Source organism: Lissotriton helveticus, chromosome 2_1, assembly GCF_964261635.1.
Source record: "Lissotriton helveticus chromosome 2_1, aLisHel1.1, whole genome shotgun sequence".
Lineage (NCBI taxonomy): Eukaryota > Metazoa > Chordata > Amphibia > Caudata > Salamandridae > Lissotriton > Lissotriton helveticus.
This window is the reverse complement of record NC_136059.1, coordinates 2058113300-2058257478: the sequence shown is the minus strand read 5'-3', so window position 1 is coordinate 2058257478 and position 144179 is coordinate 2058113300. Positions and strand designations below refer to the sequence as shown.

The window sequence follows — 144179 nt, the reverse complement described above, 5'->3', positions numbered from 1 at the left end:
ATAAATAGAAGTTCTTCCTCAGAATAGGTATTCAATCTGTCTAACCCCACGTTTCCTGCCATCAGTTCTTCTATTTCTATTCTCAATTTGTAAATATCTAAGGGTTTAGACTGAGGAGTTTGTCTCTCTAATTCTCGACTCCATCTCTCAATTTCTTCAGGACTCACTACTGTGACACTTTTAGTACCTGAGGTCGATTCCATTTGAATTTCTCCTGTATTAAAAGGATTATGCCTTTGCTGTGGTCTCCTTCCGAGTTCCCTGATGGGTAAATCCATTAAAGAGACCTCAGATTCACATTCACTCGTCTGATCATCTACAATTAAGGGCTCTTTTCTCGGCAGAGCTATAGCTGGGGTAATAATCGGAGCCTTTGGACTTCCCTGTCTATCCCCATACAAAGGAACAACCGGTCCAATAGTTACTGGGATTGTCAAGGCTTCAGGGCTTGTATTTAACTGGGAGATTTTCTGAATTATTTCGGTTCTTTGTTTTGCTAGAGCCTCTCGCTCCTTTTCCTCCAATAACCTTTCTAGGGATTTCTCATGCAATACCTGTGGAGTTAACGTTGGAGCACAACTCGGGGCAGTAGGATGTGTCATACTTGGTCCGTCACCATAATTAGGTCTCGAGAAATGATTTCCTGTGCTTGAGGGTCTCGCCTCACCCTCGTAAAGAGGTCTTGGACAGAAGTTTCTCTCACCTGAATACCTTGACTCTTCACTAAACGGTGGTCTTGGACAGGTATCTCAAGCACCTATGGGTCCTAGGCCCTCGTTATATGAAGGTATCTGACGGCTGTCTCCTAAATTTACAGATCCAGTTCCCTCCTGATAAGGGGGTCTTTGGGAAGCATCCCCTACACTAGAGGGTCTGGGTCCTTCTTTATAAGGAGGCGGATTTTTCATAAACATGTCATCCAATAAATCATCATCAGAATCCCCACTGGACACCCAATGTTTGGTCTTTTCTGTCTTTTTCTCTCCCGCAGGACCACCCATTGCCATCATTGGATACAGTCCTTCTACAATCATATTCTGTCTCCACTGTTTCATCTTCTTATCTTGGGTCTCTTGCTTCAATTTCGGATACCATTTGGTTAACCCTTTATCCATTCGGGCTTATCTCTCTCAAAAGCCTCTATCTCCCATTCCTCTAATGCTTCGTACTGCGTTAATCTAGGTCTGGGATGTAAATCATTCATTCGGGTTCTCAAGTTAAATAAAATCCTGCCATTAAATGTACCTTCTAACGGAAAAGCCAAAATTCCGTCATCCTTTGTGTATTCCGCCCAATTTTCCAACCATACACACGAGTGGTACCCTTTATCAAACATCATGAAAGATGCGGGGGTATTAGGTGGCGGTATGACAACCCCATCTCTAGTTTTAATAGGTTTGTCCTTTTTGAAATAATTCTTCACTTTGTTTACAAGGGACAATTTTCTCTTATTTCCGTACATAATGTTGTATCTATTAGTCTTCCACTTATCTTTTCCAAATCCTAGGTATCTTGGATCAGGTCTAGTCTCCGGAGTATACGTATGCCACATATACTTTTCCGCAAGCGACTTTGTTTACAAAATCACTTCCAATCTAATTGCGTCTTTTATTTTCGTGCAACCAATCACGTGCACTGTTTCAAATAATCTCGACCAATGGGTGCGCGGCCTTTTCGCGAGTCAGGTTCTCACGCTTTCGGCGCTCACCCCTCCTTTACAATACTAGCTCAGTTACACACCCGCTGTTTCTACCAATCCCAGCGCGGCACGGAGTGACGTCAGAGCAGCTCCGCAACTGACTCCCTCCTTCACACGGTAACGGAATTTTTATTTCTTTCTTAAAGTGCAAGTGCTGTATTTAATTAACAATGTAGAAACATTCGCCACTGTACTTGAGTGTCTAGAAAGAAAAAGATTTGTTTCACTGCAAGTAAACTACTTCCATTTACTTTTCAAACACTACGGGTAGATCTTCTTCTGCCTACCCTTCACTCAAGCATTAGAGAACCTGCTACTTCTTCGACTCATCCACTTCTTTCCGGGATATATACTAAGTCTATCACTCAAGCTCCGATGGACCTACTACTCCTTTCTCGTGAGACCCTTACTAGGTTATATCTAGGTTATATCACAACTGAAGTTTCATTAGCGAACTCGTTGCTATCATTTATTCAACTATTCATACAGAAAACCCTAATCAGTGCTTCCAGTTCTGCCTAACCTGCACCAATTTTCCTAGAGCCAGTGACCTCACTACGGCGTGGATTCTCCTCACCACCCGCTATTCAATTCCCCGGGGATTCCAGACAAACACGTAACATTGACTAACGAGTTTTGTTAGAACATAAATCAAGTCAAGTCAAAAGTGCTTTATTCGAGTATTACTCATAAAAGCAGACATACAAACACATAAATTAAAAAACAATTAAATTTACAAAGGTCATATATGACATAAGCACGTTTACACAATAAAAAGGAAACAATTATATTTCATCAAGATTCATAATCACAGGTGTAAAGTTCATATAGTAAGAATCAAGTTAAAAATCCAATATCAATGCTAAAAATCATTAAAATTTTCCATCCGAGAAAGACACGTTACGTGGGGCGATACAGAGAATAGATTTATCTAGCAATCTCTGATCAACTAGGCAGAGAGTAGTTACCCTACTAGCAATCTCTGCCTAATTACCCACGCCCACCCCAGGTACTTTGCAATCGCAATTATAATCCAGGTCAAGGAGGTAGATTTGACAATACGCAAAGCTACCATACTACTTTTAGTACCCAGGTTTCTACACATAGGTGCCAACCAAACACGTCTTGGAGCAGAATATACATGGCAGGAAAACAAAAATTGACCAAGCGTTTCCTTTCCTACCCCACATACCGGGCAGGTAGCTGGTCCTCCATCTCTCCACTTTGATGTTAAATTGCGGAGAGGCAGTGAGCCGGCCCTTAATTGGAAAAACTGTTTCCTGTCCATGGGTTTCGATATATAATCCCAATACAATTCATACATAGGAAACAGTTTAACCTCAAGGAAAGTTGTAGTCATGGACCCATTATTAATGCTGAGCAAACACCTATTTTCAACCCGTTCCCAGAATAAGTTTTTTAGGGTTGATTTAGAGGGAAAAGAAGACCCAGCTGGATCGGACCATAATGCGTTTAGTCCTAATTCACATAATGCTGTTTTTAGTGATTTGAACCATCTAATTTTATTAAATCGGTCCGCTTTGATAACATCAGCAAACCCTTCAGCGTAATGGGAGAGCTCAGGCGTAGTCCAAACCCTGCGCCAATACAATATCGGTCGTAGTTTACCCATTTCCGAGATTTCTTTCCTGCCAAGCTCATATCTCAGAGGCAAAAGCGGACTGCTCTGTGGGGTGCCTGTGAGTTTCCTTAGGAAATTATTCTCCGATGTTTGTAACTCCTGCAAATTTTCTTGCCCCCACAACTCTGCCCCGTACAGTGCTGACCCTATTGCCTTTGCCTCATATATGATCAAGGGTGGTTTGATCGGCTTGGTCAATGATTTCCTGTGTTCCTTGACGATGGTGCCAGCCAATTGCTTATGTCTTAATAATGCAATATTTATGTGTTGGTTCCATCTATTGTCATTAGAGATTTGAATCCCCAGGTAAGTAAAATAATTTACTAATTCAAGGTAGCGCCCGCTCATGGATATTTTGGATTTAAAATTTCTATGAGGATTAAAAGCCATGAGTTTGGTTTTGGAAGCATTCACCTCCAGGCCGTGATCAACACAAAACTTATCAAAAATTGCCAATGCTTTTTGCAGACCACTTGGGGATTTAGATAAAATTAAGGTGTCATCGGCAAATATTAAAATAGGAACTTTTACACCTGCGAGAGAGGGAGCATCCACAGCCTGAGATTGCATACGGGGAACGATGCCATTAATAAAAAGGGTAAACAATGTTGGTGCCATTGAGCATCCTTGTCGGACCCCACGCTCAACAGGAAATTCAGGAGTGTCATTTCCATAGCCACCCCATTGAATTTTGGCGTAAGTGCCTTCATGCAGTCTCATTATCATGGTCAGCAGGATCCCTGGAACCCCCAGAGCCATCAGAACGTCCCACAATTTTGCCCTAGGTACCAGGTCGAATGCAGCCCGCAGGTCAACAAATGCTGCGTACAGACTACCTCCACCCAGTACCACAGTCCTCCACTGGATTAATTGAAAACGGAAGACCTGGTCCACAGTACTAGTTGCTCTGCGGAACCCAGCCTGAAAAGGGGATAAAATGTTGTGGTCCTCCACCCAGTCAAGCAAATTGTTAATAATCACTCGCCCCACAACCTTTTGAACAGTGTCAATTAAGCTGATTGGGCGGTAATTACAAGGTTCGGCACGGTCACCCTTTTTGTATACAGGGATAATTACAGCACCCCGCCATGATACCGGGATTTCAGCACCTTTGGCAATATGATTTACTAGTAAGTAGATGTATTTGCTCCACCTGTCGGTGTCATTTAAAAAAACATCTGCAGGGACCCCATCAATGCCTGGAGCTCGGCCACTGTGTACGGATTTTAGGGCAGACAGTACTTCACTCTGAGCAAAGATGTTCACATCTGCAAACAAGTAAGTAGGGCAAATACTATCTACAAGCTGATCCCTGGTAGAATATTGTTCACTAAAAAATTTGACCCATGCATCCTGGGGGACATTGTTATTAATAGCTTCTGCAGACCTTTCATGACCCCATTTGACAATATGCCAAAATAGTCGTGAATGTTTGCGATCACTTGCACATTTCAACTTCTGCCAGTGGGCTTCGTCCCATTCTCTTTTTGCCTTAGCAATACAATTTTTATAGTGCCTCCTAGCTGATCGAATCTCGTCCAAATTGTTGCTCTTGATAGCGACTCCTAGATTGCATCTTGCCACCTTACAATCGTGATTATACCACTTAGCAGCTCTATATGCACATACCCTCTTGTTATTTACTGGTTTTAAAAAGTAACCTTTGATTTCGTTAAAGAGAGTCACATGTGCTTTGGTTATGTCGTCATGGCCCAAGGGGGTCCCTGCAACGCACTCCAGTGCCACAATAGCCTTGTCTGTCGCTGCTCCTATTTTTTCAAGTACCTGCTGGTCTGTCCTGACACCTGACCACCTTAGCCTGCGCATATTATTGGTTGGTACAATTAATGGAGGCAAAGGTTGATCACGAAGGGTCGGAACAATGTCTTTAGACAGCCACCAATTGTGAAAGACACATAAAGGGTCATGATCGCTTTCTGGCCTTACTGTTACCACCATGTCGCTAACAGAAGACCATAGAGAAATGCTACAGATGACATAATCAATGCGGCTTTTGTTTCGCCCATTATTAAAAGTCATTGCTGGAACTCGATCTGACTTGGTTCGACCGTTCAAGGCTCTCAGCCCATACTCCAGGCACATTGCATTTAAGCCTAATATATCTTCCGTCCAACATGTTACCGGAGAAGTATCTAATGTGGGAATACCCCATAGCTTATCTTCCTCTTCCCCTAGTGAGGCCTCACCAATAATGAGGGGTTCAAATGTGCGATTTAGATCGCCTGCAATTAATATATTTTTCCTTGTCGAATGTATCTCAAGGAAATTAGACAGGCTTGAGAGAACATCGGATTTACCTTTGTTTCCACCTCTAGCATAAATATTATAAATGTCAATGGAGATGGGTAAATCACTAGAAAGTCTAATGAGCTGGATATCTCTGTGGTGAAGCTCTACACATTTTACTACAATCTTTAAAGACTGCCTCACCCATATGGTAAGGCCCCCCATCGGACGCCCTTTGGGGCCCCTAGTGGCAGGAACATGAAAATTTATATACCCCAATGCAAAAACAGGGTCACAGGCCCAAGTCTCTTGGAAGATACAAAGGTCGTACATATTTATAAATCCAAACCAATCTGCACAATCCAACTTGGAACACAGCCCAGCCACATTCCAAGACAAAAGATTCCCCTTATTAGTTTCCATGACAGAACTGGGGCTTAAAACAAACTCATTCATCACTTTGTCATCAATATCATTACAATTAACATTTTCGTTGATTGGATCAGCTAGAGCCTCAGTGGGCGACCCCTTAGTACTATCTTTAGTTAAATGACTGATCTCCCCAATGGTGCTTACATCACAGACAAGTAGCGGCATAGAGTTGTAGTTAGATGGTTGTCAATCGCAAGCATCCAGGTTTGAGAAAGCAGAGAATCTATTTGCCAACCCCAGACCCCACTCTGTAGAATCAATATCCTTTCTCCCTCTCTTGGTTACAATGTTCCATTTAGTTCTTAGAATACTTGAGTTCGGACCACTTCCCTTCCTAGGGTAGAAAAAATCCAAAGTCAGTGGAACAATTGTAGTTGATCTACGCTGAGGTGGTAAGATATTGGGCAAGATATTAGGCAGAACCCCAGGGTCTGAAAAATGGAGGACAACACACTCCCCCTTAAACTTTTTGACCCTGTCCCCAATCCACTGGACCCTTCTCGCATTTACAAGCTCTTCCGAGAGTTGTTGCTTTCCCCAGGGAGAAATTACCATATTGTTGGACAGCCATGATAAAGATTTATTTATTAAGGAGGATGTTGATTCATGTTCTCCTTGAGCCAAGGGAGGGACATTGGCAAGGACAAGAACCAATGGGGAGGCTTCAACTACAAGCTCAAAAGTCCCTTTCCCAGCGTTAGAATCAGAAGTAATGGGAGCTGGTATGGTAGCATCCAAAACACCACCTGGGAGATTAAGCTGGGCTGACATCGGTGGATTTAATGCAGGGATAGAGATAGATCCACTATTTGCTACCGTGGCTTGTTTGCTCAAAGTGGGCTCAATCCTAGATAGAACAGCTTCCGGGAGTTTGCCTACTTCCCCCAGAGTTTTTTCTAGTAAACCTTCTAATCGACTAACCTCAGAGGTTAGCTTGTCTATTTTACTGACCAGAGGTTTAACTATACCTTTAATTTTTGTATCCATCATAATCAGTAATTTATTAAATTGAGCATTTGAAAGAGTGACGTAGGCCTCGCTAGTCAAATCATCCTCCTCTATCTCTATTAAGTTACTCGGTGGGGTTGCAACTTTATTCTTGGCTGACCTTAAACCCTCCCGTTTCGACATAACCTTTTGGTTAGCCCCTGTAACCCTAGGGGCTAGGACGGGTGCTACAAGGGGGATTGGGGACTCTTTGCTAATGGATATATCTATCAAAACTTCATTAACACTAGTATCTTCAATACAAGCGACAATACCACTAGGCTGGATGATGTTAGTATCATGGAGAGAATCATGTGTTTCACCAGTTAAGCTACTATTTTGCTGTTGCGCAAAGGGATCGTCTGGCTCAATATCAACGAAGGGAGATTGGATGGGTGAATCTAGACCCAATGAGGATCTCCTATCACTGTTAATTCTTTCCACAACATGTACAAGATAGTTATCGAGAGTGTTGTTAGGAGTAGTTTGCTTCTTCGCAGGCATCATTCAATGAGCGATTTACTCAAGGCACTCAAAACAAGATAATTACCCACCAAGCACTTCAGTTGCAATGAATATGCTGGATGATGATATCCGAAATGAACAATGTAATGTGGCTAAATATATACAAAATCAAGCAGAGTCCCAGGCCCAACCCAACCTTGTCCAACCTCGGACGGCCTCAGACGGCCCGCCCTTTGTCCGGGCTTCGTCCGGTGCGTCCCGCGCGCGTCCTCGCGGGACGAAGGCTCTGTCGTGCCTTTAAGCGCCTCCTGGCGCGCTCGCCTCAGGCGATGACGTCACAAGCCCCAAAGGCTGCTGGGAGTTGTGGACCGGCCGGCGGAGCCAAGCCCGGCCGGTCGGTTGCTGGATCTGAGATGGCGGAGCCAAGCCCGGCCGCTGACCAGTGAAGAGAGGAAGCGCCGACAACACTGCAGGCAGGTACGATGAGAAGACAGGGGACTCTGCCCCTGCCGCGCCTTTAAGCGCCTCCTGGCTCGCTCGCCTCAGGCGATGACGTCACAAGCCCCAAAGGCTGCTGGGAGTTGTGGACCGGCCGGCGGAGCCAAGCCCGGCCGGTCGGTTGCTGGATCTGAGATGGCGGAGCCAAGCCCGGCCGCTGACCAGTGAAGAGAGGAAGCGCCGACAACACTGCAGGCAGGTACGATGAGAAGACAGGGGACTCTGCCCCTGCCGCGCCTTTAAGCGCCTCCTGGCGCGCTCGCCTCAGGCGATGACGTCACAAGCCCCAAAGGCTGCTGGGAGTTGTGGACCGGCCGGCGGAGCCAAGCCCGGCCGGTCGGTTGCTGGATCTGAGATGGCGGAGCCAAGCCCGGCCGCTGAGCAGTGAAGAGAGGAAGCTCCGACAACACTGCAGGCAGGTACGATGAGAAGACAGGGGACTCTGCCCCTGCCGCGCCTTTAAGCGCCTCCTGGCGCGCTCGCCTCAGACGATGACGTCACAAGCCCCAAAGGCTGCTGGGAGTTGTGGACCGGCCGGCGGAGCCAAGCCCGGGCGGTCGGTTGCTGGATCTGAGATGGCGGAGCCAAGCCCGGCCGCTGACCAGTGAAGAGAGGAAGCGCCGACAACACTGCAGGCAGGTACGATGAGAAGACAGGGGACTCTGCCCCTGCCGCGCCTTTAAGCGCCTCCTGGCGCGCTCGCCTCAGGCGATGACGTCACAAGCCCCAAAGGCTGCTGGGAGTTGTGAACCGGCCGGCGGAGCCAAGCCCGGCCGGTCGGTTGCTGGATCTGAGATGGCGGAGCCAAGCCCGGCCGCTGACCAGTGAAGAGAGGAAGCGCCGACAACACTGCAGGCAGGTACGATGAGAAGACAGGGGACTCTGCCCCTGCCGCGCCTTTAAGCGCCTCCTGGCGCGCTCGCCTCAGGCGATGACGTCACAAGCCCCAAAGGCTGCTGGGAGTTGTGGACCGGCCGGCGGAGCCAAGCCCGGCCGGTCGGTTGCTGGATCTGAGATGGCGGAGCCAAGCCCGGCCGCTGACCAGTGAAGAGAGGAAGCGCCGACAACACTGCAGGCAGGTACGATGAGAAGACAGGGGACTCTGCCCCTGCCGCGCCTTTAAGCGCCTCCTGGCGCGCTCGCCTCAGGCGATGACGTCACAAGCCCCAAAGGCTGCTGGGAGTTGTGGACCGGCCGGCGGAGCCAAGCCTGGCCGGTCGGTTGCTGGATCTGAGATGGCGGAGCCAAGCCCGGCCGCTGACCAGTGAAGAGAGGAAGCGCCGACAACACTGCAGGCAGGTACGATGAGAAGACAGGGGACTCTGCCCCTGCCGCGCCTTTAAGCGCCTCCTGGCGCGCTCGCCTCAGGCGATGACGTCACAAGCCCCAAAGGCTGCTGGGAGTTGTGGACCGGCCGGCGGAGCCAAGCCCGGCCGGTCGGTTGCTGGATCTGAGATGGCGGAGCCAAGCCCGGCCGCTGACCAGTGAAGAGAGGAAGCGCCGACAACACTGCAGGCAGGTACGATGAGAAGACAGGGGACTCTGCCCCTGCCGCGCCTTTAAGCGCCTCCTGGCGCGCTCGCCTCAGGCGATGACGTCACAAGCCCCAAAGGCTGCTGGGAGTTGTGGACCGGCCGGCGGAGCCAAGCCCGGCCGGTCGGTTGCTGGATCTGAGATGGCGGAGCCAAGCCCGGCCGCTGACCAGTGAAGAGAGGAAGCGCCGACAACACTGCAGGCAGGTACGATGAGAAGACAGGGGACTCTGCCCCTGCCGCGCCTTTAAGCGCCTCCTGGCGCGCTCGCCTCAGGCGATGACGTCACAAGCCCCAAAGGCTGCTGGGAGTTGTGGACCGGCCAGCGGAGCCAAGCCCGGCCTGTCGGTTGCTGGATCTGAGATGGCGGAGCCAAGCCCGGCCGCTGACCAGTGAAGAGAGGAAGCGCCGACAACACTGCAGGCAGGTACGATGAGAAGACAGGGGACTCTGCCCCTGCCGCGCCTTTAAGCGCCTCCTGGCGCGCTCGCCTCAGGCGATGACGTCACAAGCCCCAAAGGCTGCTGGGAGTTGTGGACCGGCCGGCGGAGCCAAGCCCGGCCGGTCGGTTGCTGGATCTGAGATGGCGGAGCCAAGCCCGGCCGCTGACCAGTGAAGAGAGGAAGCGCCGACAACACTGCAGGCAGGTACGATGAGAAGACAGGGGACTCTGCCCCTGCCGCGCCTTTAAGCGCCTCCTGGCGCGCTCGCCTCAGGCGATGACGTCACAAGCCCCAAAGGCTGCTGGGAGTTGTGGACCGGCCGGCGGAGCCAAGCCCGGCCGGTCGGTTGCTGGATCTGAGATGGCTGAGCCAACCCCGGCCGCTGACCAGTGAAGAGAGGAAGCGCCGACAACACTGCAGGCAGGTACGATGATCAATATAACAATAGGAAAAACAATTTAAACATTTCATAATTTTCAAAGCAAAAACATTTCACGTGATCGATCAAATTTTGCAACAATAAATGTTCACAGTTTAGCAGCAACATTTTCACGATTAGCAGCAAATAAATTTTAGCAGCATCCGACCTATCTACCTATCTTAACTAGTCCTACCTAACTATAACTAGTCCCTACCAATTTCTTTAACTAGTCCCTAACCATCCTCTGGCTACCAGAAAAATTACTGATAGAGCGCGCAGGTCACCCAACTAGACAATTTTACCATACACGTATCGGGCCCATAAACTTTTATTTATCATATACATTAATCAGGTGACCTTACACTCTACTACCAGTAACCCTGATTCCTTCCTATTATATTCCTCTTGTACCCGACTTACCAATCCACCGTTACGGGTACCTAATGACCACGATGAATCAGGGAGCTAGCTGTGAAGGAAACGGCAAACCAAAATACTTATACTTTATATATTCTATTTATACTATAATAACCACAAACTCAGGAAGTTTTGAAAACCTTTATCTAAGATTCATCAAGCTCAGAAAACATGAAATTTATCACGAGCAAGCAATCGATAACCAGAATTACAAAGAGCACGTATCCATAAAGGAAGTATATAAAACCAACCATTTGTGAATCTAAAGGGAGGTAAGAACAAGGAACAAAAATTAAAAACAAAATCCACAGATTGACCACTAAAGCTCTACAAAATGGAGATATTTGCAGAAAGGAGTACGAATATCTAAACATAGACAATCCTAGAATGGCTAGTCTGTACGGTACTCCCAAAGTTCATAAAAACGAACTAGACCCCCCCTTTAGACCCATTGTCACCACCATTGGCAGCATAACAGAACCGATATCAAAATATCTTGATGCCATCCTGCGTCCACATATTTCCAAAATACCTGGATATATACAAGATACCCGACAGATCATTAATCAACTAGAAGGAACAGCTTTTAACGCCCACAGACAATGGATGGTAACTCTTGATGTTGAGAGTTTATACTCCAACATCCCTTGCACAGGAGCCATTGAGGCTACGCAATGGTTCATTGAAACATACAACATTACTTGCAACACCGAATTCATCCTAGAGTGTTTAAACATTATCTTAAATGATAATGTATTCGAATTCAGAGGCACCCTCTATAAACAGACCAAGGGGGTAAGTATGGGCGCGGCCTGCGCACCGACAATTGCTAATATCTATGTCGCTTTTTTTGAAAATACGAATATTTTTAACGAAATGGCTCCGTTTTTCGAATCCTTGTTTTATTGGTCGCGATATATTGACGACATCATTTTTATTTGGGATGACAACGAAGACACCCTAGCTGAATTTGTTCTTTGGTTAAATGCATGTGACCCAAATTTGAAGTTTACTGCACAAATTAACAACCAAAAAATAGAATTTTTGGATGTCACTATAAAACATGATCAAGGTCAATTATATACTGACCTTTATGTAAAACCGACTGCCCGTAACACAATTCTCCATTATGACAGTTTCCATCCCTCCACCCAAAAAAACAGTATCCCATTTAGCCAATTCCTTAGGCTAAGACGGAACTGTTCCAGACTCAAAGATTTCGATGAACGAGCGGTCATAATGAGAAAAAAGTTTGAGGAACGAGGATATCCCCACCGATTAGTACGTGAATCGTACAAAAGGGCACGATTCTACGATCGGCAACATCTTCTGCAAGGTTCGAAACCCAAACAAACTTCTAATTTAGTATTTGTCTCAAGACACTCTTGTCTCAACAACCAAGTACGCCAAATAATCTATTCTAATTGGCACATTCTAAATACAAATAACAACTCCAACGAAAATTTGCCAAAACCACTTTTTGCATATCGCAAAAATAAAAATCTGAAAGATATAGTGGTTAGGTCGCGCATGCCACGTTTGGCAAAATCTACCCAAAGAAGTCTAACTAACTGGGATCCGGTCATCGGAAACTATAAATGTGGAACATGTAAAGTATGTCCCCAGGCGATTGAAACTAAGGAAATGGAGTTCAATGGAGTAAAAATCCAATTAACAACTATGGTGAATTGTAAAACTAAGAATATTGTGTATCTGCTACTATGCCCCTGTGGGCTGGGCTATGTCGGTGAGTCCTCCAGGTCTCTGTGTACGAGGCTTACAGAACATAAGTCTGCTATTAGGACTCATAAATTAAATGCACCGATGGTCAGCCACTACATTGAACAGAATCACAAACCAGAGGATGTACGTTGGATTATCCTTGAACACATTGAGACACGTGAAGGTCTATGTCCAGACAAAGTCCGAAAAAAACGGGAGGTATACTGGATTTTTTCTTTGAGTACATCCACACGAGGTTTAAACCAGGATATTCCATGGGAACAAGCAATTTTGTAACACCTGAAACACCTAGTGCTGCTAAAGATACACAGACTTGGCTATACTGGCTAAAATTAATATATCTGCATTATGTCATACCTCTCTATACCAACAGAGTAGGCTACGTTATGTTAGGTTGTCTCAACCTATCTCTTTATTAATATTCAAGTATGTGTTCGTTTCTATAGCTGTCTATAATAAAATCAGGAGGCTCATATGCTGATGAAAGTCCGTTTTTTCTTTTAATTCTATTTTTCATTATTTTTTCTCTATATATCAAACATCTGATAGCTATGTCTCTAAATATGTGCCATTGAAAATAAACTAAATATATAGGCAGCTGCCATATGTAAAGAGACTCAAACTCGCTATCAGATAGGGGAACGATAGTCTGTTGTTTATTTCTATTACATCGAGACGCAGTATTACCGCGTCACTCTATATGCGCCAGACACTTACCAGCGTCAGGTGTAATCAATTTCGTCGTCTTTTTGGCGGGCCGTTTATATGTATATATACTGCTGGCATAGATACTTCGGCGTTCTTGAACCACCGGCACGTCGAGGGGAGATCTGGCCTAAAAGACATCACCTGGCAATACGAAGGTTAGTGAGTCACAGCTACCGTCCTCTTTAGCATTATTATTAGGCTTGACAGACTCGCGCTGGCCCATGTAGAGCCAGTGTCTAATTTGCTACTTTACTCTCTTTCTCTTCAGCACGGGGAACTCATCATTATTTCATGACATATGTCCTTTTCCGTTCAACCCATGGCGAAATTATCCTGCTATCATCTTTTATGAGGTAATACCTCAGCGAGATATTCTTTTTTAGCCATACCGTTCTATCATTTGTATTGAGCGATCTTCATGATGCTTGAATGAGATATATAGACATATCGTTTTTCTTATATTTTTATAGCAAGAGAAGAGAGAATAAGTTACACCTGCCGGTCTCCCAATTATGACGATTCAAGATTTTCAGCACATCTATGATTAGGTATCGCTTTTTGGGTTACATGTTTAATACCTAGAGACCTATATCGTCTTATGCTACACAAATATCACATTTCTGCTTTTCTATTCTTTAATGATACAGATATCGTTCCAACTCGGGGACTTTTGAGTTTGGGTCTTTGAGAAATAAAATAGAGAGAGAAAAAAAGGAGAAAAATACATCGGAACAAGTACCTCGAGCACAAATTTTGTCCGATAAATGTGACATTTTTCAATACAACGAAATTCTTTTAAAACGGTAAATATATACCTAGATTCTACTTTACTCACACTTCAGACCGAAACAATAACTAATAGCCATATTTACTCTCTATTTAGACATAATAACCCATGAGGACCGTTATATGAACCATACTACTATCTACATAGCGATATCGTATTATCCAAGATAAGGTTGGTGATCACATTATATAAATTTGTGCCATCGCTTGTAGGACTCGATCTATACTATTAGAATAGAAGTAGATATATTTAAATATGAGAATCTTGGATCTTCCACCATATTGATATCCTATCCAGCCAATTTTTAGGGAAATATATCTGTCACCTCTGTCCTACACAATGGTCGGATATGAAATGTGGCTAGAAACCAAAACAGAGATAGTTTAAGGTACAGGGCATACTGGGATATTTCCATTATTTTAGATAAATATGCTCATGTGCTAATGACAAATTGCCCATATGTGCACTTTATAATTATATTGTCTGAGCTGCATGCAAAACTGAGATAATTATGACATTATGTGACCGTCCTTAAAAATGAAATAGGATATATCTATGCTCACAACATGAGAAACAAAAATAGGAGGGACAGTTGAATTCATAAATGGATAATAATAGTCTGATGTTTTCCATTTACGCTATAAAATCCTGTTATATCTACCATGTGAATATGGTCCCTTAGAAATTGTCGGGATATATACATATACCAGACCCAACTGCAATAAGATGTTTAAATTTATCACAACAATGTCTTGTATTAGAACATATAGAAGAGTAAATTCCAATCATGTCATGAGCTACTGTATGTAAATATTGTATATATGTATGTGTAAATAGTGACCTATAACCTCTCGATTTACAAAATGTAAATATTAGCATGTTACGACTTTTTAAATTATCTAATATAATGTATGTTTTTGTATTTTTTCATAGTTTTTGTTGTCCTGTACAATTTATACGTGAAAGACGGTCACCTGATGAAGGCAGAATGCCGAAACGCGCGTAGTGTCAATATTCACCGCTTTTGCCCACTACAATAAGACTACTGACCGATTTGTCTTTGTTGTTGTTTGTGATATGTGTTTATATATCTTTCAAAAGCTTCTTTTGTAATTGTATATATCTTTATCAAATGAATTATTAATCTTTATAAGTATAATTTTCTATCTAAAGAGCCTACATAGGACACCAAAAAATAATCAGACAACTACTGTGATAAAATAAAAATAAAATATTCATAAAAAATATATATCTCTTTGTGATCTTATAAATATAACACTGTGTCAATGTCGTAGCTATACACACGAGGGTGTGCATGAGAGGTTTGTGGCGTTCTTTTATGAAATGTTTGCTATAATTTCTTTTCAAAACTGCTTTTGCCCTACCTATAGCAAATATATTTTGGTGTAGGGGTCCCCTGTTTTCCAAATTCTTACACTCTACTACCAGTAACCCTGATTCCTTCCTATTATATTCCTCTTGTACCCGACTTACCAATCCACCGTTACGGGTACCTAATGACCACGATGAATCAGGGAGCTAGCTGTGAAGGAAACGGCAAACCAAAATACTTATACTTTATATATTCTATTTATACTATAATAACCACAAACTCAGGAAGTTTTGAAAACCTTTATCTAAGATTCATCAAGCTCAGAAAACATGAAATTTATCACGAGCAAGCAATCGATAACCAGAATTACAAAGAGCACGTATCCATAAAGGAAGTATATAAAACCAACCATTTGTGAATCTAAAGGGAGGTAAGAACAAGGAACATGCTAGGCAGCAGTTTCAGACTTTAAACTTAGTTTGGAGAGACTAAAAGACGGGGAAGAATAAAGAGCATACCAGAATGTCACAGTGAAAAATATTTCCCAATAAAGAGGACTATAGATAAAATGCAAATAGACCATCAATTACTTGAATCGACTAAACAAGGGGAAAAGACAAGATCATAAACTTGAAAAGGAATTTTCTAAGGATGGGTAAGAAAATGGAACATGCTAGAATAACGACAATATCGTATGAACTTTCATTCAGTGGGTTTGCGAAAAAGCATGGAAATCAATATATGCAAAGATATGTCTTTATTGAAGCAAAGACAGAAAATAGAAAGGTGCAGTATAGAGTTTCAGCACTATAATTACCTAGAATGGTGTGAAGACCAACCCTGGCCACAGGTCAGTTAAGAACAGGAGGGACCCCAAAGGAAACCTGTCATCAGCAGGACAGCAGGTGCAGAATGGACACCCCAGGACAGGACAGGAAACCCAGATTAGGATCAGGACAGGACCACCAAGGCACGACCAGCACCCGCAGTTTGGAAGAAACGCCTGCGCTCCACACTCTCTGCAGCTATCAGCCAGAACACCGATTGGGTTAGCGAAATTCCCCAGCAAAGTGCTCCGCCAGCACTTGAGGTTTCTCAGACAAAACCCTGTGAGTCTATGGAAATTACGGACAGAGTGCTCCGCAGCCCTCTGTATCAATCACATATTGAGTGCATAGGGTCAGTGACAGGTCAGCTATTCGGACAAGTCGGACAATTTCTCTAGCTAAACCTAGGCTAGTTATACTGTTTTCGGGTCAGTGTACCACCCCTCAAATGTTGCAAGTGTCAGAATCCCCAATTTCGATTGGTCCCCAAGTAGGATAGGTCAACACACAATCACATTTTTATTCTACAAGCTCCTATTTACATATTCTGGGACCGCCTATTGATTTTGGGGTTCCCATGACCTATTCTACAGAATACAATAGAAATCATTACAAATGTTGCAAATGCAGAACATTTCAGCTTCTCCGGCTGGGTGAAGGTGCATCTTCCCAGGCACGTTTTGGCCGCGACCTCTGGTTGGCAGCCATTCAATGTCACCGGCCGAAGACTGTCATGCGCAGAAAAGCCTTTCAATATGGATTCTCGAGTGTCCCATCAGACCCTCAATATCGCGGTACATGAAAAGTAAGCGAAAACAAATTAAAACACAGAAATAAATGAATACACTGTATACCATGAATAGCTACTCTATACCCCTTACTTTATAATATCTATAGCCTTATGATTTTAGTGCAGACAGACAATTAACACGAGAGCATCAGTGCAAGCTTCACTATGTGAGGACACAAACAGCCATTTTAAAAGCTAATGCGCAAGCGCAAAGATTCCCACCAGAACTGCAAGTACGTCACGTCACGTGAGTGTGACTAACGCATGCGCAGAAAGAAACCCGCCAAGCAGCGGCCATTTTTAATCACAAACGTTATTGAGTTAGTAAACACATATGCAAGCATCACTAGGACACCCCAAATGTCAGAATAAAGGGAAATTAGTAAAACAGACAGATTGAATTACATTGTTACGGGTTATTCGAGGTTCATGAATCCGAGCAAGTCGCGAAATATGCGAATCCTTGCTCCATCACAGGTGCCTAGACTAGTCTGCTGTTTTGTTACCACTGTTGAAAGATTTGTCTGGTATTCTCATCGGATCTGCATGATCAGGGCATGCCACAGTTTTCACGTGTAGAAGTTTTAAATAAACTGGACCTGAACACAAAGAGTTTAATCAGTAAGTCATTAATTAGGTTCGGGTCTTCATGGGCCCGGTTGTGTCCTCTGTAGGTTCATTGTAACATGCGGTCTGCCAGACAGTAGCTGTGTTTTCAAGGGTTTACGTTGAATTATAGTAATCAGTATGAGTGATTCCCAAATAGCTTGTCTTATTGGGCCATTGAGCAGCGTTTTATTGCACATCTCTTAGCTTGTCTTTACCATCTTGGTTGTGAACCAGCCCCTGACCAGCAGTCCTGCCTGAATTGTTTGGCATAAATGGGGAGGGCGTGGCCCAGAATGGGAGTCCATGCTCATGTCCACATGGTAGAAGCATCAGTATTGTCTGCCTTTGTGCCACTACGTCCATGACGGACCACTGACCCATTTCTTCCTACTTGTTCACAGTAATACGAATAGATGTTAGTGCCCATCCCATTGTGTGGTGGAAGACTACATGGCAAGATCTGAGAGTCGCTCTGTCCTATTAGTTTATCAGTAGTGTCAGCAACACAATTTTTTTAGGTCGAGCCCGGGCAGCACATGCGCTGCTCTGCGAGGTATGCTGTATTGAGGTAGGGACTTGAAGCCCTGCCCACTCTACACCAATATTTGTCATTGGCTTGAGGCATTGTCCTTCATAAATGCTGGATTCTGCTTGGTTAATAGGCTTGTTTGTCCCTCCTGAGTACCGTCTTGTCTTCATTTCTAACCTCCCATGAGGACTGGCCCTTTTACCTCTGTTGTTACCCGGTATGTCTTATTTTCTTATTTTCTATTTTCTTTAATTTGTTTCTCCTACTGCAGGCACAGTATGCTTTCTGTTGTACAGTGCTTGGCTTCTTTCTCTGGCCAGCACTCTAGATCCTTACCTAAGTTCTGAGTTCTGGAACGCTCCTTCGCCCTGTTGGCAGTTGGAGCTCTGGTTGGACTGGGGGCTGACCTACCTACATCTGTGCTGCAATAAAGCTCCTGCTTTACTTACCTATTTGTGGAGTCCTCTTCATTTACAACACTTGGCGACGACTGATTTTGTGAATGAGTGTGGTATCAGACATCAGAAGACCAGTCTTTATAATCCACAAGGCAATGGCATATGTGAAAGGGTGAATCGCCTTGTCAAGGGTGTAATTCAGATGTTTGTAGAATCTGGCTGTTTCTCTACAGAGCGTGTCCAGGAATTAGTATGGGCTTACCGCTCCACACCCCATAAGAGTGGTGAAAAGTCTCCCTTTGAACTTATGCGTGGTCGCACGCCCGTGGGCAAATTGAACCCCGCATGGTTGAAAAGTTCTAATAGCGATGTCCCTGCAATTCATGACAGCATTTCCTTGCCCATTTCTGTTGGTGACCTGGTTAAAGTTAAGCCAGGAAGATTTGCGAAAGGCCTCAGCAAGTTTAGGGGTCCCTACAAAGTCAAGAGAGTTTTCCCTCACTTCATTGTTCTGGCTAACGGTGAAAGTTGGAATTACCGGAGGGTGGCCCTCTACCAGAAACGCAAAGACTTTTCTTCTGATGATCTGCTCCCAGCTCATGATGATGGTTGTAATGGATACTTACTGTCTTCTGGTAACTCTGCCCTGCCCATGCCCTTGCCAATTGAACGGGGGGAGGTGGGTGGTGGTGATGCTTCTACCTCTTTGCGTATACATCATAGGGGCCCTGTGGTTAATTCTGCTCCTGCTTCGCTTGTTTCTACTTCTATTCCTGCATCTGTCTCCTCTTCCTTGGCTGACGTTGGTTTAAGGAGCTCTCGCTCTCGTCGCCCTCCCACGTACCTGAATGACTATGTGCACTAGTATGTTTTCCTTTTCATGTGTTTTCTTTCCTTGCAACGAGGGGAGATATGTTGTACAGTGCTTGGCTTCTTTCTCTGGCCAGCACTCTAGATCCTTACCTAAGTTCTGAGTTCTGGAACGCTCCTTCGCCCTGTTGGCAGTTGGAGCTCTGGTTGGACTGGGGGCTGACCTACCTACATCTGTGCTGCAATAAAGCTCCTGCTTTACTTACCTATTTGTGGAGTCCTCTTCATTTACAACACTTTCCTGCAACATTCGGCGCACCATTTGCTTTACAGGATGTCATGTGCACAAGTTTTATATACAAGGGCGCTGCTCCGTGTTTCAGTACTGCGCCCGTTTTATGTTTTTTACGATGTTTACTATGGCGCCCTCTTCACGTACATCATGTGTTTACGCAATGCTTGTTTTATTTGTTTCTTGTGAAACCCATTTGTAAAAGTTACAAGCAAATCAAACCTTTATTATAAGTCTCCCAACAATGACCAGCAGACTGAGAATTCTCTTACTCATACACCCTAAAACGGTTTGGAGCCTTGTCAGAGTATGAGGCGCTTTTCTCGCAATAATGATTAAAATAGTAACTTTTTGTTTGAAATCTCTTTTATTAATTATACCATCAAACAACATTGTAGAACGAGCACAGTAATAACATAAGTCTCAAGCAAAGAAAGGAGATTACAAGCGTGTTAGTCCATATCACATCGAAAATGCTTATCAGTCGGCTCTAGGAACCGCTAATGGCTATCAGGATTCGCCGGTCAACAGGCACATATCTTATCTATTAAAATTGTACATTTTTAACACATGGTGTATTACTCAAGTAAATACTACACCCTGGTCAGTTCTTGTTATTGGAGTGGTGCGATAGCTGGTATCTGCACCAGGTAAGGAAGGAACTACCTTTTTTGTACCATTTAATCAATCTGTATTACTCATTTCTATAGTGAAAATACAAAGAAATGAACATTAATTACAACATAAAATGACATTACATGAAGTGATGTCACACAACTATGTACATCACTGAAAACATAGGAAGTGACATCAGCGAAATGATTAAATAAATCATAATATATTCTAGCATAAATTGCATTACAACAAAACTACATTAGAGTAACTCCTAGCTTGAAAAACGTAGTGGAAGAGCACTCTAATGTGTCCAAAGCAGTCCCTCAAATCAACCTAAAGGATCTGCAGTAGCTCTCCCCAGTGGTACAATTGCTTCCCCCTGTTTCTAAAGCTCACAGAAGCTGCTCTGCCCACATTAGAGTTGAAGCTCTGTCCCTTTTGACCAAGCGTGATATTAAGCCTGCAGTGAATGAAGGCTTAACCTGACCTCCAATGTAGTGAGATTGTGAATCTCACTTACATTGAGTGAGACGTGAAGTATATGCTTTTTGCAGAGTGAATATTAGTCAGGCGTTTTCGAACATACAAAATGGCGAGTTTCCTTTGCTATTTCATGGTTTCACATTGACTAATTTCAAGAGCCTCACACATGTCAAGAATTCTAGAAACAATTTAAAAGAGCGACTAAAAATGACTTTAGTAAACCAACTCACCACAAAAATGGGTTCACTAACATTCTTTTTTTTTCAGGGCAGTGCTAAAATAAAAAGTTAACTATGATAGTGCGCAAAAGCAGAAGTTAACCCTAATGGGAAAACGTGTGGCTGCTTTTAATGTCAAAAACATTTACATGTTTTTTGTACACTTGTCCTACACTAAAGTCCCCTTTGATTTCTTTTAATATTAGTATATTTTATTCAGCGTGTAACACTCCCAGTCCCACATCTATACATATTCACTGTGAACTGTTTAAAACTGCCAAATGGCGCTATGCCTTGTGAGACACTTTTTGGCGACATCACTTTGTGTGCTGGGACATTTAAGCTTATAAACGAGATGGACAACTTTAGAAGTCTCACAATGCAACACTGATAAATTGTTCTTCAACCAATCATGGAGGTTTTGATTAGTTGAAGTGGAAGCAAAGTGGAAGCAGCATTGATCCCTTCTTGAATGGTCCCCAAAAGTATTTTAATTTATATTACAACTGTCTAGATTCCGTACAATGGTTTTTCATATGCTTGAAACCTGTAAGTAGCCATGGAATACAGAAAACGTCACACCTGGTGCCAATCAGCGTGTTTTCAAGGTGATCGCATTAAGGAGGCGGCAAGTCAGATTTACAAAAACTTTGCTTTGGTTTTGATTTACTTTTTTTTAATGCAAATTCGACTCAAATATTGTGGAGAGATGTACAATCAAATGCAAATTGTCATTTGCTTTGGTTTGTACTTCAAAGTAAAAACAAAACTGTGCAATGTGGTGTTACATGGGTGTTCCAATGGGTTTTGACGCAAGTTTCTATCTACAAAGAACTATAGAAAGGGATTTACGCCAACATCCTGTAACTCCTCGAGGCAGGCATAACGAAAACAAATGTTTTAATTTCTCCTCATTTTTCCCTATTTGCATGTGTGCTGCGTTCACAGCACAAATACAAAGTGGGAAATGCCTTAAAGCGTGTTTTTTTTATACTAGAAGGGGCCCCTTACTTTTACAACACCTAGGCTTAGCACCACACAGGCACCCTTGCACCATGGAACAAGGTTGTCTGCATTGGCTCATGGCAGCCAATGTGTGCCAACGAAGCGATACAACAGAACAGTGCCACATCTTAGTAGATATGGCACTTTTCTGCACTCCCCCATTCATTCAAAGCAGCATAGCAACTGTACTTGCTGTGCTGAGTCGCGTGGATTGTATGTAAATCTGGGCCAATGTACATTCCATCCTCTCCCTCTTCGGATAGTCTATCATTATGCCTAGGTTTAAGCATAAGGTTTCCTCTACCAAGGACCATTCCTGGCGAGTCTTGAGCCTATTGCCAACTTTGGGTGTTATTGGCTAGAGGTAGTGTTTTCTTATATAAGTTTGGAAAACAGCAAGCTTCTGGGTGGTAATTTGTCTTTCATTTAGCTTTATAAATGTCAGGAGCAACTCCAATAGACAATCCTCAGGTCCCATTTCTTCATCTGCAACCTAACAGCACTAATAGTCACCGGCTGGCAGTCTGTCAGCCTGCGAGGTAACAGGAGAGGCTATGGCCTTGGCTCCCAAGATGGAGGACAGTTTGAACTATTGTGAGAGGGCAGGGGTTTTACTACCTTCACAGTAACCTCCAGTGCTGCAACTGTCCTGAAGTCATAGGGGTTTGCTAAGCAGATGTCATGTTGTTTTTGGCTCTCTCTGCTCTGCATTCTTGTTTTTGTTTTTCAGAAATAAACTCCTAAATTTGAAAAAACAATGGTCCCAATGAAAGAGTTGTTTTTCAACCAGCCATCTAGAGTGCTTATCTGATTTCCACGACTGGGACTGCCTTGCTTGTTGTCTGACCCTAGACAGGATTGGGTGACCCTGTGGCAAACAGGCCAGCAAGTCCAGAATTTCGTCTGGTGACGCCAGCTGAAGTTCATCTTTGAAATGGAACCACCAATGTAGGTTCCCTGGTGAAATTGCGTAGTTGGCAGCAACCTTAATCCTTGTCAGAATAAGACACAAGCAAACCCCATATTAACTTGGTAGCTTGGCACAGAGCAGTCAGACTTAACTTAGAGGCAATGTGAAAAAATGTGTGCAACACTTCAAGAAACAACACCACACAAAAAGTTCCCACACCAGGTTAGAAAAATAGAGCAAAATTTAAGTAAAAAAAACAACAAAATGACAAATATGCCGGAAAGATGAATTTTTAAACAAAAAATTATAAAATAGCACCTAAAAGCACAAAGCGACAACCGTGGCTATCTGGTCATGCAATCGGGGAAAAGTCAAACATTCAGGCCGACTGCGATGGAGCGCAAGTAGGACACAGTCCCAGATTGGCTAACGTTTTACCTTCTCAAGTTTTGTGCCAAGACCCCGGTTTGAATTGGAGAGGGTTGAGAGGAGCAAGGAGAGCCTTGTGGGAGGCTGTCAGCGTGGAGCAAAGTGTAGGTCGGATGTCGTGGACAGGCAGTCTGGAGGTTTGCGTTGGCGGTCCCCCACGAGTGGTCGATGCATCAGTGGGAAGAGACAGGCTGGCAACACTCCCCACTGATTTTCAGAGATAGCCGTTCATTGTTGTGTGAGACCAAAAGCTTGACTTAAGCTCGCAGAGCCACACCAAGGATCCAGGACCTGAGGGGCACCACTTGGGGGTCAGAAACTCGCTGCAGCTGGGTCCAGGAGCTTGTTCTACAGCCTTTTATATCCCTGAGGCTCAGATTAGGAGTCCAGCAGACTAGCCCTTGGAGTCACTCTGGTGTCCTGGGTTCAAGATTAAGTTGCTGATCCAGTTTTTCACCCCAGGCAAGAGGTCAGCATGCAGTAGGTCAGCACAGCCCGGCAGCAGTCCAGCAGAGTGGCAGTCCTTGTAGCTGCACAGCAGTCATTCTTCCTGGCAGAGTATCCAGAGATCTAGACGTGTACTAAAGAGTTGGTACCTGGGGTCTAGTATTTATACACAGTTGTGCCCTTGAAGTGAGGAAAAGCTTCTAGAGGCATGCCTTTGGAATGCACAGATCCTTGGCCTTCCTGCTGGCTCCAGACTAATTTTTACCGAGTTTTATATAGCACGAATTTGACCCGGTATCGGGTATCAGAGCGCTTCACGCAGCACCAGTTGCATTACATGAGGACATGTTCATTTTTTTCAGGTACGGGGTGATTAAGTGATTTGCCCAGAATAACAGGATGTTCAGCGTCATTGCCTAGACTCAAACTCGGTTCTCCAGATTTGAGGTCGACCGCCCTAGCCGTTAGGCCAACTCCTCTCCCTTCAGGTGGAGACAGGACACAGCCTATTCAAGTGTAAGTGGGGCTGGGCCTGGCCCCTCTCACCCATCCTGCTAGTGATGCTGCATCCAGTCACACTCTCAGCATTGTTTATGGCTGTCTGGGAGGAATACACAAAGCTCAACCATCAGCTTCACTCAGTGATGTTACATGAGACAGGCTGCAGGCACCAAATGGCTAAGGCAAGAAAATGGCAACTTTCTAATAGTGACATTTTCAGAATTACAATTTAAAATCCGACTTCACCATAAAGTTAGTATCTCAAATTGTGATTACAGAAACCCCAAATGTGAACTGGTGACCTATTCCCATCTGGAAATTACACTTATATAAAGTATGAAGGCAATGTGAGCGAGGCGCACAGTTGTGGTTGAGAATGAAGGGTTGTTGGAAGGTGAAACCAAATTAATCAATTTAAGGTGCTCCTTACAGGTGACGCAACTGTTCAGGTGCGTCCAATAGGATTATGGGGTTGCGTGCGCTACTGGGGTGTAAGCGCATCCCTGTGGTGGGCACTCTTGTGTGGACCAGTGTGTAGCAACACGGTGGTTCCAGAGAAAGTAAAGTTCCAAACTTGTGGAAAGTTTTCAGAATTTTAATTCAAATTTGCATAGATATGTTTCATATTGACTTCATATGAAAAGGTTGACAATTGTTGATATCATCATTAAACGTTAAAGAAGCTCCAAAAAGCTCCAGCTCCAATGCATTTCGGACAGATGTCCTTTCTCAAGGAGCTCTGCAAACAAAGGATATACGAAAAACCACAATAAATATTGTATCTCATTACCATGATAAATCAATGAAATAATTGCACTTAAAAAAAAAAAATCTGTGAGAACAACCTCATGCGCCCATATTCGTAAATAGGTGAGAGAAAATGTGAGAGAAAATGTTGGCGGGCGGGTTCAGACGTGAAATAACAAGACTCTAAACGGTCAGTGGCATGCGGGTAGTAAGCGTTTGTAAGACGATCATTAGCAACAGGTCAGCATGCGTGTCAAATAGCGTGGTTACCGACTAAAGACGGGTGCTTTACGAAGTGTGTGAATAAATCTAGTTAAAGTCTAAAAACGGCTCCCAAGAGCATGCGAAGGTGAAGGATGAAGAAATAAAGAATAAAAGCACGGTTGCGCGGTGATCTGTACCCAAGTGCTGCTTACTTCAAAAACGTGGATTAGAGCACATACAGCTCCTGTTCAAACGATGGCTGTCAGCGTGGAGTGTGCGCGAGGTTTAGACGGATAGATGTCAGAGTGATAGACAGAGAAAAGGGGTAAAGTGGAGGAGGTGCAAAACGTGGCCATCTTGGAGTGGTGTTTAGATGAAACCATGGTAAGATAAAGGTGGAAAAGAATAAAACTATAGGCGTGCAGTTTGTCACAAGCATGCAGCAAAAGCAGGATTAGGTGCATCAAAAGATGCCCAGGTCGGCATTCATAAATAACAGCTCAGTTCAGTGCGGTCATTAAGACCAAAAGGTTTTTGGGATTGCAATCTGTACATCCATGATGTTTCTCGTTGTAGAAGTGTTTTGTTGTTGTCTCTCCCTTCTATCTTGGGGACAATTTCCAACACTAGATATTTAAGTTGTGCCACGCTATGGTTGGCTTCGTTGAAATGGATGGCAATGTTGGATTTAATGTTCTTCGTTCGAATATTAGACTTATGTTCATTGAGTCTAGTTTTGATTTTCCGACTGGTTTTACCCACATAGGTTTTGCCGCATGGGCACTTTAACAAGTAGATCAAATTGGCGGAATCACAAGTCGCGTCAACGTTAAGCCTAATCTTGAAGCCTCTCATAGGGTGATTGAGAAAGTTGCCTTTGATCACATTGTTGCAGTTGCTGCAATGGTGGCATGGTCGTGTGCCCGTGTGTTGACTTGTGGTGGGTTCGCTGTCACATTTAGAAAGTAGTTCTTTTAGGTTCATTGGTCTGGTGTAGGCAAAAATCGGGGGATCTTTAAATAGTTCACCGAAATCTGGTTCAGACGACAGTATACGCCAGTGTTTCAAAATGATCCTCTTGTATTTGTTGCTAGAGGTGGAATACCTCGAAACTAATACCATTCTTTCATTCTGGGCTTTCGGTTTGCTTTGTAAAGCTTCCTTACGTGGGATAGTTGCAGTGCGATCAATCGCTTCCTTTAAGATAGTTTCTGGATAATCTCTCTCTCGGAACCTCGATGCCATGGATAGTATCTGGTTAGTTCTGGTGTCAGGGTCTGACACGATCCTAGTGATCCTCAACATCTGGCTGTAGGGAAGATGCCTTTTAAGAGAGTTCTGATGAAAACTGCTAAAAAGCAGAGCATTGTTGCGGTCGGTACTCTTACGAAAGAGGTCTGTCTGTATACCCTGGGGGGTAATTTTAATGAGAACATCCAGGAATGCGATTTCGTTGTGGTTTAGATTCCAGGTAAGGTCAATTCGATCATCTTTGGAATTGAGTTCAGTTAAAGCTGATTTCAAACTCTCTTCGGTATTTTTCCAAATGAAAAGTAAAAATCGTCAATATAACGAACATAAAATTTCAAGTTGTCCGTCCATGTGTTGTTTTGATAAATGTGATTTTGCTCAAAATTCCCCATGTACAGGTTAGCGTAGGTCGGCGCTGCACAATTGCCCATGGCCATCCCGGACAGTTGCAGGTACCATTTCTCTTCAAATTTGAAATAACTATGATATAAAGTATATATCATTAATTCCAGGATGAAAGGTTTCAAAGTGTCATCGATGTCAGATTGGAGTAAAGCTTGCTCTACGGCATCAATCCCTCCTTCATGGGGGATGGAGGTGTATAGACTTCTTACATCCGCTGTACACAAGATGAGACCCTCCGTTCCGTCCTATCGTATCCACTAGAGGTTCCATACATGAACCAACTGGCAAACTCATCGACCGTTACCTTCAACCCATGGTCTCGAACTTACCCAGCTACATCAAGGACACTACGGAACTACTGAATAAGCTGTCTAGTATTCACTTTCTTGAAAACGAAAAACTCATCTTGTGTACAGCGGATGTAAGAAGTCTATACACCTCCATCCCCCATGAAGGAGGGATTGATGCCGTAGAGCAAGCTTTACTCCAATCTGACATCGATGACACTTTGAAACCTTTCATCCTGGAATTAATGATATATACTTTATATCATAGTTATTTCAAATTTGAAGAGAAATGGTACCTGCAACTGTCCGGGATGGCCATGGGCAATTGTGCAGCGCCGACCTACGCTAACCTGTACATGGGGAATTTTGAGCAAAATCACATTTATCAAAACAACACATGGACGGACAACTTGAAATTTTATGTTCGTTATATTGACGATTTACTTTTCATTTGGAAAAATACCGAAGAGAGTTTGAAATCAGCTTTAACTGAACTCAATTCCAAAGATGATCGAATTGACCTTACCTGGAATCTAAACCACAACGAAATCGCATTCCTGGATGTTCTCATTAAAATTACCCCCCAGGGTATACAGACAGACCTCTTTCGTAAGAGTACCGACCGCAACAATGCTCTGCTTTTTAGCAGTTTTCATCAGAACTCTCTTAAAAGGCATCTTCCCTACAGCCAGATGTTGAGGATCACTAGGATCGTGTCAGACCCTGACACCAGAACTAACCAGATACTATCCATGGCATCGAGGTTCCGAGAGAGAGATTATCCAGAAATTATCTTAAAGGAAGCGATTGATCGCACTGCAACTATCCCACGTAAGGAAGCTTTACAAAGCAAACCGAAAGCCCAGAATGAAAGAATGGTATTAGTTTCGAGGTATTCCACCTCTAGCAACAAATACAAGAGGATCATTTTGAAACACTGGCGTATACTGTCGTCTGAACCAGATTTCGGTGAACTATTTAAAGATCCCCCGATTTTTGCCTACACCAGACCAATGAACCTAAAAGAACTACTTTCTAAATGTGACAGCGAACCCACCACAAGTCAACACACGGGCACACGACCATGCCACCATTGCAGCAACTGCAACAATGTGATCAAAGGCAACTTTCTCAATCACCCTATGAGAGGCTTCAAGATTAGGCTTAACGTTGACGCGACTTGTGATTCCGCCAATTTGATCTACTTGTTAAAGTGCCCATGCGGCAAAACCTATGTGGGTAAAACCAGTCGGAAAATCAAAACTAGACTCAATGAACATAAGTCTAATATTCGAACGAAGAACATTAAATCCAACATTGCCATCCATTTCAACGAAGCCAACCATAGCGTGGCACAACTTAAATATCTAGTGTTGGAAATTGTCCCCAAGATAGAAGGGAGAGACAACAACAAAACACTTCTACAACGAGAAACATCATGGATGTACAGATTGCAATCCCAAAAACCTTTTGGTCTTAATGACCGCACTGAACTGAGCTGTTATTTATGAATGCCGACCTGGGCATCTTTTGATGCACCTAATCCTGCTTTTGCTGCATGCTTGTGACAAACTGCACGCCTATAGTTTTATTCTTTTCCACCTTTATCTTACCATGGTTTCATCTAAACACCACTCCAAGATGGCCACGTTTTGCACCTCCTCCACTTTACCCCTTTTCTCTGTCTATCACTCTGACATCTATCCGTCTAAACCTCGCGCACACTCCACGCTGACAGCCATCGTTTGAACAGGAGCTGTATGTGCTCTAATCCACGTTTTTGAAGTAAGCAGCACTTGGGTACAGATCACCGCGCAACCGTGCTTTTATTCTTTATTTCTTCATCCTTCACCTTCGCATGCTCTTGGGAGCCGTTTTTAGACTTTAACTAGATTTATTCACACACTTCGTAAAGCACCCGTCTTTAGTCGGTAACCGCGCTATTTGACACGCATGCTGACCTGTTGCTAATGATCGTCTTACAAACGCTTACTACCCGCATGCCACTGACCGTTTAGAGTCTTGTTATTTCACGTCTGAACCCGCCCGCCAACATTTTCTCTCACATTTTCTCTCACCTATTTACGAATATGGGCGCATGAGGTTGTTCTCACAGATTTTTTTTTTTTAAGTGCAGTTATTTCATTGATTTATCATGGTAATGAGATACAATATTTATTGTGGTTTTTCGTATATCCTTTGTTTGCAGAGCTCCTTGAGAAAGGACATCTGTCCGAAATGCATTGGAGCTGGAGCTTTTTGGAGCTTCTTTAACGTTTAATGATGATATCAACAATTGTCAACCTTTTCATATGAAGTCAATATGAAACATATCTATGCAAATTTGAATTAAAATTCTGAAAACTTTCCATAAGTTTGGAACTTTACTTATATAAAGTAACAAGGTAACTCCAATGTTATCATATGGGAGAGGTAGGCCTTGCAGTAGTGAAAAACAAATGAAAAGTTTTTCACTACCAGGACATTTAAAACTTAAACATTGCACCTTGCCCTCTGGGCTGTCCAAGGCCTACCATTGTGGTGACTTATATGAATATAAAAGTAAGGTTTCGGCCTGCCATAAGGTTAATTGTGTCTGGTTGAAATAGCAGTTTAACACTGCACACACACAGGCTGCAGTGGCAGGTCTGAGACATGTTTTAAGTGCTACCTAAGTGGGTGGCACAATAAGTGCTGCAGGCCCACTAGTAGCATTTAAGTTACAATCCCTGGGCACTGGTTGTGCCACTTTACTAGGGACTTACTAGTTAATTAACAAATGTGTATAAGACAGCTCTACCATGTTTTAAGGCACAAGTACGTTAGCACTGGTTAGCAGTGGTAACGTACACAGGGCCAGATGTAGGTAATTTTTATTTACCGACCTCTTAAATACCGAGTCATACCGACTCGGTATTTAAGAGGTCGGAAAATAAAAATACCGAGATGTAGGTAATTGCAGATGTGCAATTACCGAATCGGAAACAGTCGGTAATTTCTGATGTGGTAAATACCGACCAGTTAATGCCCATGCATTCCTATGGGCTTTGAAGCCCATAGGATTGATTGGGCATATACCGGTCGGTATTTACCACATCGGAAAATACCGACTGTCACAAGGGTGCAGGGGGTGTCACTTTGACACCCTCTGGCACCCCCAAAAGAGGCTCGGGTGCCATGTGGCAGGCATACCTGCCCTAAGGGCAGGTCTGCCTGTCATATGGCATAGGTGTGCATGCACACATGTGCATGCACACCAGAAACGGTATTTTACCATCATGTAGTATTTGATGGTAAAATACCGATGTGGTACTGCTTGTGGGACTCAGAAGAGTCCCACCTACATACCAATTGTCCGGAATCAGTAATGATACCGACTCGGTATTTTACATACTCGGTAAATTTACCTACCGGTAAATTTACCGAGTCTGTAAATTACAGGGACCTACATGTCAAATTGCTTTTACCGGGTGGTAACGGCCGAATTCGGCCGTTACCACCCGGTAAAAGCCTACCTACATCTGGCCCACAGAGTCCTAAGGCCAACAAAAACAAATTCAGAAAAAAGTGAGCGCAGAAATTTTTGGGATGACCCTGAAGAACAGGGCAAGTCCAACACCAGGCCTCTAAATGAGGCTGTGGAAATATGAGCTTGGTGGGGTGGGTGAACCGCCAATTTAAGATTGCTCCACCATACTTTAAATGACGCCTAAATCTACTCCTTATTTCCTACCACAACCTTTTAATTTAAAAATACATTTAAGTGAGGTTTACAAAATTGGCTCATTCTACTCTACATTTTGGGAGTTTGTGGACCTGTGTGAGTAGAGATTGTGGAATTTAGATGGTGGTATGCAAGTCCTATGATGAATATTAAATCACACTAATTTAAAGTGTGCATTAATAGAGACCTTTATGTGTGCAAGATCTTGTTCATTGATCATCTGTGAGGTGTGCCAAACAGTCATCCTTCCATTTGATCTGCATCAGCAGTTCATTTGATGGTTTGACAGCATCAAGTGCCCTGTATATTGGAGAAATTAGCCTCCCACCAAGTGCCAGTGATAGCATATCTTGTCATTTATAGTTTCCCTTCAGCAAGTCCAGGAATTGTCCCAAAGCCTCCTCCACCACCCCAGCTAGTTTGGTATATTACAGGACATATCCCAGTGAGATGCCAAACCTGTCCTGCACTCTCCAGAATGACAGGATCTCAGCCGTTTGCACAAATGTTCAGCTTTGTTCAGCAAACAGTACCTTTCGTAATTATTTAGTTAAGTCTAGTCTCATGTTGGCCCATTAAATTGATCAGTTATGACTGATACTGTGGATCGTCCCCTCTTTCAGAAGTAAGTGCTCACAGGGTATCCCACTTCATGTTCCTTTCAATGAGGATTTTTCTGATACTGCCCCTCCATCAACCAGTCAACAGCATATTGGAGTTGCACCGCAAGGTTATATAATTCGAAGTCTGAGAGTCCTTGTTCCCAATCTTGCATGGCTGATTCATAGCAGGTAGTTTAACTCTGCTGTGCTTCTCTGCCCAGATCATGTTTGCCAGCATTTAGTCTGGTTCCTTAAATATCTTCTGCTGGAAGATGGACACATTACCAGGGAAAGCGTATAAGCATATGGGCAGCATCACCCTTATTTCCACTGCTGCTTAGCCAATACCAGGCAATCACAGTGTGACCCACAAAGCTGTGGATTTCTTGAGTCATTTGACGATTTTGAGAATGTTAGTACAGATTTTATATTTCTCTATAAGGGTTACTTAGACCACTCTATGAATATATCAGTCTACTCTTCGGTTTAAATTCAGGTTGGAAACGTGTTCAAATGTTTTGCATATCAAACATCCATGTGCTAAGATGATTGATTTGTTTGGTTTTAGTCCCACATTAGTCAGAACTCAGCCATTGTCTCTGGAAGCAATCAGACTGCTTCATGGTGGGGTCTTAAATAGATAAGCATGGTTTCTGCCAATTTGAAGACAGTATCTGTCTTTTCCCTGTTGGAGCGGAAATCTCACAGTAATCTCTCTTTGGAAAATTTAGGAAATGTGGCACTATCACCTTTGATTACCATTACCCTTGTTTCTGCTCAAGGAGATAGATCTTGGGCATCGTGTTTTGACCAGGGCACTCCTTCATAGACATGAGCAATTAATCAAATGCAAATAAAAATTTTAGTCAATAATGAGAGTTGTGAGTAGTTTTAAAGGGATTTATTTTCCAATCAATATTTAAGAGTTTCTGACTCTTCAATCATTAGTCAGGTATCAATCAGGTTACAGAGCTGATAATAAAAAAATGAAGTTAGTACAGAGCATATCATAAATTGCATACAGAGCGTTCCATAAATAAGTAATTCCTATTCTAATAAAATGAGGCACAAATGATGTCAGTCAGAAGAGTTCAAGATTAGAAGCAAGAGTGAGCTTGGCATGAAGCTAAATCAATCATTAATTATTTCAATATCTCCCATGAAGAGAAATAATGCATAGAGCAAATATGCCTTGGCAAAGCCAGTTAGTCAAAGCATAAAGCTTGGCGATTTTAATAAAAGTCAGAATAAACAATACCTACATCTAATCTGCCTACTTCTGCCTCTGTTCTGCACTCCATCAAGAGAACTCTCCATCCTGACCTCTCCTTCCCTGCATCTGCAAATCACATCTGCTCTCCTCCCTTCATTTCTGCATCGGAGTCTGAAACTCCTCTGCAGCCTTCCATCTCTAAATCTGTCTGCAAGGTTTCCTGCTAGTGTTCTGAAACTCCAAACCAGGAACATGTTTATCAAAGAATAATGTTACAAAGCATGTAGTGTGACTTCATCTTCATTCAACTGGAATCCAACATTTTCCTAAAGGACTCCTCCACCCCTCGGTAGATTGCATACTTCGGGCCAGATGTAGGTAATTCTAATTTACCGATTCTTAAATACCGAATTTTACAGATTCGGTATTTATGAATCGGTAAATTAGAGGGTGGGAGATGTAGGTAAATTTTATTTTCCATTTACCGAATCGTTAACATTCGGTATTTACCGATTCGGTAAATACAGATTCGGTATTGCCCATTGATTCCTATGGGCCTTGAAGCCCATAGGAATCAATGGGCAATACCGATTCGGTATTTACCGAATTGGTAAATACCGAATCCTGCAAGGGTGCAGGGGGTGTCACTTTGACACCCTCTAGCACCCCGAATACAAGCACGTGTAACATGTGGCACACATGCATGCCCTAAGGGCATGTCTGTGTGCCACATGGCACAGGTGTGCATGCCCAGATGTGCATGCACACCTGAATTCGGTATTTTACCACCCAATTGGATTGGGTGGTAAAATACCGACTCTTAAGGGCCTGTGGCACTCTTTGAAGTGCCACCTACATCTCATTTACAGAATCGGTAAATTTACCGATTCGGTATTTTACCGATTCTGTATATTTACCGAATCGGTAAATGTACCAATTCTGTAAATGAGATGTCCCCTACATGTCAAATCCTAAATACCCGTTGGTAACGGCCGAAATCGGCCGTTACCGACCGGTATTTTGGCTTCTACATCTGGCCCCTCATCTCTAAGACAAGCGAAAGTCCTTCCCACTGAAAATTCTGCAGCTTATTTAATATAACTCAATTTTATAACCTTCCTTTAAAGAAACATTTTATTTCTAACTAAACACATCACATGAGCTGCAATAGAACATTTTTTAATTAGCAAGAAATATTAAACATAACCTGGTAATGCACTTTTAAAATATGTGTGTTTTCCACTCTCTCTAAAGCAAAGAATGAAATGAGGCTTTGTTTAAATATTTCTATCAAGTACATAGATAAAGCTCAGAGGTTACAAGTTGTAAATTATGCTAAGGATTCTTCTTCACACAGAGAGAAAAATTCCTTCTCGATGGCCAACAGAAACTCACAGAGCAAGAGCTAAATCACAAGAGCTGTTTCTGTTTTTCCACATTATAAAATGTTGTGTTAATTCTAATACATGTTTGTAGCACTGTGGTCCACACTTGTAGATGTAGTCTTAGTAGATTTATTCATGTAGATAAACAAGTAACTCAGATCATGTACAGCAGCCTATAAGTCCTCATCAGCAGGTGTATAAGTGCTGGAGGGAGCCCCAGCAGGAGCAGCCTGCTAGCTGCTCAGCCCCATTCACCTACCGTCATCACTCAGCCAGGGGAAACAACCTTTACAACGCAACTTTTACAACGCACTGCCATTACAAACAAACTTTTACAACGCAACATCCATTACATCGCATGCCATTACAACGCAACCATTACAGCGCATGACACTACAACACATACCACTACAATGCATGTAATTACAACACATACCATTACAACAAATAACATTACAACGCATAGTACCCTTACACTTTCCAACACTTACGCTACTGTTGCACCCCCTGGAGTTAGAATAGTAATTTTTACCCCTACACTATCCAACACTTACCCTACTTTTGCACCCCCCTGGAGTTTGAATAGTAATTTTTACCCCTACACTATCCAACACTTACCCTACTGTTGCACCCCCCTGGAGTTAGAATAGTAATTTTTACCCCTACACTATCCAATACTTACCATACATGCAATGTAATGTTATGCGTTGTAATGGTATGCGTTGTAAAGGTAGTATGAGTTGTAATGGAATGCGTTGTAGAGGTAGTTTTTAAAAATTCGTTGTAATGGCATACGTTGTAGTGGAATGCTTTGTAATGGATGTTGCGTTGTCAAAAATGCGTTGTAAAGGTATGCGTTGTCATCTTTTTGCAACCTTTTTCCAACGTATACGTAGCCTATTGACAAATGATAATTCCCTATTTTACCATCAATTCATGCTGGGATTAGATAGTAATCAGTTCTTGTTCCGCGTACATGACCCCAACTATTTCAAGAGAGTCAAGTTTAAGACCGCGAGACATATTAAAAGAATTTGGGATCAAATTATGATTTAAGATAAGATTCCATTTTTCAATGCTGAGTTACAATTATGGGGGAACTCAGGGATACCAGGCTTATTTTCTGACGGCGCTGGTGCCCTGTGGTTAGGACATGGCATAAGTACTTTAGGTGACCTATATGGCTCGGATGGTCTCTTGAGCATTAATACACTAAAATTGCCATATAACATTAGTGATGCTATGTATTTTAAATATATTCAGATGAAAGACTTTTTGGTTAATAAAATGAAAATTGAGAAAGTAGAACATTCAGATACTCTAAAATGCCTCTATTCGAGGCAGACTAAATCACTTATTAGCAAGAGTTATGCCTGCTTAAATAGTCACAGGGAAGGAGATTGCGCAAAAATGGCGGACAAATGGACTAACAGACTAGGAGTTAATATCAGCCCTAGCCAGATTGCAGGCTCGCTCAGACAAATAAATTAAGTGGTCCAATCTTCAAACTTAAGGCTCCAATTATATAGAACGGTGACCCAAATTTACTATACACCTCAAAGAATTGCTAGATGGACTTATGGAAATGTTCTTAGCGAGCGAACTAAATGTCCGAAATGTAATCTGGAAGCCGCCGGTATAGAACATATGCTCTACCAGTGCCCGGAACTTACTGTGTTTTGGAAAGGATTAATAACGGCTTTAAACAGTAGGCAAATCACACTTCCAACACTCTCGGCTCATTTAATATTGTTAGACATACAAGATACTAATAGCAAGCATAAAGACTTGATATCTATTGTTTTCGCTTGTGCTAGGTTGGTCATGGCACGGACTTGGATCTCTAAGGAACCTCCTAGTGTTATGGAGTGGTGGAATCTTATCAATGAAATACATACAATGGAACTCTCATTGGCTAAATTCAGGGGTACTAAAGCACTGAAAGGGAGGGAAAAAATTTGGGGAACGTTCATTTGATACATATGTAAATATTTTCTTTCTTTCTTTCTTTCTTTCTTTTTGTTTTCTTTTTACTGGCAGCATCGAAATGATTCATATTTGGGAATGTATGTATTGCAATCCTCTGCTTGTATTTAATGGTTAAATCTATGTTTGGATATCTCTGCTCTCGATATATGTATGTTAAGAGACGTCTATTTACTTTTTTTCTTTTTTTTCCTGCAATAAACAAAAAACATTTTAAAAAAAAATTAAAGTAAAGGTATGCGTTGTAAAAGTATGCGTTGTAACGTCATACATCCCTCATCCAGTCACCCAAACATTCCACTCATGGCCCATTCATCAACATTCCAATCAAAGCACACACGCAGGCTGAGCAGCTAGGAACAAGATACCATAGGGCATGAATCATAACACAAGAATACTACAAAGTTATATTGTACTAATGTACATTTAACAGTTTTGCAAGTTAAAATCGCATTTCCAGAGTGAGAACAAAATCTAAACTAAACACCTTTAACTCAAGCTATGAATTAATTGTGCAGTGTTTTACATGAATTGCTAAGTGAAAAGCGTCTGACTAAAGCCTGTGAATATCAAAGCCTCATGATTTCACTTCGTAGCACCAAATGCTTGGGTGTCACCTTTTAAATGAAGTTTCATACCTGAAGCTCAAGGCAAGGTTTCCATTAGTGATGTTAAATGTAAATACAATATTCATGCTCCTTCACCCCAACCCACATTTCCCACTTTTTAAAGTTGTTCCTTAATCCTCTTGCTACTGGTTCCATCACCAGAGCGAAGAGCATTGGGTACAAGGAGCAGTCTTGACACCTGCCCTTACCAAGTACTCACCAATCTGAGATTATTCCACCAGTTTTAAGACTAGCACATGAGGCTGAGGAAAGGACTCAGAATCATTCCATGAAGTTAGGCTAGCAGTTTCTCTGTTAAAGCAAAACCTGCATAAATCAATACTCAATTAAAATATTGCAGATTCCTTTCATTATTTGATCATTAATCCACGACATGAGGGAGCCATGTGAGGTTTTAAACTGTATTTCCTCCTTAGATTCTGACCTGCATGTAGGACGCTGGTCATTACATTCATTAACCTGGATATTAGTGCTTTGCTGAGCAGTTTGGTACTGATGTTTAATGTTGAAATGTATCTATATGGCTCATAGTCTTTAGGGTTGCTATCTGGTGTGAGCACCATATAGATAAGGGCTTCCATCAGCCTCACTGGTAGCTGCTCCACATCGTTACCCTTAATACAGACCTGTCCAATGATAAGTGTGTGTATGTTTTATAATCTATCACTGTTTAGGGTTTTCCCTTTTGTATGGTCTATATTGCTTGTTCCTATTGCTGCGATCATTCCTTCTTTATTCAATGGAGCCTTTGGGGTTTCTTTGTGCAATTGTGTAAGTCTGAACAAGATTGCAATGTTTAAAACCTCCCTTATATGCTCAATTTCTGGGCAGGGTGGTTGTGAACATAGCATCTTCAAATACCAATATTATCTGTGTGTACTGCCATTCCTGCTTCATAAAGCTAAGAGGGTTAACAACCTATCTTGTCACCACCTCTGTGGGGTCTTTGTATTCATTGTGTGAACAATGACAGACTGTTATATACATCATTCAGTTTCTGCTGTTCCTCTGTGCTTATTTACATTCCCCACAGCTAGTGAGTTAAGCGCAAAAAGAACAGATGATGGACGGAATGCTGAGCACATCAAACATACACCCCAGTCAAAGATCTGGGTTAAATCCATACTTTTTTTGTTCGCCACATCATTCCACTTTGGACCCAGCCACATGCAAATCATTCTTGACCCTTCTCCCCATGGGAACATTCCAGCCTGAACTGGCAGGCCAGGTCCTCCCTGGATCAGAAACAAGCAACGTGGGACCAGTTTTGGGGTATCACCCCTCAGCAGTCAGGCTAGCTTGAGTCCAGTGGCATAGCGAGCACGGGACCCACATCTGAGCCTACCCTTCCCACTTAGTATGACAAATGCAAAAAGAACAGATGATGGATGGAATGCTGAACAAATCAGTTGTGAGCCAGCTCTCCATGGGACCAGTCCATCCACAACTCAGGGCCGGGCTGGCTGTAGCGGGCACCGGACAGATCCCCGGTGAGCCACCAGGGTGGGAGATGGTTTTGGACCCCTGGGAGGTCGTTTTTGCAGCTGCAGTGTTTTCAACATGCACAACTCCCCTTCCCCTCCCCACGGCAGTCCCGACTCAATACCAGGGATGGTTTGCGTTCCCAAGCCGGCCCTGCCCGAACTGCCGGGCCAGGTCCTCCCTGAACCAGAAACAAACATCCTGGGACCTGTTTCGGGGGACTACCCTGCATCAGACAGACTAGCTTGAATCCGGTGGCATAGCTTGCATGGGACCCCTTTCCACTTAGGGTGACAAATGCAAAAAGAAAAGATGATGGACAGACTGCTGGACAAATCAAACATTCACTCGCAGTCACAGATCTGGGTGAAACCCATTGTTTCTTTGCTTGCCACATTATTCCAGTTTGGACCCAGCTATATGCTAATCATTCTTGAGCCTGCTCCCCATGGGGACAGTCCAGCCTGAACTGGCAGGCCAGGTCCTCCTTGGACCAGAAACAAGCAACGTGGGACCGGTTTTGGAGTATCACCCCTCAGCAGTCAGGCTAGCTTGAATCCAGTGGCTTAGTGAGCACGGAACCCACATCTGAGCATACCCTTCCCACTTAGTATGACAAATGCAAAAAGAACAGATGATGGATGGAATGCTGAACAAATCAGTTGTGAGCCTGCTCTCCATGGGACCAGTCCATCCCCAACTTGGGCCTGGCTGGCAGTAGCGGGCACCGGGCGATTACCTGGTGTGCCGCCAGGGTGGGGGGGCAGTTTTGGACCCCTGGGAGGTCGTTTTTGCAGCTGCTGTGTTTTCAACATGCACAACTCCCCTTCCCCTCCCCACGACAGACCAGACTCAATATCAGGTCTGGTTTGCGCTCCCAAGCCGGCCCTGTCCCAACTGCCAGACCAGGTCCTCCCTGAACCAGAAACAAGCATCCTGGGACCTGTTTCGGGGGACTACCCTTCATCAGACAGACTAGCTTGAATCCGGTGGCATAGCTAGCATGGGACCCACTTCTGGGCACACCCTTCCCACTTAGATCGACAAAAGAAAACAGAAAAGATGATTGACAGAATCCTGAACAAATCAAGCATTCACTCCCAGTCATATATATGGGTTAAATCCATTGTTTCTTTGCTTGCCACGTTATTCCAGTTTGGACCCAGCTATATGCTAATCATTCTTGAGCCTGCTCCCCATGGGGACAGTCCCGCCTGAACTGCCAGGTCAGGTCCTCCCTGGACCAGAAACAAGCATCCTGGGACCGGCTTTGGGGTATCACCCCTCATCAGCCAGGCTAACTTGAATCCGGTGGCACAGCGAGCAAGAGACCCACGTCTGGGCATAACCTTCCCACTTAGGGCGACAAATGGAAAAAGAACATATGCCGGACAGAATGCTGAAGAAATCAAACATTCACCCCAAAAAGTGAGTTAAGGCACACTTGCTATATTTTATGCTCGCAATGGTACATAATTTTCTCCACAGTATGTCTCGTACCACCAATTTTACCCATGCAGCTTTTCTTCAACACCTCCTCAGGGTCCCTTATTTACAAGAGCTACTCAAGCCTCAAAGTAATGTTCAACTTACATTCCCACATCAGCCATGAACGTGGGTCTTGAGTGCATCTCCCCCCACTAGCGCCTTGAGACCCTCACGGGTATGTAGTGCGCTTTACAAATGCAATGATTGATTGATTGATTGATTGATTCTCAATTTTCATCACAAAGTAAACTATCCTGCTGTACAGATCATCTGGGCTAAGTAATAGAAAAATGTTGTCTTGTTTGGTAAAACTTTCTTATTCCATCTATCAGACCTATCCTGGGAAGGACACAAAAAGGGCAGGTTATAGATTTTATCCGGTGAGTGGAAATGGCACACAATCCAGTTGAGACCCACCCACCGAGACCACAGCTACATCTAAGCAGGAGGCTAAATGGACCCAGAAATATCTCACAATTGTTGGGTCAGTAATGTTGAAGACCTAAATGTTGTGGAAACAAACCTTTTAGTTATCCAATAACTTATATATCAGGATATATCTCTTTCCAGATCCTGGATTGTGTGCTTCACCATCAAGGATACCCCAGCACCACACAGGCGCGGATACACCTAGCTTATGTCAAAGGGAATGTTAACTGTGGGTGAGTCTCATGCTAAAATGTCAATCTTATCTGTCTCTATGTGGAAAGGAATGAAATCTGCGTCATTTATTGAACTTATTAAGACTGATCTGGGCTTAGCTTCCCCTGTATCCGCAGTGTGCCAGAATGCACAGGTTTCCACCTCACAGCAGCTACCAACATATTGGCTGCAACTGATAACCGAAGCTCAATGCACTTCTGAACAGTCCACAGCCCACACATTACCATCCAACCTTTGGAGATGCCGACCCCGCCGACAAGTGGATGTTCCCTGTGCATGAAATAACCAAGATTCAGCCACCCATCTGCCTTGAACATGTGTGTTCAATGCACCTTTAAATCCCCATTACAAAATATTACTTTCAAATCACCAACAGAAGCAAGGTACCTAAAAGGAATTGTTGAAAAAATGTGATTAGCAGAGTGTGTCACCCTTCAGAGACAGGTATTATTTCTACTAGCTTTGTTTCAGTGTGGCAGGCATTGTGACCTAGTAGGTGGTAGGTAGGACTTGGTAGGTGCCAGCCCAGTCAGACTGATTCGGTCTAAGGCATTAGGTGGGTTGCTCCCAACAATAACTTGCCGTAGCCCCTAATTCTAATCACAATGTGCTCTAACAAGTCTAGCATTATACTGAGGTACATCTTGGTTATCATTCTTGCTACATCACCATATCTTGCTACATCACCATATTATGATGGAAGCTTAACTCACAGCAACAATATTTCACAGTATTACTGCCAATAATCATTTGGACTACATCAAAATTCGTAGCTGCAGAGAATGTACAAGGAAATACATATTAGCTCCCCTTAAAGTGCCAAAACTAAGTGCATTCTTTCATTCATTATTGTGTGATAATTAAATATAATTTGTCAAAAAATATACCTCAGCCTTATGCTGATCTACACAGTAAATGAGCACCATTCAAGAAATTAGGAAGTTCTATTGTAATAAAGCCAACAAGAGTGTTCATTCACAAGAACTACAAGAACACAGCCAGTCAGGGTCCTGAGGAGAACCCCAAATTATTAAGAGGTACCAAACGCGTCAACAGAAACCCTTGGGGAGTGCCGTACCAGAATACCATCTATTTAGTGGGCAATTACAGAGAACTGAAACCCCACTCTGAACCCCCAAGAGACATTATTACCAAGAGGTTCACAGCAAAGAAAATTATAGTGATGATTATAACCTCTGCAATAAGTCAAAATAAGTTGACTGGTTTTCAGAGCACTATTTAGGTTTAAGTTGAAATTGTTAACTGGATGTGAAAGTACCATTAAGTTTTTGTTTTGATTTTATTAGGCACAATTCACAGTCAATTATACTTTGTGTAATCACGGCTTAGCAGTTTAGGAGTCATGTCCAGTTCTGTTGGGCATACTTGTGGTTATCGAAAATGTTGAAATGTGGCCCCTCTTTTTTGATAACCTTAATGTATATAATATGTGTTAAAAAGATAATGAAAGAATAGTGAATAAATACATGGGCCAAGACAAGTAGCTCATTTGGCTTTGATTTCTAAAACAACATTGGTTGAATAAACGCAGCTAGACCCTGGTTATTTACAAATTGCAAAGTGGCCCAGGCTAGCTGTAGATATAAGAGCCATATCCCCATATATGTTACTTTTAGACAGTTGGACAGTGGCATTTTCTTGCCTTAGCCATTTGGTTTCTCAAGCCTGTCTTTGAGACGCATGCCTCGTGGTAGCTGACAGCTGGCCTTTGTGTATTCCCCCTTTACAGTCACACACAATGGGGAGCTTAGGTGTGACTGCATGACCCATCACTGTCAGGATGGGAGGGAATAGGCTGTGTCCTGTCTCCAAAGGGCTGCATAACCCCTGTAGTTAGTCTGGAGCCAGGGCCATGTTGGCAGGGCATGTGTGCACTTCACAGGCCTGCCTCTAGAAACTTCTCCACACTTTAAAGGCACAAATGTGTATAAAAGAAGGAGCTCAGACACCAACTAGTCAGTACACTTCTAGACCTGTGGATACTCTGCCAGGAAGAATGATTGCTGTGCTGCTACAAGGACTGCCACTCTGCTGGACTGCTGCCATAAAGAAACTGCTGCCCTGCTGTGCTGACCTGCTGCCTGTTGCCCTCTTGCCCAGGGAAGAAGAACTGGACCTTCAACTTCATCTCGATACCAAGACCCTAGAGTGACTCCAAATGGCTAGTCTGCTGTCCTCCTGCATTGAGCCTCAGGGGCATAAAAGGCTCCCCAACCAGCTCCTGGACCCAGATGCAGTGAGTTCCTGACCCCCAGCCTATGCCTCTCGGGTCCTGAACCTTTGGCGTGGGTTACAGGCTCTTAAATCAAGCTTTTGGGATGTTTGTGACTGCAGACAGGCCCTTTTGCACCGAGACATGCCACTCACAGCAAAATCCAGTGCAAGCAGCCACCAGCCTCTCTCGTCGACAGCCCATGGGCCAACATGAAGCACCAGCCTGCCCATCCGTGATGCCCGCCCTGCTCTTTGCACCATGCCAACAACCACTCGCTATGCTCTCTTTGCTTCTCGTGGCCCTCTCCAACGCAAACGGGGCCCTTGGCACAAAACTTGAAAAGGTAAACCTTCAGCTGGACTAATATGAGAATGTATTCGGCCGGAGCTCCATCACGGTCGGCCTGAACTGTTGACTTTGTACCAGTTCAGTGCGCCCTGATAGCCATGGTTGGTGCTTTGTACTTTAGGTGCTATTTTACAGGGTATTCTTTAAAAATTCATAACTCTGGTTCTACTGAGTAGATTTTTGTTGTTTTGATCTTGTTTTATTCATCACATTTTACTCCGAATTTTCAAATTGGTGTGAGATTCTTTTTGTCTGGTGTTTTCACATTTTTACTTTTTGAAGTGTTGTACAAATACTTACCGGGGGGGGGGTGAGCAAAGGTTAATTTGTGGTTTGCTTGTGCCTTACCCTGACAAGGATTGTGATTGCTGTTTGATCAAGGCTCACACTCCAGTCAACCAACAACCCAATTTCTTACAATAATTTTAAAACAGATACATATTTCCCTCTCTCTCTACGTATCCCTTTTGCTCTATTACTCTTTCCTTGAAAGGAAGCTGAAGTGACCTTGCACCAGATGGTCAGAGGTCAGGAAAAAGACACCTGGTAAGTCAGAGTGGAGCTCATCAAAATTTCTGTACTGTAGCCACACTGTTGTTTGCCCCTTCTATTTCACATTTTGTTTTAAGACTGGTTTGATGGTGCAACTGTTTCTTGCCCTTTGCAATCAACAGAAAAAAGAGCTTTCATAAGTACTGCTGAGAAGAGATTAGGCTCCATCCACAATAGCATCCTTGAGAACAGCATTTGAATGGACAGTGTAAATCCTGTAAAAAGAGTGTTTACATTACACTTTGTGCCTTGTGGGGAAGCGTATGCTCAAAACAGCAGGACACAGTCGGTTACGGTGGTATGCCAACGAACAAGACTGTAGGCTGGATCTGTTTATTATTGAAAGTTATAATAAAGGCAGTAGTACTGACATTTATAGTGAAAAGAACATGTTAAAGTCAATAAAGGGTGCTTTGACCTGACTCTGTACTAAAGCCAGAAGAGAGGTATTTTGTCATATAGAATGTCATACAATACAATAGTAGGTAATAGTTTTGGTAATTGTTACCCCCTCTGACAAATCATGGCAACACAAGATTTTCACTGTGATAATCCTTGGGCCTTAGTAGAAGAGGCAGTATTTTACTTTGCCAACTGTAATTTGTACACATTTGTCATTGTATGACTTGTGTTGGGGAAAGTGTGAGTTCATTACAGTACGTTTGAGTTGGTTATGGTCAATGACAAAGGCTATATTATATGCCCAATGCTATAAGTCTGACCTGTTTACTATGAAACTTTATCACAAATTCAGTAGGTCCAGATTATTTTGTAAGAAAAGCCTTTGTTAAAGATCATGGCCCTGTAACAGTGAACTATAATCACTCTGTGTTACATGCTGTAGACATGTATTTAGTTCACATTTATACTTTTATAAATAAATGCACGGTGGTTGCTAGCTTATTCACACTGCAGTATGCCTGTGTGGTTGGGTGCCACATCACTGGTAATGGATATAGACCTTATTGTTTCAATGGGAAAATTTTGTTCAGATTCCATAGGTTTCATCTATTTATTATGACGCGTTATGACATAGCCTGTAGGTCTGACTAACTATTGTCAAAAGTGTGTGCTAAAAGCAATAGGCTTTTAAGGGTGTATTGTTTTTCCACTGTGCGAACACCTGTATGCAGGTATTTCCTTACTGGAAATCTCACAGATTACTGTTGTAGACAAGAGTTTTAGTGCTGGTGACCCATTCAACTAAATCACTGGGATAAAAGATTTTTACTATGATAATAATTATAAGGCCCTCTTGCGGGAATTTAAAATATTTTACCATTGTAAATTTAGACATGTTTGTAATATTTTTACAGTATGATGGTTACCTTGTGGCAAGGCTTACGTTCTATACAGTAAGGCCTACATTTACAAACCTATCACGCAACGCAGCACCCAAAGTTGCTGCACTGCGTTGCATGATAGGGAGTGAGCAGGTAAGCGCCATATCTACAGAGATCAGGCACTATCCTGCTTTCTCCCTGTCCTATCCCACAATCAGGCTGCAGAGCGCCATGCGCACCCCTTTTGCACTAAAGTGCAAAGGTGTCTGTGTGAGTCTAGCATAGTTTTCTACTGGAGTGTACCATTCTAGTACAAAATACAATGCTTATACTAACTTTAAAATTTTTCATATTTTGGATGTGTGCTGTACAGTACAGCACACATCCTAAATATGAAAATTGTTAAAGTTAGTATAAGCATTGTTTCAGTCACACATGCAAAGTGGGATACGTTAGGAGAAATAAAAATATTTCTTTTTTGTAACTCCTACTTTTTAAGTCATGTTAAGTTTTGGTGCAAAACACAATCTACTATTGTTAGCACATAGGGTTTTGCATAAAAAATCATGGGCGGTTGCATGAGAACGCCGATGTACCACCCATGGAACACCCCCTTGATTCAGAATAGCGCTCAGCAGTCCAACACGCTGACTTACATTACCGTTTCATTACAAAACAAGGCAAATAACAATTTGCCTTGGTTTTTTAATTTCAGAACGGATTTTGTTTAGATCTACATTAAAAAACACAAGCGCAAACCTGAGGCAAAATCTTTGTTAATCTGGGCCCAGGTCTTGGCTATGGTAACACGCCTGTAGGACTGGCTGATTCATTGGGAACGTTTATTTCAAATGCAAGTGCTCTAATCTGTTTATTATGAAAAGTTCTAACAAATACAGTGGGCATGCGTTGTTTATTATGATACACACATGTTAAAGACAATAGGCCTTTAAGAACGGATTGTTATTACACATTGTTCAAGCCTGCAGACTTGTTGTGGGTTACAAGAAATCTCAAAGATTACCTTAGATTACACGCTTTGACAAACTCTTGGGGTAGAAGATTTTCAGTGCCATAATTCCTGCTAGAATCTCTTGAGAAGGTGTTACAGGCTAGGTTTTGTGTCAGGATTTTGTAATTTAAAAAATCATTAAATCTACATACACAAACATATACATGTTTATGCCACGCCAGTGAAAACACATATTGCCCACTAACTTGTTATTGCTTGTATTTAAATGGGAACAACTTCCAATTCATTATTTTTTTCTACTATTTCTCTCAAGCATCTTCTCTATATATAAAACCTATTCCATCCTATTAATTCCTAGATGACACGCATCCTCTTAGTTCACCCCTCTTGCGCCACAACTCATTGATAACTTGGTGGCATAAAGGAAAATGATACCCTTCTTGCAAACTTTGATGAATCTACCCCAGTTATACAAAAGCATTGGCTTAAGTTAGAACCTTCTGAATAATGAAGGCCCAACTGCACAACTGGTGCTGCTGGTTATGCCAATTCTCCATGTCTGCGACCCCATACTTTGCTGTGTTGCTGGCTGCACCTGCCAGTATTGATTATATAACATCAGCACAACTCTTATTTACTTTAGGTTTCAGGACACAAAACCTTTGATTTTTATTCTTCACCAGCTAGATTAAGGTTCTTCTTCCAATTTGCTTTTCTGCATATGTTTTCGCATACTCACAATCCTTATGCAGTGCATTAATTTACCTCAAAGATTTGCTGTTTTTCTATCATATATTTTATTAAATCATCTTACAGGTTTCTATACTGTCTCCAGTTCTGTTTCTCATATTGTCTTCAAATAAGGAAGCTTCCTTAGTTCCCACAGGTAGTTTCTGATTCTACACTCAGGCATTTTTTATGACCTCCCTGGCCAGAGCTGATTCAAGGTATTTTGACGCTGCAGCTAAGGTCTATTTTTGTATCTACTTGACTATTGTTCATGTTGCCTCCCATAGACCTGCTGCCAAAAACTGCAGGGCTATATGCGAGTGGTTCCTGTGGTGCATCTTTCAAGGGGCGCCACAGGTGACTACCGAGAAACCCTTGTATTGAAAAGGTCATTCTCTCACCCGATGAACCCCCCATTTTATCCAAACACTCATTCTAAGTTTACAAATAATGTGGACCTTTTCTCTCGTTCAGTCGGTTTCTCACGTAGGCGTTCACTTTTTTTCTGTACAACATCACCATCTGTCTTTTGTGTTTCCTGATCTCTTCACTAATCACCTTTGAGTTATTTATGCAATAGCTTCACCGACAATCTAAAAAGATCTTTGACCATATTGCACACATTCATCCATTGATTTGCAAACATATTTACAAATAAAATGCTATAAAAAACATCATGGCTTAGTAATTGTTACAGAACATCTGAAATAATTTAACAGGATTTGACCCAGCTTTGCATTTTGTCAACAAAGACAGATTAAGGGGAATAGGCTGGAGACTAGGGAAATGTCATGGCCTGATTTAGAGTTCAGTGGCAATACAAATTCTCTTTTTCCAGGAGGAAATAATAAATTCGTAGGAGCCTCCACTAGTTGAATGTCCCCCCAACACACTCTTGCCTAGTGAAGAGAATTCAGCAGCAAGATTAGCCTCCCGATTTCGTATAAAAATAAGAATTAACCACCAATTGTACATGAAGTACTTGCTATTTTAAGAAGCGCTTGAGTTGTTGAACAGGTTACAGCAAATGTTTTCTCTAGAAAGATAGTGTAATCAGTTGAGAACACCAGGTGGATGGTAACACTTGCTTGCAGGAAAACAATGTGTTTAATAATGTATTTCTGATGTTTTATATGATTATTATTATTATTATTATATGAAATTTGTAGTGCGCTCAGTTACCCAGGGGCATCCCGGCGCAGAACAGAACAAGGAAGGAAAAGCTCAGACTCAGTCACTACACAGGAAACAAATACGTCTTCAGGAGTTTCCTAAAGTGCAGAATGTTAGGCATATATATGTTATATATATGTAAAGCTCCATGGTGTGTTGGAGCAGAAGACAACGCTGGAGGGCTATAGGTCAACTGGTAGGGCCAGCACAGAGACATCCTAAATATAGATGCAGTAACAAAAAAATACAACACCGACCATGAGACCAGGGTAGGCTTTGATGCAGCTGCAAAGAATCCAAGGCACTGAATCCGTAGCACTGACCATTCTGCACACTGAGATACAGAACGATGGTGTAGCACAGGCCCCTGCAGCCCCTGCTTTGGTCCTTCATGAGGCGCCTCAACCCTTCAGGGGGACCACAATCAAGCCAATGAATATCTCTGAGATGTAGGTAGCCTCAGGGCCCCCCTAACCACATTTTGCAGGGGGAGGGGGTATCATCTTGCCTTATACCACTGGCACAGAAACAATGTTTAAGCAAGAAATTAGTTGTGCAACTTATGCTTTTTTTTTCATTTTACACAGGTTTACAGCAATACTATAAAAGTCCCATAAGATCCCATAGTTGGTGCGTTTACATGCTACGTATGTAGGTAAATTCCATTGCACAAACAGAAAACATCCTTTCTGTGTCGTGTGGCTTTCATCAGTGTGCATGATGTGCATTCAAAGAAACAAATAGGCGCTCACACGCCTTTCTATGTGCCCATTACAGGGTTCCTTGTCAGGGCGAAGAGGAGTTTTCTTCAGTAACCAGCTGGCCGTGTCCTTCGTGACAAGTTGAGGAGATTTGTCCTTTTAAAGCTCATGAAGTGGGAGTCTGGGAAGGAGCCATGTCCACAAGATCAAAGCGTCCTCAGCTAAGACTTGCTTTTGTCCATCCAGTGCTCAGCCCATTCCCTGGACAGCTCCTCACCTCTGACTCCAGGCCTGGGTCGCCTTCGCCCTCCTGTGGGTCATTTCCGGTCATCAGGCTTTGCTGCTCTGCATCCGGGTGGCACCTTTCATCTTGAGCCACTTCAACCCCGCTGCTTGAAGCCCCCGGGCTCGCTTTCGCTTTCTTCCGGCTGGACTTTGTCTTCTTTCGGTGTACTTTTGGTAACCAGCCTCTTCTTTCTGCGTTAACAAATTGAAAGGAGAGAAAAGTGATATCAAAGCTTGAGAGACGGAACAAAGCGCGCGAGCAGACAGACAGTTTACGCTCAGTCACAAGCCTGCAAACTCAGAAAAGAAAGAAAATTGCATGTACCAGGGAATTTGTGACAAGTGAAACAGGAGTACTATAATCCCAGTGGACGACAGGAAAGTGGCAAAGAGCATGTCTTCTTTGCTGTTCACCTGTCAAGGTTTCGATCTTCATGAAGATAATAAACTTGTGGTAGACTAGACGTCTACAACAGGTAATTTCAGAAGTTAATGACTGCCTTTTCAAGCTTTCGTAAATAACTTCCTACAAATTCATAAAAAAGGAAATGCATTTCCTGTTGCAACAAAAAAACACAATCAATCCATTGCATGCATTGTTACAAATTATTAACATAAATTAAAGCCTTGAAAAAAAAATTCTGTTGGGATGGATGAGAGTGAAAGCTCAGAGTATGTGCCTTTTTATTGCCCCTACTCTTGGAGACACGGAGTTTTCTCTCTGTTTGAGAAAGCTGTGCCTCTGTTTACCCCGGAGACTTAATTGACAAACACATCTGACACTAATTTGCACAGGCCTCCATGGAATGCTCAGAAGAGGTTAAAGGCAGAAAGGGTGAACGTTTGGACAATAATGCATAATGCAGGAACCAACGATTTTCACTTTTTCCTCCAGAAATTTCTTTGGGTTATAAGAGCGAAAACCCGGTGGTGAGTGGTTCTCCGATAGAATACCACAAAGGTAAGGATCTGTTCGGGAAGTCATACTTGGGAAACTGCAGTTTATTTTGAAAGCATGTTTCAGAATAACATAACAACAAAACACAGGCTTGGATCGATATACAGTAAATTATTTCACAGTTCTCATTTAAACTGGGTAACCTTTCATTTAAGGACAAGTATTTACGACGTGTAGTAACATCTTGCACAGTGTGTGCGCTTTAATGCTCTGGACAAGAAGTACATGAGCCACAGCTAGTATTATAAGGAGGACTATATAGGATGTAATATCGTGGAAATTGAATTATTACTATTTGTAGTGTGACTGGTAATATATCACCATGTTTGTACATTAGAAGGGGCCCTAGTTAAAATCTATTTACAAACATATCTGATGGATCCAGAGCAAAAATAAGGGAAACTCTAATGAATAAATTGAAATGACAGCTGAAAGTACAGACACACTTAGACAGCAATACTCAATTCCATCATACAATTGGAATGCAAATGAATGATCTTCATAGCACTTCATTAGCTACTATTGTTCTGTGGCATTTGAATAGGGCAAAAGCTGTTTATGCCATATCCAAAACGTCTTATGCTACCAATGGAATCCACTAGAAACTAGTCATCTATTCTATAGGGGTAATCCCTTGCTACAACCATAGTTAGCAGTAATTAATAGAAACAGGTACTTGTGGAGAAAACAGCTGTTGGGTTAGGCCCTGGGTAGCCCCATGGGCTGGATGCAGTGTATTTAAATGGTAGGACTTTTACTGGTGAGTTTTACATGTGCTGGTAATGAAACACTGCTCAATTCCTTTTTGACTACCGTAAGGCTTATCTCTCCCGTAGATTCGAATTGGGACTGACTTGAAACCTCTTACAAGTGTATCTTTTAATTGGGAGCTGATAAAGTATTGGAGTTTGGTGTCCCGGAACTCACAATTTACAAACACATTAAATTAGAGGTCTAAAAATGCAACTTTAGAAAGTTGGCATTTTCTTACTTTAACCATCCTGTGCCTCTGCCTGTCTCTGAATGTATGCTTGGGTAAGGATGACAGTTGGGCTGTTCGTACATTCACTCTAGACAGTGAAACAAAGGGAGTTGAGGAGAGTCCTTCATTTCCTGACGCCCCATCACCAGGCTGATGGGGCTCCCTGAGCTGGGGAGGTAGGAGAAGTTGACAGTTGCACCTGAATAGGGCTGTGCCTGTCCCTTCACAAAGCAGTCTCTACCCGCATGTATTGTGCCTGGAGTCAGGGCCAGAAAGGGCAGGGTATTGTGCACTACAAAGACTTTCCTTTGAAGCTTGACTACTTCAAAGGCAGAAATGGGCCTAAGTACTTGACTTCTGATGCCACATACTCAAAACAATTCTGGATTGAGGACATTCTGCCAGGAATAAGAGCTGTGTTGCTGGCAGTAGGGACTGCCACATTGCTGCTAGCTTTGTTGTGCTGGTCTGCTGCTTGCTGCTTCTGTCCTGGAGGTAAGAAGACTGGACTTTGTTTGCTACATCCTACTTTTGAAGTTTCCCCAAGGGCTTTGGTTGAGCTTGCCTCCTGTGGGAAGCCTCAGGGCCATCAAAGACTTCATCTGCCAGCACATGGCCTCCTTTGGTGAGAGCCCTGTTTCACCTAGTTGTGCCAGCTCCTGTTCTGGGCTCTTGGAAGTGAGTTTTGGCTGTGCAAAACAAGAAGAAACCAACACATCGACTTTGAGAGTGATAATGGAGCTGGCACCGCTCTTCGACACTGTGACGCTACCTGCACTGGTGCTGTGGTCCCCACCCAATGCAACGACCATGACTTGCAATGAAGGCCAGACACAGCTGAAGCGCCTCTGAAGAGCCGCAACAGAGAGAATCTTGAGTACTGCATCACTGATGTCCATGGCGTCTGACTCCGACTCAACTGCAGCATCTGTGGCCCTGTGGTGTGACATTGACACTGAGAAATCAACATCACGTGGCTTGACTCTCGACACTTCAACGACCCCGCACCACCAGTGGAACTGAAGCCTGGCTGTCAATGCCGTATCACCTCCCCTGTGCCTTGCAACTTCCTAAGCACCGAGGTCCCAACGACCTGCATGGCCGTAAGGAATGTACGCCACACCAGCCTCAGTAACACCTTACCTCCCTGGCACCATGCAATGTGTTTGTTTTGTAATAGTTTCTACGGTACTTTACCTGGAGTCTGTATGACTCTGTAGCCGACGGGCGCGCATCGCGGTTAGCTTCGAACTTGGAGATTCGACTTTATCAAGCACGTCATCTTAGCCCGAATTGGAGCTATTGCATTTCTAAGCACTATAACTTCACATAATCTTTAAACCTTCGTAACTTGACTTGTGTATGTTGGATTTTTGTCACTTGGTCTTGTTTTATTCAGATAAGTATTGGCTATTTTTCAAAACTGGTGTGGAATACTTTTGTGGTGGTGTGTGTGTGTGTGAGAGGGTGTGTGAGTGTGTGTGTGTGTGTACACAAATAATTTACACCTTTCCTCTGCAGATAAGATTGACGGCTCCCGCCAAGCTACCAAGGGGGTGAACATTGGTTTCTCTGAGGGTGTAACTTACCCTGACGAGATAGAGGTTTTCTGCTTGTACAGTGTGCAAATCTTTACCAACTAGAGACCCCATTTCTAATTGTACTCATTTAAAACAGAAGTACATATATGAGTCAAGAGGAGCAGAAAGCAGTTAATAATCAAATAGTGAGTACATTTAGGAAAATAATTAAAAAAATATTGAAATTGTGTAACCTAAATGCACTATGTATGCATATGTTGAATGAAGATTGGTATGCTGCCATGTGTCAGAGCATTTTCAGACACAGGTTCATAAGTTCTTTTAAGACAGATTGAAAGTAAATATCTGTATGAATGTGGTATTTGTATAATGCAAACCTATCTAAAAGGCAGAGCGTGCAGAGGGCCAAAGGAAAAGTTACAGTCAATGTGCAAAAGGGGGGGGGGGCTGCTTTCTACGACAGAGATTGGACTGTTACTGCAATCCAATGTATTGTTTGATTAAAAAAAAGGTGTGTTTTCTGCTCGTTTCTAAACTAGAGCAGGCTTTGGGCAGCCCCGATAGATACAAGGATGCAGTTCTAGAACCTGGGTGCATAATTGGATAAGACCCATTGCCTTGTTTTGCACTTCTTCATCTTCAGCAGGCGCCCACGGAAGCCTGTCAGTTAGTTAGGCAGGGGTGACAGTCAAAATGGATTTGTAGATGATGTAGCTGGTGCGGACTGGCAATGGCAGCCAGAGGAATTCCATCAGTTTTGGGATATTGGGGCCATATTTCTTCAGGTTCTTGAAAGGGTTTACTTCAGCATGTGTGATGCTTTTAAGGATAGTCAGTGTGGCATCTGAGCGACTGTTGAGTAGGACATTTACACAATCAAGACAGGAGAGTAAGAAGGCTCGATTGGCAGTTCTAAAGTTACTTTCTAGGAGGAATGGTGTCACTTTCTTTAGTAGAAAGATCTGATGGCAGACCATCTTTATATTTTTTGCACATTTTTTCTTATGGGTAAGGTCGGTGCTCAAGGTGAATCAGAGTGACGTAGTACTGAATGAAAATCGGTTCATGACATTAGGTCAAGTTTTTACTAGAGGTTGGTTGTTTTTCTTTGCCAATAACAGCAATTCTATTTGGTGGAGCTAAGCTTCAGGTGAGGTACTCGAAATCCAGGTCTGGATGAGATACAGGCAGTGTATGAGGGGTAGAGGAGACTTTCAAATATAATTGTTTGTCTTCTGCATATTAGAGAGTATTGATGCTGACGTTGAATATGATAGGCAACATGATGGAACCCTGGGGGATACACTAGGTGCTAAGGATTCAATGTGAACAAACATGCATTGAGGACTTTAGGATTTGAGTGATTAATGATGCCATGGAATCAGAGTGGTCCATCAATATCAGGAGGCAGGGGTCTTCTATATCTGTGGTCATGAGTGAGCTTCCTGTGAATAGTAAAGCAGCTCTCATCGTACTGCAGCATGCTCTGAATCCAGAATAGTAGCCATGCACCATACAGGAGATGGTTGGCACTGATATCCTCACAAAATTGTGCCAAAGCTGCTTTTTCTTTGATCTTGAAGATGAAGGTCAGTAGAGCTGGAAAGCGCATCAAGTTCTAATGTGGGATTTTTCCTAAGTGGGACGATGTGGCCTGTCTGGGAGCCTCAGGGAAGATGCATTAAGTGATGGAAGCATTGACAATAGTGAGTAGGGGTGACCGAGCTTCTTCAGGGTCACTCTGAAGGGCCTGGGATTGCAGTACAGAAATCTCTGTCTGATAATTCTGATATGGTTTCCAAGCTCTAAATATATATTTCCTGAGTGTAGCAAGCTTGATGACCTTTATAGAACTCTCTGCCAATCAGTTGTGTGAAAAATCTATGCGGTCACCCCCTGGTGTAGTACACCATCTTTTCTGCCCTGAAGCGGGAACTTTTGCCTTCCCAAAATACTGGACGTTATTACTCCTGGCCCCATTACCTAACAGGAGCTGGTATCTGTAGGAAAGTGCCCCTTTTTGCCTCCCACGTTTTACCTGATCTCATTGCTCTTTGACTGAGTGTGCACTGGGCTCCTGCCAACCAGGTACCCAGGGTCTATAAACCTGTACTGTGGCACTCCCAATTGACAACACTTGTAAAGGGTACCATAGGTACCAAGGGCGCTGTGACCAAGAGGGGCCTCTAAGGGCAGCAGCACATATTGAGCCACCCTTAGAGGCATGTATTGTAAAAGAACACGAACACGAACACGAACACGAACACACACACACACACACACACACACACACACACACACACACACACACACACACACACACACACACACACACACACACACACACACACACACACACACACACACACACACACACACACACACACACACACACACACACACACACACACACACACACACACACACACACACACACACACACACACACACACACACACACACACACACACACACACACACACACACACACACACACACACACACACACACACACACACACACACACACACACACACACACACACACACACACACACACACACACACACACACACACACACACACACACACACACACACACACACACACACACACACACACACACACACACACACACACACACACACACACACACACACACACACACACACACACACACACACACACACACACACACACACACACACACACACACACACACACACACACACACACACACACACACACACACACACACACACACACACACACACACACACACACACACACACACACACACACACACACACACACACACACACCCCCCCCCCCCCCCCCCCCCCCCCCCCCCCCCCCCCCCCCCAAAAGCAAAGTAAAGAGTCGCCATAGTACACATCCCTGTGTGCCTATGGTATAGGTAAGCACCCCTTTAGCAGGGTGCACTATGCCACTGGTGAGGTTACAGGTGCGTGAGCCCTGTACCCCTCATTCTTAGACATTTTAAGTGCAGCAAAGCCATAAAGAGTATATGGTATGGGAGTTTGTCATTATGAACTCCACAGCTCCATAATGGCTTTGCTGAAAGCTGGGAAGTTTGGTGTCAAACCTCTCAACACATTAAACCCACACTTATGCCAGTGTGGGATTTAATGCCAAATGCACTCAGAGGGCATCTTAGAGATGACCCCTGAAAAATGACCTAACTCTAGTGTCCTTGCTGAGTGGCTGCTCACCAGCTGCAACCACCAGACATGTTTCCGGACCCCTGGGTCGAAAGCCTCTCACTCACGGGGTCCTACAATAAAGCACATCCTGGGTCGAGGTGCCAAGCCTTCTCCCCCAGGATTGCCAGGGTCCACGAAGGGGAAGCTTCAAAAGCTAGCCGTCTTTGGGAGCTGTCCCAGCAATTTGCTGCTCCCAGCAAACTGGCCCCCACCGGTTCTTACCACCACTTGGGCGGGAGAATCGGCCGGAAAACCAAGATAGGAGGAGAGGTGTGCCCACCTTTGTAAACCCCATTCCTCGGAAGGGGGACGCGAGGTGAAGCACAACTCTCAGTCCTGCCATCTTGAAGATGGGGACCCAGCCAACCAGTGAGGCTTATGCCCCCCTCGCACTGGAGGGTGGCATAATAGGGGGTGTACCCACCATAAGGAAGGGACCCATTAGTCCCGACCTGTCCCTACCTGAAACACCCCCAAATTTAGCATTTAGGGGCAATCCTGAACCTTACCTGTACCTGAGGAAGAAGAACAGAAGAAGGACTGGAGAGCACTGCTGATAGAAGAAGAGGAGGACAGCAACTGATTTGGCCACAACCGTACTGACCTGTCCCAACCTAGACCTGCTCCAGCAAAACTCTGGTGTGTCCAGCAGCCAGCAGCCCCCGAGAACCCGGAGGACCTGCCCTGCCTTCCCTACCAAGACTCTGTCTCCCATGAGCACGGGATTTGCTCACCAATCAAATCCGCAAGTCTGCACCACCCTGCACTCGACACCCACGGCCCAAGTTCCAGTTGCCCAACACCATGAGGAGGTCTCCTCGGCAATCCTGACCTGGGATATGGTGATCCCTGACCTAACTCAAGTCTCCTGACAATGCTGCAGTGTCTATCTGGAGAATCCCCCCGACCGGAGGAAAGCCTGACACCAAAAGACTCCGCTGCACTCAACGGCCCACAGGCTTGGGTGGCCCAACCAATGGTGTCCCGGAATCCCTTGACAACTCAAATTACCTCTCCAACTGGTGGTTTGCCTCCAGAAGATATTCATGCCTGAGCCTGCAGTGTTTGTTCTGACTGGATCTTCCTCATTGAACCCAACAGGGCTCCCGAAGTTGATCTAGCACCCTGCACCCGGCCGCCCACTGTGCCGCTGTAGGTGCACCTTGTGTGCCAGCTTGGATCCCCATTTGCCCTGAGCTTACCTCTGAGAGCTTTTCTCCCACATCCAAGTGGAGGGCCCATGATCAGCCACCAACCGAAGGCCCCTTATCCCCCATTGGATAACATTGGGCCTCAGCACTCTGCACCTGGCCACCCTAGTGCCACTGAGGGTGCTCTTTGAGTGCATCCTTGAAATGTAACTCCCAAGACGTATTACTCACCTTTAAACCAATGACCTGATTTCCTCTTATAGGACTGCATATACTTTTTTCTGTGGAAAAAGTTCTGTGTGTGGAGTTGATAGTTGTAGGAAAACCTAAGAAACTGTGTTTTGAGAAAAACTGTTTTACTTACCTTTTATCCAGGAAATGTCCCGGTGTGATATCTAGGCATATCTCACTGAGTAGAAAAAGTAATCCTGAAAAAGTGATCCTGAAAAGTAATCCAAAAGTAATTACAACTGTATGTGCACATTTTTACAAACCTGTAAGAAAAGTAATTATTCATCCAGCTTCCTCTTTAACAATCTGTCTTGAAAAGTACAATCATAGCTACCTGTACCAAGTCCTGCTTGGTTCTGTAAATAAAATACACCAAAGAAATATTTTTGATACAAACAGTTTGTCTGAGTTCAGTCTTTGAGTGTGTGACATCATTTCTTGCCAGAGTGTGTACAATAAATACTTAACTCTACCCACTGATAAAACCATACGGCTCGCCCACACTACCACAAATAGAGGGTAAGGTATCGTCTACTTTTACCTCTGTAAGCCGGTGGGGCTCCACTGGACTCTGTGAACACTGTAGCTTACTTTGGTATAGTATATAGAGAGCCAACTTTCTACAGTATCTGTTCAATGTCTGCTCCCCCTAGATACCCAACATCACCAATTGTGAGGGGAGAGTGAGTGGGTAGACCAGAACAGAAAATATCCTGCCTCTTGCCTTCTTCCAGTAGCCCCATATTTTCGAGCAGTCCCACAATGTGTTGATCAAGCTCCCTTTCTGTCCACATGCCCTTTGACTGGGGCCATTATCCACCAGCCCCATCTGGTAGAGGCAGATCATTGTGTAGTATGCCTTTGGGGTAGTTTCAGCTGTACCAGCTGAAAGCGCTCCCATATAGCTTCCTCTCTGGGATACCTGCAAGCTTCCCCCAGGTATCACCCTCCCATCTCCGCAAATCGTTTTCCCATTTGCTTCAGAGGGTGTCCAGACAAGGCCGGCTGTGCATTAGTAGAAAGGAGTATATTTGAGATACAACATGTTTGTGTAGGGGAGGCCTCCAGTGCTCTTCTCCATTCCAGCGATGTTTCCTCCTTGATATCTCGGAGGAGGTCTCCTTAGCCTACAGGATAGGTTTAATCTGTTGGCAGCAGAGATATTATCCCCTTGTCAGTTCAAATTGTGCATGGAGTTTGGGGAATAGAATCATCTCTGTCACCTTCCAGGCATCTCCCACTTTCGATATTCCCAGTACATACCACTTCATGTGACCCTCCACACATTTCAGGGTCCCAAGGCGGGGTCTCCAGTGTCAATCGGCCCCTCCAGCCCAGTTCTCTCATCGCTTCCCGCCATATCCTACCCACCTGGGCGGTCAGGCCTGGCAGTGAGTTTCACCTGGCTGCCCCATACACCCAGCTGAGGTAGCCCCCTGAGTCCATTGCCCTCCTGTCTGCATATGTTGATGGTTGTTTCTGCATTGTAAATACCCAATATTCAATTACCTGCAGTTGGGCCACGCAATAGTATAACCTCAGATTTGGGAGGGCCACCCCTCCGTCCTCTAGCTTCAGTGTCAATAAGAATAGGGCAATCCTCTGTGGGCCTACATCTCAAATCAACTGTCTGATCAGCGCCTCAATGTCTCTAAAAAATGTGTCTGGGATTCTAAATGGTGTGTTCTGCAACAGATGCAGAAAGTTGGGACGAAATATCATTTTTTAAGGGCTGCTCGGCCTAGTTCCGAAATTGTGAGCCTTCTCCAGTGGGACACGGCCCCTTTGTATTCATGGCGGATAAGCTCTAGGTTAATCCCAGAAATGTTTTTCAGGTTGCGTAGTGACGCAAATGCCCAGGTACCTGTCCCCTGTCTGTTCCCATCTCACGGGAAAGCCTCTTCCGCTAGGCGGGGTCCACTCCGTAAGGGGAAGAGCAATAGATTTTTTTCCAATTAATGTGGATCCTGGCGTATGCCCGAACACCTCCAGGATGTGTAGAATACGGGGGACTCGAGTATTCTGGGTCAGCCACATACAGTAGAATATCGTCTCCATAGAGCAATATAAGAACTTCCCATTCTGGGTCCCATTTTAAGCCCCTGATTTGGGTGTCACTCCGGAACCAAGTCGTCAGAGGCTCAATCACAAGTTCAAACAAGTGCGCCTGTCTAGTGTCTCTGCCGAGACTAAATTCCCTTGACCCTACCCCATTTATTGAAACCCGAGCCAGTGGTGCCCGAAATAACAAGCCTGACCAATTTCAAAAACATTGGTCCAAAGTCCATTTTCCGTAGAACTACCAAAAGGTATGGCCATTCCACTGAATCAAATGCCTTTTCAGCATGTAGTGATAGCAGTATCACCGGCTCACCAATCTGATCCCTCCAGACCAGACAATCAAAGAGGGACAATGGTTATGTCTGGTTGTTCTGTAATTCATAAAAACCGATTCAGTGGGGGCTATTATTGCGTCTGTCACCTTCATGAGCCTGTGGACACAAGCACCTTGGCCAGGATTTTTGCTTACTTTATTCAGTAGGGATATCGGTCTATAGGAGGCACAGTCTTCCCTCAGCTTCTTGTCTTTGTAACTGAGGACTATATAGGCCTGCCTCAAATCCATGAGTAGGATTCCTTACCACAATGCTTCCTCAAACATCACTTTCATGGGGGGCACTATATGTGATTTCACACAGTTGAAGAACTTTGATGGGAAACCATTAAAGCCCAGGGCATTTTGACTCCTAAGTTGGGTTCACCCTCTCAGATATTTCTTCCTCAGTCATTTCCACCTCTAGGGCCCTACTCACCTCCTCCTGGAGGTGCAGGAACCAGAAGGTCCCTAATGAACTTTCCCCTGTCGGGCACAGTCTCCTCCAGTCACAAGCGGTACCCCCACTCAGGTGAAGGCCTGTGCAATTTCATCCAGACTCTCCACTTGGGATCACCCCGGGGTGTACACCTTGTGTACCCATCTTTGGCCCTTCTCCTTTTTAACTAACTACGACAGCAGGTTCCCAGCTTTTTTTAATCTTAATTTTAATTTTCTGTATTTATTTTGTTGATTGGCATTTTGACAAGAGAAAACATACAGCAAATAATACAGATGTGAAATGACTCTTTTAGCTGAACAAACAAAAGTTGTAACCAAAACAGAAGCATCACATTTGACCGAATACATATGTGACATACATCATCATCAATTCACGATCGGGGCACTGCACATTATATACAAGTTATATGACTGGGGTTATAAGAAAGGGGTTGTATGAGAGATTCGTAATGTGCGGATACATAGCGACTCAGAAGGTCGGGACATGATCAGTAAATGCCTCTTGGTGGGATTCAGTGACAACCTCGGGATCTTGTGTGGCGTCCGAACTACGAGAGAACAGCCAATTCACAAACGGACCCCAGATATCCTTTGGCCGGGATGCCTGGGGCAGTAGTTCCCAATATATATTTAACTGTTCTTGACAGAACGTGACGTCTAGGACCCAGGCTTTCCAACTAGTCAAGGCTTTCGGAAGTGTGATCGGGGAAGATCGCTCCATGCTACTGTGAAGTCGTGTGATGAGCTTATCTGAGGATGAGTTCGTAAGCATTGATTCCAGGGCCGGGAGAGATGGAGGTGGAGCTCGGAATGTGTCATGCAATTTGCAGCACTTTCCTCTGCTGGAATAATACAGTAATAGGTTAGAGAATTTGGTCGCATCGCCAGGTAAGGGTGCGGGGGGCAAGAAGGTGTTGCCAGGGTATAGGTCGGTGAATGTGTCCCATCCCAAATTGTGCACTTGGGCAGAGTTGCCTTTATCTTCTAGTATGGGTATTTGCGGGTCATGTGCAAGTGTAATAGAGGGCGCATACAATACTGAATTCCCTGCTTGAATACAGAGTTTATCCCAAGCCCACCATAGTGTGTCTAATGTATTTATCATGGCTTGGTGGTGTTTGGGGGACTGGTATAAGGCTTCTGTCAGTGGTAGTGGTGTGACAATGTAAGCTTCAACTGCAATATGGGGTTGGGAATATCCACTAGTGTAGGAATTGCGCCGGTGCACAGAACGCATATAGCGCTAAATCAGGTGCGCCAAGTCCCCCGTGTGACAGAGGAAGTGTAAGTATTTCCCACGCTATATGCGATTGCTTTCTGGCCCAGACCAGGGAGATCATCAAGGAGCGCAAGGTTTTCAAAAACGATTGAGTGAGTTGTAGTGGGAAATTGGTAAATAAATATAGAAGTTTGGACAGCACTATTATTTTAGCTATAGCAATTCGACCAGCTAAAGATATTGGAAGTTTAGACCAGACAGGTATTTTCTCCTCCAACCATGCCATTTTGTGACCGAAGTTCATGTCCCAGAGTTATTGGATGTTAGTGCTGAGCCATATCCCCAAGGAGCGGACGGGGCAGGATGCCAATTGAATAGGATAATCTGGTTCGAAGGTAGTGAGATTAGGGGTAAGTGGAAGTAGGGTGGACTTGGTCCAATTAATATGTACACCAGAGAGGCCACCAAATCTGGTAGGTTCCCGAAGGACAGGGTTCAAATTATCAAATGGGTCTAAAAGATACAAAGTGATGTCATCCGCGTATAGCGATATAATGACATCTCTCGTGGAGAAGTCAAGGCCACATGTTTTTTGGGGCTGCCTGATTTTTGCTGCGAGGGGCTCCATTGCAATCGCGAACAGGAGGGGCGATAAGGGGCACCCATGTCTGGTGCTTCGTGTGATGTAGAATGGGCAGATATCAAACCATTAGCACGTAATCCGGCAATTGGTTTAGAATTTAATAATTTGATCTGTGTAATGAATGAGGGATTTAGACCTAGTCTGGCCAAAACGGTGAAAAGGTATGGCCACTCAAGCGAGTCGAAGGCTTTGGTAGCGTCAAGAAAAGCTGCTAGGGCAGGTGTGTGCGGATCTAGTTGATGCACGATGGAAACAAAGTTCTTAAAATTATGTGATTTGGAGCGCCCAGGTATGAATCCGGACTGGTCCGGCCTAGTAATTAAAGGTAATAAGGGTTGTAACCTATTGGCAAGAAGTTTCGCGTATATTTTGTTATCAATGTTTATGGGGGAAAGAGGCCGATATGAATAGCACTTGTTAGGGGTTTTTCCTGGCTTAAGTAATGTAGAAATGACAGCCTCTCTAGTCGTTGGGGAGAGAGACGTTTTGTAAGGAATCTGAGTGCATTTCTGTGAGATAAGGCGCTAATAATGAAGCATACGCCTTATAGAACGCGGTTGTCAGGCCATCAAGGCCTGGTGCTTTATCCCAGGGAAGACTTTTAATAACTTGCACTATGTCGTCTTCTGGTTCATCTAAATATTCTTTGTGGATATTGCTGAGCCATAAAAGCTCTAGTGAGTCCAAATAGGTAGTGATGTCAAAATCTATTTGTGGAGTTTAGGATTTGTATATCAAGGAGTAGAATTGGGTTAGGTGGCAATGAATTTCTCTGGGGCCCTTGTCATCTAGGAGTTCTGTGATGTAGGGGGAACAGTGAGAAGCTTTGAGAAGATTAGCGAGCATTTTTCCAGGACGGTCTCCTTCACCATAAACCCTGGCAGTGGCATATTTCCCAAGAAATGTTAACTCTCTAGCGGCTTCCTCATTAAATTCTGAGAGTTTCTCACGTATGGTGGCTAACAACAATGGATCATTATGTTAAAAATTTTGGAGTTGAAGGGCTTTGAGTTCAGTTTCTAGCTTATTCAATGTGCCTCGTATAGCTGTCAAGACTCCTGACTGACGAGCTATGCATTTCCCCCTTATAACAGCTTTAAATGCTTCTCCTAGTACAGATGGAGAGAAAACGGATCCCGTGTTCAATGAAAAGAATTCAACAATATCACTTCTAATTTCTGCGTGGAACGCCAAGTCAAGCAGGGCGTGAGCTGGTAATCTCCATGTGAATTCATGTTTAATGGAAGTAGGGAATGCTATTTTACAGGCACAAGGGGAATGATCGGATAGTGTTCTAGGCAGGATTTGCGTATCTACTGTCCACATCGCCAAGTCCCCGGACACCAAACATCGGTCTGGCCTAGACCAGGAGTTTTATTGTGTTGAAACCTATGTGCCCTCCCGTTTGTGTGGGTTCAGGTGTCTCCATACACCCACCATTTGACAGTCTGAATATGTGAGTTAAGCGCATGACTAGATGACTAGGTGCAGTGCTCAGGACAAGCCCAGTCTGTCCAGTTCATCACACAAAATAGCATTAAAATCACCTCCACAGATGACAGTATCACAGCCCATAGCGACAACCTTTGCTCATACATCATTAAAAAAAAATCCGGCTTATCAACGTTTGGTCCATAGATTGCGGTCAAGATCATTTGTGTACCTCCTATAGATACTTTCTATATGATATATTTTCCTTCTGTGTCGATGTGCGAATGTGTCAGTGTTCAATCCATGCCGTTACGTATAAGTATGGCTCCTCCTCTCGAGTAGCTGGAATAGGTTGAAGGATGGTACTCTTCCCATCGTTTATGCCGCAGCTTATTCATATCTGATAGTAGGAGGTGAGTTTCCTGTAGGAAACATACGCCCACTTGTTGTCGAACTAGGTAAGCATGTACTAGTTGCGCTCTACTATGATTATTAAGGCCTTTGACATCCCAAGTTAAAAAACTGTATTGAGTCGGTGTGGAAGCTAGCGGAATGTTAAAGGTAGATGGTATGTAATTCTAGATTTCTCTTCTTTAGTTAGAGGAATTTTGATGCTGACCGAAATGGGAATGTAGTGCTTTGATTTCTGTTGCATGCTTATATATATTGTAATGCGAAGTAGATCTCTGGTTCGCGTCAAAGAGTGCTGTGCGTGTGCCTCTGCATAAACTAAAAATAACAATTTAACGTCCCTGCTTCCCCCCTCCCACACCAAAACCCCCAATTAGGCCATGTACATTTCCCCACCCTCTGCCCACCCCAGCTGAAAGAATAAAAAACATTCATAGTAAACTTAGGGATAATCTCCCGGGGGTCGTGGAGTCACCGGCATACCGCCCTGCCATGTGGAAGGGTGGCAGAGCAGTCAAATAGTTACCAATGGGAGGTTACTCCTCAAAAATTGTCAGGTAGAGTCTGAGGTCAAGTGTTGCTCAGTTAATGAGTTAGTCCGATTCGTAGAGCACATCATTTGGCATCTTTTGTATGGAGAAAATGGTTCAGATGAATGGCAGAACAGGTTGATCTCATCAGTCATTATCACTTAGAGTAGCATTGGAGGTTGTTTCATTAGTTGAGACTGTTTTTTTTGGTTGCGATTTACCAACAACCTTAGCGAATTTCAGTGCTGACTTTGCATCAGTGAAATAGTGTGGCTTACCCTTGTGCGTTACCTTCAGCTTTGCCGGATATAAGAGTACATATGTTGTGCCAGATTGTTGGAGAAGGAGTTTAGCTGGGCCAAATTCACGCCGTGCAGCCTGAACCATAGGCATGGAGTCTGGAAAAAAGGAGAGTTGTTTTCCTTGGTGAGTAATTGATCCTTTTTCTCTGGATTTCCGGATAATTACATCTCTGTCCCTATAGTTCAATATGCGAGCTATGATGGGTCTGGGCATAGCTCCAACTGGAGGCTTAGGAGCCAACGTGCGATGTGCTCTTTCTATTATGAACATGGGGGATAAGTCTGGACCAAAGAGGTCCCGCAGAAGTTCTTCCATGAACACTTCCATTTTGGTGATTGCAGTAGTTTCTGGAATACCAAGAATACAGATGTTGTTCCTCCTAGAGCGTGCTTCAAGATCTTCGTTCTTTGTTTTAATAACATCTAGCACTTTTTCCATATGTAGGAGGTGTTCTTTCGATTCCACTTGAATGTCGTGTGCGTCCGACGCACTATTCTTGAGTTGATCCAAATGGACCCCATGGGTATCTACTCGGTTGCGTACTTGATAGAGCTGGGAAGAGAGTTTATCAAGTTTGTGATCAATAGCCTTGAGGCTGGATTTCACCTCTAATGAAAGGCTGCTCAGGTCATCTTCAGGTGGGTCTGTGGATTTACTCGCGGATGATTCGGTGTCATGATTTAATTCAGATTCAGCGGTTCGGGTGCTGCGCCTGCTGTCAAACGATATTTCTGGCTGTTTAACATCAGTTTCCCCATTTTGGCCATGACAGGAAATGGAGGTAAGTTGCTTATGGCAGGAGGCTATGCTGTTGGGTGTTATCACAAGTTGCGAGTTAGTCGCTATTCATGAGGTGGAGGTGAGTTGATAGTGGCGGAAGAGTAGGCAGGAGATGCTCACAGATTTAACCCTGTGTAGGGCTTGTAGTCTCTTTGGAAAATGACAATGTTCTCTACTTCAACACTAGCCCAGCGTCTGCGGGCATCCATGTGCCAAGCGGTTGTGCAGTGTAGCCTCCGCCCCCCGAGCTCACGTTATTGAAGGGCCTAGACTCAGCCCGATCTATGCGGTGCCCTCTCCTCACCTCCAGAGCCCCAGATAGGCTGTTGTGTCCTTGAGATAGGCCAAGTCGCGGCGGCGCCTGATATGGAAGAGTACGCCCGGCCTGCTGTCGAGCACCGAGAGGCTCACCCAACCTCCTGTAGTAGCTACGATTCTGGCAGAGGCCTTACCACTCGTGATTGCGCCCCCGATGCTGAGGGAGGCCGCAGTGTGCCTGGGCCGAGTGGGCTAGAGGAGCAGTCTTGTCTCCTCAGCGTTGTAACAGCGGCGATACTCTACCAATGCTCCTCATCTATGGCTCATTCGTGACTCCGACTCATCCACTGCCGGAGGCATCAGCATCAGCAAGAAGATAACTCCGATGTGGTAGGATAAATTCCGGATATTTTGCTTGGCAGAACGGGCTTAAAAAGCGGCCATCTTGCAGCTCCGCTTAGCCACGCCCCCCAGCTTACCAGCTTAAGTTACCATTTCATACAACCTACCCTGCTTGTTTCTGAACAGCTGCGTTGCCTCCTGTTGGGCCAGACTCTGGTATTCCTCCCTCAGTGCCTCTTGTCCCAGTGCCCATTCCCTCGTAGGGTGGGACACATATTCAGCCTTCGCTCGCATCAGCTCATCCTCCAGTTTCCCTGCATGATTTCTCCCTTTCCGGCCTTTTCCCCATGACAGGGGCTTTCAGGTCTCTCCTCAGTACCATATTATATGCCTCCCAAACTGTTGCATTAGAGCTCACTGAACCCTCCTTAAAATAATGTTTGGAGGTTTGTCCTATCATATCCTTTGTGTTGCTATATGTCGGTTCTTAGGGTCCTAGACTCCACACCCTCTCCGGTCTATGCAGTACCGTCTGAAGAGAGGTCACCACTAGGGCATGGTCTGGGTAAGTAAATATTTCATGTTCCCAAACGCTCCCACTAGATGGTGTGGCACCAACAGATACTCCAACCTGGGCATTGACCACATGGAATTTGAGGGCATAGGAGTACTGCCATATTTAGGGATTATGGGCCCTCCGTAAATCGGCCAGTCTGGTCACACCCAAGAAGTATCCCGAATGGTTATCCTCCCTTCAGCAGTTCCCCAAACTAGTCAATCAGTCCATGTCCCTTTGAGAGTCAAACTAAGGTGTTCCCACACTGGTAGCAGGACATCTGGAACATTATCCATTCTCCGAGCTTCACCACCACTTCCCCTTGCAGTCCTGGTGGTAAGTACCAGGAGGCCACCACCAACCTCATGTCATTCCAAGTGCCTGTCACCACCGCATAGCATTCCTGGGGGTCCACCCATGTGTTAATCACCTGTAGGGGCAGAGACTTCCACAGGAATACATCAACTCCCTGGATCTCCTGGAGAAGCCACTGTGGGCCAGGAGCAGATAGCACCCCTGGTTGAGGAAGCCACAGCTGTTTTCCATTTGGTTGCCTCTTCTGCAACATAATTATGTCTGGATTGTGTCTTGCCCGCATAATTGGTCACTATTCTCTATTTCAACTTACTCCCTAGGCCATTAACATTCCATGAGAGTATTTCTAGGGAGAGCACACTGCCAATTCGATATATCCGGGGATCAGCCATAGTCTGTCCTCGGAAATTACCCATCTGCATTAGTTCCCTGGACATGGTGGCCCTCCCTGTGAGCATTGTGCTGCTCCCTCCCCCTTACCCTCGAGTAAGAACTCCAGCCTCCCTACACTTTTGTGCTGCAGACTTAAAACTGCAGACTTCCCTAACTGTTGAGGTGCCTGTCGCCCCATCATTTTTAACATTTAACACAACTCACACAACAGCAATAGGAGGCAATTTGTGGCTTGGGCAACCAGCGGAACTGCATAAGAGCCTCCACGCCCACCCCAGGTTTACCCCCCTGCAAAGTCAGACTCACTGGCCAGGCATCTGGCCAGGATCTCAATTTATTTCCAGGGTCCCCTGTTAAATTATCTCATCAGCTGTAATGTGCGTTACGCTGGGAGGCGAAAAAACACCATTCAAGCCACTTTAGCTGATGATTCATTCCTCAAGTCCTCTGAGTCTACCTCCGCGGACTCCCACCAGTAGTACACCTGCAGGGTCTGCCTCTGCTGTACAGCAGCCACCATCCTAGCCCTTTCTGTTTTTGCCTGGTTCTTCATAAGGGCAGAGGAAAGGCGTCTGTACACTCTGCTGCGCCAACGGTGTTCCTGACAGCCATTTTCCCTAGCCCCCTCACCCCAGTCCGGCATCACATATCACCAGGCTTCCAGCCAGGACCAAGCGGCTGCCACTGCTGTGAAGAAGTGGGAAGTTCCCTAATTGATAATCCTGAGCTTCGTCCGAGAAGAAGAGGGCATACTGAATGTTCAGGTGTCCGAGGTGCTTTTTGAGACCTAAGAAGGATTCCCGTTGTTTCTGACCTTCCGTTGTGTAATCAGGGTATAAGCTCACACTCATTCCTTCCAGTGGCCATTGGACATGTTTCCGCGCCATCTGCAGGCTATTGTCCCTATCCTGGAATTCTGCAAATGGGCCACAGTTGCCCTTGACGAAGCCCCGGGCGACGGGAGGCACCCAGGGACTCTGTGCGCCCATTCCACTGTAAACCACTTGAACATTTCCCCTCCAGAAGTACAAGGGAGAGCCATTTGTCAAAAAACAGCTACATGCCAGGAGCCTCTACTTTCTCCGGGACTCCAACCAACTGCTTATTGTTGGGGCAGTAATGTCGCTCTGCTTCATCCAGTTTGCTCTCCAAGTCTATCACAGGATTTTCCAGCGCCTCTATAACTCTTCCCTCTACTTTTATTGAAGGTTTCAAATTAGCGAGCGTGGATTCCATTTCCGTCCCCCTATCCCCCAATTTGAAGTGGCCTGCCTTCAGTAGTCCCATCTAATCCGTCCTGGTTCCCCAATTAGCGAGCGTGGATTCCATTTCCGTCCCCCTATCCCCCAATTTGAAGTGGCCTGCCTTCAGTAGTCCCATCTAATCCGTCCTGGTTCCCCCTGTGCGTTGCTGTGTTACCACCCTCAACCTCGCTATCTCGAGGTCTCTCCGTAAGGGGGCAGCTGGCCATGGGTTCCGTTGTCTGTCCGCTCATGGACCCACCTGTGGCTGTTGAGGAATTAATGAATCTGCCACCCCAGGCACAGTCTCCTCACTGCGCCATCACTACTATGACTCCCTGCAACCACACCCCGTGGATAGAGAACCCCACAATCTAGCCTGATATCCCACCTGCCCCCGGCAGCATGAAAAAAGGGAGAGGTGGGGTCATCTGCCACCCAAGGTGTTCCCCCAGCTCCAGCAACTTCTGAATGAGCCCCAGGCCTCTCCAAAGGTGGTCCGCTGGTCCAGGTGTTGGGGGGGACAGTTCTACTCACCAAGTCTGCATTGTTTTTTCCAGATGCAGTGAGTGTCTTTGTAGCATCAGGGCAGAGCGTCCCAGGGCCAAAGCACCCATTGCCGTTAAGGCCACCCTTTTCCTAGGGTGAGACTGCTCCTTACCACCCTGCTGTCCATGATACGAAAAGGGAGCTCACATATCATCCCAGCACTGCAGTTCTCCCCCTGCTGAGGGCGAATCCCTGTGATCGCTCGCTCCTACACTCCACTCCTGCATCGGGCTTGTCACTGCTGGCCAAGTGTTGTGCCCACCATTTTGGATGTCCCTGTCACGGCCGGCCCAGCATTGTGCCCATCATCTTGGATTTACCCCAGTTCTGGTCTTGCCTGGCCCAGCGTTTTGCCTGCCTTCTTAGATTTCCCATAGGGCCGGCCTTGCCTTTCTTCGCTGTCTGCTCCTCCAGATGGGACCCCTTCCACCGTCCAGTTGGGCCAGAAGTAATTCCCTCACACCCTGCGTCCACTGGGTTCATGTGCCTGTGTGGGAGTGTTACGGATAATTATCCCCGCTGATTGGACAACACTAGAGCTCATCTCCTATGTGACCGTCGCCATGCATGTACAAGAACTTTTCTTTTAAACATGTAACGGTTTTTATTAATCATGCATGATCAAATAAAATTGAAATTCTAGATTAAGCAACCTAGTAACAGTGGATAACGAGTTTTATTATCAACTGTTGCAATGTCATAGTAGTGAATTACCAGATTTAGAATCTGAAGTAAAGGATAGAGGCTTTCTATGGACGCCAGACATATCAAATGAATAGCTATGATGAAGTATTGAATCATTTAGCTATAAAGAATGCATAATTTTCACTGTGAATTGCAAGCAGGGATCCATGTCACAGCCTGCTTTTAAATTGCAAAACGTGCCTTGAACATCACAAAGTAAATGAGAATTTTGCATGCACACATTCTACCGTGTTTTCCCTTTTTATTGGCTCGGTGTCCTTGACAACCTTTCATGCACCCAGACTTTGGGAAAGGAAAGCACAACATATGTATACAGAAGGCACAGGGCTTCACCTCAGAATTAGAGAGTGGTTGGGAGACTGGTACAATGTCCAATATTGAATGCACAAAAATGTACTACTACTTAGTGGCGCAAAGAGAGCCTGCTCTTTGGCCTGGTCGACCCAACATAGTTTCCAGTCAGATGTCAAAGTATTGGGATCCCCTACACCCACTTTGAAGGTTCACAACTTGGGGCTACAGTGCAACAAAGACCTCTCCCTCAAACAACAAAAACTTCAAGCAAACAAAACATGAGTTTTACGACATTCATCAGTTACTAGGTTGCCTTCTGCCCCAACAAATATTGGATGTAATCTCTCTTATCCTTACAGGGGTGATTGTCAAACTGCAATGCCGTCTTTATGGACATTCCCACTAAGGTACACATCAAACTCCTGAAGTTAGTAAACTATGAAGCCAGCTCATATTGTGCCTTTGCAGTGAAGTCACTATTACACCTACACTGAAAACCACCACAACGGCTAATCAAAACAAGATCAAAGTTTAAGGATCTATTCAGGGAAGCCCTGACATTTCACTTCTACACTTCAGGTCCAGAAGACCTTCCAATTAAATGCCTTACCGTCAAATTGCAGAACAAGGATTGCCATTCCAAGGTAGAACAAAAGGCTCCATACATAGTTTCATAGTTACCTTCAGACACCTTACAAACTTCAGAGCAAATAATGTTCACAACATTTTTAATTTTATTTTATTGTTTGTTTTGCATTTCAAAGAAAACATATAACAGCAGTGCAAAGAACCCCCCATACCCTGACCCCAGTGTGACAGCATATGCATAGTATATAATGATACAGCCATCCAACATATCAAACCACAGTATCTCTCAGTACAGTATTAACATTACTCGGGTGAATTCTGCGGACTGGAGAATAAATAAGCGGTCAATGGTGACCAGGCATCTTTAGGCCTGGAGGGGGCAGGGAGTTCCTCCGCGTAACAGGCCAACTGATCTCTGCAGAACACCATGTCCTTAATCCATTCCTCACATTTCGGCGCACGCCTACCGTCCCATGTCTGAGCCACTTTCCTTTTTGCTAGTAACAGGGCAATCGGAACCAGCAGTCCATTCTGTGGTTTTATGCACTTCACCAGCCACAGCAAGCAGATCCGGGGGGGGGGAGCAATCAGCAGTCTCCATCACCATATTTGGTACAGCTTGCGTAACCAATACCCAGAAGTTGCGTACCTTTAAACAATCTCAGGCCAAATGGCAAAAGTCAGCCTCCTGTATCTCACACTGCCTACAACTAGCTACCTCCTGCAGCCCATATCTGTGAAGTTGAAGGGGAGTGTATTAGAATTGTTGGAGATATTTAAACTGTATGATGTGTAAATTACAGTTAGCTGTTAGACGTCTGGTCATGTCACAGCAGAAGTTCCAGTTGTCTTCGTCAAGTGCCTCCCCTAGTGTCTGTTCCCAGCGCGCCCGTGCCGACTGGAAGTAGGCGCCGTATCAGCTTGTAAGGTATTGTATAGTCGCGTAACCAATCTACCTGGTGATGGCCTGAAAATAGTGTCTGTAGTGGGGTTAACGTATCTGGTGCTGCATGATGCCTATCGTTAAACACTTTTAGTGCTTCATGCAGCCTGTAGTACGCAAAGACTGACATTGGATCAGAGCTGTGTGGGTCACCTAATTCTGCCATAAGAATGAAGTTACCCTCTGGGTAGATATCTCCCATTGTAACCAGGCCCATTTTCGCAAGCGTGTCCAAAGTTCGTTTTTCCTGGGTGAATGAGAGTTTAGGATGATGCACTATAGGGAAAGCCAGGATAAAGACATGCCACCCTCCTGCACGTCGCGCCATCCCCCGCCACGCCTGGGCCATACAATCCACTGGGCACATGTCTCTAAATGGGTGAGAGAGCTGTGTCTTCGAGATAAGGGCCACCCCAGGGTCCGGAGCCATATCAACTATCTCTACTGCTACATGTGGAACAAATGGAGGAGGGAAGCACCAATAGTGTGCAAATTGGGCTTGTGCTCACAAGTAATAGAAGTATAGGTCAGGGGAGGCGAAAACTCCCTGCGAATACGGCCTGGTCAGTGTCTCCCAGCTACATCTGGAGGCCTTGTTCATCCAGATCAAGCATAATACTATCGAGCAAAGTTGCAAGAAGAAGACCTTCATCAATTTGATAGGGACATTGGTGAACAGGTACAGAAACCGAGGGAGAATGACTTGATCCTCTGTAGTGGACAGGGTCTTACCATAATTCTCTTTCAGCACTGTTCCTGGATCCGAGTGCACGCAGACTACAGGCTCCATCGTCCAGTCTAGAGGGTACACCATCGGGAACTGTAGCGTGTTCGGCGTGAGGGGGAAAACGGAGGATTTCCTCCAATTGATTTTAAACCCAGATAAATGTTCTTTTTTCAGGTATGCTCGAATAAGTGCGTGTAAGTTCTCCTCTGGGTCACGAATATATAAAACCATGTCATCTGCAGTGCTGCTCTTGCATATTTATGTCGCACAACACAAGCCAGCGGCTCCATTACGATGGCAAATAGGATAGGGAACACCGGGCAACCCTGTCTAGTCCCCTTATGGATTTTAAAGGGTTGTGAATGACAGTTATTAATATGCACCCTCGCCGACGGTGTCGTGTAGAAAATCTCTATCCATCTGAGAAACGCAAATGGGAAACCCATCCTACGTAGTGTGGCAAACATATACCCCCCCAACGAACCGAATCAAAAGCCTTAGCGGCATCGAGTAGTACCGCCACTGCTCTGTACTCTGGGTCTTGTTGGTGCAAGACTGCAAACAACGTGCATAGATTGTGAGATGTTGAACGTGAAGGCACAAAGTCTGATTGATCCTTAGAACCATGATCGGTAATAAGGGTCGTAATTTAGTAGCAATAATTTTAGCGATAATTTTAGTATTGATATTTAGTAATAGGGGTCGATACGACTCGCATCTGTCTGTTTCCCAGACTTCAGCAATGTAACGATTAATGCTTCTCGGTGGGAGTACACCTTTGTCACAGGCTTCAGCATACATATTTACCACATGAAGGGCCAGTGGATCAACATACTCTTTGTAAAATTCTCCAGGCAGTCCATCGAGACCCACAGCCTTGCCAGACGGCAACAACCTTATGGCCTCTTTCACGTCACCTGCCATGAGTGTTTGCATTAGATACTCCTGTTGAGCATTAGAGAGCCAGACCAATGCTATTTCCTCAAAAAAACTCACTGATTTCCTGAGTCTGTGCGTCAGCCCCTGGCCCATAAAAGAGGCATAGTAATCTCTGAAACAGGCCAAGATATCAGGGGAATGATGATGGTTTGCTCCATCAGGCCCTATTATTTCGGTAGCATACTCCTGAGATCATCCCCCTTTGAGCTTGGCAGCCAGTGTGCGACCCGGGCGACCCCCCTCACTATACGATCCAGTCTTCCAGCGCTGCAACATGTGCTGTATTTCTTGCTCCGCCATCTTATTATATTCAGTTACTAGCGATCTGATCTCTGCCAGCTCCTGTGCACTCAATGTGCGATTGTACTCCCTTTCTTGGCACATTATCTCACCCTCAAGAAGTTTCACATGCAAGTGTAAAGCCCTCAGGACCCTCGCCGCCTGAAGCCCAATGCAGGTCCCTTTGATGGTCGCATTGAAGGCTTCCCAAAGCGTGCCTGCTTCCTCAACGGTCCAAACATTCTCCTCAAAGTACAGTTCTATGGCTTGGTGTACTCCTTCCCTAAAGATAGGATCCAGTAAGGAAAATGGTTGCATACACCACTGAAATGGTTGATGATGCTTGGTCAGAATGTTGATATCCAACACTACCAGGGCATGATCTGAAAGTGTTCACGGCAGGTGCTTAACCCCATTTACCCAAGGTGCCGGTGCCTCCGAGATCATCCAATAGTCCAGTCTGGACCATGATTTGTCTACCCCCGAAATAAAGGTACCCTCCCTAGCAGTCAGGTCCCTATCTCTCCATATATCCCTCATTTGAAATGGATGCATAATATAATGTATTACTTTACTTGACCATTTCTCCTGCCAGGGTGTGTAAGCGCTTCGATCAGTGTCTGGGTCTAGGTATGTATTCATGTCACCCCCCCCCAATAATACTAGGTCGGATTGCATTTGAAATAATTTGGTTTTGAGTCAGTGAAAAAAGTCGGGATCATCGCCATTGGGGCCATATGTGTTTATAAATGTAAGCAGCGTTCCCACCAGGTTCCCACGCACCAGAGTGAAACGCCCAAGATGATCCGAATCAGTAGATAGTAGCTTGAATGGTGTTCCTTTTTTCACCAGTATCATTACCCCTCTAGCATAGTTGGAATATGAAGCGGATGCTTTTACCATTGCCCATCTGACTCCTATCCTACCCTCTCCCACCTATGTCAGGTGTGTCTCTTGTAAAAGAGCCAATTGGATATGATGTCTGTCCAAATAAGCAAACACCTGTCAAATTTTTGGGGGATTATTCAGTCCCCTCACGTTCCATGTCACCAGACGGTTGTCTCTTTCTTTCAACCCCAGATGGTGTTCAAAGAAAATATTGGACCAGTACTGATGCGGTCACTGTGAACTTCTAATACATATGTTCCTGCTGTATCTATTGCGTCACACAGTAAAAACAGGTAAACCAGCCCCCCCACCCCCACCCACTTCAGCATCCCAATCATGTCAAAGACATGTTCCCAATAACAAAAGCACAAAACTAGCAACCAACTTGGGTAATACCCACATGGGGGACAGCCAGGTACCCTTTCCCCACCGGCAAGCAGACGTGGCTGGGCGAAATCTCCATGACCCCACCCCATTCGTGCACGTAGCACCTCACAATCTATTTCAACTCATCCGCAGTGCTAGACCCTTAACGTTAAGCTCACCATTGATAAGTGTGATCCCTGATGCGAAATCCTCCGGGGCACAATATAGTATAGCTCTGAGGGAACCCACTGTATTTGCAAAACCATTCCCTTCTCATAATCAGCCCTGCTAAGTGACCAAGGCCGTGCACACCCACTGCCCTGGATCTCGTTGTGCGCACATATAATGCCCCAATGCAGTCACCCCACAGCAAAAAGAAGAAAAAAAATAAAAGACCAGTTGTCATGCCCCATATTGCTAACTGTACTGCAAACATTAACAGTGCTCAACATTGCAATGATCAACATTTTTGGCATAATGAAGGAGGGATTACATGATATCAAGCAGAGGTGAGCCACAGCACAACCCCCAGCCCCGGGACAAGCCCCTAGAATGACGCAAGGCCTCATGCATGAGCAGAGCCCCGTCCATAGTTCACACAAAAGCATATTGTTTGTAGCCCTCGAACCCCAACCTTGCTGCCCAGGAGTCCATAGCCAAACAGTTAGTAAGAACTAAAGTACTTACAGTCTCAGGGGCAGCCCCCCTGCCAGCACAAGCGGAGCACGCAACTCCTGTACTTCATCGATAGGGACACTCCCCTGGTCAGGGATCTGCCCATGATGAAGACGTCACAACCCCCTCACAGGCACCAATCCAAAGTCACATTAGGCAAGAAACACTCTTTAGTTTTCCCTGTCCGATCTTGCTGAATGTGTAGGGGAGGTGCCGCTCTTGGACACTTTCCAGTGGGATTAAATCTGCCAGATGAAATCTTGCGCCGCCCTCGGAGATTGGAACACCTTCACGTTGCCGTCCATCGTGATCTTCAATCTTGCATGGTATAACATTGCATAAAGTATCTCCAATGCACACAGTTTCTTTTTCACTTCAGTGTATTCCCTACGGGCCGTTTGCACTGCTATAATGAAACCAAGGAAAAAGGACACCACGTTGTCCCGATAACATGTGTTCTGCTTTTCCCTTGCCAGCCGAAGAACCGAGTCATGATCCCTATAATTTAGGATCTTTGTGAATATAGGCCGCAGTGGTGCTCCAGGTGGCTTGGGCAACAAACAACGGTGCATGGGCTCTACAATTAGGACTTGCAACAGATTCTCCGTACCAAACAGGTCTTTTAGCATTGCCTCCACATAGTCCTCGAGGCGACCTGTATTTGTACTCTCTGCAACTCACGTTATACGTAGGTTACATCGCCGAGAGCACGCCTCTAGGTCCTCGTTTTTAGCTCTGATAACCTCCGGAAGCTTCTCCATTTCCTAACATTGTCCCATCGTGGCGCGAGACTCATCTTCCACCGATTATATCCTTTGCTCAGCCGTTGTGAGTCTCTCTCCCTGCTTATCCAGTGTGGCCTGCATTTTATCCATTCGAAGGGACAGTGCATCTATTTTGCCATTAATAGCTTGCAGGCTCTGTTGAATGGCCTGCAGCGTGACCTTCAAGGTGGAAGAACGGAGTTACGATTGCTCCAGTTCTGTGGAAGAATGCATGCCTGCTGGACGGGACGACCGAAGGGGGTCAAAGGACAGTTTAGTTTGTTGCTTGTCTGTCCTACCCATGTCGGCAGGCCGATAGGCAGACCCACGCACCCGCACCGATGTAGATCTTTGCACTCAAGAAATTCACCTTGGTGGACAAGTGTCAAGTCTCCACTCTCCTGAAATCCAGGATGTTTGATTTGAGAGATGACATGCTTGTTCTCTACTCCCCCAAAAATCTACGCCTGTCAAACCGTATGTATAACACAGCTTAACAAGAACAGGCCATATCCTCAGGGGAAGGGGAAAAATTGGACAAAATAAAAAGGAACAGAAAGAAAACACTCTGCTGGATTTAGATTTTGGTACGATTTTGGCGTTGATCGCGATACCTTAACCACTCTGTAAACACAGCAATTCCTCTGGGAAAGTATCTATGTACAAACGATATAGATCAATACATATTCATTAACCTACTTAGTTGTATACATTCACTAGTATCCTCATTTACATTATACATAAAGATTATAATTTGCTGCTCAACATATAGTGGAGATAATGTTTCCCTTTTATCATCAGATGTATCACGTGCTTAAAGTGACGTTCTTAAACACATGTGTATAATGCTGCTCTCTGTAGTAACATAAAAGATATCCTTGTCACCTTTTCAGCATAACACACCAATAACAGAAATTCAAATGTTCCAAGCAACACTTACTAACAAAACACCTTTTTCTTGTCTTCAAGGATATCATAAAATAAAAGTAATACAACACAAAATTAGTTTCAGCAGAAAATGTCCACTTTTTCCTGAGTAGGAAATGCGTCTCTCTCTCTCTCTAATTTGAAAAGTCTTATTTGTCTCACTCTTGAAATACAAAGAAACTGTTCTTTGTTGCAGGCCGGAGTTATTTCCTAGACAGAACGAAGGAGGAAGTCGTGGTGTTGTCCTGGAAATCACTTAGAACTGACTGGAACCGATGAGGAAGAATGCTGCCTGCGGCACGGGAACTCAAAGGAAATCAGATAAGTGGGGAGTTGTGAAGACGAGCGCAAGCACGAGACTCGCATCATTAATGGAAGAGGACATTGGATGAGTGGTGGAGGCACCGCGTAAAGTTTGGAGAAGAACATTGTTTACAGGAGCCTACACTTTGGGCAAAGAGAACAAGGGTGGACTTGAGCTAGTCATAGGTGGAATACTCTCTCCATGCAATGCATGCTGTTTCCTGAAGACTAAAAGCTGTCTCACAGAGTCCGTCAGCACTAAAACCAAAGGATTTGAGCACCCGAACTTCAGCCTTCAGATCTAAAATAAGAGCAATATACTTGGCCTGATCAGGTGGAGGGATAGGGGAGATTCCTGAGCTGCCTGAGAACACACAGAAGGGTTGCTGGTAACCTGGTAAAACATCCTCAGGTGGGACCTGTAGAGCTTGTGCCGTTTCAGCTCTAACTGATACCATAGTTTGCAATGAGTGAACTACAACCTCAGTGTGTTGTGCCTTTACACTTTTGCTATAAACTCTCAAACAAGCCGAGTATGCCTTTTGTTTACTGGTGCAACTAGGAAGTGAAGGGCTAGTGGGGGTGAGATAGCGGTAGCTGGTGTAAGTATCTCACGCTACCAGTAGGTCGTCAATTCGGTCAAGCACATAGTTCCCGCCTGCATGTTTTCTTTTTATTTGGTTTTCTTTGTCGCCAAGCCACCCTCCCCTTCAATTGCTTTCCTTTTCCCCATTGTGGTAGATAGAGAATTATTAAGTGAGTTACACAAAATACAATGTCTCAAAAAAGCTTAAATGTACACTGCAAAGCAAGACAAAGGATCCGGTTTAGAAAGCACACCTGTCGAGGCTGCCCAGTCAAATGGAAGATAGGGCCGGGCACAACAAAAGGCAGATTGAGCAAAGTATAGTACCCTTTGGAGAAGGGAGTTGAATGTCAGAGGGGTGGCCCAGCCAAGCCTCTACTGGGCACAATGGGCATGGTTAGGCCTGCCCTTGGCCCGGGCTTTGCCTGGGTGCTGACTGCCTGTGTCCCACGCTGGGGGACTGAAGGACGCCTTCAGTATTCCAGATGCAATCAGGTGCAGGTGCGCTGGCAAAGGGGATTGTAGGACATAGAGTCCCAGTGGTAGCGTTTGCTACAGGTTTCTCCAGTTGAATGCTGATATCCTTGTGGCAAAAGGACAGCGATGCACTCCTCTTGGATGGCAGCAAACAGATAAAAAGGAAATAAACTGCCTCCAGTCACGGTGACCAAGTAAGCAGGCGTTTCCCTCCATGTGCAGGACTGCAGAGTGCCTTAAGTATCCCAGATGCAATTAGGCTCAGGTGTGCTGGCAAAGGGGATTGTGGGGAAAAGAGTCCCAAGCTGAAGCTAGAGCGGTATTGAGAGAGTTAGCTACGGCTTGCCCCAGGTGACCCTGAATGCTGATATCCTTGTGGCAACAGTGCGGTGATGGACTATTCTTGGGTGGCAGCAAAAAGATGAAAAGGAAATAAACTGCCCCAGTCATGGTGTCCAAGTAAACCGGCGTGTCCCCATACTCATAAATGCTTTTCTGATTCTGTCCCATAGTATTTTTAACCATGGCTGAACGTTATGCAAAGTGTGCTGCCTAAGACCCCCAAGAGCTGTTTTCTGCCATCTCATTGCCCCTTATCCACCTCCAGCAACATCAGCTGTTCTGCTCATGATCTCACGTCCTTGTCTGGCAGAGGACCGTTAAATGGTGGCCCTGCAAATGAACCCATGGCCAGTATCTTCAGCCATTCTCCTAATTGGAAGGACTTTGTAGCATTCGATGTAAACACACTCCAAGGTAAAAATAAAACCCCAAGTGTATAAGAAAACATGCATGTAATCTTAAATGAAGTAAAAATAAATACCTATACATAGAACTTGACAGTTTTAAAGAACATGTAACCTGATATAAACTCACTTCATACATATTATTTTAAAAAAGCAGGTTCTTGAGACTTTCTTCCACTTCTCCTCTTAACTTGCATATGCTGAGAGTCACCGACAAACCTTTCACTCTACGATAAGAATGAATTCCAATTTCCTTCAATCTCCTAGTCCAAATTCTGCATAGGACATTTAGACACTCTACTAAGATTCCAAATTCTATTACCATCTGTTTTCATCGTATTTCTGAAAACCTTTACAACTTGCATTGCCTTTGAGAATTTAGAAAAAGAAGTATGACCTAACAGACTCTTAATTTTGACCCACACTCTTACTTCCAATTTTCTAGTATCAGTTGCAAACTTGGGCCTGATTTAGATCTTGGTAGATCCAGTGCTGCCGTCACTTTTCAGACAGTTTCTCTGCCCGCCTACTTGGAGGTCTGACCTTCAATTCAAATTGTTGTTGTGGTGGTTGTGGGTGTTATGCTTGTGGGGCCTGTGGGTGTAGATTCATTAGTGTGTATGTTGTTTGTGTGCTATGCAATATGGTTAAAAAAAAAGGGGCAAAACACATTACCAACCTATAATTTTGATGCAAACATTACATGTATGTTTACCGACGTCTTCACTCCACCAGGGACTCCAGTCAGGCCTTCAAGAAGTGGGATCTGTTCAAAGCGTAAACATATTTTTATCCAGCACTCCTGATCAGAGTGGCTTGGAGTTACATGAGCCTCAGCCTCATATTTTTTAGTTACCTATGAGCTTAGTGCAGGAGGGCTTCTTAACACCCCCTGTATCTGAAAGGAGTGTTGGGAGAGGAAATAAATGGAGTAAACCGTTTTCAATTTAGAGCAGGGACACTGTACCTAGAAGACTAGGCCTAACTCTAGAAGAGCAAAGGAGGGGCTATACAACAAGTGTGCCCTTGAGTTAAGATAATTATGTACATAGATGCCATATGAATGAGGTATGAGTGTTGTCTGAGTGAGTGAAGCATGCGCTGAGGCAACACATTGATATTGTTGCATCGTTGTAGTCGAAGTGAAAGAAGCCTGTGCATCCAAAGTGCATTTTCACTGGTTGTATTCTTGTTGTCTGTGGTCAAGAAGAGCCTGTTTAGCAGGATCGCATTATTGTTGTGTCTCGCTTTGTTACCTTAATCAGCTGTTTACATTGCTGAGGGTGCCTGACTAGCACACCTCACCCTTGTAGACCATTTCTCCTTACATACCAGCTGCTCTCCAAGCCCTCGCATCCACTCTTAAAGGGTGCACCCCAGCTGACATAATTAACACTCCACAAGTGATTAAACTGTGCACTCCGCTCTCAAAATGTGCATTTTCTTGTGTGCACGTTAAACTTTGGGGTGTTTCACATGTGAATTCTGGTCATACATGCACTTTCTTCTCTTGTGTGCCTTTTGACCTCATGTCCCTAATTTAATTTTTCATCACACGCGCCCACCTCTAGTCTTTCAAAATGTGCACTATCTTGTGTTCACAGGATTCCTTGAAGCTTGCTTCACGTATCCTGCTGATACGCGCACTCTACATTCTCGTGCACACCTTCTTTTGTTATATACATCGCCTTTCTATTCTGTCACCAGTCTCTGCCCACTATCCATATTAACATAAGGCAAAGTAAGTATTTTACTGTTTTGAAATATTTGTGATAGCATGAATGCAAAAAAAGAACTTTTTGATTGTTATTGTATTGCCTCAGTTTGAAAAGCAAACTGCTTTTTCCACACAAGTTTTAACCACCAGCTCCTGACAAGACACACCTGAGCGGACCTGCCGACTTGAAGCCTTGTCTATTCAAACTACCAGGGCACCACTGAACGCTCACACCGTATCCAACGAGGATGAAAACCAAACCCCTCTCATTGCCCCTCAAACCACCAAAGTGTGCACTCCTCTGGAGCACCTGCAGGGAGCCTTCCACAACGAAAAGGCAAAAATTAGTATACATTGCCAAGAGCGGTACTTGCAAACCAAAGCACAAAGGTACCTGTGGCCTAAGGAGGGAACATTGGCCCCCAAATTAATTGAGCATACCAAAACACACATAATTACCAAACACAAAGGACATTTGAGGGAAAGGAGGGAGGCAACCCTTCACCTCTAGACTCTCTTTGAAGAAAGAGCAGTAAAGGACCCTGCAGCCCAGCCCACTGTTGAGGCTTCCGCACCTCCCCCTCCATACACCTGCATGTGTGTAGTTAACCCTGCAACACCAGCCTTGGGGTACTGTAACCCCACCATAGTAGAAACAGAGGAACCACCCACAAAAAGTGGATCCTGCGAAAATGTAGTTGCCACAGACAAAGGGAAATCCCAATCACCCTCACCCCTAACCACTCCACATAGCCTTGGCCTGTTCCAGTCCATGGCTAACCCACTTAGAAAACCAACTTGCAGAGCACCACAGCGGACCTGGACCTCAGCCCCTTCAGAGCCAGATGAGGCAGGGGGATATCTGGTCGGTTCTTAGCCATCATAGATAGTGATCCCGCAAGTTCAGGCAAAGGTGGAGCTGTGGGGGGCATAACAGTGACAGAAGAAGATACGCCCAGTGGTGGAAGCACAGGAAGGTCTAGGACAAACATAAACAGATCGCAATGCAGGGACATAGTGAGGAGACTACAGGAGGAGAGGAGAACTACCCGTGCCCTGAAATAGGAAGAGAGAAGTTAGGCCAGGTGCAGAGAGTGAAGAGAGCAGGAATTGGATGACAAGAGGCTACTTGCCACCCTTGGGTCACCGGGCGGTGGATACCACCCATGTCCAAATCCCTGTGTCTTAGGGCATATGAGGAAATCATGATACAGGATATCTGATTGTCACTGAAACTTTATATTTCACAAATTAGATACTAATAGCACAAAGACGTAGCCCTTCCCCAGAAACAGCAACCAATTACATGGCATGGCCACTTGGGAAGAGTAACTACGCCGTAAAGGAGATAATTGCACTGAGGAAAGGCACATTTTACTCGAACCCTTTTTGTAGTTTGCTAGCCCAATGGACAAGGGAAAAGGGTGAGTACACTAGGCCCTGGCCACGAGAAGGTTCATTTGAGCCAGAAGACATGGCCATGGCAGAGGATTGCATAAGCCATGAGGGAGGAAACCCAGACTAGACATCCTCTACATGCAGCAATGTCTTGCAAGTGGGAAAAATACATCAAAGACAAGCTCACCACACCTTCAGCAGCAAGGCAATTTCCCCTGCTCCAGCAGGGGGACCAAAGGGATTGTCTATGTCCCTACGGCCAATATGGACAAGGAAGTACTTAGGACTAAGCTTCCATCTCCATTAGAATGGGCAGGGAAGTTGATAACCTGCTTTGAAAAGAACACAGCAGTAAGTAGCCTGATAGGTGATAAGACTAATGGCGTGTTCGCCATAGTCTTCATACCAGCAAGAACTCTGACTAATACCCGACACGATGGGCCAGTGTTTAACACATATAGACATCAGATGTGGATGGCCATGAGAAAAATGTTCCTCGACTGCCCAGCCATAGGGGGACTGATGGCAGAGCCTATTAAACCTGATGAAGGATACACAACTGTCTCAGTAGAATGAAGGAAAATGGGGCCAGGAGACAGGACAGCAATGGGTTAATGCAGGCCCACAGCTCACCTTCTTCTTCAATGTCCTTAAAAAGAGACTGCCCACCGAAGTCACCCATAGACCATGCCGCATTCTCCAAGGCAGTCCTGACCCTCATTGCCAACACCCCAATGCTATTAGGGAGACAAGTACAGCTGCCCAAGGAATTGTTATTCTAAACAGGTTACCCAAAATAAGGAAGTGCACACCTCCGTGGACTTGCCCTACACCATCCGGCAGCCAGCAACAGAGTCCTGATCCGCAACTTTCATTGCGAGTGGAGAGACAGCAAGTTTGAAGGGCCCTTACAAGGCATCTTTTCAACTCTTACAGCTGTCATGGTTGGAAGGAAAGGGTCATGGTACCAACTGTCAGATATTCGCTTGGACCCATCACTACCATCACAACCAAAGGAGTCACCATCACAGACTGTTCCAATAGGAACTATGAACACTTTGGGGACAGAAGCGCCTGTGGGGCTTCCCTCTGACTTTTTGAACACTTTGCGGATAGGAGTGTCTACAGGGCTCCCCCTGGACTTTACATCGACTCTTTCAAACCCCAACTAAAAACATTCACCTGTGTATTGTGTTTTTGCCCATGTGCTTTGGTGTTTTTTCAGCTATGTGTCATCGTACAGGAACAGGTTAGGTTTCAGCCAAGGCCACCAGGTAAAGTGGTCTAGCCTGAGTCCCGGGATCTTTACCCATTTAACATACAACTTCACTACACAAAACAACAGCATCCCACAGGCATTACATCACACACTATTACACAACACCTGGTATCAGCACATGACCTCAGTGGGGAGCCAAGTATTTACCAACTACTGCTATGTTGGCTTATTAATACTCCATGCAGTAGGTTCAGACAGACTATACATGTCCCAAGAGGTACCCCCCAACAAAACCTTGTGCCTCATACACTTACGCCGAATAAAAGCCAAACACCAGCCCAACACTATAGCACCACAGGCAGACACAGTGAACCTAACCAAGTATTATTATATCGTACTCAAAGTCCTTTATATCCTGAAAGAGCGGGATGAGATCCAGTCCGAGTTAGACAAACTCAAGAAAAAAGGGGCACAAGACAGCTGGAATTCAGAGGCAGGAGGGTACACATGGATAGAGGGTAAGGAGACACCCATAGTAGTCAGGAAGTTACCCGTGTATTCCGTGTGTTTTGGGGGAAGGGGAAGATACCCTGAAGGGTAAAAAACAATTGCAAGAGTAGAACAAATAATAATGATATGCAGTGGGGCACCTTCACATTGATGGACTACTACTGGCAATGTGGCGAACACGCCTGCAACCTACTCGTCCCAGGCTGGAGAGAGAAGATCTTTCTGCACTGCATCACCACTCCATGAGCAAAAGCACCGCACTTCTACACCAAGTACGCAAAATAAGGTAAGCTGAGTACTTTGGTTGGGACTGATTAAAGGACATTACTGAAGAGTTCCAGCTTCTCACTGCTGCGTAAATAGGCGGAGGATTTTAAATCCCCTTCTTCACCGTGCAAACTAAAGCCAGCTCTCAGTGGCTGCAGATCACCAGGTGGGAACTGCTGAAATGATGAACACCACTGATGAAGGCCTCACCGCAATCAAAGTAGAAATGCGTGCCATCTGCCTCATGATGACGCAGCAACGGTATGTCTTGGACTTAATGACTGCAATGTAAAGGGACGTATGCACCAAGAAAGGTACAGCGTGCTATAACTTCATCCTCATGAATGACCTGGACAATGGTACACTGTCAATCGTCATCCAAGCACTGCAGGGCCTACAGCAGGTCATGATTAAAGAAGGAGGTGTCCCAGACATAGAATGGTTCACAAGTTTGTTTGCCTGGGTACCAAGGTGGATCGCAGGCCTATGCAAGGCCTTGTTACCAGTGGCTGTAATCTTGCTCTTGCTATGCTGCACCCTACAACTATTATGTACCTTTGTGAAGAAGGCTACCCTGAAAAAAGGGGGAATACACCTGATTAGGACACTAAATGCCAAGGGAAACACGCACACCACATGCCAGAAAACCGCCAATGCGAAAGACACATTCACAAACAGTGGTGGTAGTAGATGTTAACTCAACAGGAGGGAGGAATCAAGTTATAGAAGGGTCCCCCTTTTAGAAGTCCAGCAGACCACAGAACAACTGTTGCCTGTACTACCCAAATTCACAATAACATAATGTGTATTTGTAAAGGACACGTATCACCCAAGGGTATACAGGTGCTATATAACAGATGTTTATTGTTACCCAACTCAATGGTACTAATTTTATCGACCTCAGAAGGATGACAGGCTGAGTGGACATGCCAGTATTTGAACCTAAGACCATGATGTTAAACACAGGCCCCTACAGTGGACAAATTAGCCCATTAAGCAGCCAGACCCAACATAAAACAATTGTTACGGTTTAAGAGTGACCCTTCATCACATCAACATAACACAGCTGCCCTCTGTTCACCCCTAGCACTCCCCGTGATGGAAACATCAGATATGAAACAAGCGTCAAACACATCTGGAAGGCCCCAGGATGTAATACCTAAAGAAACAAGTCAGATGCACACACTCATAAATACAATTAATTGAACAGCTGAGGGCCTGCATCCGGCCCAAGGGCACGATGCCAGAGCAGCCGGTCAGTTGCATTCATCACATAAAGCCCAATCAATGCCTAGTGTCAAAACCAAAGAGGATGATGGACGGAGTGTTGAACATTGTAAGCACTCACCCACAGTCAACTGATCTGGGTTTAATCCATCATCATTCTTTAGCTCACTCCAACACCCTAGTTAAGACATGGCCATATGCAAATCAGTCTGACCCTGTGCCTCATGGGAGTAGTCCAGGTCGAACTGCCAAGCCATATCTTCCCTGGACTGGAAACAAGCATCCTGGGACCGGTTTCTTGCTAATCAGCCGTCATCAGCCAGGCTAGCTTGAATCCAGTGGCAAAGTGAGCAATGGACCGACGTCTGGGCATAGCCTGCCAACTTAGGGCGAACAAAGCAAAACCAAAGGGGATGATGGACGGAGTGTTGAACATTGCAAGCACTCACCCCCAGTCAACTGATCTGGGTTTAATCCATCAACATTCTTTAGCTCACTCCGCCACCCCAGTTAAGACATGGCCATATGCAAATCAGTCTGACCCTGTGCCTCAGGGGAACAGTCCAGCCCGAACTGCCAAGCCATGTCTTCCCTGGAGCGGAAAGAAGCATCTTGGGACCAGTTTCTGGCTAACCAGCCGTCATCAGCCAGGCTAGCTTGAATCCAGTGACAAAGTGAGCAAGGGACCCACGTCTGGGCATACCCTGCCAACTTAGGGCGAATAAAGCAAAACCAAAGGGGATGGTGGACGGAGTGTTGACCATTGCAAGCACTCACCCCCAGTCAACTGATCTGGGTCTAATCCATCATCATTCTTTAGCTCACTCCGCCACACCAGTTAAGACATGGCCATATGCAATTCAGTCTGACCCTGTGCCTCATGGGAGCAGTCCAGGTCGAACTGCCAAGCCATGTCTTCCCTGGCCGGAAACAAGCATCCTGGGACTGGTTTCTGGCTAATCAGCTGTCATCAGCCAGGCTAGCTTGAATCCAGTGGCAAAGTAAGCAAGGGACCGACGTCTGGGCATACCCTGCCAACTTAGGGCGAACAAAGCAAAACCAAAGGGGATGATGAAGGGAGTGTTGAACATTGCAAGCACTCACCCCCAGTCAAGTGATCTGGGTTTAATCCATCATCATTCTTTAGCTCACTCCGCCATCCCAGTTAAGACATGGCCATATGCAAAACAGTCTGACCCTGTGCCTCATGGGAGCATCAAGGTCGAACTGCCAAGCCATGTCTTCCCTGGACCGGAAACAAGCATCCTGGGACTGGTTTCTGGCTTATCAGACGACATCAGCCAGGCTAGCTTGAATCCAGTGGCAAAGTGAGCAAGGGACCCACGTCTGGGCATACCCTACCAACTTAGGGCGAACATGTATGTGTTGTTTTTCTCTTTCCCTCACAATTTAGTAAATGAATACAGACTTCCTTGGCTGCTTGGGTTTTAGTGATGTATTACTCTTGTCAGTTCACCAAAGAGTTCCTTTTAAATTTGCCAATAGGTCCAGGATGTTGTTTTTTTTACTCTCTCATAGATAGATGAAAGTGGTTCTTGGGTGCCTTGCTAATATATGGTTTCAAAAAGGGGGTGGTGATGGACAGAGTATCTGAGTTAATCAGAACACTCCGACCCAGTCAACAGATCAGGGCTTGATCCATCACCGTTTTTTAGCTCACTGCACCATCCCAGTTCAGAACCTGGCTATATGCAAATTAGTCTGTCCCTGGCCCAGTGCATCATGGGAACAGGGCAGACCAAACTACCAAGCCAATTCTTCACTGGAAAGGAAACAAGCTTCCGGGGACCGGTTTCTGGCATTACAGCCGTCTTCGGCCCGGCTTGCTTGAATCCTGATGGTGCAATGAGCAAGGGACTCATGTCTGAGCATACCCTTCCACACTCATGGTGGCCAAAATAATTTCAAAAAGGGGGTGGTGATGGACAGAGTATCTGAGTTAATCAGAACACTCCTACTCAGTCAACAGATCAGGGCTTGATCCATCACCGTTTTTTAGCTCACTGCACCATCCCAGTTCAGAACCTGGCTATATGCAAATTAGTCTGTCCCTGGCCCAGTGCATCATGGGAACAGGGCAGACCAAACTACCAAGCCAATTCTTCACTGGAAAGGAAACAAGCTTCCGGGGACCGGTTTCTGGCATTACAGCCGTCTTCGGCCCGGCTTGCTTGAATCCTGATGGTGCAATGAGCAAGGGACTCATGTCTGAGCATACCCTTCCACACTCATGGTGGCCAAAATAATTTCAAAAAGGGGGTGGTGATGGACAGAGTATCTGAGTTAATCAGAACACTCCTACCCAGTCAACAGATCAGGGCTTGATCCATCACCGTTTTTTAGCTCACTGCACCATCCCAGTTCAGAACCTGGCTATATGCAAATTAGTCTGTCCCTGGCCCAGTGCATCATGGGAACAGGGCAGACCAAACTACCTAGCCAATTCTTCACTGGAAAGGAAACAAGCTTCCGGGAACCGGTTTCTGGCATTACAGCCGTCTTCGGCCCGGCTTGCTTGAATCCTGATGGTGCAATGAGCAAGGGACTCATGTCTGAGCATACCCTTCCACACTCATGGTGGCCAAAATAATTTCAAAAAGGGGGTGGTGATGGACAGAGTATCTGAGTTAATCAGAACACTCCTACCCAGTCAACAGATCAGGGCTTGATCCATCACCGTTTTTTAGCTCACTGCACCATCCCAGTTCAGAACCTGGCTATATGCAAATTAGTCTGTCCCTGGCCCAGTGCATCATGGGAACAGGGCAGACCAAACTACCAAGCCAATTCTTCACTGGAAAGGAAACAAGCTTCCGGGGACCGGTTTCTGGCATTACAGCCGTCTTCGGCCCGGCTTGCTTGAATCCTGATGGTGCAATGAGCAAGGGACTCATGTCTGAGCATACCCTTCCACACTCATGGTGGCCAAAATAATTTCAAAAAGGGGGTGGTGATGGACAGAGTATCTGAGTTAATCAGAACACTCCTACCCAGTCAACAGATCTGGGCTTGATCCATCACCGTTTTTTAGCTCACTGCACCATCCCAGTTCAGAACCTGGCTATATGCAAATTAGTCTGTCCCTGGCCCAGTGCATCATGGGAACAGGGCAGACCAAACTACCAAGCCAATTCTTCACTGGAAAGGAAACAAGCTTCCGGGGACCGGTTTCTGGCATTACAGCCGTCTTCGGCCCGGCTTGCTTGAATCCTGATGGTGCAATGAGCAAGGGACTCATGTCTGAGCATACCCTTCCACACTCATGGTGGCCAAAATAATTTCAAAAAGGGGGTGGTGATGGACAGAGTATCTGAGTTAATCAGAACACTCCTACCCAGTCAACAGATCAGGGCTTGATCCATCACCGTTTTTTAGCTCACTGCACCATCCCAGTTCAGAACCTGGCTATATGCAAATTAGTCTGTCCCTGGCCCAGTGCATCATGGGAACAGGGCAGACCAAACTACCAAGCCAATTCTTCACTGGAAAGGAAACAAGCTTCCGGGGACCGGTTTCTGGCATTACAGCCGTCTTCGGCCCGGCTTGCTTGAATCCTGATGGTGCAATGAGCAAGGGACTCATGTCTGAGCATACCCTTCCACACTCATGGTGGCCAAAATAATTTCAAAAAGGGGGTGGTGATGGACAGAGTATCTGAGTTAATCAGAACACTCCTACCCAGTCAACAGATCAGGGCTTGATCCATCACCGTTTTTTAGCTCACTGCACCATCGCAGTTCAGAACCTGGCTATATGCAAATTAGTCTGTCCCTGGCCCAGTGCATCATGGGAACAGGGTAGACCAAACTACCTAGCCAATTCTTCACTGGAAAGGAAACAAGCTTCCGGGAACCGGTTTCTGGCATTACAGCCGTCTTCGGCCCGGCTTGCTTGAATCCTGATGGTGCAATGAGCAAGGGACTCATGTCTGAGCATACCCTTCCACACTCATGGTGGCCAAAATAATTTCAAAAAGGGGGTGGTGATGGACAGAGTATCTGAGTTAATCAGAACACTCCTACCCAGTCAACAGATCAGGGCTTGATCCATCACCGTTTTTTAGCTCACTGCACCATCCCAGTTCAGAACCTGGCTATATGCAAATTAGTCTGTCCCTGGCCCAGTGCATCATGGGAACAGGGCAGACCAAACTACCAAGCCAATTCTTCACTGGAAAGGAAACAAGCTTCCGGGGACCGGTTTCTGGCATTACAGCCGTCTTCGGCCCGGCTTGCTTGAATCCTGATGGTGCAATGAGCAAGGGACTCATGTCTGAGCATACCCTTCCACACTCATGGTGGCCAAAATAATTTCAAAAAGGGGGTGGTGATGGACAGAGTATCTGAGTTAATCAGAACACTCCTACCCAGTCAACAGATCTGGGCTTGATCCATCACCGTTTTTTAGCTCACTGCACCATCCCAGTTCAGAACCTGGCTATATGCAAATTAGTCTGTCCCTGGCCCAGTGCATCATGGGAACAGGGCAGACCAAACTACCAAGCCAATTCTTCACTGGAAAGGAAACAAGCTTCCGGGGACCGGTTTCTGGCATTACAGCCGTCTTCGGCCCGGCTTGCTTGAATCCTGATGGTGCAATGAGCAAGGGACTCATGTCTGAGCATACCCTTCCACACTCATGGTGGCCAAAATAATTTCAAAAAGGGGGTGGTGATGGACAGAGTATCTGAGTTAATCAGAACACTCCTACCCAGTCAACAGATCAGGGCTTGATCCATCACCGTTTTTTAGCTCACTGCACCATCCCAGTTCAGAACCTGGCTATATGCAAATTAGTCTGTCCCTGGCCCAGTGCATCATGGGAACAGGGCAGACCAAACTACCAAGCCAATTCTTCACTGGAAAGGAAACAAGCTTCCGGGGACCGGTTTCTGGCATTACAGCCGTCTTCGGCCCGGCTTGCTTGAATCCTGATGGTGCAATGAGCAAGGGACTCATGTCTGAGCATACCCTTCCACACTCATGGTGGCCAAAATAATTTCAAAAAGGGGGTGGTGATGGACAGAGTATCTGAGTTAATCAGAACACTCCTACCCAGTCAACAGATCAGGGCTTGATCCATCACCGTTTTTTAGCTCACTGCACCATCCCAGTTCAGAACCTGGCTATATGCAAATTAGTCTGTCCCTGGCCCAGTGCATCATTGGAACAGGGCAGACCAAACTACCAAGCCAATTCTTCACTGGAAAGGAAACAAGCTTCCGGGGACCGGTTTCTGGCATTACAGCCGTCTTCGGCCCGGCTTGCTTGAATCCTGATGGTGCAATGAGCAAGGGACTCATGTCTGAGCATACCCTTCCACACTCATGGTGGCCAAAATAATTTCAAAAAGGGGGTGGTGATGGACAGAGTATCTGAGTTAATCAGAACACTCCTACCCAGTCAACAGATCAGGGCTTGATCCATCACCGTTTTTTAGCTCACTGCACCATCCCAGTTCAGAACCTGGCTATATGCAAATTAGTCTGTCCCTGGCCCAGTGCATCATGGGAACAGGGCAGACCAAACTGCCAAGCCAATTCTTCACTGGAAAGGAAACAAGCTTCCGGGGACCGTTTCTGGCATTACAGCCGTCTTCGGCCCGGCTTGCTTGAATCCTGATGGTGCAATGAGCAAGGGACTCATGTCTGAGCATACCCTTCCACACTCATGGTGGCCAAAATAATTTCAAAAAGGGGGTGGTGATGGACAGAGTATCTGAGTTAATCAGAACACTCCTACCCAGTCAACAGATCAGGGCTTGATCCATCACCGTTTTTTAGCTCACTGCACCATCCCAGTTCAGAACCTGGCTATATGCAAATTAGTCTGTCCCTGGCCAAGTGCATCATGGGAACAGGGCAGACCAAACTACCAAGCCAATTCTTCACTGGAAAGGAAACAAGCTTCCGGGGACCGGTTTCTGGCATTACAGCCGTCTTCGGCCCGGCTTGCTTGAATCCTGATGGTGCAATGAGCAAGGGACTCATGTCTGAGCATACCCTTCCACACTCATGGTGGCCAAAATAATTTCAAAAAGGGGGTGGTGATGGACAGAGTATCTGAGTTAATCAGAACACTCCTACCCAGTCAACAGATCAGGGCTTGATCCATCACAGTTTTTTAGCTCACTGCACCATCCCAGTTCAGAACCTGGCTATATGCAAATTAGTCTGTCCCTGGCCCAGTGCATCATGGGAACAGGGCAGACCAAACTACCAAGCCAATTCTTCACTGGAAAGGAAACAAGCTTCCGGGGACCGGTTTCTGGCATTACAGCCGTCTTCGGCCCGGCTTGCTTGAATCCTGATGGTGCAATGAGCAAGGGACTCATGTCTGAGCATACCCTTCCACACTCATGGTGGCCAAAATAATTTCAAAAAGGGGGTGGTGATGGACAGAGTATCTGAGTTAATCAGAACACTCCTACCCAGTCAACAGATCAGGGCTTGATCCATCACCGTTTTTTAGCTCACTGCACCATCCCAGTTCAGAACCTGGCTATATGCAAATTAGTCTGTCCCTGGACCAGTGCATCATGGGAACAGGGCAGACCAAACTACCAAGTCAATTCTTCACTGGAAAGGAAACAAGCTTCCCCCTTTTTGAAATTATTTTGGCCACCATGAGTGTGGAAGGGTATGCTCAGACATGAGTCCCTTGCTCATTGCACCATCAGGATTCAAGCCGGAGCAGGCAGGAGCCCTACCCTGCGCCCCGGTGCCGAAGGAGGGAAGAAGAGTCCTGCTGCCGGGCCCTGCAGCTGAGGAGAGCCGCCGCACCAAGGAAGCCGGTGAGTGGGTTGCTGAGCTGCGAGGGCGGGGCGGGGGGCATGTGTGTGCGCGCGCGCCTGCGTGGGGGGGGCTGTGTATGTGTGTGTGCGTGCGTGTGTGTGTGTATGTGTCTTGGAGTGCGTGTGTGTGACTGTGGGGGAGGGGGTGTGTGTGTGAGCGAGTGTCTGTCTGTATGCGTGCGCATGTGTACGGCGCGGGACGCGACGTGCGCGTTCGCGCACACAAATCCAGGCAAAAGCTCGTACCACCCTCTTGTCCGTCCTTCCCCCGTAACAGATAACTATACGTCTCCAGCTGGACACATGCATCCTTCGAATGCATTACCAGCGAGACCCAAAAAAGAGGACGTTGGATTGGCAGGGAATGGGACCAGCAAAGCTGAGTACCAGGTAGTATGAGCACTTCCTAACTAAACTAAACTAATCTAAGTTTAGCAAAACATTACACTAGACCCGTGGTACTCATAGTACGGCCCGCGGGCCACCAGCGACCCGGCAGGCCCTACTTGGTGCCCCCGGACCTTGCAGGTAATGTACCTATGGCCGCCCAGCTCTTCACGATTTATTCCGGTGCAATTTTGAAAACGTCCAGCCTTGGGAAACCCAATATTACCAGTGACAGAAGAGAGTGTAGAGTGAGTGTGGAGAGAGAGACAGTGGAGAGAGTGTAGAGAGAGAGGGAGGAGAATGAGAGAGACAGTGGAGAGAGAGTGGAGAGAGAGGGGAGAGTGGGAGAGACAGTGGAGAGAGAGTGGAGAGAGAGAGAACAGAGACAGTGGAGAGAGAGTGGAGAGAGAGGGGAGATTGGGAGAGACAGTGGATAGAGAGTGGAGAGAGAGAGAGAGAGAGAGGAAAGAGACAGCGGAGAATGAATGGAGAGAAAGAGACAGTGGAGAGAGAGAGGAGAGAGACAGTGGAGAGAGAGAGGAGAGAGAGAGTGGAGAGAGGAGAGCGAGAGAGACAGTGGAGAGAGAGAGAGAGAGCTAGAGAGACAGTCGAGAGAGAGTGGATAGAGATACTGACTGACTGAGACTGAATGACAGAGAGAGACTGACTGACAGAGAGAAACTAACAGAGAGAGAGAGACTGACTGAGAGAAACTGACTGAATGAGAGAGACTGACTGACACAGACTGAGAGACACTGATGGACTTAGAGAGAGAGAGAGACTGACAGAGAGACAGAGACTGACTGACTGATAGAGAGACAAAGAGAGAGAGAGAGAGAGACTGACTGATAGAGACTGACAGAGAGAGACTGCCTGACTGAGAGAGACTGACTTACTGAATGAGAGACTGACTGAATGAGAGAGACTGACTAACTTATACAGAGAGACTGACTCAGAGAGAGATTGATTGACAGAGACTGACTGACAGAGAGAGGGAGAGGCTGACTGACAGAGAGAGACTTACAGAGCGAGAGAGAGACTGACTGACTGAGAGAGACTGACTGAAAGAGACTGACTAAATGAGAGACTGACTAAATAAGAGAGACTGACTGAATGAGAGAGACTGACTAACTGAGAGACACTGACTGAGAGAGAGAGACTGACAGAGAGAGACTGCCTGACTGAGAGAGACTGACTTACTGAATGAGAGACTGACTGAATGAGAGAGACTGACTAACTTATACAGAGAGACTGACTCAGAGAGAGATTGATTGACAGAGACTGACTGACAGAGAGAGGGAGAGGCTGACTGACTGAGAGAGAGACTTACAGAGCGAGAGAGAGACTGACTGACAGAGAGACTGACTGAAAGAGACTGACTAAATGAGAGACTGACTAAATAAGAGAGACTGACTGAATGAGAGAGACTGACTAACTGAGAGAGACTGACAGAGAGAGACTGCCTGACTGAGAGAGACTGACTTACTGAATGAGAGACTGACTGAATGAGAGAGACTGACTAACTTATACAGAGAGACTGACTCAGAGAGAGATTGATTGACAGAGACTGACTGACAGAGAGAGGGAGAGGCTGACTGACTGAGAGAGAGACTTACAGAGCGAGAGAGAGACTGACTGACTGAGAGAGACTGACTGAAAGAGACTGACTAAATGAGAGACTGACTAAATAAGAGAGACTGACTGAATGAGAGAGACTGACTAACTGAGAGACACTGACTGAGAGAGAGAGACTGACTGACAGAGACTGACTGACTGACTGACAGAGAGACTGACTGACTGACTGAGTGAGAGAGACTGACTGAGACTGGCTGACAGAGAGAGACTGACTGACTGAGAGAGAGACTGACAGAGAGAGAGGCTGCCTAACTAAGAGAGACTGACTGACTGAATCAGAGACTGACTGAATGAGAGAGACTGACTGACAGAGACACTAACTGACTGAGAGAGAGACTGACTAACTGACAGAGAGAGAGACTGACTAACTGACAGAGAGAGACTAACATAGAGAGAGAGAGACTGACTGACTGACTGACAGAGACTGGCTGACAGAGACTGACTGACTGAGACACTGACTGACTCAGAGAGAGAGAGAGAGACTGTGATGGAATTAGGGTCAAAGTGTGTATGTCTATGTAATGTCTCTTAAGATTGCTATTGTATGCTAATAAAAATGTATTATCAAAAAATGCTCTTTGTAGTTACTTCTGCTTTTGAAATAGGGCATTGTCGCATTATCTAATGTTTTGAAACAGGTTTTATTTTTTTTCCCCACTCTAGCCCTGCCCCCCACTGACCCCGCCCCCCACCGACCCCACACCTACCGGTGCGTCCCTCGGCCACAAACCACACTGTAATTTTGGCCCCCGACAGAAAGTTTGTGAGTACCCATGCACTTGACTATACTAAACTTTGTATGGATGGAGACAAGCGTAATTAGTTTCACGATGCTTGACTTACTGTCTGTGAAACTTAAAATATTGTACTGGCATGGGAACTTTAACGTAACTATCCACTGATATTTACAACCTCTGAAAAAATTCTCAAATTCTATGGGGCAGATTTACAAGCCCCTTGCGCCACTTTTGTGCCATTTTGTAACACGGGAGAAGTGACGCAAAAGTGGCGCAAGGGGCTTATAAATCTGCCCTTAAATGTTTTGCGTTTGTTGCCCAAAGCAATTGACAGAATAGTTTACGTTTTTATAGCAGTTAGGTCGCTGGTCATAGAGGTGAAAAATAACTGGTCAATTTTAGTTAGACATTGCTTTAAAGATGAATCTGCCTTTCCATAAATATGAATTGGGCCCAGAGTTTAATTGAATCGATGTTTGTTTTGTTAAAGATTTTTTTTCATATTTAGGAACGTGCTATATTTTGATAAAGTATGTGTGGTGCTAGACGAATATTTAGTACAGTGACCCTTTTATTTATTTTAAAAGACGTCACCAGATAAAAACACAGGCGCAACCAGAACAAGCACTGAACCAACGAGTTTGGCAACACTTCCAAAACAGACGTCAACCCTCGCTCTATGTATGCAGTCCATTAAACTAAAAGAAAGACTAGTTCCACAGTTTTTTCAGCATTCTTCAACATGAACATTGTTATTAGCACTTATTTAAAAAAATAACAATCAAAACTGTAACAACAAGTGCATAACACAAGCAATTGGAAAAAATAAATCTCAATAAAATAATAGCTTTTTAAATTATTTTAGTTTCTAAGTAAACGGTATTAATAACATGCAATCTCCTTCGTTTGCTCATTAATAAAATAACAAAAGTCTCTCCTAAACGACCATTGTTTGCTCCCGCCCCGTGCTGTAGTTACCTGCGCTGTCTGCCTCGGGCTCGCTGTAGATGGAAGCCAGGGTAAATATGGAGAAGACGACGAAAGCTAAGAGGATGAACGCCACTTCCAAATTTGTGAATGGAAGCGCCATGTACTGGAGCCGACTGCACCTGAAACAAAATATCCAACGAGAGTTTTCATGTGAAGGAAACGGGCATGTTTCAAGAAACGGCAGTGACATCCGGGATACGAACCACCAGTTAAACAGGTTGAACTGCTTCTTGAGTAGAAGCCAAGTTGCTGTATGTGTTTAGAAGTAAAGAGAGAAATTGATGAAAACCATCCTTGAGTAACGTACCTGAAGTTCAGGACACAGCGCAACTCGAACCCCTTCCTCCTGTGGCCGGTACCATTGCATTGTCTGGAGGACACGATGCCGTCACACCCAGCCACAAGTAAACATGGGAGAGACTTTCAACAGAATGCGTGAATTACCAGGTACTAAGTAATCTTTTCTAGCGAATACAATGGGCTAATATGCTGGCGTGATGGATAAAGCAAGCAAGGTAATTTGAATTGGTTTACAGGGACCGTTGCAAGCATTAGCATTAAGCGCTAGACTTCAATAAGGGAAAACTAATTTTAGTGATTATTTTGCCAGTAAAGCCGACGCTGAAGGGTTAAAGCTGTAGCATGGTTGAGAGCATGGCTGCCATTCTTTACATAAGTGTGGTGCGCTATCATACATGCCAACATTTTAGGGCAGACAAGTGGGAGATTTAAAGATATAGTCGGGAGAATGTATTTTCGCCACTGGTTTATACTGAAGCAGAGGCAATCTATGTGCCTGAATCAGGGCTGTTGGAAAGTATAGTGACAATCAGCATATCATTTTAATAACATAGCACAAACAAAAATAGACTTCTATTCTATGCTTTTGTTTACACTATGTAAACATGCCAGAAATGTAATGTTGAGGCCTGTCACATGCTCTAATCTCCCCCTTAAAGAAAACAGGACCAAGGTGTGAACCTTTGATGTCAGAGGTCACTCTTGGAAGCGGAGATTGGAGCACTACATACCCCCACAACACAACCCCCCCCCCCTCATTTGCCTGAGAGGACCCGGGAAGAAGAGTGTTAAGATCAGTGAAGTACCAGATGCAGTTGAATTGCATAGCTGACGGCAGTGGCCGGTGCCATTTGATGGAGCTTATGGGGTCAGAGGTGGGTGAACCTAAAACACCCTTGTTTCGCCCTGACTCCAGTTCCAATCCCATGAAGTGTGATCAGAGGATCACGAGAAATACATGAGATGGCTGGCATATGTATATGATCAGTTGCATATCTCGGCTAAATCATTCATTGGAATTACGCTCTTTCTTGGAGGAGGAAGGCCCAGATGCGGTTTTCCTCACAAAAGCCTGGCTACTAGATGAGTTGGTGCCCAACATCATCCTAGACTTGCCTTCGGGATACTACATCTGCTGGAGAGACCAGGTGAATAATAAAATGGGATGTGGGATTGCTATTAGTTTCAAGGAGGCATTTAGATGCACCCATGAACCTTTACGTCTTCCTAACTGCTGCGAAAGTTTGCCATCTCCTTGACCCCAACTTTCACCTTCTCAGGTGTGCTTTTATATCAGCCTCCTTGTCCCTGTGGCCAATTTGCCCAGGGTCTTCCTGGTGCGATTGCTAGTTTAGCAATTAATAAGCCTAACTTTATTGTACTAGGTGATTTAAATGTTCATCTCGAAGATTCTAAATGTTACCAATCCTCTGAGTTATTACAAGACCTCACCTCCTTTCACTACTTCAAAAAGTGTCAGGCACAACACATGAAAAAAGGCATTTGAGCGACCCTATTTTCCACTACGACCGCACCTCAAAGTTCTAGATCTGCGTTGTGGTCAGACAATTTTATGATTCCAATGATTCTGTGTACTCCTTTTCATAACCCTCCCTCCATGCCAGTCACTCTAAGGGATCGTAGCTGTACAAAACTTAACATCAAGAAATGGAAATCTGCTCTTAGTGACTCTACACCTGATCTGGGTAAGGACCGCATATCAGCTAATAAAAAGGTCACCCAGTTGTTTTGTTTCTGACTCTTATATAGCGTGAACTTGACCCAAAGGCATCAGAGCGCTTCACAAGAGCACCCGTTGTGTTACACAAGGACACATTTATTTTTGTTAGGCACAGGGAGATTAAGTGATATACCCAGAATCACATAATGTTGAGCGTCATTGCCGAGACTCGAACTCCATTCCTCAGATTTGAGATTGACCGCCCTAGCTGTTAGACTACATCCGCTCCCCAAACAGTCTCTACATCATGTTATCCCTGTGAAGTCACTTAAATGGTGTTCTATGGTAAATCCGCTCTGGGTACACTCCCCACCTTCTGACACTTAGGAAAGATTGAAAAAAGAGTGAGAAGAAGTAGAGGAAAACTTATGATGAGCAAGGCTACAAGGAAATACCATACTGAAATTAAATTGGCCCTAGTTGCCTACTATGCAGTTTCAAATTGACAAAACATTGACAGAATTGAAATCGGATGTCCCCCCACCAGAATCTTTCCCTAGTTCACTGAATGATTGTGCGATTCTTAAAAAAATTACAGATATTTACCCCACTTTTCAGGAAGTTGAAAGAGAACTAGCTTCAAATAGAAATGAGGGAGAACAGAAGAAGGGGAAGGCTTGCCTCTAGAACTGCCCAAAGATTACTTTCAATAGTTTTGCAAGATCATTTAGCAAAGTAAATTCAGGATCCCCTCTTGATCCTTCTCCTCCTCACATTCTTTCTCAATTGGCAGATCATCTCTTCCAGTCCTGCTGGAAATGTTGAACCGCTCTTTGTTAAATGGGTCAGTATTACCTGCATGGAAACATACTGTTGTGAACGCCATATTTAAAAAGCCTAATTTGGACCCTCTTTGCTAAGGGAACTATAGACCCATTTTGTTGTTCCCAGGAGTGAGCAAGGTTTTGGAGATGCATGTTAACCAGTATCTGTCTGGGCTCATAGAAGCAAACAATGTCCTATACCTGACCTAGATGGGGCTTCGACCACAGTATAGAACTGAAACCGCTGGCTGTAGTAGAGGAGTTGAAGCTGCTGTTGGATCGAAGCAGTACAGTCGCCATTTTACTCCTTGATCTCAGTGCGGTGTTTGATACAGTCAACAAAGGAATTCTCATTGAAAGAATAAATACAGGAGTCACCTGAAATACCCTGAAATGGCTTACTTCATTTGTTAAAGACAGAACCTTTTAGGAGTTCGATAAATCCTTCTTTTCGGACACCTTCCCTCTGAAATATTGAGTGCCCCAGGGCTCTTCACTGAGCCCTATGCTTTTTAATTTGTACATGAGTCGTCTAGCAAATATTTGTCTTTTGGGATATTGATAGTATCGATAGTGTCCTATGCTGAGGACACTTGGTGTTCTCACTTGTTCTCGAATCTTCATCTCTGGGGCCTTGCATGGAGAAGGTAGCAAGTTGGATCACCAGCTCTTACCTTAAGCTACATTTTGGACAAAACTGAAATGATGATACTAGGCAATGACCATAACTTCCAGCTGATTTTAGGCTGGCCTGATTGCTTAGGCTCACCCCCTACACCCAAGACATCATTAAAAAGTCTGAGGGTATGGCTGGATAAGTCCCTTTCAATAGATACCCAGGCAAACAAAAGTATTGCTAACTGCTATTGCCTTTTTAGAATTTTGAAGAAAGTTCTGCACCTGCCCCTTCTTTTATCCAAAAGGCTTGTGTTATAGGCATTAATTCTCTCTTGTCTGGACTACGGGAACTTGCTCTACCTGGGAGCTGGCTGCACGCTTCTTGCTCAATATCCCAAAACATCAATCAGCTCAGAAGGCCCTGGACCCTCTGACTTAGTATCGTGTAGACCAGAGGGTGACGTTTAAGGCACTAGGTTTAATATAAAGGGCATTTCAAGCAAAAGGTCCACCTTTATTACAACTGTTAATTTCACCTTATGTCCCTGGTAGAACCCTAAGGTGAACCGAGGCGTGACTCCCCCTCTCTGCTGATTGAACACCTTCAGGATATGGGCTTTGCAGATCGGGCACTGGCACTGTTATCCTTCATCCTCATTGATCACTCTCAGATGGTGTTGCTAAATCAATACCATTCAGATGTTTTTTCCTTGCCTTGTGGAGTACCGCAGGGCTCATCTTTGAGCCCCACACTATTTAACCTTTATGGTTCTCCACTTTCCACCATCATTCACTCTTGTGGGCTGTATACAATATAATACGCCGACTACATTCAGATTATTGTGTCAATTCCTAAGAACTTAGCAGCTACGGCAGCAAATTTATTTCAGTATAGGTCCGCGGTCGCAGACTGTATGGAAAGGAATTTTCTTAAACTTAATGATGAGAAAATGAGGTGGTGCTTTTTGGGACGCAAACCTCGATTTGGAAAGGATATTGGTGGCCGGACTTCCTAGGCACCCTGCTCCAGCCAAGAAGGCCAAAATCTTAGGGTAATCCTAGATAGTAAACTCTCCTTCAATGGCCAGGCCAATTGAAAATCTGCAACTTGCTTCTGGCTTATAAGAAGCTAAAGAAAATCTTCCCCTTCATCCCTCTGTCAGCATGGAAGTAGGTCGCCCTGTGTTAGAAATGGGATTTTTGGCAGGCTAGGGTATGTGCCAAAGCCCGGCAGAAGCCACCACTCTACTTAGGATAAGAGAGTTACACTCCTAAAATAACCCCTGCTCACCCCCTTGGTAGCTTGGCACGAGCAGTCAGGCTTATCTTAGAGGCAGTGTGTAAAGCATTTGCACATAACCAACAGTAATACAGTGTAAGCACTACAAAAGGACACAACACCAGTTTAGAAAAATATCCAATATTTTATATACAAGACAAAAAACAATAAAAATCCACACTACAGTACTTCAAAATATTCACTTATCAAGATATGCTTTAAAAATAGTTCCTTGTTCTCAATAGCTCCATCCTGGGCTGTCACGGCGTCGTGAGCAAACAAATCCAAAGAGTTCTGGCTGACCACAGCGTCGCGGGCCAGCCACGGTGTCGGGAAGACAAACAAACAGTACCTTTTAGAAATGCAGGGCGTCTACAACCTCTTGTTGAGCTTCCGAAAACACAGAGTCCGCAGGCATCGGTTCCAGAGGTCGGTGCAGGAGTCATTAGGCCCTTGAAGTCACACCTGTTGCAGGTCGATCTCCTCTCTGATGGAGTCAGGAGCGCTGGCATCGGCAGGCGTTGGGTGCTGCGGTGCAATGTGCAGCGGTGCGGTGCCCTCAGGTCGCGGTTTGAGAAGCGGCTCGGTGGCGACGTCAGATGGCGTCGTCGGTGAGACCAGGGTCACTGTGCGAGATGAAGGCAGGGCTCATCACAGTGCTGGCAGGTCACGGTGCATGCGGCAGCATAGTCATTGCTACAGTCAGCTGATGAACTGGAGTCGATGGCGCCAGCGTTGGTAGGCCAAGGCTGTGATGCGGGATGAGGGTAGTGCATTGTGTAACTTTACGAGCAGTGCCCTCGAATCTCGGTGCAAACAGTGGCGTCGATTTCGGCCAGGAGTGGCATCGTCAGGGATACCAAGGCGTAGTCGTGAAGCGAGGCGGTGCGGACTGCAGTGCCCACAGGTTATGGTGTGAGCAGCGCCTCGGTCGCGCAGCAACAGGTGTCGTCGGTGAGACCAGGGCCGCGGTGTGGCATTGCAGCAGTGCCCTCTGCGGCGCCAAGGCATCGTTGTGAAGCGAAGTGGTACGGAGTGCGGTATCCACAGGTTGCGGTGTGAGCAGCGGCTGGGTGGCGGCGTCAGCAGGTGTCGTCGGTGAGACCAGGGTCGCGGTGCGGCATTGTGGCGGTTCCCTCTGCGGTGCCTTCAGGACACTGTGTCGGCAGTGGCATCGTAGACGTCGTCGAGTTGCTTTCCTTCTGTTGCAGCACAAAACACACAGTCCCCAGTGCTGATGGCAGAAGAGCTTGAAGTCTTTGTTGTTCCTGAGACTTCTTGAACAGGGGGCAAGCTCTACATCAAGCCCTTGGAGAAACTCACAAAGTAGATTGCAGAAAGTTCAGTCCAGTCCTTTCACTGCCCAAGACAGAAGCAGCCACTGCAGGCCAAGACAGCAAAGCAAATAGCAAAGTGGTAGTCCCTCCTCTCAGCTTCTCCAGCTCTTCTTCTTGGCAGTCTTCTTGATCCAAAAGAGTTTTAAAGTGCAGGGATATGGGCCCCAGTATTTGTATCCAAAAATCCTTCGATCCTCTAGGCAGAGGGTGTCTGTGCCCAGCCAGAACCAGTTCTGCCTTCTCTGGTGTGATTTCCTGGCAGGGGGGGGCGGCGGCATTGTCAGAGGCAGACCAGGCCCTTTGAGGTGCAAGGAAATCTCCTCCCTCTTCCTCCATCGCAGCCCTGGTCTATTCAGCCTCTTCCTGACCGACCTAGACTATCGGGAGCCACCCTCGCTTCCTAGCCATCTGTCGTTCAAAACCCATACAGGCAATCCACATTCCAGCAGAGGCACATGGGATGACTGAGCAAGAAAATACTTACTTCCTAAAAATGGTATTTTCAAACACAGAAGGTAAAAATCACCTTTACTAAAAGATGCATCGTTAGATTCTAAGTTCAGACTCACTAAGTTTTATTTTCCTACCCAGTTCCCAGGGTCAGTTATGTTTATAAGATGTTATAAACAAACTTCCCATTCTGTCCTACGGGGAACAGGTAGCCTTGCACTAGTGAAATACAAAATAATCTGTAATTCACTATCAGGGCATGCCACACACCCTAGGGTATGTCCTGTCTTTCACATACACTGCACCCTGCCCACAGGGGTACCTTGGGCCTACCTTAGGGGTAGCTAACATGTAGAAAAGGGAAGGTTTAGGGACTGGCTAGTGTGTGCACTGGCCAAGTCGACATGGCAGTTACACACTGCACGCAGACTCTGCAACGGCAGGTCTGAGTTACCTTTTTAGGGCTACTCATGTAGGTGGCACAATCAGTGCTGCAGGCCCACTAGTAGCATTTGATTTACAGGCCCTGGCACACTCAGTGCACTTTACGAGGGACTAACAAGTAAATCAAATACCCAATCATGGAAACACTAATACAAAACACAATTTACACAGAGAGCATATGCACTTTAGCAGTGGTAAAGTGCCCAGAGTCCTAAAATCAACACAAACAAGTCAGGAAAAATTAGGAGGAAGAAGCAAAATGTTTGGGGATAACCCTGCAAAAAGGGTCATTTCAAACACAACCCCCTTCCAGTCTAAAGCCAGGGTAGACCAATCCATACCTCAATGGACTTCCCTGCTTGGGGCGATAGAACATGGGTCCTGACCATCAACAGCAGGTTTTTTTCCCGTTCTACGCCTTCCTGAACCTAGTTGTGTCCCTCTATCCATACTCTCAGGGCCTACTAAGCTGACCCATGGGGAACGCTTCTCCTCACCTGTGGACCCCATCTGTGCAGCACCTAAACTTACTTTGCTCACAGATGTGTACCAACAGGCAGACAGTACCCACATGGCCAACACAAGGGTGTGGCCCAGTGCACTCCCGGGGGGTGAGGCCTTTCCCTCTCCCAGGGGCAACTCCGTCCCTCCGAACAGCCAGCCACAGTGACCACTGACAACAGTCAGTGATGAGAGCCAGGTCTTAGGCTTTTCAGGCCACTCCAACCGTTGTGGTGTCAGAGAGTGGGGGACGGTAGCCCCAGGTGTCTGGCACCCTTACTCCACTCTCTCCCCTGCCAAATCAGGTATGGGATCCTGACACTGGCCCACCAGCCCAGGGACTGTACCCAGCGGCTGGACACGAGGCAGGGGTGGCCCCCCCACACCCTCTCCTTCTCTCTGGGGCTCTGTACCCTCCCACCTGGAACTGTACCCCCTTCCAGAATTCTCAGGGCACCTGTGGCAGGTGTCCTGCACAATTCACCCACCAGTTCAGGGGGGATAGCCAGAAACTGGTACATCAGTCCAGGGTCTGTACCCTGAGGCTTAAAAAGGGACTGAGGTGGGCTCTCCCACACCCGGGCCTCCTCCTTGGGGCTCTGTACCCTCCCACCTGGAGTGGCACCCCCAGAAGACAAACTGGTAGGGGCACCGTTAGCAGTCACCCCTTCCCCCAGGTCAGGGGGGGAGACTCTGAACCTAGTCTTCCAACCCAGGGTCTGTACCCTCAGGCTGACCAGAGGTCTCAGACGAGGCTCCCCTACCCTTACCTCTCGTTCTGGGGTTCCGCACTCTTCTCCCGGGAGAAGCACCCTCAGAACTAAAAACTGTCAGGACACTGGAACCAGACCTCCTACACAATTCTTCCACCAGTTCAGGGCCTTGACCCTGCAACTGATTCACCACCTTAGGATCTAAACCCTCGGGTTGGACCAGGTTCAGAGGCGAGGACTCACTCCCTCTGCACCCCCTTCCAGAGTTCTGCACCCTCCCACCTGGAGTGGTACCCCTAGAAGATTAACCGGTCAGGGCACTGCTTACAGTCGTCCTTCCCTCCAGGTCAGGCAAAACCTGAACCTGGCCTCCCAACCCAGGGACTAACCCCTGCGGCTGAACACCTGCCCAGCGCACCAGGACTTTCTTGCGAGCCCGCATGCCCCCCCTGAGGGTAACACATGATTCATGTGTCTTGTGACAGTGTGCTTGGCACAGATCTCCCGACCCCTGTCCATCTGACAGTGTGCGAAGATCTTCCAGGACTGAAGTGGTATCACAATGGTCACTCCTAGGAGGCTCAGTCCTTCTGGCTGGCCCCTGACCCACTGGTTCTACCACTGAGGAATGCATCCCCCTCTCACCCCTCAATCTGGACTTCTGCACCCTGCACTTAGGAGCGGCACCGCCAGACATCTGAACTGCTGGAGCTCTGTTTACAGACACTTCCCGTTCTCTTGACACTAGGGGATCCCCCTCAACCTACGGCCTACCAGTACAGCCTAGGCTCCGCACTGGGTGTTCCCTCCTGGAACCACCCAGGCTCTGGGACCGGGTTTCGGGCACCTTGGGCAGTAGCCCATTCCCACTCCTTCTCCGCTGAGACAGAATGTGAGTCCCTACACCCTTCCCACAACACCAGGACATATCTGGGCTACCACAAACCTTTCCGATCACACTTGGTTGGGAAATACCTAAGCCACTTCCTTCTGGGTCACCCCCAGATGTTTCTCCAGACCCTCTGGAATCCACCAAAAGGTCTGCCTCCCGTGCAAGCTCCCTGGGGTCAGAGAACTCACACTCCAGTGGGTGTTTGCATAGCTCTGGAAAACAGGGACTTAAAATATGCTCTCCAACAATTGAATCACATAGCCCCACACAGGGGTAACCAAACCACCCTTCACCCAATCATCCAGTGCCTCAGAGACAACTCTGTCCCCACCTCATTCTCACAAGACTGGTGAGACAGTGTCTGACTGTTGCGGTCTCTTAACCCATACTCTCCTGGCTGGTCTCCATACTCACTTACCAGGGCTTCTATCATGGGGGAACCCCTCTCCCTGCACCTCTCATCTACAGTCAGTAGAGTGTCCCTCCCACTACCAGGAAAATGATCCCCTGTGGCAGTTCCCCAATCCACCTCAGGGACACTGCGCACCACTGGTGTAACTTCACAGTCCTGAAACCCCTGGTGTATGTCAACCCCCTCCTTGAAACAGGGCCCCAAACCTGTGTGTGTGTGTACCTCATCCTCAGTACTGGACCTAACACTTGCTGCCACCATCTGGGCGAGGTTAACCCCACTAGCTTCCCAGTCCAGCGCTCTCATTTTAAACTCATGGTCTAACATCTTCCTCTTTTCCTCCATGGCTATCCTGAGTTTTTCCAAGTTGAAGTGCCTTGCTTCCCGCCTGTCCTCCAGCTCCTCTGAGGACAGGCTACGGCTTTCTGGCCGGGAGGGTTCCCTCCCTCCCAAAAGCACATCTATCCTTGGAATAGGCTCCTCTGCCTTCATGCCAAGATCTCCAGACAGCTCACTCGCATGTCTGGCTGCTACCCAGGCCCTCAGCGCCTTTTGTAGCTCCTCTTCTCTGGTGAGGCCCTGATTTGGATTTTGAGATTTTTGCAGATAGCCTTCAATTCCTTCACATTGTAGGTTTCTAACCTCTCCTCCTCAAAGGCCACTTCCAAGGATGCAACAGATTATGCAATTGATTCAGGCATGATGAAACAGCAAGTTCAAAATGGCAAGATCAAAAATTAGGCAAAAAAGAACCAGTATGTGGCACGTAATAGTCTGCGATATGGTAGTAGTGCACACCAATCACTGCAAGTCAAGTGCAAACGCAAGTCCTATCCTCACCGCTGACAACCAAAGTTAGAAATTGGATTTTTGGCAGGCTTGGGCATGTGGCAAAGCCCAGCAGAAACCACCACTCTAGTTAGGATAGGGGCGTTACACTCCCAAAATAACCCCTGCTCACCCACTTGGTAGCTTGGCCCGAGCTTGGCACAAGCAGTCAGGCTATATATTAAACCATTTGCACATAACCAACAGTAATACATTGTAAGCACTACAAAAAGACACCAAATATCCCATATTTTTATATACTTAAGACAAGAACAAAAACAATAAAAATCAACAATACAGTACTTCAAAATCTTCACTTATGAAAATATGCTTTAAAAATAATTCCTTGTTGTTGATAGCTCCATCCGGGGTTTGTCACAGCGTCATGAGCAAACAAATCCAAACAGTTCTGGCTGACCCCGGCGTCGCGGGCCAGCTACGGTGTTGGGAAGACCCGCAAACAGTACCTTTTAGAAATGCAGGACGTCGGCAACCTCTTGTTGAGCTTCCGAAAACACGGCGTCGACAGGCGTCGGTTCCGGAGGTCGGTGCAGGAGTCGTCGGGGCCCTCGAAGTTACACTCGTTGCCGGTCGATCGCCTCTCTGATGGAGTCTGGGGCGCTGGCGTCGGCAGGCGTTGGGTGCTGTGGTGGGAAGTGCAGTAGTGCGGCAGGTCGTGGTGTGAGCAGCGGCTCGTGGCGGCAACAGATGGCATAGTGGGTAGGACCAGGGTCGCGGTACGAGATGAAGGTGGTGCTCGTCACGGTGCTGGCAGGTCACAGTGCAAGCAGCGGCGTCATTGGTGCTGCAGCGCTGTCGTCGGCTGACGAACTGGAGTCGATGGGGTCGGCGTCAGTAGGCCAAGACTGCGGTGCAGGATGAGGGCGGTGCATCTTGTAACTTTACGAACCACGGTGCAAGCAGCTGTGTCGACTTTGGTGTGGAGCGGCATCACCGGAGGTACCACGGCATCGTCAAGAAGTAAGGCGGTGCGGAGTGCAGTGCCCACAGGTCGCGGTGCAAGCAGCGGCTCAGCGGCGGTGTCGCAGGCGTCGTCGGTGAGACCAGGGTCACCGTGCGGCATTGCGGCGGTGCCCTCTGCGGTCCCTTCAGGACACGGAGTCGGCAGCGGTGTCTTAGACGTCGTCGGGTTGCTTTTCTTTTGTTGCAGCACAAAACACACAGTCCCCAGTGCAGAGGGCAGAAGAGCTTGAAGTCTTTGTTGTTCCTGAGACATCTTGAACAGTGGGCAAGCTCTACCTCAAGCCCTTGGAGAAACTCACAAAGTAGATTGCAGAAAGTTCAGTCCAGTCCTTTCACTACCCGAGACAAAAGCAGCCACTGCAGGCACAGCAAAGCACACAACAAAGTGGTAGTCCCTCCTCACAGCTTCTCCAGCTCTTCTTCTTGGCAGTCTTCTTGATCCAAAATAATTCTAAAGTTCAGGGGTCTGTGCCCCAATATTTGCATCCAAAAATCCTTTGATCCTCTAGGCAGATGGTGTCTGTGCCTAGCCAGAACCAGTTCTGCCTTCTCTGTTGTGATTTCCTGGCAGGGGGTGGAGACGGCATTGCCAGAGGCAGACCAGGCCCTTTGAGGTGCAAGGAACTCTCCTCCCTCTTCCCCCTTCGCAGCCCAAGTCTATTCAGCCCTTTCTTGACCTACCTAGAATATCTAGAGCCACCCTTGCTTCCTAGCTATCTGTCGTCAAAAACCCAGACAGGCAATCCACATTCCAGCAGAGGCACACAGGATGACTGAGCAAGAAAATACCTACTTCCTAAAAGTGGTATTTTCAAACACAGAAGGTAAAAATCACCTTTACTAAAAGATGCATCGTTAGATTCTGAGTTCAGGCTTACTAAATGTTATTTTCCTACCTAGTTCCCAGGGCCAGTTTTGTTTATAAGATGTTATAAAGAAACTTACCATTCTGTCCTATGGGGAACAGGTAGCAGTGCAATAGTGAAAAATGGAGTAGCCTGTAATTCACTATCGGACATGCTACACACACCAGGGCATGTCCTACCTTTCACATACACTGCACCCTGCCCACAGGGGTACCTTGGGCCTACCTTAGGGGTGACTAACATGTAGAAAAGGGAAGGTTTAGGGACGGGCAAGTGTGTGCACTGGCAAAGTCGACATGGCAGTTACAAACTGCACGCAGTCTCTGTCATGGCAGGTCTGAGTTACCTTTTCAGGGCTACTCACATGGGTGGCACAATAAGTGCTGCAGGCCCACTAGTTGCATATGATTTACAGGCCCTGGCACACTCAGTGCACTTTACTAGGGACTAACAAGTAAATCAAATACCCAATCATGGAAACACTAATCCATAACACAATTTACACAGAAAGCATATGCACTTTAGCACTGATTAGCAGTGGTAAAGTACCCAGAGTCCTGCAACCAACTCAAACAAGTCAGGAAAAATAGGAGGAAGAAGCAAAACGTTTGGGGATAACCCTGCAAATAGGGCCATTTTCAACACCCTGGCATTGGTCATCTCCAGAATTGATTATTGTAACTCTATCTGGATTCTAATATCAGCACCCAGGCCAAACTCCAGGTAGCACAAACCGCTCTTGCTAGAAAGATTCATGACATTCCTAGGCACCAATGAGCTTCTGCAGAGCTATGTGAACTGCACCGGCTCCCCATCAGAAAGCGCATTATGTTTAAGGCTATCTGTATTGTACGCAAGGCTTTCCATCAAGCAAGTCCAGCTGGGCTTAGGGATATGTTCCACCAGTATCCCCCAGGTAGAAATCTTCATTCTGTCCATCGTAACTTGGTTATCTTGCCTAGAGTTCAGAGGGAGAGATGGGGGGCAGAGCCTTTTCAGTCTCTGCTGCTAGACTCTGGAACTCACTTTCCCAGTATCTGAATGTGATTATTGGGCATCTGCCTTTCAGAAATGTACTTAAGACCTGGTTGTATACCATCTAGGCAGCCTCTACTAGAACTAAATGCTTGATTTGCCTCTGTAATGTATTGAGGTGCTGTGACTACACCCCCTTGATGCCTATGGGTAGATGCTGCACTTTGTACATTAAAAATTTAATTAATTCAAAGACTTGTAAGAGTCCCCAATATCCAGAGAGCAAGAAGTGGAGGGTGCTCCTTTTTTGCTTACACTGTGGCCAAATTGTATAACTCTCTTCCCCATTCAGTGCAGCTCATTGACAATTAACTTTTGTTGAGGAAGCACCTGAAAACGTGGCTGTTCAGCAATTAGCCTATTCTACTGTCACCTTTATTGTCATGCATTGTTAGTTTGTGTTGCAGATGTTAGCGCCGGGATGCCTTAAAGGTAGGTATGTGCTTTACAAATGTGCATAGAATACAATAGACTATACATATACACACTGTGTGATTTTCACATTAAAGTTGACCAAAGTTAGTGATGCTCACTTTCAGTTAACCATAGTTAATGTAGGCCTCGGTTAAACAACTCATGCTATTATTGAAAATGCATTTTGGCTGCCATGATTCTGTTTCCCTTTTCTCTAGTTTCAAAATCCAAGCTACAGCAGTTGCGCTAATTACATTTTGCTAATGTTTCAGTTTCTGTGAGAAATGTCCACCCCTCTGCCTGAGACAAGTTGACAGCGATGTATTATCTTTTTATGAGATACCCCTTGAAGGCTGTGCAGCTGTAAGCTTGTGTGGTGGCTGGGAAGAAGGGCAAACCATTATAGTGTGGAATGTGAATGCTGGAAATCTGATGGATCCCCATTTCCTGAGATCCATGGGGAGTGTTGAAAACTGTTGAGAATTATATGTTTTAATTATGCATTGTTTAACTACTTAGATTCAGATGCCTCTATCAATTTTCTCGAGACTAGATGCTTAATTTGCTCCTGCTCAGAGTTTGCTCAGAGGTATTTAATTCATATTGTCTTAACTGAATGGTTCTTAATTTGATTTTGTCTGTTAGAGGTTTTATTTGCTGATATATTCTCTCCTTTCCCACATTCTGTCAATTTCTTAGATTAGCATTAGGGATTTTCTCATCAGGAGAAACTGAAATTTACTCGATTTGCATATGACTACTTTAAAAGTCTTTCTATGTATTTGCTATATGATGAATCACTTCGAATTATATTGACCAGCACAATATAGGATGATTATTGATTTATGACTAATTTGAATAATTTGTTTGTAAATTTCCAAATCCGCTATTAAAGCTTCATTGTATGCAAATCTACTATTCTTTATCTTTTTTGTGGGGCCTGATGTGCTTTACTGTTATTGATGTGTTGTTGATTTGAAGATGTCAACTTAAGCCTGGGACTAAATGTCCATTCGCTTAAGTGCAGCTTGTACTAGATTTTGCACAAAGAATCTGCATGGTGCAAATCCCAACCTGCTGCAATAAACTCTTCCATCAAAAGCCTTCATTATAGCCCCCAAAACACTGCAAGTTGCCAGTGTCACTCTAATTTACGCATAACCATTATCGCTATTAAAAGTAAACAACTTCATTTTCAGGTATAAATCAACACAAACAACATCTTAGTGCAATGAAGACACTTAGAGCCAAAAATTGTTCATTCCCCATGTGTTTATCGATGTAGATTCAGCCGGCCCATAGAGATCAGAAAAGTCAAAAAGTATAATAAAGTGCAGGCAAATAATGGATGGTGGGTAGAAACCACACACTAAAGGCAACAGCTTTGTTAAGGACACACAATCAATTGATAGAGCTACTTAAATGTTCTTGGTTCTAATTAATCCATGGGTATCTTCTCATATTTAAAGTGAGAAAATATGGGTGGATCACTTGAAAGAACTGGTGAACTAGCTCATGGCGCAGTCTCCACCAGACATGCAGCCAGCTGACAAGGACTTGCGAATTGACTGTAGCAAACCAACCAAGGAAGGAATACAGCAAGCCTTCAAACATCTGAAAAATGGGAAGGCAGCAGAACCTGCCAACATTCTTGCAGATGCATTGAAGGCAGACATTAAAACATCAGTAGACATGCTCTACCCCATGTTGGAAAGGATTTGGGAAAAGAAAAAGGTGCAATCAGACAAGAGGGAGCCATATTCCCATCGAAAGATGACCTGAGGAAAGGCGCAAACTACAGAGGGCTCTTCTACCAACCTAAGACAAAGTGTTCAACAGAGTCATCCTGAACAGAATGAAGGTACAAGTCGACACTCAGTTGCAAGAACATCAAGCCTGCTTCTGCAATGAAGACACTTAGAGACAAAAATTGTTCCAATTCCCCATGTGTTTATCGATGTAGATTGAGCCGGCTCATAGCGATCAGAAAAGTCAAAAATCTTGTTTCATTTCATCAATAAGTGCAAAAAGTATAATAAAGTGCAGAGAAATAATGGATGGTGGGTAGAAACCACACACTAAAGGCAACAGCTTTGTTAAGGATACACAATCAATTGATAGAGCTACTTAAATGTTCTTGGTTCTAATTAATCTATTGGTATCTTCTCATATTTAAAGTGAGAAAATATGGGTGGATCACTTGAAAGAACTGGTGAACTAGCTCATGGTGCAGTCTCCACCAGACATGCAGCCAGCTGACAAGGACTTGCCAATTGACTGTAGCAAACCAACCAAGGAAGGAATACAGCAAGCCTTCAAACATCTGAAAAATGGGAAGGCAGCAGAACCTGCCAACATTCTTGTAGATGCATTGAAGGTAGACATTAAAACATCAGTAGACATGCTATACCCCATGTTCGAAAGGATTTGGGAAAAGAAAAATTTGCCATCAGACAAGAGGGAGCCATATTCCCATTGAAAGATGACCTGAGAAAAGGCGCAAACTACAGAGGGATAACTCTTCTACCAACCTAAGGCAAAGTGTTCAACAGAGTCATCCTGAACAGAATGAAGGTACAAGTCGACACTCAGTTGCAAGACCAGCAAGCCCGCTTCTGCAAAGAGAGAACCTGTAAAGACCAGATTGCCACACTGTGCATCATCATTGAGCAGTCAATTGAATGGAACCCCTGCTTCTATGTTAACTTCATCGGCTATGAGAATGTATTAGACAGGGTGGACATAGACAGCCGAGACCCTTTGGAAACTACTCTGCCAACAGGGTGCCAGATACACTTGTCAGAGTCATCAGGAACTCTTACGGGGGAATGACATGCAAGATAGTCCATAGAGGACAACTCACAAACCCCTTCCAAGTGAGGATTGGAGCCTGCCAGGGTTGTTTGCTATCGCCATGAAGACATCCACAGCAAGGAGAAGAAATGGGATCCAATGGACGCCTTGGACACAGCTCCATGACCTGGACTTTGCAGACGACCTGGCCCTACTCTCCCATACACATCTTGAGATGCAAGAAAAAAATCACAGTGTGGCAGCGACATCACCACAACTTGGCCTCAAGATCCACAGGGGAAAAACAAAGATTGTGAAGGCTATCATGACCAGCACAACTGCAGTCTACTTGCAGGTGATGCACTGGAAGAGGTTGAGGTCTTCACCTACCTGGGCAGTGTTTTAGACAAGCAGGGTGGCACAGACACTGACGTCAAGGCAAGAATCGGCAAAGAAAGAGCTGCCTTCATCCAGCTAAAGAAGATCTGGAGCTCCAAGGACCTAATGCTGAAAACCAAGATAAGACTTTTATACACCAATATAAAATCAGTCCTTCTGTATGAAGCAGAAACATGGAGGAGAACAGTGGCCACCACCAACAAAGTCCAGACCTTCATCAACCCCTGTCTTAGAAAAATTCTCCAAATCTTCTGCCCAAACACCTTCAGCAACAACCCCTTATAGCAGTAGACTTTCCAACCCACCACTCATGAAGAAATCTTGAGGACCTGCATCAAACGCCACCAGGCAAGCCCTGATCTGGAACCCTCAAGGGAAAAAGAAAAGAGGAAGGCCAAGCAACACCTGGTGCAGAGGCCTCACATCTGACTGCAAGGAGATGGGTTACACCTGAAGTCAGATTTAAATGCAGTTATGCTTACACTTTCTTAGAGGTGAGTTGCAAGACAGACACCCCACGACTTACCATCAGACTATGGAAGGAGTTAGATTTGGCACAGTCTATGTGGTACAGGCGAATGAAAGATGAGGCTTCCTCAGCCAAAGCAAGCTGTCACATCTTGACATTACCTGGCACCTTCATGGTATCAGTGAGGACTCCAAGTGATACAAAGATATGAAGAGATAGACAGAGCTTAGCCTATACTTATTTTCATTGGGATCTCGTAAAGGCATATGGTCAAGGTCGGAGTGACACACAGATTCATGCAGCTATCGCTTCTCACATAGGCCTTTCTACTAACTAGGGCTGGGCTACATTTAAATTAAGCAGGCAACATTTTGAAATTTCATGTTACACTTATTACGTGATATTCCTGAAATTGCACCATTATTTAACGTTGCATAATTTTGTGCCTTTCACAGTAAAAATATTACAGTGAAACACAGTCACAGTAAAAATTTACCACAAATGCACAGGAACAAGAGAATGTGAGCTCCTGTGCACAATACTTTTGTTTAAATGCATTCTTGCACCAAATCTCTGCATGATTAGGTGTACAGATTAGTGCGAAATGTGGGAGTGTTGGAAAATGGGCAATAATTGCTACCAAATGGGAGGACTTGGGCCAAATGAAGGAGGGGGTTGGGACATGCTAATACAAAATACATGCCCACAAAAGAAAAATACTATTGCAAGTCACAAAATACACTTCTAATGCTACTACAGCTTACATGTGTAAAAAGTGGCGCAAATGAACTGAGTGTGAGCAAAATATATAAATATATTGTGATTATTTTATTATTTAACACTCATTTAATTTGCTGGGTTAATGTGCTGCAAACTGTAATTTTAATATTTGCACCGTAATACTAAATATTATAAATTATTTTACATTTATGTTTTATGCTACCATATTGGTATTTGAGAAAAAAAAACTTTATTACATGTCTACTTCGCCATAGGCATCTCTGCCAAATGGTAAAAAGTTATTAGTAGTAATTTTATTCTTTGATAGGAGTCCACCCCTTCATGGGGGTGCAGATGCACCTAGGTGTAACTCTCCACTTGTAAATGCAGAAGAGTAAAAAAGTAGAATTACACCTAGGTGTAGGGGTAAATAAACACATAAGTAAATATGCACCTCCATATTTATGTTTGTGGATTGGGCCCTAGATGTGAAGTATCCTAGGGCCAGATGTATGACCATTTGATTTTGCGAGTCTCTAATTGCGATATTTTGCAACTCGCAATTAGAGACTCGCAAAATCTAAGGTATTAATGTGTCTGGGACTCATTTAGTGATTCCCAAATGGGTCGCAAATGGACCTGCCTCATCAATATTGATGAGGCAGGTCGCAATTTGTGATCCATTGAGAATGGATACAATCACAGGGATTGTGGCCTGCTGGAGTCAGCAGACCACCATGTTTGTGACTGCTTTTGTAATAAAGCAATTTTGTTTTGTAATGCAGCCCGTTTTCTTTAAAGGAATATGGGATGCATTTCAAATAAAATAAAAAGTTCTTTTCAATTTTTAAGAGCTGGCAGTGGTCCATGGGAACACTTCCTGCGCTTAATTTTTTTTCCAACCACATTCACAAAAGGGATGGAGTCCCTCAGAGACACCTTCCCGTTTGCGAATGGGCTACCTCCTCCACTACTGAGTCAGTAAATTATGAATGTTTTGCGACCGCATTCTGGTCGCAAAACATTCATACATACCAGCGCTATTCAGTATTAGGAAGGGGCTATTCGGTATTAGGAAGGGACACCCTAAACACACCCCTTTCTAATACCAAAATGCAAAATGCAATTTTTAACAAGTTACCGAGTTGCATTTTGCCTTTTGTACATAGCAAAATACATTTTACCAGTTGCAAACAGCCCAATGAGCCGTTTTCAACTGGTAAAATGCAAAAATGACTTCTAGTGTTTGTGAGGTTGGTCATAACATATATTTAATGCTTTTAATGTTCCCTTACTAGCAGCTTTGATAAGCAAGACCAGCACTGTTGTGCTTGAAGCATATAAAATAGTTTCCAAGGTTTCAACAAATGTTTGTGGTTATACTGTTTGTAACAGCTGTATAATCAGTGTTGCATTATATTCTAACTGTAAAGCATAACGTTAATTTGGGGATTTTAGTGTTATATCTGTGAGAAAGTGGCTCTATATATAGTGGACCAAAGTAAGGTACAGTGTGTATAGAGACCACAACCCCTAGAGGTATAACAGAGGTTAAAGTCAGGGCTGACCTTACTCGCAAAAGTGGTAGCTTGGTCGAGCAGTAAGGCAGTACCAGAGGACAGTGTAAAGCATTTGTTGTACCCACTCAGTCAGCAAAAGGTTTCACACATTCAAGGACTAAACTCCAGGCCAATTGTTTTTATATAAAAATATATAGGTTTTTTTTTTTAGAACCAACCGGTATCAAAATATAATTTTCTCAATATGAGTGATCTCAGATAATTACTTTGCAGTAAGGTGATAAACTTTGTAAACACAATAGGTACAGTGGTTGCAGTAGGCAACACAATTCTAAACACAGTTCAACATTGAGCTCAATTGGTTTCTCTACATAAATACAGTTGATTACTTTATAGATTACTTTTGTAACTCCAGTACTGGATCCTAGATTCAGTCCGGCGGTCTAAGCTGAAAACAGTTTAGTAAAAACGTTTTGGTTATTGCAATGATTTTTAAAGAATATAAAGGTATTTTAAAAGTTGAAACTTCGAAACTTTTCAATGAAAAACTAGCAATGTTATCCTATGGAGTCAAGTCGCCGGTAATGTAGGTTCTCGTTACTTTTGTAATCCAGCACTGGGACCTCTACCTAAGACAGATAAGTATTTACGTTTCAGCAGTTGGTATGATTTTTAAGGAATATTTGTAGTTTGCAAAAATCGACAAGAAATTTCAGAGAAAAACAGTCAATGGTTTCTTATGGTAGAAAATGCAGGTAACTGGTAAGTACAGTTAGGAGTTCTTTTGAGGTTCAGCACAGGTCTAGAAAGTACAGCACTGGCTTCTCTCCTGATCCCAGGTGAGTATTTCGGAAATCGTTATTCGGTTGATTTTAGAGGAATATTTTAAAGTTGCAAAAATCAACACTTAGAAGAAATTTCAGAGAAAACCAGTGAATGATAGCCTATGGAAGAAAAGTGAGTTATCGGCTTTCAGGTGAGTACTCGACTGGTGAGGTTAAGGTTCTGGGCATAGACTCAGGGGTCTCCCAGGGTCGGAAAGGTACAGTTGTTACACCCTCAGCAGTACAGGGGCAGCCGGGTGCAGAGAGAGTAGGCCCAATGCAATCCAATGGAGGGTAGGGGGCCTTCGGTTGGTGGCTGCAAGCAAGCAGGCCACGCGGCTGTGGGAGCTGAGCTCCTGGTCACTTACTCAGGGCAAGTGGGGAAGTAGAGTAGGGTAATTGTTGCACTTCCATCGGCACTCTGGCAGCTGGGTGCAGGGTGCTTTTGAGCCGTCGGGCGCTCAATGTTATCCAATGGGAAAGGTAAAAAAGGAACAAAGGCTGCAGACTCGGGGACGGTGAGTCTTCAGGTGTGATCACCACTTCGAGAGGTAAGTTGGGATCTTGGAGCAGAGGTAGATACGCCAAAGGAAGGCACAGGGGACCATGGGGCGCTGGGTGCAGGGGTGTCTTTTGGCGTCGGGAAAGCTTACCCACAGCTGGTCGCGGCTGGAGGGGTCCCTGGTTCTGAAGCTGCAGGCGTCGTCTGGGTCGTCGAGAAGGGTCTTTGGGCACTGGACTTCGGGTCCCAGTCGCCGGGGGATGTCCTCGTGGTCTTGGATCACTTGGGCATGGGCCGGGCTTGGCGGGTGCAGAGTGGGCTGGGTTCGCGGTTCCTGGCTGGCACCAGGGGTGTTGCTTTTGGAGCAGAGCCTCTGCTCAGGGGAGTCCCAGTCTGTTAGAGCTTCAAGGCAGGCAGGTCCTCCGGGTTGTCCAAGGTTGCTGTCTGCAGGAGTCACCGGGATTAAGCAGGAGCAGGTTCCAGGATCGACATGCCAGTAGGGCTGGGGCCAAGTCAGTTGGTGTCGTCCTGTTGTTAGCAGCTGCACGGTGGGTCTTCTTCTTGATCTTCTTTCTTCTTTTCTTATCGGGATCTGATGAAGGAAGGTTCAGGGTGCCCCTAAATACTGAATTTAGGGCTGTTACAGGTAGGGCAAGGGCAGGGACCAATAGGTCCCTGTCCTCGGATGGGTACACCCCCTAGCCTGCTCCTCTCCTGTGGGAGGGGGGCAGGAGCCTAACTGTGATTGGGCAGGGCTCCCCATCCTCAAGATGGCCGGAGCCCGGGGTCGTGCTTCACCATGCCTCTCCCACCTGAGGGGTGGAGTTGGCACAGGCTGGCACACACCCTTCCTGACGTAGGGTTTTCTGATAGTCTTCCCGCCAAAGTGGGGGTCAGAACTTGTGGGGGCCAGTTGCTGAGTACAGCAAGTGATCTGGAGAAGCTAACAAGGGTTCCTGGCCTTTGAAGCTTCCCCCTCCTCATCCTGGGGGAGGAGACCTAGCACCTCGCCCAGGATGTGCATTGTTGCAGGCCCAGGAGAGCGGGGGACTCTACACCCAGGGGTCCAGCAGCATGTCTGCTGGGTGGCAGCCTAGGCAGCCTCTCAGTCCAGACGTGGATTGTAGGTTAGGATTTCAGGGGGCATCTCTAAGATGCCCTCTGGTGCATTTTACATTAAATCCCACACTGGCATCATTGTGGATTTAATGTGCTGGGAAGTTTGATACCAAACTTGTCAGTCTCCAGTGGAGCCATTATGGTGCTGTGGAGTTCGTAATGACAACCTCCCACTACCATATACTCTTAATGGCATCACTGCACTTACAGTGCCCAGGAATGGCCCTGGATACTGTAGTGGCACAGAGCTCATGCCCCTGTGCCCACACTACTGGCATAGGGCACCACGCTAGGGGGGTGACTGAGGTATGCCAGGAGAGTGGGTCTTGTGGGCATGGCACACAGGTATGTGTGCCATGTCGACTCTTTGTTTAGTTCTGTACTTAGACACTCAGCCTGCAAGGGCAGTGTGTGGGTGTCAGGGTACAGGGCCCCTAAGGGTGGCACAATAAATGCTGAAGCCGTTAAGGGACTTCTCTGGTCACCATGCCCTCGGTACCTAGGGTACCATTAACTAGGGGCTGATAGGTGGCCAGAGATGCCAATTGGGGTTTTAGTTTCAACACAGTTTTAGGGAAGGAACACAGGCCCTGGGTACCTGGTTGGCAGGAGCCCAGGGCACACTCAGTCAAAGTACATCAGCAGTTCAGCAAAAAGTGAGGGCATACCAATGCAAGAAAGATGCCAGTTTCTCACAATATCTTGCTTTAGTAATAGTGAAAATATACTAGCCAGTTTGTCAAGTCTTCTATACTATTACTTTTAGCAGTTGGCGAGTCGAGCAACGTAGGTGTTTCCTGTGGTGGTAGGGCCAATTTATATGCAGAAGATTCAAGCTTTTGGGTCAGAGTAAGCACCGAGGGGCAGATTTACAATGAAAGTGACTCAGTGCATTCCGCAAGCCATTTGGCTGTGCCACACTGAGTCACTTTCAAAACACAGGAATGCAACATATTTACAAGAATATGTTGCATCTCTGTGCTTCCCCCTGAGCTGGCGCGCAAACTGCCGCCATGCGCCAGCGCAGGCACCGTTGCTCCATGTTGCAAGGATGCCTGTGTCGTGGGGAGATTGTTTTTGTGCAGGAAGGGGCTCCTTCCTGCACAAAAACAATCATCACAGGCATTTTCCTCTTTCAATATGTGCTGTAGAATGCAGTACGCTTTGAAACAGGAAATGAACGAGGCGAAATGAAAATATTTCTCCTCGTTGTGCCTCCCTATGCCTCCCCTGAGGAGGCATAGCATTCAGATGCATTTCCAGATTTACAATTCCTCTTAAATCTGGAGATGTGTTTGGTTCCATGGGTGTTGCTTGGGAACACCCACAGCAACACCCATGGAACGCCCCTTCCACGCAAAGTACTGCATGTAAAGGGGCCATATTTACAAGGACAGGAAAAGTCACGCAGGGTGGCTTTTCCTGTCCTTGTAAATATCAAGCAGTAAAATGCGCCATCAGTATGTCACAAAAAGTGACGTACTGGTGACGCAGGGAGTTGTAAATCTTCTCCCAAGTGTTGCCCTCCCTCAAACAATCACTTGTATTTATTAAATCTCTTTTTTAACTACTTTCTTGTTATGGTCTTTCAAGAGAAACATTCACATTCATTTGTTTACAAACCACTGTCTGTTAGTACCTCTAGGGTATACATTTAGGCAAACATTTACAATGTTTATCAATACTATAGATGCTGACATGGACCTTAGCACACCTAAGATCCACCCGGTTCACTAGTGATCCCACAACTCCTTCAGTAAATTTCTTTAAAGTTCCATTAGCAATTAAAGCATTCTTATCATCTCCATTTGTATTGTTTCTCCACTTCCAGCTTCAAAAATTTAAGTACATTGCTATCAAAACAATAGGAATTAGTAATGTTCTAATATCTGGAAATCAAAGCATGCTGAACAGTGTCATTCACAAATATACAATCTTAAGGATAGTGACATGCAGTAAAAAGAATATCTGTTCCCTGAATCAGCCATTCCTTCGTCCCCTACACTTCCGGTAAAGTATTTTTTTGTTCTATACTACAAACCTCTGTTTAGTATATTGACTTGCACTGCCCGTTTGTAGCAATCTACTAATTTATAGTAAGCCCAGCACTACACGTGGCCAGCCACTGATAATGGCAGCAAACACTAATGGAAAATAATTTAGGTAGGGACTGAATATTAAATCACTTAAAAACTAAGGTTAAATTAAATTATTAAGCGATACAAAAGGGGATGATGGACGGAGCGTTTGAGCAAATCAAACACTCACCCCCAGTCAAATGATCTGGGTTAAATCCATCACCATTCTTTAGCCCACTCAGCCACCCCATTTCAGACATGGCTATATGCAAATCAGTCTGACCCTGTGCCTCATGGGAACAGTCCAGCCCGAACTGCTAAGCCATGTCTTCCATGGACCGGAAACAAGCATCCTGGGACCGGTTTCGGATTCATAATCCTCATCAGCCAGGCTATCTTGAATTCAGTGGCCAAGTGAGCAAGGGACTCACGTCTGAGCATACCCTGCCACACTTAGGGCGAACAAAGCGATACAAAAGGGGATGATGGACGGAGCGTTTGAGCAAATCAAACACTGACCCCCAGGCAAATGATCTGGGTTAAATCCATCACCATTCTTTAGCCCACTCAGCCACCCCATTTCAGACATGGCTATATGCAAATCAGTCTGACCCTGTGCCTCATGGGAACAGTCCAGCCCGAACTGCTAAGCCATGTCTTCCATGGACCGGAAACAAGCATCCTGGGACCGGTTTCGGATTCATAATCCTCATCAGCCAGGCTATCTTGAATTCAGTGGCCAAGTGAGCAAGGGACTCACGTCTGAGCATACCCTGCCACACTTAGGGCGAACAAAGCGATACAAAAGGGGATGATGGACGGAGCGTTTGAGCAAATCAAACACTCACCCCCAGTCAAATGATCTGGGTTAAATCCATCACCATTCTTTAGCCCACTCAGCCACCCCATTTCAGACATGGCTATATGCAAATCAGTCTGACCCTGTGCCTCATGGGAACAGTCCAGCCCGAACTGCTAAGCCATGTCTTCCATGGACCGGAAACAAGCATCCTGGGACCGGTTTCGGATTCATAATCCTCATCAGCCAGGCTATCTTGAATTCAGTGGCCAAGTGAGCAAGGGACTCATGTCTGAGCATACCCTGCCACACTTAGGGCGAACAAAGCGATACAAAAGGGGATGATGGACGGAGCGTTTGAGCAAATCAAACACTCACCCCCAGTCAAATGATCTGGGTTAAATCCATCACCATTCTTTAGCCCACTCAGCCACCCCATTTCAGACATGGCTATATGCAAATCAGTCTGACCCTGTGCCTCATGGGAACAGTCCAGCCCGAACTGCTAAGCCATGTCTTCCATGGACCGGAAACAAGCATCCTGGGACCGGTTTCGGATTCATAATCCTCATCAGCCAGGCTATCTTGAATTCAGTGGCCAAGTGAGCAAGGGACTCACGTCTGAGCATACCCTGCCACACTTAATTAAATTATTAAGCATCATTTAGCGTCACAGGGTCATCTTTAGTTTGTTCAGAAAACCCAGGACCCCCTGCTTCAATAGGGTTACTGGGACAGGAAAAAGCTATCAATTGAAACCCCAGTCATCCTTTCAATAAAAATTTCATGGAACCATCTCAGACAAATGTATATGAACATGTATGGGTTTTCAACACAGGTTTCATTGGAAACGAAATTACAACTCTAGTAAAATCATGTATCCTCTTATCATAACCATACACACTACATACAGCTCCTATCTGTCACATATACATGCATGTATAAAAAAATGTTTTCTGTAACAGCACAGGTCTTGATGATTTTCTCATGTATCACTCATTGGATCATATTCAACATTAGAATCAACATTGGGATCTCATAGATGTATTTTTTTAAACATAATACAATTATATTTATACAAGTTGATTATCATTTGTACTCAAAACTGTGGCCAACGTATAATGTTTTCGATGCATGTTTTGGCATGACATGCCTGTCTGAGGAATGCAACATAGCAATCAAGGTTTGGTCCTGCTTCTCGTGATCCTCTTGTATTCTTTGTTGGCTTCTGCCCCTACTAGTCTTTGGTTCGAAGCTAGACTGATTGACAAAAAAATCTGTAATTTCCTGAATTTGATACCTCGGGCTCTTCAGGAATTTTTTAACCCTGGGCAAAGCACTACGCTACGCTTGCGTAGTTTGCGAAGTTTGCGCTACTTCACACTACGCGAATTGCACGTAGCACAGTGCAAACATGCGTAGCGTAGTGCAGCAGTCATTTTTTGCTTGCTCGCGGTCCTCAACGTCAAGTTGGCGACCGCGAGCAAGCAAAAGGACATCCTGGCGAGAGCGGCAGTAAAAGAGAGCTAGCACTGAGCAAGATGCCGTTTTCAATGATTGCACAGTGCGGACAAGCATCCGGCACTGTGCAACCATCGCGAACAGCGCACTACGCAGTTCGCGTAATGCTATGCGTAGCGCGAAGTGCACTTCGCGTAGCTTCTCGTAGCGCTACTTCGCGAACAACGCCCAGGGTTAGAATTTTTCCTTTATCTCCTGTCAGTTCTGTGTCTGTTCTAACTTTAATTGCTGCTCTTTGATGCTATTTTCATTTCAGGTGGATGTTTGTCCTCCTGATTAATTGCTGTTTTCTTTTTTGTCTTTTTTTCGCATACACATCAGGCCAGTAATTCACCTCACTAAGTTTTTAATTGATGGTGTCACGCTGAACTATTCGTATTTGTCTCTCACTAATTTCCTGTGTGAATTAATTCTACTATATGTTGATGTCATTTGAAATTGTGTTCCATTAGTTTTTATCAGTATTTTGCTAATTTGTTTTTTGAGCTGTATGATTTCTTGTCAGGTCATCAAAAGATGCAGGTGGGGGACTTTTTAGTGGTAGTCCTCTTTCACTTACTTAACAACATACTGAGAGGTTACTAATCACATGGGTTAAACTAATATCAATACTATGACGGGCTACTCATTCAGAGGGAAGAGACACAGGGACACAGGAGATATGCGATAACATGTATGGAATTTTGCACATTTTTCGAATGCAGATATCTAGCACACTGTACTTACATTTAGTTGTTCATACCACAATGAGTTGTGGCATACATGACGATTTCAATTTTAACATTGACATAACGTTTGTTTTCAGGCACTTTCATTGATGTACGCCAATTCAGTGGTGTAGTACATTTTGGATTTGGATAGCATCTCCCAAACACATGAATGCTTGGCTTATCTCAGTGTACCCTTTGGTTCCTGTCAAACTAATTTTTCCCCCTCCTAATTTTAATTTCATTTGTTGAGCAGATAAAGAAAGAGATTCAGATTTTTCACTGGTATGAATAACGCCTTTGCTGATAGACCGTTTTATTTTGTCCATAGCGACTATCACCCCATGATGAAGGGCTTAACTCATCCTGAAATGCACTGTGGATATTATACAACCCAGACACAGAATTGAAGGTTAACTGTATATGCACACAAATCGAAGGATAAACATTTTTAAAAAATGTTGATACTATAAGTGATTTATGATTAACCAAATTACCCAAAGAAGAATTTACATACGAGTGGAAGCCATTGGGTTCCAACTTTAAAGGCAGTGCTATGGGGGTCAATAATCCCAAGAGGGGAAAGTGATGACAGTTCAAAATAACTCTTTTTGACAGGCCTATACCCTCCTTTTAAATATTAATAAATCACCCCTCAATAGGCCTTAAAGGTCCATAGAAAAAGGGAGATAATATTTAAATATAGGACGTGTAAACATTTAATGTTAAACATGTCCTTACAGGGACAATGCTCTAAAAACTATTTTCACTGTAGCGGATTAGCTGTTCCATGGTGGTCCCACACACCTGATAATGATGCGACCGCAACTGCAGCGGTCGCATCCGGCAATTTAATATTGCTGCGGGTGCTGCTGGCTGCTACACCCGCCCCAATGTCAAATAGCCATGTTGTGCATTTCCATGCACAACAAGGCAGGCACCACGTGGTGCCTGCCACCATGTGCATGGAAGGGTACTGTTGTATGCTGCTTGTGTGCTCCTTGGCACACGAGCGTCTCAGAACTTGGAATGTTCTGTCCATGTTCTAGAGGTTAGATTCTGTATTTGGTCAGTTGGGGTTTGACTGCGCTCTTGGCCAGTCTGTGGATGTCAAGCTGTTCTTTCTTCCTTAATAAATCCTTATCCTGGAACATAAACTATTTGCGGACCTTGCATCTTTTTCAACATATTGGCGACGTTGGGAGTAGCGTCCAGGAAGTCAGGATCTAATGGAAGAAACAGCGTTCACCTTGTACTTCGTGTGAAGTAAGAATTTTTATTTAAAATCGTGCCAGAGAGCACCAGCCGCTGTTTTATCGTTAGTGCCTTGATAGCACCAGCGGCTGTTATACTAATTAACTCCTTTGTGCGGCTGTTGTATTAATTAACTTCTTTGTAAATTTCAAGTGTAAATGCTCCCGCGGCAGTTGGTAGATCTGTGCACTTGATGGCACCGGCGGCAGAGTTTTAGTAAAGTCACTTTATTTTTGGGACATTATTTAAACAATTATCCGAGGTAACGAAGAAAAGTTTTCAAAACGGTCACTTACTCGTTTTGAATCGGCTCGAGCCACTCGCCTTTCTTCATGCGTAGGTGGAACGTTCAGAGCCTTCACCTACTCTATCCGAGGTTGTAACCATCGATGGGCATTGTGGGTGTGACGTCATTACGCTGACTCACGTTTTCGGCCATTTTAGATTGGGGAAATCAATAGAGTCGGCAAACACCACGCATTTGAACAAGATTCATCGTGGAAAGCATTGAGAAAAATATTATACGCTGTTCACACATTTAGATAAAATAGAATATAGTTTTATTCACATTAACAGTGATTTAAAGTTGACAATTCTTTTAGAAATTCCCCCCCCAAAAAAAAATTTACTTTTTTTAAAAATCTAAATTATTTTTGGACTACGGTCATGGCTAGCATTATGGTTCCACCACATTTCCTACCAGTTGCAGGGGATCCTAAAATGGATTGGGATTTATGGTATCCCATGTTTTTAGCATATGTGAGTGTTCTAGAGGAAGATGGGTGTTCATCAAAAAGGAAATTGGACCTCTTACGTTTGTTCTTAGGTGGACAAGGCATTAAAGAGTTGTCGGATTTACCTCCCTTGGAAGACTCTGAGACTGAATCTGATGTATTTGAAATTGCTGTCAAACAACTTACTATTAGATTTGGGAAAAAAGTTAACACCGTTATGGAACGTTTTAAATTTTATTCAAGAGCACAAAAAGATAACGAATCCATTGAGAATTACATATCTGCATTACGTGCTTTGGCCGGATCTTGTGCATTCGAAACTATCAACTATGAACAAGTTCTTAGGGATCAAATTATGATGAAAACGAGAAGCAAGAAAATACAGGAGAGATTGTGGTTAGGAACTGAAACCTCGCTTAAAGCTGTAGTTAATATAGCCAAAGGTATCGAACAATCGGAAAAGTTTGTGACTGAAATAAGAGGTCAGAGTCAAAGTCTTTCTGTCAAGTTTCAGGAGTCAATACCTGAAGTTTCTGTTGTCAAAAGTCAAACCTTGCAGAAGAAAACGGCTGTTCCAGCTTTAAAAAAAGAAGGTTTCACGAAAGAAAATAAATTCAACAATAGACGTACGTTTATAATATGCTATAGATGTGGAAGTTTTGACCATGTGGGGAATTTTAAAAGTTGCCCTGCCTTAAATAAGATTTGTGTGAAATGTAAGAAGACTGGACATTTTGGAAAAATGTGTCGTTCACCTCAGAAAGTTAATTGTATTTCTCTTGATGAGGAAGAGTTCGTTGAGGAATTTAGTGAGTTCAACTGCATTTCATGTATTTCCTCTGAGGACTGTAAAAGTTTTCCTTCTGCTTTATTTTACATTGATGGGAAGGAAGTTTCCATGTTAGTGGACTCTTGTGCATGGTATTCGATAATTGGGAAAGACATCTTTGAAGAGTTATGGCCAAATAGAGAATTTATGAATCCGGATATCAAACCTGGCAGTTATTCTGGTCATAAGATTGAATTGATTGGTTTCTTTTGGGCCAAAGTAGATTTTAAAGACCGGTCTACTGAGGCTAAAATCTACATTGCTCGTAAAGGAGAGTCTATTTTAGGTTGGCCTCACCAAAAGGAGATGGGAATCAAACTAGATCCTAATGCTTCACCTCCTGTATATATTGACCCTAGTGATTCATTACCTGTTTGTGTTGTTAATCCTACTGATAATGAATTTGTGGATAACATTAAGAAAACTTTCCCATGTGTATTTAAAGAAGAATTAGGTGTATATGCCCAGTTTAAACACAAGATCATTCTTAAAGAAAATGCGATACCTGTAAGGCATAGAGTCAGAAATGTACCTCTGGCTTATCGAGATAAATTGAAAGGTATTCTTGATGATTTAGTTAAGTCCAACATCATCGAACCCATCGAGTCTTCCCCTTGGGTTTCCCCTATTGTTCTTTCCCTTAAGGCCAACGGAGAACTCCGCTTATGTGTGGATTTTCGTAGCCTCAATAAAGAAATCTGGACTGACATGCACCCTTTACCTAAAATTAATGAACTAATTTCCACCCTTTCATGCGCTAGTGTGTTTTCAACATTGGACCTTGCTAGTGCTTATCACCAAGTTGTACTTCATGAGGAATCCAAGGATCTGACAGCTTTTGTCACTCCTGAGGGTATGTTTCGCTATTTACGTATGCCATTCGGTCTTGCGAGTGCTGCATCTGTCTTCCAACACTTAATGAAAGAATTGTTGGATGGTTGTAAAGGTGCTATTGCATTTCAGGACAACATTTTAGTCTTTGGCAGTGATGTGGTACAACATGATAAGAATTTGGAAGCTGTTTTGGGTGGGATTCAATCAAAGGGTTTAATGAAGTTCTCCAAGTGTAAATTCAGACAAGAAAGGGTAGAGTATTTGGGACATGAGATATCCAAGGAGGGTATTAAACCTAAATTTGATCATATTGCTAGTATTTCAAAAGCTCCTGCCCCTATCAATAAGGATCAATTGTTTTCCTTTCTAGGTTTAACTGAATATTTTAGCAAATTTGTAAATAATTATGCTTCTAAAGTGTCTTCACTTCGTGTATTGCTTAAAAGAAATGCAAAGTTTTCATGGGGAAATGAACAGCAAATGCAATTTGATGAGTTAAAGAAGGAAATTTGTTCTGCACCATTTTTAAAACCATTTGTTGTAGGTAAGGAATGTATTGTTTCAGTGGATGCAAGTAATACTGGTTTGGGGGCGGTTCTTCTGCAGAAAGGCACTTGTGAAGAATGTGTTGTTTCATATGCTTCTAGAACGTTGAAAGGTGCTGAGTATAATTAATCAACGATTGAAAAAGAACTATTGGCATGTACCTGGGCGGCTCAGCACTTTCGACAATTTTTGTGGGGTACCAAGTTTGTGCTCAGAACCGACCACAAGCCCCTTGTGAATATGTTAGCTGCGGGTGGAGGAAGGATTTTGACAGCCCGTTTAGCCAGGTTGGCAGCCAAATTACAAGAGTATCAATGCACGGTGGAGTATATTCCTGGTAAACTCAATGTACATGCGGACTGCATGTCCAGGTTAGCCTTGTCTTATCATAATGATGAATGTTCTAATGAATGTGATGTGGCTTATACCATGAAGGACATAAATGTAAATGATTTGGGGGTGATTTCAGAAGATGTTTGGGTGAAAGCTATGTCTGAGGATAACACTCTTGGTTTGGTTAATACCTATCTGAGGTGTGGTTGGCCTGAAGAGAGGAAGCTGTCAGGTGATTTGAGTTCTTTTTTTAAAGTCAAGGATGAACTTATGTGTTCTCACGATATTATCACCAGAGGTGACAAAATTATTCCTCCTGTCTCTGTCAGGGAAAACTTGATTAGGATTGCTCATGAGGGCCATATGGGCATGTCAACTACCAAGAGGCGGTTACGGGAATACTATTGGTGGCCTTCTATGGATGCTGTTGTTGATAGATGGGTCAGGAATTGTCAACCTTGTTCAAACAGTGACAAAACTGTAAAACCTTTATCCACCTCGGTCACTCCTATTGAATATTCGGAAGGTCCTTGGAGAAGATTAGGGATTGACATTATTGGTCCTTTAAATTTGTCTGGTTGCAAAGAGATCTATGGGTTAGTCTTGATTGACTATTTTTCGAAATGGCCAGAGGTTAAAATTGTAGAAAAGATTACCTCTAGTCAAGTGATTGATTTTCTTAACAACATTTTTAGTCGTGAAGGTCTTCCTTCAGAGATTATTTCTGATAATGGCACGCAGTTTATCAGCAGTGAGATTGAATTATGTTTTAAAGAGCATGGTATCACTCACAAGAGGGTTTCTAATTATAATCCTCAAGCCAATGGTCAAACTGAGCGTTTTAACAGGGTGGTTAAGGAATCCATTCAGTTAGCTGTTAAGAATAATCTGAATGGGAAAAAAGCACTGTGTGCCACTTTGCTTACTTATCGCATCTCGCCTAATTCTGTAACAGGATATTCTCCTTTCGAATTACTAAGGGGTCGCAAAGCTGGTTCTAAACTGTTGCCTTGGTGGTTGAAGTCTGATGAACCTGGTTTGTCTGGGTTGGATGTTAAGAAAGTGAGGGAACGTGTTAAAATTTATCAAGAAAAAATGGGTAATAATTCCAGCAAAAGAGTCTCAAGTCACAAGGTCAGAGTGGGTGATTTGGTACGGGTGAAATTTGGAGGTTCTTTTTCGAAGAGTTGGGCTAAGTGGTCGGACCCTGTAAGAGTGATTGAAGTGTTCAGTAAGGCTGTACGTGTTGAAGGGGGGAAAATTTGGAATTTTAGACGAGTATCTGTGGTCAGATCTGACAGATCGAGGTTGAATTTTAAGAAATGTTCGTCTCATGTTGATGATGAAGATAATGATCAATTTTTTTGGGATAATTTCAGTGCTCTGCAAAGTTCTAAAAATGTCTTGCCTCATCATTCTGTTGGTTCTAATGAACCTGTTGTTGCCATTCTTGATGCGCAGGAGGTTGTCGACAACAATGATGTTTTGAGTAATCACAGTGTTGTCGTGAATAGTCCTGTTGGTCAAGATGAATCTCTGCAAAGAGTCACAGACTGTGTACTTAGGAGAAGTTCACGTGTTTCGCGTCCTCCTGTAAAAATGAAGGATTATGTTTCTTTTTAGTTTTTTTTTTTGTTTTTTTTTTTCAATGAGGGGAGGTGTGTTGTATGCTGCTTGTGTGCTCCTTGGGACACGAGCGTCTCAGAACTTGGAATGTTCTGTCCATGTTCTAGAGGTTAGATTCTGTATTTGGTCAGTTGGGGTTTGACTGCGCTCTTGGCCAGTCTGTGGATGTCAAGCTGTTCTTTCTTCCTTAATAAATCATTATCCTGGAACATAAACTATTTGCGGACCTTGCATCTTTTTCAACAGGTACCCCCCAGTGCACCCCCACGCCCCCCAGAGGGGGCCCGCAACGGGCCCCCAAAGCCAATCACCACCAGCCTTTCCATGGCTGCATCGCCGCCATGGAAAGGCACCTACAACACCCACATCCTAATATGGCGGACGGTGCCACCGCCACCATATTAGTGCCCCTGTTCCGCCCGGCAGGCAATCGTGATGATTGCCACTGGCGGAAAAGCAGTGGACGGACTTTCCGTCCACCGCGATACCCACCGCCATCATAATCTGTGGCGATCATTCTGCTATCGTCATGAGAGATACCCCCGCCAGCCCGGCGGTGGCGATCGTTCCACCATCGTAATGAGCCCCATAATTCTTGGACTTTTACAAATATTTATTGCAAATCCAATTCATTAGTAAAGTCATATTTGTAACATATATCTTGCCAAAGGTGCTTTTAAAAGTGACCTTTTACAAGCCTAAAGCCTCTAGAAGACAATTTGCAGGAGCTTCCAAATGTCATCTAGGAGCAGAATAGCTCCTTGATGAGGAGTGAACGTGGTCCCAGAGCTTAGACAAAGAGGCTGGGTGTGGGAATGTGTCCTGTTTCTCTGACAGGATGACCATCTAGGCAGTGCCCAGGAAACTTAATTATCTTCAAAGAGGCCTGCCCTTTTACAGGCAGATGTAGCTTACACCTGGGCCTGTCGGCTATAATGTACTTCAAGCCAGCCAGGCACCAAGTCTGGTGGGATAGGAGCTGCCCCCAGAACAGGTTTTGAGTAACCACATGGTAGGGGTTTACTCATTTCCCTGACCACACCTCTATGGTGGGCTCAGAAGCTCTGCACAAAGGAGGAAAGGTTCTGCCATGATGGATTTAGCTAGAGAGGGCCACTATGTGATTGTTTGCAGTAGTGCACACAAGAACTTCTGCAAATGTGGGTAGGGTTAACCCCTGGTAATGTTTTGCTACTGGTCAGGGAAGGACCAGAATTCAACCCCTCCACCCCAACCCACAAACTAGTGGCATTCCTGGGTATTTTCTTCAGAACACTACTGGACCTGTGGAAGGGGCAAGAAGGAATGCAACTACTGTTGATTCCTGGGAGGAGACCTGAGAGGCTGGATCTGCTCCCACTTTTACTCAGGAGAAAGGCCTAGACTCTAGGTGTCAATTGACTGCCCTCCTGGTAATCTGCAGGGACTAAAAGCTTCAAGAAGACCACTTATTTGAAACAGTCCAGCTGACCAGTTTCAACTGGAGCCACCCTGAGGCCCTCTGGCCGCTTCTGTAGGAGTGAGTCCTGACCTCAAGAACCTTTTGATAACTTTCTGCCTGGAGAACCGGCAAAAACCGGGTTGTAATCGAAACTGCACCCGTTGATGTTGAATTGCCGGTCAGCCTCAACTTGCCCGTTTGCCCCACTGAAGGAAATCTGACTTCCGGAAACATTTTGAAGTCTGAACATAGAGGGCTTCACCATTGATGCTGAGCTGCGTTCGATCTAGGTCGAAGCCTTCCTGGGCATGGACTTCAGACTTCACTGCTCGGAGCTTTCCCACGTTTGTGGATGACGGCACTGAGACCCGTCTCTTCAGCAACCTGCCATCATCGAACCCCGCTTCGGATCCAGCTTGCAGGTTGCCACGCAGATGGCTTGAAGAAAACATTTTCTTTATACACATTTTTAAGTACGAAGGTAACTCTTTGACCAGGATCACCCTGGTCCGCATATCTGATCTGTGCTCCATCACGGTCGGCCTCCAACCTTACCCATATCCGGGTCTAGAGTGACTAGTTGCCCAAGGTTTGCACTGTGTGCTTTTTGCCAATATCATAATTTAAAACATTACACATGTTATCTCCAGTTCCATTTATTCGTTTTTTGGTGTTATGAGTCATTTCGTTCATTAAAATATTCTCTATTTTTATAACTTGAAGTGGTATTTTTATTGTGTTTTATGTTCAACTTTTTACCTATTTTGGTATTTCTAAATGTCTAGCATATCTTTTTAAGTTGAGCCTGTCTACTCTGTGCCATAGCTAACAGGGGTTGGGTTTAAGTTTAAAGTACTTAAACCTTTACTGAACCTAACAAGGATAATGCCATTATTACTTGGGGTTGACTACCAGCAACACAAACTAATAATCTAGTTCTTCACATTGTTGTTCAGCTGTGGGTTCCAGAACTTGTATTTAGCAGTACCAATCAGCTAACAAGTTGGAAATTAAAAATCCATAACTTGAACAGAAAGCAAAAATTGTTCTGTCGATGGGTCATTTTTGATTTTTCTGAATATTTTTATTACAAGTTTTGCACCTTTAAAAGTCTAAGGGAACATGGAGTTGAATCTAGCTACCCTGGTGAATCTCACAGTGGTAGAGTTGAAGGCTCTATGTAGAGACAGGCAGTTGAAACAGAGTCTGATTCCTAGAGAAAGGACTTTGTGGATGACCTCAGGGCTAGGGAGGAAATCCAACATGTACAGATCACCTCGGGTGAAAATAATGATGCTCTGTCTCAAAGAAACTTCTCATATGCACTTTCAGGGCAGGAAGTTAAGGCACCCACATTCTGAGCACCTCGCAACCGTCAGGCCGACAGATGGAGTTTTAGTACAAGCAGGGAGTGAGGGACTTTCAAGGCAAGCTGTCTACTCTAACCCTGAAGTAGAAGAGGTTTCCACAGGCGGAGAAGAAACTGTCCTGAGAAGAGAGGAAGGCCAGGTTGGGTCTGCAGGTTGGGTCTGATGTCCCATGAAGGCGGTGGCAGCAATGGTGAGGCATTCCCATGGAGGGACGGGCACACACATTCCCCATTTGCCTAAAAAGGTAGTGACTAACTTTGTGGTTGGGGATGATATTGACAAATGGTTTGCCTGCTATTAAAGACCATTAAAAATATGGCGGGCAGACCACAAGCACTGGGGAGCATCACGGTGGGTGTTAGTACTATCATTGGGAAAAGACACACATATAACCCTAAAGTAAAGGGTAACTGACTCATACACCAACATAAAGGATGCACTAGTGCTGAAGTTTAGCTTTACATCTGCGGTTCAGGAATGCGAATCCGCAACACACATAAAGAGTCACAACAAACTTGGGCAGATTTGGTGGGCAGCTCAAAAAAAGCATTGGAAGGCAGAGTGAAAGGCAATGCAGTTGAACCTTATGATGGAATATGCAATTTGGTTATGTCAGAGCACATTTTGAGTAATTGTTCTTCAGAGTTACATCAGCATCTAGTGAACTCAAAGCTAACTGACCCAAAAAAGCTTGGAAATGCAGCTAATGAGTGAGTATGCACTAGAGTGCCCAAAAACTCCCAGGGGGTGATCCTCAGAAAGGTAGGCCTGCCACAACCAAGGGAATCGAGGAGAGCAACATTCTTCCAAAAGAAACCACCTGAGGGTCTCAAACATCTGACATGGGAAAAAATCCCAACCAATTCCTGACAAGCATGAAAGTGGGAACCCAGGGGGAAAGAAACTGCTCGAGAGGGCTATGTGCTTTGACTGCCAGTTGCAAGGGCACAGAAAGGAGAATACTTCAAGCCCCAGGAAAAAAGGTTAACACTGGTCGAAACTTCTCAGCAGTGACTAGTATACAATTGAGGGAGGGTTACCCAGAGGAAGTCTTAATAGCATTTAGTTGAAAAGTGGACCCAGAAGGTAAGCTGGTGATCCCCGTGGGTGGCAGGAATCACTTCCACAAGATCACGGTGAATCGGGGTCCCTGTGATTGCTCGAAAGAATACAGGTGCCAGAGACCATAGTGTTGGATTTTTCGTTTTTCCCAGATCAGTATCTACCAGGAGAGGTTTGCCTATGGGCAGTAATCTGTCTGCACTGTGGCCTTGGCGTCCCTAGAATGGGAGGCGATACTTGCTTAACCCCTTGTGTGCTAGTGACGAGCTCAGCTCGTCATGAGGGACGGTTGAGCTGCCCTCATGACGAGCTGAGCTCGTCACAGCCGTTGGAACGTTCGCACGCGGGGATAATTTCCCCGTTGTCCTGAACGTTTGAAAACGGGTGTGGCTGTGACGAGCTCAGCTCGTCATGAGGGCAGCTCTGCTGTGCCTCATGACCAGCTCAGCTCGTCACCAGCACAGCGGCACAGCGGCGCAGCGCGCGGTCCCCTCCCCCCCCGCACAGGGGGGGGGGGGAACACCCCGCAGCTAAGGGGTTGAAGACAGGTAGTTGTCATTCCCAACCTACCTTAGACCGTGAGTAGTGAGCTCCCACAATTCAGAACAGAGTTTTATCGGGTGGCCACCCAGGGTGCCCCAAAGCCAAGAGTTTTGGGGGTACTGTCGATAAGCAAAGGGTACAGAAGCCCTGGAGAAGAGGAAAGGGTAGGAGGAGGCCACCCATAGTGAAAGGACCAGACAGCCAGATTTTACCTGCTCTGATAGGTGAGGACTCCAAGACTGGCACTGTTGAGGTCACTGCTGACTGGGAGGTGCAACCTGAACTGTCACAGGGACAGTAGAAATAGACTAGATCAACTCCACCGAGACACTACCAGAGAGTGTCACCCTTGAGGTAGACTGTGTTTCACACTAGAAGTCTTGGACTGTTATGCACCTGGTCAATTCCCAGGCACAGACCCTGAAAGGGCAAACGTGAAATTAGAATGAGGGTGTCTGCAACCTGAGAGTTGGCCTTAAATGCACATAACCAAGGTGTATGAAATTTAAAAGGAGGACATGTAAACATTTAATGTGAAACATGTCTGTAAAGTGACTATTCCCTGACAGTTATGTTCACTGTAGCAAGGTTAGCTGTTCTATGAGAAAGCATTGAGATTGATTATTAAAGTTAACAAAGCGATTTCCGGCTAGGAGTCTGATAAAAAGTTAATTGTTCGACTTATATAAACGTTTATTGCAAATCAAATTGGGTGGTATCATATCAGGAATTTTCTAAAGTTGTTTAATTCGTATAATCCACCTAATCAATTCAGCCACAATTAACACGTATTTAGTGGTGATTACTCACTTCTTCAGGGCTAGAGATAGATATTGGTACTTCCTCTTCAAAAAGTTCCCCAGATGTTATTAGTTGCCCCATAATTTTTCGCATCTTCTCAATTCTTTTCGTTTCGTTTCGTTTCGTTTCATAATCTTTATTTCGGCAACTTATGCCATAAAAGATACAAAATACATTACATATGAAACAACCGGTAATAGAGTTAAGAAAGATTAAAACATATAAAACCAAAGTTCGAACTATAGGAACCAGCCATTGAACATACTGCATTTTGGCGATGTCATAAAATTAAAAGTGACATTTAGCATACATCCCTAGCTAAAAAATATCTTCTCTTGTGCCAAACTGTCCCCAGATATTTAGCTAATGCAAAAACTATATAGCCAGAAAGGTCAGTCTTAAAGACCCTATATGCGTGTGAGCAGTGGGAGAATCCCAGGTTTTTACATACTGGGACAATCCATTTCCTCCTGGCCTGTGCATAGGCTTTGCAAAAAAACAGTAGGTGCAAGTCGGTTTCATTTTCGGATTTACACCCTGGGCAGTGGGTCGGGGAGGTTTCGGACCATTTACTAGTGTATGCCCGTACCGGCAAACTGCCATACCTCCATTGGAGATACAGCTTCCTGATGATTGTTAGGAATATGACATCAAGTACAGTTTCAAACCTATAGCTGTCCTTAGTTATAAGAAAAGATGCCGTTAGAATGCCTAAACCTGTTCCCTGTGAGTATGTAGCGAGTTTACTCTCCTGATACTGAGTAATAAGCTGCCTCCGTGTGAGCCTAGGGCATGATGACAGTGGGTCAGACCATAGTGTGGATAGCCCTAGTTTCCCTAGTTCTTTCTTTATGTAATTGAACCAGGGAATTTTCCCAACATTTGGGAAGGTAAGGATTTCCTGCAGTTCTAGCCTGTAGTTGACTAACTCTGGTACAGACCATATTCTACGCCAGAATATTAGAGGCCGTAGTCCCATATCTTCATCAAGGGGTCTCAAACCCAAATCGAGTCTCATTGGCATCAGGGGAGTGCTAGGAGGAAGTGATAAAAGTTGTCTAATAAATTTATTTTCTGTTGCTACTAAATCATGATTACACATGTAGCCCCAGAGTTCACTTCCATACATAGCCGCACCCCTTGCCTGTGCTCTGTATATCTCTAGAGGGGGACCGACCGGCTTGATAGAAGATTTATTTTTATAAACAAGCTTGATAATTCCACCTGCTATTTGGGCCAGTTTTACTTGGGATTCCTCCCGTTGGTGTCCCCACGACATTTTCTCGTTTAGGGTGATTCCCAAGTACTCGAAGGTTCGAAACCGCTCTTGCCTATTAGCGCCAATATACGGGTTGGAGCGAGCTTTAGCTGGTGGATTGAAGACCATATATTTAGTCTTCAATGCATTGATCTCGAGGTTATGATTTTTGCAGAATGCCTCGAAACCATTAAGAACTCGCTGAATCCCCATCGGCGACTTGGACAGCAGCAGGGTGTCGTCAGCGAACATAATCGCCAGCACCCTGCTGCCTCCAAGTTTAGGGGCATCGCTGTTTTCAACCCCGTTCAAGTGGGCAATTACCCCGTTGACAGAGGCAAAACAGGGTCGGTGCAAGCACACAACCCTGTCTTACCCCCCTGCCAACGGGGAACTTATTGGACAATGCTCCCTCCCTGCCACATCTAACCTGAGCGTAGTTACAAGTATGTAGTCTGACAACCATGTCCAGGAGATGTTGAGGGACTCCCAGGCCGGACAGGACGGACTAAAGTTTCCTACGAGGTACAAGATCAAAATCCGCTCGCAGGTCAACGAATACAGTATAGAGGCTGCCACCCTCCAACTGTACCGTTTTCCAAAATATGATGGCAAGGCGAAAGACTTGATCTATAGTGGACACTTTGTTCCTGGACCTCGCTTGATATGGGCTCAGGACTGAATTATCTAGCATCCATTCTTGTAGGCGGTCTAGGATCAACCTAGCAAAAATCTTTTGCGGGACGTCGATTAGACTGATAGGCCTATAGTTGGCTGGGAGCAGAGACGAACCCTTCTTGAAGATGGGAACAATCTCCGCCCCCAACCAAGTACTAGGCACCGACATCTCACCAAGAATTGCATTGAATAGGGCCTGTAGGTAGGGAGCCAAAACCGTGGGTTCATTTTTAAATAAGTCACCTGGGAGTTTGTCCAACCCTGGGGCCTTTTCTGGAGCAAGTCTGGCAATGACTGCCCCGACTTCTGCCACAGTAAATTTCTCCGTCTCCAGAAAAGGCGCCGGGGTCGGCCCTGAAGCCAACTCTTCTTGGTCCCCGGTGAAATCAAAATCAGCTTGGGCATACAAGGATCTAAAATGATCCTCCCAGACGCTAGAAGCAATGTTAGCCTCTACTGCCGGAGTGGGATCGGCTGTGCCATTTTTGACAATCTGCCAGAATTTCCGGGCGTCTCGGAGCTTGAGCGCGCCCGTCATATCCTTCCAATTGTCACTATCCCATTCGATCTTAGCATTACTAATAATGTATTTATACTCCAGCCTCTGGGCTCTAACCAATGAGATATTATCTTGTTGCTTCATGGTCTCCAGTAAGTCGGCTTTGGCCTTCCTACAGGCAGAGTTGTACCACGAGGCACGCATCCCATTGCTTCTCCCATTTTTTGCCCTCCACACAGGGTTCAGAACCTCTGCTAGTGTGTCACACAACTCCAAGTGAATTACCCCGAGTTCTCTGTGGCTCTCCTTAGAGGGGGATTGATATAGGAGATTATCAACTTTTTCCAGAACTGGAACAGTTTTTTCATACAACCTCTGGATATCCGTTGGGTTCCCTATAATTTTGGGCCATCGAACTCTGCGCCGGTTGCTAGTTAAAATCATACTCGGATCCGAAAGAGCTGCGCCCCCTTGCATAGACACGGTGACGCCAGGAACCAAGATCTTTAAAATCAGCGCATTATGATCGCTGTCATCTCGTAGACTTACATTAAAGTCAACAACTCTAGACCATTGAGATAGTTCCACAAGCATATAATCCAAGCGAGAATTATGCCCTGGTTTATTAAAAGTTGCTTTGGGAGGGATGTCTCCACTTAGCCGACTATTACAGGCCCTTAGAGAATTTGCTAAAGTCAAACACATAATTTGTGTTGCTAGTGGTGACCAAGACTTCACTGGCGGGCCAGCCGGTTTAGGGATTCCCCATTGGTCATCCTCCTCGCTGGTCGCACCTTCTAGGAATAGTGGAAGAGGCTCAAATTGGCAGTTGAAATCTCCCCCCACTATATACGAGGTACCTTGGGGAATGGTACTCAAAAACAGTGCTAATTCCTCGATAGTGTTAGAGACCTTTGCTGTGCCCACAGGTCTTGAGTATACATTTATCAGGGCCAATTTTACAGCGTTGGCCATTCCAGGAGTACACATTGGACGTCTGGGGAATTGGTTGCGAGAACCCTCGCTTTGCAACCCAAATGGGAGGCCACCCAAATAAGTAGTCCACCAGACCGACGTCCCTTCCCCTTCCAGTTCGCCCAAATTGAAAATGTGTCGAAACCTGGGCGTCGGTGGTCTTCTCTAGCCCAGGTCTCCTGGAAAAGGCAAACATCTTGTAGATCAATGAATGCCCCCAGTCCGGGGAGTCAAGTTTATTAGCTATACCCGCCAGGTTCCAGGAAACTATGGAAATGTAGCCCCTGTCACGCAAATCTGCATTAGGGCAATTATTTTGCACATTTGCCACTGGGACCGCAGGATCCCTCATAGCCTGCAGGCAATGCCGAACACGGGTACAGGGAGTCCTCTCTTTGGTTTGGGGGGAGGCTATCTTACTTATCCGGGGAGTGGGGATCAGACCGGCATTTAATGGCTGCTCGCAATGCCCATTTACTTCCACCCTTGGTGCTACAGGATCCATCCTCTCATCCTCCAGTCGACTAATGAGACTTGGCTGTCAGTCGACCATCTCTAGGCAGCCAAATCTGTTAGTAATCGGGAAGCCTCCCCAATTGTCCCTATGTGCATGGTCTCTAAAGGCCGGTCCCCCCCAAGTCCCCCAATCTCCAATCCTTCCTCGGCACCCTACTGAATGCCAGTCGTTATCATTGTTCCAATCTCGTACCGATCCACTCCTGGGGGGATAAAAAAAGAGAGGCATCTAGTTGCGATCCCCTCGTATCTCTCCTGTACATTCCAAGTACATACGTAATCAGCTGTATGGGGATCCGCAAAATTGACCAGGATACAATCACCCTGGACTGATTTCCTCTCGTAGCCCACCCATGGTACCCTGCGTACCGTCAGGATCTTACTTGTTTGGTTAGATGGTAGAGGGCGATTTACGTTGAGCCAATGTTGTACCTTATTTTTTAAAGACCAGTTGGCTTCCTCATCGGCCTCACCCAATTCAGGAACCCCTGTCAGGACGACCACATAGGGACTTACCTCAGGGGGCAAGTTTACCGCTCGTCTCCTATGTGGTCCTCCATCATTGTTATTCTTATTTAGCTGCGACATGTGTTCCCTAGTTGGAATATTCCCCTCTCGGGGGGGAGTAGCGCAGATTTTATTCGTTGGGACTGGTGGCTTCGCAGGGACCAGGGTGGCCTTAGGTTTTGCGTTGGTCACTACTGCTGATGATTTTTTATTAGCTGGGGCGTTAGATTTAGCTAAAGTCAGGTTGGGTCCCCCTATTTTATGAGTCCCCTGCGTGTTTAGTTTTTTAGGTACAGCACACAGATCAGCTATCTGTTTTTCAATGTGGGCTAATCTTGACTCAATTGGGGTAAGATAGAGTTTGAAGAGTTCAGCAATCCTAGGTAGGAGGGAAATGTTGACCTCATCGTCCCTAACACTGATCCTGTCTAAAGTGTCCGGGACCTCTACATCCGTACTACATAGTGCCTCATTTGTAGGGACGATACTAGGGGGAGGCAGGACTGTGGTCTGATTTGGGACGGAGGCCCCCCGAGCCTTTCTAAAACGTTTGCCCCCCTCTCTTGCTACTTTTGGATTTGTTTTTTTAGGAATGGCTCCCTCCCTTTTTCCCTTCAGCTGGCTCGCACTTAGGGCAGCAGGTGTAATAATGACAGCTAAGTCCGGGGGGTTTTCCAGGTCGGCACTTAGTTGTGAATCTAATGAAAGGTGGGACACTGATAAGTCTACCGTGCCACGCAAACTCTGTCTATGGGCATGTACCTCTACATTGGTTGTTATACCGGTTTCTAGAGGGACCGAACCCTTCGATTGATCGGAGGTTTTGGCTTTAGCAAAGTGGCCCATAGAGGATCTTTTAGCAAAAACGAGATCTTGAGAGACTCTGCGTTCCATCAATGAGATTTCTTGTTCAATAAAGGAATTAGCCCTTATAATAAAATTATCAAGAGTGCCCGTTTGTGGAAACCCCCCCGCTGCCGTTTTACTTTTGGATGCTCTAGTGCACATAGTTACCAAGTGACAATAAATAACAATAATCTCTAATGTACGCCCACTTAGCAGGCTAAGAAAATAAATAAATAGATAGAATATAAAACGTGCACCTGGGTTTAGTCCAATCTCAGAGTCAAGAGTTAGGGGGGTGGCCCAGCCCGGCCTTACACGGTCTCTAACGGGCACAAACGGCTTCGCCCGGCGCTGCCCGCGCGCGTGCGTGTTGTGACTAGCTGCAATGTAGGGGAAAGGAGGGAGGGGCGGGAAGAGGACCAGCTGCGGCCGATGAACGCCGCTAAGCATGCTGGTCCTCGCAGTCCCGACCTCAACCTGATGTCCAGTTCAAGTTCCTGGGTTCAGCGTTGCTACAGTTCCCCACTGTAGTGTCAGGGGCAGCACTGCCTTCTCTGGTAGAGCACGAGCGGCACCCTCGAAGCGGGGGCCGCGAGAGGTGGAAAGCAGTCAGGAGACAAACTCCAGCAGGAGACTTAAAATCCGGGGCTTTGACAGTACTCCGTCGGCAAAATCAGGCAAGTGGCATCCAACAGATGGAGTTTCCGTGGCGATTTTACTCTGCAGGGAGGGGCGGGAAGAGGACCAGCTGCGGCCGATGAACGCCGCTGAGCACGCTGGTCCTCGCAGTCCCGACCTCAACCTGATGTCCAGTTCAAGTTTCTGGGTTCAGCGTTGCTACAGTTCCCCACTGTAGTGTCAGGGGCAACACAACCTTCTCTGGTAGAGCACGCGAGAGGTGGAAAGCAGTCAGGAGACAAACTCCAGAAGGAGACTTAAAATCCGGGGCTTTGACAGTACTCCGTCGGCAAAATCAGGCAAGTGGCATCCTTTCACTGTGTCGATTCAAAGTTTCAATTTACTACTTCCTTATTTGCCACATTTTCCTCACAACTTATACAGGTAGATATCCTTTAGTGTTCATAGCAAAAGTCAATAATTTTCAGTCTTATATATTATATCAGCCGCTTTCTCTAATACTCTTTCTTATTTGTCACAAAGTATTGAATATTTCAAGAACTCATTCAAAGGGGCTCCAATCTTTTCTAGAAAACAATTCCGTGTTTTTCAATGGAGAAAGATACCATTTTTTTCTCTGCAAAAGATCGGAGACCCTTTGAAGGCTTCTTGAGATGTTGATAATGGGGAACATCACTTACAACGCAACTTTTACAACGCAAACCATTACAACAAAATGCGCTGGGGGGCGCTCTAGGATAGGGAATGTGTTTAATGTACTATCCAATACCTTCCCTACTATCCACGGGGACTTGAGTTGGAATAGTAAATTAAACAATTCACTATCCAGCGCCTAAAAGCATTATGCGTTGTAATGGTATGCGTTGTAAAACTTGCGTTGTAAAAGCATGCGATGTAAAAGCATGCGTTGTAATGTCGTACATCCGTTGATAACTTATGACAAAATAGAAAGGGTAAAATGATGTTGTGTGTGTACCGAAGTTCTGCTTTAACCATGATTGCCACTGTGCCACGGTGTGTATTGAAGGGAAGTGTGCAATCTTCCATCAACTACAGTGTATCCTATTTAGTCCACATAGGGTCAGAAGAAGAGAACTCAATGTGTAGAGAATTTTACAATCAGTCATGCTATCAGTTTGAAAAGACCAACCAGGAACAACGAGAAACAATCTATAGAGCAGATATTGTGCAACCATTGGTGCAGTGGCATAATGAAACTTGAGAGGGCCCCCCTGCAAAGTACATGTAGGGGACCCCCGCACTACGGACCCAGTCAGGAGTTCTCAGGCAAGTGGCCCACCACCCATGCTGAGTGCCGGAGGGGGCTCCCTGGAGCTCGGGCCCCCCACACAGCTGGAGCTGTGGGCGTTTATGTTATGCCACTGCATCTGTAGCATATGTTCAGATGGGTCAACAGAAGACCAGCAGCCATTGTACATGTCTGAAGCGTTCACTGAGGAGCGACAGGGCGCAACACATAGAAATTATCATTATACATTCTGCCAAAGGCACTTGCTCTCAAGAGGTCACTGAGGAGTGGTAGGGAACAACCCATAGTAATGGCCATTGTACAATCAGCCATGCTATATCTTCTGACATGTTCACCAAGAAGAAACCCATAGAAATGGTGCTATACGAATAGTCAAGGTATATGCTCTGAAGGGTCCACTCAGGATGTGCAGGAAGCAGCCCACAGGCATGGCTAGTTTGCTATAGCTTATGCTACACAGCGGGGCAGCAGAGACTTGTAGCATTTTTGGCATAAGACGTGGGTGTGCAAATTGAGCATAAAAAGCAATGAAATGTTTTGTGAATAAATATAAAGTAATGACTTTGTGCATCTTCACTACCTTCCCAAAAGCCACTCTCTGCCTCACGACTGAGAGGACTCGAGTTCTTGCCTCCTACCTCGGAGAAAACACCTTATTTGTAGATTCTCTGAGGTTTATCCGCAGGCGTATTGCTGTGGATTGTGATTCTGTCAACCAGAATCTGTCATTTATGTTAGCAAAATAGTTGCAAAATAAATAGTTCTTGGACTACCCGTTCTCCAAGGCTTGTGTTGCATTATATTTTTTTAGTGTAGCGGTTTTATAACTCGACAGTAAGTTTCTGCTCCTTCAGGTTTACCATTAGATCTTTGCCACTGGCTACCCTGGGAGGAATGAAAGACCTCAAATAGGTGTATGACGAGGACCAAGCATACGTATACACTATCATCAGCTGAAGAATCATTATCATGATTTTCTCTGTTTTTGATCTGCTAGTGTTGAGGTGGTAAGCATGAACGCCACTCGACTGGCTGGTGCACGCGGGTGATATGCAAGTACCATTGAAAGCAATTAATGTGTGTTCCTTCTTTCACTTCAATGCTTTTCAGAGAGTGGAGCGTGCCCACTCGTAAACCTACAGACAGAGCGTTCAGACACGACAAACACCTGCGGGTGGGTGAGCGCCAAACTGCGGGATGTGCTTCGGTGCAACGAGACAGCCAGGCCTTTCTTCACAATGTACAAAAGCATCCACATCAAAGACTTTTCAAAGTCTAGTCTTCCATAAAAGAGGTTGAGAAGATAGCGTCTTTGGCAAAGCACAAAATGATTATCTTACAAAGCAAGAATTTCAATGGGGTTTACAAAACTTCAAATAGCTTTGCTTAGCAGGATGTATTTAAAATGCTGACATTTGTTTTCTACTTTTTCGAATTTTAAAACCAGAAAGTCAAAAGACCTCCACAAATTCAGGGACATGTTTATGACCCGCTTTGCGTCGCTCTAGCACCGCGCAACTTGGTGCAAGAGCAACGCAAACATGAAGTCAGATTTTTTAACCCACGCAACGCCTCCGACTGTGGCATCTCCACCTCAGATACAGAATTTACAACGCTCTAGGGACCTTAGTTACTATTTCACAACAAAGGTCTTCTATGTCTATTGAATTGATATAATACAACGCCCTCCCCAACTCACCACTTCCTGTACATCACAAGTCAAATAATTGGAGGTGCAACAGGGAGGGAGTGGAGAGGCAAGGAAAGGGGCGAGGGTTACGACTTGGCGTAATGAAGATTACTGGCAAGTAATGGAATCTCACCACCTCTTCTCCATCATCCTTATCCCACTCTTAACAGATTGAGGATAAACTAAGCAGACAAATACATGCACCAACAACAGATGCTGCTGACATTTCTTTAATGATATCACTAATTACAACATTGCTGATTTCAAGACAGTGGCTCCAAAATTATCATCATTAGATTGTGACAGGTCCAGCTTGTAGGGCTTAATAAGTGTATAATGGGGAGACCGTCTCTCTGCCCTGCAAATTTCATTAATGAAGGCACCCACAGCCTCCGCCCAGAATGCTGGTATGGCTCTCGCTGACTGCTCTTAAATCAGTGATTAAGCTGCATCACCCACTGATTTATAGGCTTGCATAATTGCTTGAAGGACCTATCTGCTAATGGTCTTGGGTGGACAATTTTTCCCTTTACTTGCTGAACCAAGGCAAACAAAAAGTGAACTATAAGTTTCAAATACAAAGGGTACGTGAGTGATATATAGATAAGGCTGTCTTGACATCCAAGTAGTTTGGAACTTTTGCAGTGTTTTCCCAAAATCAGGCAATATTAACTTCTGTGTCAAAAGAAATTTTGATTGAACCTTTGGGACAAACTTAGGGTCCAGTGTGAGGATGATGTGGTCTGGAAAAAATCTCAGATAATGAAATGAACCTAGGAGATTGCCTATTTCTCACAATTTCTTTGCAGATGTCACAGCTTGGAGTAATACTATCTTATAGGATAGCCAGATAAATCTGCCTGTTCTAATGGCTCAAAAGCTGTCAATTGTAAGCCTTTTGAAAACAGTTGAGAGCTCCCATGTAGGTCCAGGAGCTTAGATTGATGATTTCTTTAAGTGAAAGCTCCTAAGAACAAGCATGTGCAATGCAATAGGTCTCGCATTTGCGAGAGTTTAAGCTATTGGCATTGTTAATGAAAATGCCTATTAATTGTCTGTTTTGCTAATTAACACATAATAAAAGGCATTGTCATTTACAATGCCAATAGCTCAAACTCTTGTAAATGTGAGACCTATTCAAAGAAGCGGCCGCGTCGTCCTGGGCTGCTCAGAAAGTGAAAGCACGCATGGCGTGATGAATGTTGTTTGGAAAGTGTTATAGTAAACAAATGATGAACGGAGTGCTGACAATGCAAACATTCTCCCCCAATCAAAAGATCTGGGTTAAATCCATTGTTTTTGTGCCCACACGCCACCCCAGTTTGGACCCAGCCAT

At 45.0% G+C, this 144179-nt stretch overlaps 1 protein-coding gene across 1 annotated transcript; it reads right to left on the bottom strand.

The window, feature by feature from the left end:
* Window positions 1–47960: 47960 nt before the first annotated feature.
* Window positions 47961–95682, bottom strand: SMIM31 (small integral membrane protein 31). Its single transcript, XM_078677017.1, has 2 exons — window positions 95552–95682; window positions 47961–48755 (listed from the first exon to the last, which is right to left on the bottom strand). The coding sequence occupies exons 1-2, from the start codon at window positions 95661–95663 to the stop codon at window positions 48496–48498; spliced, it is 372 nt and encodes a 123-aa protein (XP_078533143.1). The 5' UTR covers window positions 95664–95682; the 3' UTR covers window positions 47961–48495.
* Window positions 95683–144179: the final 48497 nt, after the last annotated feature.

Coding starts and splice junctions, on each gene's coding strand:
- SMIM31 (XM_078677017.1), bottom strand. CDS start 95,663: ATGGCGCTTCCATTCACAAATTTGGAAGTGGCGTTCATCCTCTTAGCT. Junction 48,756..95,551: donor GCCCGAGGCAGACAGCGCAG/GTAACTACAGCA, acceptor TTGTTAACGCAG/AAAGAAGAGGCTGGTTACCA.